General features: G+C 42.0%; 1 protein-coding gene across 1 annotated transcript; it reads left to right on the forward strand.

Annotated features, from left to right (window-relative positions):
* The first annotated feature begins 38,420 nt into the window (after positions 1-38,420).
* On the forward strand, positions 38,421-115,919 carry TRMT9B (tRNA methyltransferase 9B (putative)). The gene is made up of 4 exons (XM_089669290.1): positions 38,421-38,897; positions 86,407-86,561; positions 106,335-106,508; positions 113,133-115,919. The coding sequence occupies exons 2-4, from the start codon at positions 86,408-86,410 to the stop codon at positions 114,155-114,157; spliced, it is 1,353 nt and encodes a 450-aa protein (XP_089525416.1). The 5' UTR covers positions 38,421-38,897; position 86,407; the 3' UTR covers positions 114,158-115,919.
* The last annotated feature ends 28,260 nt before the right edge of the window (positions 115,920-144,179 follow it).

Here is a 144,179-nt window from a genome sequence, read left to right on the forward strand (position 1 = left end):
CTCCTTCAGAAAATCTGTGGCTTGTAGAAATTCTGAGCGACCACTCACCTAGGTTTTCATAGCCAAGCAGCAGAGAGGATCTTCTGCTTGGTCTTTCCTTAAGTATTTCTTGGGGTGACTAGGAACACCCTTATTCCTCTACTGGGTCAAGATACAATGTAGCTTTGGGATACCAGCAGTGGTGACCTCCAAAGACTTTGGCCCCTGTTGCCCCTCTGGCTTTGTAGTTGACTCCTTAACACAAAGCTTACTTCCTTTGAAGTATCCACATCATAGGGTCTTCTTGACAGAGCATATGTGTCCCTAGTCCCAACTCTAGGGGAACATTTCAAACAGAAACGGAAACCAAACAGTGCTGCCAACCAATTATATCCTGTGGCGTCCACTTTGATTGTTGTAAGAACATATCTGAGGTGATTATTACCTTCATTAACTTCAAATTCTTCACTGTACAAGTATTCTTTCAGCTTGTCCCACACAGCCTTCTTCAAAGCCAAAAACTCCAACTTGTGGGTAGAATAGTTTCTCTCACATAGGGTAAGGTTTCAGCTTACATAAGCTACAGGTCTCAGATGTCCATTAGGTTCTTGATACAACACACCACCCAATCATGGCAAGGTCAACATTGGCTAGAACTGGTGCATTGGTCAAACTCCATTTCAACTCAAGAAAGGTCTGTTCACATTCTCCCTTTTATGGACTCTATAGACTCTCAGGGAAAAGTTTATACTATGTATTAGTTTCAACCACAGATTCACTTTAATATGCTTTATTTGCATATTTTGGTGATTGTTTCAATTCACATAGCATTTACAGGAAGCTTGTACTGAGGAACTACAGAGACTGGTTCCTCTTAGGAGGGGAGCAGCTTCCCATGTCCCTAGGCACTAAGGTCTCATGCATAATGGCTGTTTACCCCTGTTTGCCATAGAGTTTTACAGGCTTCCACCAGTGAGACTGGATGGTGTACTTGTCCCTTCTGCCTGCACCAAAAAGCTGGGATCCTATGCACCAGAGCTAAACGCAGATGTCAAAGATGATACAGGTAAAAACCCCAGAGGGAAGTGCCTCATATATATCTATGCACAGCAGACCCCCCCAAGCCTGCTGATTGAAGAACACATGATATCTCCAACTTACCCTGTTGGTGCAAGTTCACCACAACTTGCCAGCACTCAACTAAGCTGGGCTAAACTCAGTACAAGATCACAAAACACAAAAAGGAAATATGGAAAATATTACATCCCTTTAGGAATAAAAACTAACTGTTATAATCCCCCCTACCCTTGGTAAAGTTACCAAAATACAATATTTTTGCTCTAGTGGTTCTTTAAAGTCAATTACTTTTCTAAAGCTGCAAACTTTCTTACGTTTTTACATGTAATCATCTAACTTGGTTGATGACTAAACACGGAGTCTGTACAAAAGTGTGGTCTTTATAACATTGTGGTTCCACCTGGTGTTACCTCAATAGAATATTACAGCATTGTCATTAACATGTGCTTGGACTGCATGATCACTAGATGCAGCCTTGCATTTCACTTGGCATCAAACACTTGGCCATATTTCCCCACTTCCTAACAAAGCATTGATTTGTTACATTATTTTGCAATTAAGAAGAGCATTTCCATTCAGATTTCTTAAACTAGTTCTCATTCAGCAAAAAATGAAGCAGGTTCTATGTGTGGGTGTCAGCAGAATCCGCTACTGGGTGTTTAGCAGCCAAAAGGATAATCAGACTTGCAGTAGTAAACAGAGGGTGAATTTAATTCAATGTGTTCTCTGTACTTTTAGAATGTTTTCAACCACAATCAAAAGGTATTGATCTATGCATTTCCTGTACATTACAGTAATAAAATTAAAACTATGTACCAGGGGTGGACTGACAACTCATGGGGCCCCCAGGCAATAGGGGATCATGGGGCCCCTGTGTCCTTGCCCACACTCAAAAAAAGCCCATAAAAAAGGTATCAGGGGCATTTCATGGGGCCCCCTACTGACCCCGGGCCCTCGGGCAGTGCCGAGTGCTCGAATGGTCAGTCCGCGTTTGCTATGTACTAATCACAAGTCTTTCAATTTTAAGACTGAATTAAAAAAATATAATGTCAAAAAAGACAGTCCTAACAGAACCTGAACTCATCTAGTGTAAAAACACATATATATTGCAGTTTCATAATGGGCTTAAAGGAGAAGTAGTACCAAAGGCTGAGCCAGCTGCTCCTGCCCCCTCCACAGCCTACCACTCCAGTGAGCGCTGAAGGGGCACAGCAGAGAGCCGGAGAGTGACAGTCACTAGCTCTCTGTTCACTAAATACAGAGAACCGAGTAATCGGCAGTCTTTGATTGCTCAGTTCTCGATTTTAGGGCTCATGTACACTGCAGCTGATAAACTCACGTTCAGGAGCTTTTCTGCGTTTTTTTAGCAGCCCCTAAACTCTCCCTAACGTTTTCCTATGTGTCCATGTATACATTGTCGTTTACAGGCAGTTGAGTTTACAGTCTTTTTTTGAACACACCAAACTTATGTTCAGGAGTAGATTTTATCAGCGTTTCAAATGCCAAACGCTTGTAAACACGGCTAACCGTGTTTATAAGCGTTTGCGTTTAGAAGAGTTTTTTAACTGTTCCATATCCAGATGCTGTCCAGAGCCTTTTTTTATCATCAGAAATGCATGCAAAGTGTTTTCCATGTATTCAAATGGACCCGGTACACCAGCTCAGTCAGTTCCAGGTTTTGCATGAAGGAAAAAATGGTAGAACGTGCTGCATTATGCTCATGATGGGATCCAGTGAATATAACCAGAAAAGGCAGACCATCTCAATGCATACTGCTCTCTCTGCTTCTGCTCTCTCTATTTCTCACAAAATGTCTGAAATAGTTAATTTTTTTATATTTTTCAGTGCATTCTGGGCATTTTGGAAGGTCTCCTGAGGTTATATTAAAAAAACTCATCTAAACACAAACGCTCATAAACGAGGTATGCAAACGTGGTAAACAGACGTTTTTTTAACCTACGTTTTCCAGCAGTCAGTTTCCATCGTTCAGAAAAGTTTTCCAAATGTCCCGTGTACATGAACCCTTGGAAGTGGCAGGGTCCGATGCTGCGTCCACCTTGGTAAGTGTGTTAATTTTTTTAATATCCCACACTTCTTTTTTAATTAATAAGACAGAGGAACCTGAAAACTGAAACTAACAGAGAACTACTGTAACCCATATCAACCAATCTGACTTAATTTTACCAAAGTTGGAACACCGAGAGGCAAATTCTGATTTGCCACAAAATTACATCAGCTCCATTCCCTGCAGCATTCTTCTGTGAGTCCAGGGCTTGTCCCCAAATTCACTCAGGAAATATTTAAAAGATGTTCAACAGGATACTTCTTGCATTCCACAGTCACGTGTCACACTCAATCCATTTACAATAGGATGAATGTGCACAAGACAAATGCTACTGCTGGCAAACAGCCATTTAAACTCACGTGTAGACTGTCAGTGAAGATTTGTGAATTAAAAAATACATCTGTAATTGCTGCAATACACAGGTGGTAAAATACATGGGCAATGGTTGCAATACATGAGTAATTGCTGACACACACAGGTTAAAATGCACAAGTGGTTGATGGAAAAACTGCAATAAAATACACCAATAATTGCTGCAATAAATAAGCAGTAAAATACATGGGAATTACATGGGTGATACAATATTCAGATCATTGATGTACATAGGAGATCCAATACACATTAAATTTATGCAATGCAAAGTTGATCACTTAAATCAGGGGTCCTCAAACTTTTTAAACAGGGGGCCAGTTCACTGTCCCTCAGACCAATGGAGGGCTGGACTATATTTAAAAAAAAATAAAATTGTTATTAGTAAAATACCAATATATATATATATATATACAGTGGGGATCGAAAGTTTGGGCACCCCAGCTAAAAATTTGTATTAATGTGCATAAAGAAGCCAAGGAAAGAAGTAAAAATCTCCAAAAGGCATCAAATTACAGATTAGACATTCTTATAATATGTCAACAAAAGTTAGATTTTATTTCCATCATTTACACTTTCAAAATAACAGAAAACAAACAAATGGGTCTGCAAAAGTTTGGGCCCCCTGCAGAGTTAATATCTTGCACTGCCCCCTTTGGCAAGTATCACAGCTTGTAAACGCTTTTTGTAGCCAGCCAAGAGTCTTTCAATTCTTGTTTGAGGTATCTTTGCCCATTCTTCCTTACAAAAGTCTTCCAGTTCTTTGAGATTTCTGGGCTGTCTGTCACGCACTGCTCTTTTAAGGTCTATCCATAGATTTTCAATTATGTTGAGGTCAGGAGATTGTGAAGGCCATGGCAAAACCTTCAGTTTACGCCTCTTGATGTAATCCCCCGTGGATTTCGAGGTGTGTTTAGGATCATTATCCATTTGTAGAAGCCATCCTCTCTTTAACTTCAGCTTTTTCACAGATGGCATCAAGTTACCATCCAGAATTTGCTGAAATTTTATTGAATCCATTTTTCCTTCTACTCGTGAGATGTTCCCTGTGCCACTGGCTGCAACACAACCCCAAAGCATGATTGATCCAACCCCATGCTTAACAGTTGGACAGAGGTTCTTTTCATTAAATTCTGTGCCCCTTCTTCTCCAAACGTACCTTTGCTCATTCCGGCCAAAAAGTTCAATTTTAACCTCATCGGTCCACAGAACTTGTTTCCAAAATGCATCAGGCTTGTCTATATGTTCATTTGCAAAGTTCAAACGATGATTTTTGTGGTGAGGATGTAGAAGAGGTTTTCTTCTGATGACTCTTCCATGAAGACCATATTTGTACAAGTATCTCTTTATAGTGGAATAGTGTACCACAACTCCAGTGTCTGCCAGATCTTTCTGGAGGGATTGTGCAGTCAAACGTGGGTTTTGAATTGTTTTTCTCACAATCCTGCGAGCTGTTCTGTCTGATATTTTTCTTGGTCTTCCAGATCTTGCTTTAACTTCCACTGTTCCTGATGACTGCCATTTCTTAATTACATTCCGAACGGAGGATATTGACATCTGAAAACGCTTTGCTATCTTCTTATAGCCTTCTCCAGCTTTGTGAGCGTCAACTATTTTCAGTTTCAGTTTTCTAGACAACTGCTTAGAAGAACCCATGGTGCTGATTGTTGGGCAAGGTCAGATGAGTCTGGGCATTTAAAACCTTTGAGATTGACATCACCTGGTCTTCCCAGACGATGATTGAGAACAATCCATGACACTGGCAGGTCTCAGCTTGGCAAAGGGGGCAGTGCATGCTATAAATTCTGCAGGGTGCTCAAACTTTTGCAGACGCCATTTTTTTGTTTTCTGTTATTTTGAAAGTGTAAATGATGGAAATAAAATCAAACTTTTGCTGAAATATTATAATAATGTCTAATCTGTAATTTGATGCCTTGTGGAGATTTTTCCATCTTTTCTTGGCTTCTTTATGCACATTAATACAAATTTTTAGCTGGGGTGCCCATACTTTCGATCCCCACTGTATATATATATATATATATACACAGCTCTACAAAAACAATATACCAGCAATAACTTTGCCCACACAGAGACATACAGACTGCACTGCGCATCAATGCAGTGTGATCAGTGCCCATCAATGCAGCCTCATCCGTGCCCATCAATGCAGTCTGATCAGTGCCCATCAATCCAGCCTCACCAGTGCCCATCAATCCAGCCTCACCAGTGCCCATCAATGCAGCCTCACCAGTGCCCAACAATGCAGCCTCACCAGTGCCCATCAATGCAGCCTCACCAGTGCCAATCAATGCAGCCTCACCAGTGCCCATCAATGCAGCCTCACCAGTGCCCATCAATGCAGCCTCACCAGTGCCCAACAATGCAGCCTCACCAGTGCCCATCAATGCAGCCTCACCAGTGCCCAACAATGCAGCCTCACCAGTGCCCATCAATGCAGCCTGATCAGTGTCCATTAATGCAGCCTCACCAATGCCCATCAATGCAGTATGATCAGTGTCCATCAATGCAGCCTCACCAGTGTCCATCAATGCAGTATGATCAGTGTCCATCAATGCAGCCTCACCAATGCCCATCAATGCAGTCTGATCAGTGTCCATTAATGCAGCCTTACCAATGCCCATCAATGCAGTATGATCAGTGTCCATTAATGCAGCCTCACCAGTGTCCATCAATGCAGTATGATCAGTGTCCATCAATGCAGCCTCACCAATGCCCATCAATGCAGTCTGATCAGTGTCCATTAATGCAGCCTTACCAATGCCCATCAATGCAGTATGATCAGTGTCCATTAATGCAGCCTCACCAGTGTCCATCAATTCAATGCAGTCTGATCAGTGTCCTTCTCCTCGGCTGTCTGTCACTGGCCAGCGCGGGAGAACTGCAGAAAGCCCCTCCAGAGATCGTAGGCTCCACCCCTCTATCATTTACTTGCCGCGCCGGCCGGATCTACATCCCCAGCACACAGTACTATCACTGGAGGTGGAGCAGAGGCGAAGCCGAGGGGCAGGTGAGGGAGCTGAGGGAGGGAGAGGCAGAGCCAGTCAGAGCGGTGCTGGTGGAATGAAAGTATGCAGGGGATGGCGCCGTGAAAGTACGCAGTGGGATGCCAAATATTTCAAAACACCTGGCGGGCCGCATGCCGCCCGCGGGCCATAGTTTGAGGACCCCTGGCTTAAATGATATTCCATGCAATTCACGGGATAAAAAATACGCCGAAAATTGTTGCTGTATGTGTGCTGTAGGAGGAGACAGCAAACTCTGTTGCTCCAGGCTCTCTCCTCCAGCCCACTGTATGAATGGGAGTAGTAATGTTGATGTAACTACAACTGTCAGCCAATAGGTAGGTAGGCTAGAATTAACACTTGGTAGACCTCATAATCTTTTTGATTAACCAAAGTCTCTGGGCTAATTCTGAAGAGTTCCCACCACTGAGGGTAAATGATGTAGTAAATACAGATTTTGTAAGATATAGTAAAGTGACATGCATTTCCTATATATTTTTATAGATATTATCATAGACCCAATTTATTTTACAGGTTCTCCAGCCTTACCTAAGGTTTGTGTGTAGTACATCTGATGATAATGGCACCACTGGCTTTGACCTAGATCAGTGTTGTGTAATTGGGCTTATGGCTATGCCTATAGCTGTAGAAAATATTGAATCTCCAAGGATAGAAATCCTTTTATGCTTTGTAGTTTCAATTCCATTTCTTGGCATCATTTGTAAGTACATTAGTCTTTCATGTTGATTGACAAGGCTTTTTTTCTTAGAGAATAGGTGCAGGTACTCCCCCTTATACCGAGCCACCCCTTGTCTCTGCCCCTTACCTACTTTTGAGCACTGACCCTTGTCTTTGCTCCCTATCCACCTCTTAGTACTGCTCCTTTTAGAGAATACAGAGCCAAGTATTGCTTTGTGATGTTAAGTAATGTGTATGGAATTAGTTAATGATAATAGACCCCCAGCAACAACAGATCCTTTCCAACAACAATAGTCCCTTCCCCCAAAGAACAAAATGCACTCCAGCAACAATAGATCTGCCCTAGCAACAATATAGCCATACTGGCAACAATAAATATCCCAGCAGCCAGCATCAATAGACTCTCCCCCCTCAACATGAGATCCCCCAACAACATAAGAACCATAAAGCAATATATCCCCCTCTCCAACAATAGACCCCCAGCAACACTGCACCCCTCAGCTACAATAGATCCCCAGCAATCATCGTCAGTAGACCCTCTAGCACACCCCAGCCACCTTTCTACATAGATTCTGTGCTGAAGGTGCCGGAACTGTCCCCACCTGCGTTCCTGCTGAAAAAAAAACCCAGGTTGACAATCTATCAAGCTGCACAAATCATTATTCTGCCACTGGCCAGTTCTTATTTTATCTGTCTTCAGTCACATGCATTCTCCGATATTAGTGTAAAACAATAAATATGTATGAGTTGAGAGACTGATATGTAGGATTAGTTAGGCATGTATTGGATTAATAATCGGAACATGATTCATGGCTGCAGTCTATATTATAAATAATGAATACAGATGTAGATGGTAAGAGTCATGTACTTTCAGCTAACTTAGGTTTTATTGAAGCAGCAGAAGAGCATATGACATACTCTCCAGGCAGATAATATTTCTCTGCTAAGGATTCGGCTATGTAATGATTGTAATTTAAAAAAAGATAATAAGGCTTTTTGTTCAGACAAACCATGTTTTTTGGCATTTCCAGGCATTTTTCATAGCATGCCTTTGTTCTTTTGCTAACTTTCAAAATCATTGTAAGCCCACCTCTTACCCATTACCTGATGGCTGAGTGATTAGGCCCTCAGTATAAATAGTCTACACTCACTGGCCACTTTATTAGGCACACCTTGCTAGTACCCAGTTGGGCCCCCTTTTCCCTTCGGAAATGCGTTAAAGCGGAGTTCCACTCACCCTGTCAAAACATAAAAGTCAGCAGCTACAAAAACTGTAGCTGCTGACTTTTAAAAAACAGTCACTTACCTGTCCCTCGGTCCTGTGGTGTGTCCCCCGCAGCCCGTTTCACCGGCTGTCCTGTATTCCAGGAGGCTGGCATCTTCAGTGTGGGCACCCGGCTGTGACAGTTTGCGGCTTCACAGCCGGGTACCCACTGCGCTTCATGAATGGTCCTGTAGTCTTCTGGGACCTGTCACATGTCCGAAAAGACTACAGGGAGGGAGGACATCTTCCGTTTCTGATAGCCTAGGCGTTCGGACCGGAAGTGGGAGTGGGTACCTGTCAAATTCAGGTCCCCGCCCCCCAAAAGGTGCCAGTCCTTAATGGGGAGCAGTCCTTAAAGCGGAACTTCCCCTTTTGGGTGGAGCTCCGCTTTAATTCTTCCTGGCATAGATTCAACAAGATGTTGGAAACATTCCTCAGAGATTTAGGTCCATATTGACATGAGTTACTGTTGCCTTTCCATCATCTCGAACCAGTCTGCCCATTCTCCTCTGACCTCTAACAACAAGGCATTTTCTTCTACACAACTGCTGCTCACTGGATATTTTCTCTTTTTGGGACCATTCTCTGTAAACCCTAGAGAAAGTTGTGCGTGGAAATCCCAGTAGATCAGCAGTTTTTGAAATACTCAGACCAGCCTGCCTGGCACCAACAACCATGCCAAGTTCAAAGTCACTTAAATTCCCTTTCTTCCCCATTCTGATGCTCGGTTTGAACTTCAGCAAGTCGTCTTCACCACGTCTACATGCCTAAATGCATTGAGTTGCTGCCATGTGATTGGCTGATTAGAAATTTGTGTTACAAAGCAATTGAACAGATGTATGTAATAAAGTGGCCGGAGAGTGTATATGTGTCCATGCGGCTGAAAGCATCACTTTAATTTTGACCCAACAAGCAGCTTATTTCCCTACTTTTGCTTCCTTTCTTGATTGCCAGGAGTGAAGCCAGTTATCCAAGTTGAGAACTCTCTACCCATCTTCATGTGACAGAGCTGGGTGCTGAGTGCTCAAGCCCAATCGTTGTCATGTGTTTTTTTTTGGGTCAGTTTTCATTTGATAATAAGTAATTGGGATGATATGTACAGTTATACTAACACGTCAAAGTTGAAAAGTTGGGAGTTACAAAGGTAGTAAAATATTTGTTTTGACCAAAAAAATGGGCCCCTGCAGGTTTAAGTCATAGTATACTAGTATGCACTGCATACTAGTACATTATGACAGACTTGCCTACAAACAGAGCCTTCCAGCACTGCGCTGCCATGGCTCCCTGATGCTTCCATTTTTACCTGGTCTATCTTCAGGGTTCGGAATCTTCGGCCGCTTGAATGGCTGGGCAGCGGTGATGTCAATACTGGGCATGTGCACAAGGGTCGCATCGCTACAGCAAGCAGAGCAGGCTGTAAATGTGGTCTGAGCTGCGCATGTGCAGCTCATATCACATTACCCACTGATAGGCAGGAGATTTATGATAGAAGGTCTCTTCTGTTATACAAGCCCTGTCTGGCAGCTGATTTTATTTCTTCAGTTTATTAACACTTTAAGGTTTGTTTTGACCCTGGTCCTGAAGGGGTTAACCACTTCACACCTGTATATTCCCTATGGACACGAGCAGTCTTTACATTTCTACAAAAATATAAAAAGTGCGGCGCTAATGAATATATGATCTGTAGACCCATATATGTCTCAGATAATCTATAACACAATGTGATAATTAAGCAGAGATAAAAACCGATACATCAGTTAAAATGATAATGTCCAAGCAAATAAACGCAGGATCTTGCATAGAAGTTAGAAAAACCAGGATCAAATGGTAAAATTGCGCACTCACCGGACGCGCTATAAGAAAGCGCATATGTAGTATGACCCCTGGAAATCCCTCATAGAGCGGATGGTTGGCCTCCCCTCTGATGATGTGCTGGAGCACGAAAGGCCTTAGGAGGAGCCAGCAGAGCGTGACATCTTAGCCGCCTGGAGCCACGAGGAGGCCCGGCGGCCATCTTACTTGTGGAGCTAACAATTTTAGGAAATCCTATTACTCATCTTGACCACCGGAGGGAGTTCCTCACTTATTATTTACCCAGTCTAAAGGGGATTTCTGGATCTGGAAGCTGTCCATTACACCAAGATCATCTACTCCTGGATGGCTATCTATCGTCCCCGCTCTATGAGGGATTTCCAGGGGTCATACTACATATGCGCTTTCTTATAGCGCGCCTGGTGAGTGCGTAATTTTACCGTTTGATCCTGGTTTTTCTAACTTCTATGCAAGATCCTGCGTTTATTTGCTTGGACATTATCATTTATCTGATGTATCGGTTTTTATCTCTGCTTAAATATCACATTGTGTTATAGATTATCTGAGACATATATGGGTCTACAGATCATATATTCATTAGCTTCGCACTTTTTATATTTTTGAAGGTTTTGCTGTGATTACCTTGGGTGCATTGGCTGCTGTTGAGAGAGCGCTCACTTTCTTATTTTTTCTTTTTTAGTCTTTACATTTCTGCTACAGGCCTGTTTATTCGGCAATAACTTTGAGAATTATTTCATTTAACCACCTGCGGACCGCCCGCCTGTAATGGACTGCGACCGGATAGCCCTCACAGGCAAAGCCATGTAACCGTACGCTGCTGCCTGCTTCCGGGTTTAGGGCGTGCATGTGCTGGTATCTTCAGTGTAGGCACCCGGGTGCTCACTGCGCATGCGCAAGTATTGCTGCACTTTGTGAATGGTCCCGTAGTCTTCTGGGACCTGTCACGTATCCCAGATGACTATGGGGAGGGAGTGGGGGAGGAGAACTTCCGCTTCCAATTACCTAGGTGATCGCAGCAGAAGAAGGCTTCACCGCGGCCGGCCAGTTCTGGGTGACACGCTGATCACGGGGAAATGCAAGTGCCGGTTCTCGGCTGCACTTTCCTCACGCTGTCAGATCGTGAGGAAAGTACTGCCGAGAACCGGCAGTTGTCAGAGCCGGGATCGGCACCGATCATCAGGGCACTGATGATCAGTGCCCTGATGATCGGTGCCCAGCAGTGACACCCGCAAATTCCGCCCAGCAGTGCGCCCACTAGCTCCGCCCACCCGTGCCCAGCAGTGCCCCCACCTGTGCCCAGCAGTGCACCCACCTGTGCCACTCTGCAGTGCCACCTACCTGTGCCCAGAAGTGCCACCTACATGTGCCCAGCAGTGCCACCCACCTGTGCCCACCCACCTGTGCCCAGCAGTGCCACCCACCTGTGCCCACCAGTGCCACCCACCTGTGCCCACCCACCAGCGCTGCCCACCAGTGCCACCCACCAGTGCAGCCCAGCAGTGCTGCCAGTCAGTGCCACCAGTCAGTGCCCAGGGGTTGTGCCAGTCAGTGCCGCCAGTCAGTGCCCAGCAGTGATGCCAGTCAGTGCCGTCTATCAGTACCCATAATCAGTGTCACCTATCAGTGCTGCATATCAGTGCCGCCTATCCGTGACCCCTAATTAGTGCTGTCTATCAGTGCCGCCTATCCGTGCCACCTCATTAGTACTGCCTATCAGTGCCCTTTAGTGCTGCCTATCAGTGCCGCCTATCAGTGCCCATCAGTGCTGCCACATCAATGCACATCAGTGAAGGAGAAAAAATACCTGTTTGAAAAATTTTATAAAAGAAACAAATAAACTTTTTTTTTTTTTTTAAATTTTTTGCACATTTTTTATTTATAGCGCAAAAAGTAAAGCGCCCAGTGGCAATTAAATACCACCAAAAGAAAGCTCTATTTGTGAGAAAAAAATTATCAAAATTTCATATGGGTACAATGTTGCATGACCGCGCAATTGTCAATCAAAGTGCGGCAGCGCTGAAAGCTGAAAATTGGCCTGGTAAGGAAGGGGGTATAAGTGCCTGGTAGGCAAGTGGTTAATTTCAAGTACCCGTTCCCCAAAGTTGCCAATCCTTAATAGGGAGCAGGGTGGCCAATCGTTACAGTGGAACTTCCCCTTTTGGGTGGAGCTCTGCTTTAAGGTTGCTGCCCTTGCAAAAAATGTTACAGGATTATCAGTGATCTGAGTGCAAGGTATGACAAAGATGCAGTCTGCATTATCTGTATTTAAAGAGGAGACAGAAAACACATGTGCTCACTTTCTCATTTAGAGTTTAATGTGACAAACAAAAATGCATCACATTATACAGATAATCATTTTCTGTGCAGTTGGCAGCTCAGGCCACATAGAAAAGCCCAACAATGTATGTTAGAGATTACCTTTACTAACAAATAGGATACTAAACAGAGAAAATGAATGTCAAAACAACACAAAACGTAACAAAGATAGCATAAACCAAGTGTGACTAATCTGTATTTAAAGAGAAGACAAAAAAACATGCTCACTTGCTCATTCCAAGTTTAATGTGAGCTTGTTGGTATTAGTCTCCTGAAGTCGCACCACAAATTACTAGAGCTCCCTCTAGCTGCAGCCTAGTAATAGCATTACTGGGAGGTTTATTCACATACTTTCTACATACTCTTTAAATACAGATACTGCAGGCTGCATCTTTGTCACACCTTATACTCAGATCACTGATAATCCTGTAACACCATGGTACAGTGTGGTACGCTAGCAAATAAAGGGGCCCTTAAAGTTCTACTTCCTTAAAATAACAAAGTTTAAAGAAAAATAAAATAGGGATGTCATTGTTTCTCTTCTTGTGCATTGTTCGGAATATGAACTTGTACCTGGTCTCTGAGGAGAAGTAAGCCAGAAAATCATTCATTTCTGGTGTTACATTAGATTTCCTTGAAACTTCTATTTCCTCTGCTATTTGTACGAGGAGAGCTAACAGATTGTCCAGACATGTGTATTGCCAGCAGGAGGTAGGTAAGAGGCTTTGTGCAGGGACGGGTAAGGAAAGAGTAGCAGTTTGGCCACCTGAGACACAGTTATTATAGTCTGCAAACAACAGGATGTCTCTGTACAAGGAAGGGCTTTAAGAACATTGGACCAAAGAGGCTTTTAAACTTACTGATCTGTCAATAATGACTGATGAGATGAAATGACTGATAGTGTTTAATAATACACAGCTTCAACCTACTTAAACAGCAACCCACTCATGTCAGAATTCAGCAGAATGAATCAGCAGAATATTTATACAATCTAATAGGCAATAAGAGAAAAATTTAAATATGACACACTCCGAGGAATTTTTGGTTGTATGCCTGAAAAATTGCAATATATACTATAATGTATGATGTGGACGTTTTGTAGTCCTGCAAGCTGAAAGTGTATCCGAAGCCAGTTAGAGCAGTAAAACTCCTGTTGGTTTTTTTCAGTAAAATATCTATTCTTCTGGTTCCCCCATTATCTACCTAAAATATATCAAAATTTTGGATAGAGGAAGGAATGGTTAAATCCCTGTCAGGTTTTTTTTTTTCATTTTGTTGTCTTTGACCTATTGGGAGAAATACCTTCACTTCCTGTTGCATAGAAAAAAGGAAAGTGAGAGGAAATCTCTGCAAGGGAAGGAAAATTCCCTCTTAGACAGATGTTACAGGAAGAAATGCCCCACTGGAACATTTAAGCTTCTTGTCCCAATGAGTCCAATGGATTTACATTAGTTTCAGTCATAGTGAGAATAGTCACTAGGAAAAATAGTGAGTGTGAAGCTCCCTAATGGGGACACATGTTGGGACGGTGCAGCATGGTTTGGCGCACAGTAAGCACAGAGTCTTTATTTGCAAAAATTATGTACTGTAAACATAATTGCACAGTACAACCAGACAGCATCTGCCATGAGGAGCAGAATGCGACCTGGCCAGTCCAACCCAAAGGTGAAGCTTCCTGAGAAGGTAGATGTAGTCCCAGCTCTTTTCCTACTCCTCCGTAACCTTTCCTTATCACTAGCACTGACCCTGCCAGACAGGGAACCTGTCCCTATTCTAGCCGCTCACATAAAGTGCTGCAGAAACCTGGGGTCAGAGCCCTAAACAGACTCTGCTTGACCCAAGATGGCTGCCCGGGTCACATGGGACCAGAGTATCCAACTGGATCGCTGTACTGTGTGACCCTGTTTCCCTCCACTTCCTCTTTTTTTATGGTTGAACTGGATGGACTTTTGTCTTTTTTCAGCCAGACTAACTATGTAACTCTGCCCTCTAAAAGCTGATCATTTTAATCATCCCTGCCAATGGCAGTTGGATGGTCTCATCCATGTAAGCTAATCCATTCTGCAGGAGAGTTTGAGCTTCTTAAAAACAGCAGCATTGTTGGCTGAATTGCCAGTGGAAAACAGAACAGCCATTACATTTAAGAATTTGTAAGCTACAATATAACAAATGTTTAGGGCTTAATACTGCTGTAAGTCTTCCCTGGAATAAGCAGTGGGTGATGTGTTAGGCCTCATTCACACGGGCATAGAGGCACATACAGTGTGAATGAGGCTTTGGTTATGTGCGTGAAGCTGCCTAGAGCTGCGTGCAGGAAGCCTTTATTAATGAATGGACACACAGTGGCTGCTGACAAGTTGAATATGGCAAGTGAGAATCCAAAGCAAACGTAATTATTCAAACATAAGCTTCAATAACACTTAATATATGAATACTTGCAGTTGGTTATAGAATATGTCTTTTGCATTCTAGAAAAATTAGAGCTACCTTTATGTTCATATTTCTGTTTGTTAGCATATTGCTTATAAATTTATAAGCCAGCTATTAGAGACTCATTTTTGTTTAAATTAAATCTTAAAACTGAGAGTAATTCAGTTCTACGATATACTAAAATATGTCTGATATCTTCCTTAGCTTTCCCAGAATACCAGATAGATTAGAAGCTTTCAGTATCTATTTGTCAAAGTTTGACAATTAAACAATTAACAATTCCAGATCTAAGCATGAAGATAACAATCAATTGAACCAGGCAACATCAGAATTCCCCTGGCACAACAAATGACCAAGACTCTCAATACAAAATGTCTATCTCCTGAACAGTGAGGAAGGGCAAAATCTTCTGAAAATAAAAGTCTATAGCATAGCTAGTCTAGTTAAATTCACACCCAACTGGATATTAGGGATATCCAGATATTCCAACTACCAAACTGAAGCAGCTGCAGCCAAATCCTGGAACCTGGTAGCCATTATACATAGCAAGCTGTCCAACCTGCTCTGCAGCCTCTACAACCATATAATAATTACATTTGTGAAACATGAAAAAGATGAAAACTACTGCCATGTATCTTCAGATATCTCCCCATTCAAAATAACTCACACAAAATAGAATTGCGATCTTCACAACTTGTATATCAGATCTGTTCCATACTTATTGTATAAGCTGAAAACTTTCCACGAACTAGCATGGTACTACACAATCCCATTCCACCACTTCTTGCACTTTCAAGTAATTAATAAATACTGAAAATCCCAAACAAATGACATACAAGATACTCTGAAGCCAAACTTCTTGGATAACCTCATAACAACTAATACGTTCTCTATATCAACACTATAACCACTTCTGAACAAACTCTATACTAAACTGTAGAAATGTTCCCATGTTCAAAACTGGAACATAGACTTCCCGACACCTGATTTTATAGATAAACTAACAGCTTCAATAGACTTGGACTACATTGCCAAGGAACTATGATGGAAAACTCAAATACAAAATTCTCCACGGGGCATGCATACTGTTCACAGCAAGGACATCATGTAACCTCTTTAGTGGAACCCCTTTGCTATGCTGCAATATTCAAACATCCAAGACCATCCTTAACTCTCCTTGCCTCCCTTAGTCCTGCTTAAATATTTTTAAATTTTGTACTCAGATGCTATGATATGTTTGATATGCGTTCTCTAGAACAGTGTCCAGTGATCCTTTTCTCTGCTTTTTTGGATATAAAGATGCTTCCTTGAGCTGCACTGCCGGAGTACCAGTGAATGGGATAGTGGCAACATACAGTGCCTTTAAAAAGTATTCATACCCCTTGAAATGTTCCAAATTTTTCATGTTAAAACCAAAAACATAAATGTATTTTATTGGGATTTTATGTGACAAACCAGCACAAAGTGACATATAATTTGTGAAGTGGAAAGAAAATGATAAATGGTTTTCAAAATGTTTTACAAATAAATACCTGAAAAGTGTGGCGTGCATTTGTATTCAGCCCCCCGGAGTCAATACTTTGTAGAACCACCTCTCACTGCAATTACAGCTGCAAGTCTTTTTGGGGACGTCTCTACCAGCTTTGCACATCTAGGGAGTGAAATTTTTGCCCATTCTTCTTTCAAAACTGCTCAAGCTCTGTCAGATTGGATGGAGAGTGTCTGTGAGCAGCAATTTTCAAGTCTTGCCACAGATTCTAAATTGGATTTAGGTCTGGACTTTGACTGGGCCATTCTAACACATGAATATGCTTTGATCTAAACCATTCCATTGTAGCTCTGGCTGTATGTTTAGGGTCGTTGTCCTGCTGGAAGGTGAACCTCCGCCCCAGTCTCAAGTCTTTTGCAGACTCTAACAGGTTTTCTTCTAAGATTGCCCTCTATTTGGCTCCATCCATCTTCCCATTAACTCTGACCAGCTTTCCTGTCCCTGCTGAAGAAAAGTATCAGCACAACATAATGCTACCACCACCATGTTTCACAGTGGGGATGGTGTGTTCAGTGTGATGTGCAGTGTTAGTTTTCCGCCACACATAGCGTTTTACTCTTAGGCCAAAAAGTTTTGGTCTCATCTGACCAGAGCACCTTTTTCCACATGTTTGCTGTGTCCCCCACATGGCTTCTCTTGCCACTCTTCCATAAAGGCCAGATTTGTAGAGTGCACAACTAATATTTGTCCTGTGGACAGATTTTCCTACTTGCGCTGTGGATTTCTGCAGCTCTTCCAGAGTTACCATGGGCCTCTTGGCTGCTTCTCTGATTAACTACTTGCCTCCTGGGCACTTTCACCTCCCTCCTGCCCAGGCCAATTTTCAGCTTCCAGTGCTGTCGCACTTTGAATGACAATTGTGCGGTAATGCAACCCTGTACCCATATGAAATATTTATAATTTTCACACAAATAGAGCTTTCTTTTGGTGGTATTTAGTCACCACTGGATGTTTTATTTTTTGCACTATAAATGAAAAAAGTGAAAATTAAAAAAAAAAAAGAAAAAAAAAAGGTTTTCTTTGTTTCTATTATAACATTTTGCACAGGTAATTTTTCTCCTTCACTGATGTGCGCTGATGAGGCTGCACTGATAGTTGGCACTGATAGGCAGCACTGATGAGGCGGCACTGATGGGCATTGAAGAAGAGCCACTTATGATGCTACACTGAAATGCTGCACTGATGGGTACAAATAGGCGGCAATGATAGGCACTGATGGGCAGCACTGCTGGGGAGTAATGGGCGGTACTGACTGGCAGCACTGACTGATGGCACTGATAGACACAGATTGGCAGCACTGCTGTGCATTGCTTGGCAGCACTGATGAACACTAATAGGAAGCAATGATGGGCACTGATAGGCAAAAATGATGGGCACTTTTAGGGCTGCACTGATAATCAGTGCCCTGATTATCAGTGTAGATGTCTGCTTTGACAGTTGCCGATAACCGGCAAGTGTTTTTACATAATGGTCAGCTGTGATTGGACACAGCTGATCACGTGGCAAAAGGACGCTGCGATTGGCCTTTTACCATGTCATGTGATCAGCTGTGTCCAAAGGACACGGCGGTTATAGACAGCGGATGGTGAGTGCTGCTGGTGGCACGCAGGAGGTGCTTCAGGGAGGACATCATATGATGCCCTCCCAAAACTGGACTACCGAGCTGTAGCTGTCATAGTGGTTAATAAAGTGGTTAATGGTGTCCTTGCCCGGCCTGTCAGTTTAGGTGGACAGCCATGTCTTGGTAAGTTTTCATTTGTTCCATACTCTTTCCATTTTTGGATGAGGGATTGAACAGTGCTCCGTGAGATGTTCAAAGCTTGGGATATTTTTTTATAACCTATCTCTGCTTTAAAGTTATCCACAAATTTATCCCTGACCTATCTGGTGTGTTCCTTGGCCTTCATGATGTTGTTTGTTCATTAATGTGCTCTAACAAACCTCTGAGGGTTTCACAGAACAGCTGTATTTATACTGAGATTAAACTACACATAGGTGGACTCTATTTACTAATTGGGTGACTTCTGAAGGCAATTGTTTCCACTAGATTTTAGTTAGGGGATTTAGAGTAAAGGGGGCTGAATACAAAAACACGCTACACATTTCAGATATTTATTTGTAAAAAATTTTGAAAACCATTTATCATTTTGCTTCCACTTCACAAATATGTGCCACTTTGTGTTGGTCTATCACATAAAATCCCAATAAAATATATTTACGCATTTTGGTTGTAACATGACAAAATGTGGAAAATTTCAGTGGGTATGAATACTTTTTAAAGGCACTGTATCAGGCCTGCTGGATGCAAGGAAATGTATAGTTAGATAACTGATAAGAGAATGTGCACCCACCATTTCAGATTTTAAAAAATACCTGAGGCAACTAAAAATTTAGATGGCAAAATGCAAAAAAAAAATATAAAGACAAACACCTGCAACTCAAAAATTGTACTATAAACGTACACAAAAGGGAGATTCCAGAGCACAGTACATTAATACAATAAACAAAAAATAGTTTTTAACCAGTAATCTACAGAAAAACAACATTTATGTAAGCATTACAGTGACAAGAGAGTACATAAACGACAAGACGTATGTTACATGCATTGTGGGGGCATGCTTTGCAGTAGGTTGTATTGCATAAAACTGCAGTGTTATGGTGTCAACAGAGCACATGGAAAACATTTTTTGTGTGTTCTTGCATTGAACCTAATCAGTGCAGATCAAAGCCGCTCAATGCACCTGGTGTAAACAAGCCCTTAGGTGTAAAAGTATAGAATTTACAGATAAAATGATTTGTTATAACTTGGGTCTTTTCAGTTATTTGTAGTATATGTCATTAACAATATTCAATCCTGAAATGTTGATTAAATGTCGAATTAGATAATGAATTGAGCTACTATTCTTTTATTATACTGTGCTTATCTTTAACTGGATCACCTAACCAGGGACATGACTCCGATGCTGCTATGTGTTTTGATGAAACATCTGAATATTAAAATGATCCTAATACTTTTTTGTTATTTAGTATGTAATTAACCACTTGCCCTCCAGAGGATTTACCCCCCTTCCTGACCAGGCCATTTTTTCCAATACGTGTTGTGTTATTTTAACTGAAAATTGCGTGGTCATGCAACACTGCAACCAAACGAAATTTATGTCCCTTTTTCCCCACATGTAGAGCTTTCTTTCAGTGGTATTTGATTGGCTGTGCGTTTTTTATTTTTTGCGCTATAAACAAAAAAATGCCAAAAAGTTTGAAAAAAACAAACTATATTTTTGACTTTTTGCTATTAAACATATCCAGTAAAAAAAATTTAAAAATCTAATTTCGTCATAAATGTAGGCCAAATTGTATTCTGCTACTTCTCTTTGCTAAAAAAAATCCCAATATGAGTAAATTAATTGGTTTACATGAAAGTTATAGCGTTTACAAATGGCGGTATATACACTGGAATTTTTTTTTTGTTAAACTAGTAATGGCGGTGATAAGTGACTTATAGCAGGACTACTGCGGGCATTCTGACACTGCGGGGAACTGATCTGGTGTCACGGATATCCCCAGTGACACCAATACAATGATCAGTACTAATAAAAAGCACAGACACTACTAATGGCACTGGGCAGGAAGGGGTTAACATGTGGGCCAATCAAAGGTTTAACTGTGTGCTGCGTGCTGTTTTACTATGTGTGCTGTGTGTGTTTCACTGTACGCACACTTTGTATGGCTCTGCTATGCAGAGCCATACAAAGCAGTGTGCAGGCGCTGACAGGGGAGACATCTGTATAGTTTATACACAGGTCTTTCCCCTGTCGGTAATACTCGGAGATCACCGGGTACCGGTCGGGAATCACCGGCCGGGACCAGGTGATTGACAGTGAAGGTCGCGAATGGCCTGGAACTGCAAAATAATGTATATGTAGAAATACTGCTACAGAGCAGCGCGGAAGCGGTTAAAGGAGTTTTACCTGTAACCAAGTAAAAGAAAGAAAAGGTTTCTAAAAATATATATTTCACTTGTATGAAAAACATTTTTTAAATAAAAACATTTTAATTAAATGTACTCTACTCCGCCATGTTAAGCATTTAGTATCCCATTTATCCAATATAACCCTCTGTTGAAATCCAGGCAATTCAAAATGAACTAAGAAGAATACTATGCAGAGGTGATATCCAGTGAAAACCCCATGTTAAGAGCAGGGGCAGACTGACAACTCATGGGGCCCCTGCGCAATAGGAGATCATGGGGCCCCTGTGTCCTTGCCCAAACTCAAAAAAGCCTATGAAAAAGGTACCAGGGGCATCTCATGGGGCCCCTACTGACCCCGGGCCCTCGGGCAGTGCCCAAGTTTCCAAATGGTCAGTCTGCCCCTGGTCAAGAGATATCAGCAGATATATGTACAGTGTATACAATCATGACTTGTCCTACCCCTTCACACTTTTAAACTTTCTTGTTTGTCAGTGAGACTACCCATTACATTAAAGGGCCAACAGACAGGAACAAGTGGGCTGCATCAAGTTTTTACAGAAAATATCAAGATTTGCATATAACTTGAGCTGGCTTAATCTGTTGATTGCCTAATTGGCTTGACATCGGTACCCTTTGCATTGTGAATTTTTTTTTCATTGTATACTGATTTGTCCAAGTTACTTTAATGTTATAATGGATAAATGTGTTGCCAAATACTGAACATGGCTTCCATTTTTACCCAGGTTATTTATAGATTCAAGGAGTCTTTCCACATTTCTTCCTATTGTTAACATCCTCTGTGCTGGCCATTTCCGTACGCTGCACAGACCACATTAACAGTTTCGTCGAAGAGTTTCTATAATGAGCACAATACTCATACAGTGTTCTGAATTTCAGATAGTTACAATTTCTTAAGTCAAAAGTACGTTAGCTTTGGTTCTTCATTAGTATTCTATACATCGGCATTTCATAAGTAAGAGCAAAATAAGATTTAACATTTATAAAGAGTTTATTACGATGAAAATATTACGACTCCTAACTCCTTCTTTTACTGCACACACATTTTGGCAGGTGACACCTATGTGACACCTGGTAATGCAGCCAAACAATTTACCTAATGAGCTCTATCATCACTGTTATACTGAAATTCCACTAGACCCACAAATGTAACACAAGAGTGGTGGATTCATTAAATATCTCTCTAGCTATCAGATTCAGAGGGGAAAAACAAAAACATATACGGTGACACATGCCTGGGAAGATAATAATTAATAGAGGTAAGGTTGTAGCTATACAACAAAAAAGTACATTGGATAATTAGGCTGGGTTCACACAAGAGCAGACAGCTTCCAGAGTGCTTCACCTGTTTGGCAACTGTCCGATCCCGACTGCGCTAGGGGGCAGTAGTGTAGCATGCTATCCAGTGCATCACACAGCTCCCTTTTTTCCAAATAAACTTTATTTGAAGTGTACAAAACTTACACATCATTCATGGCGCTGTACAGCAGCGCGATGCACTGCACTGCTGTACAGTGCCATGTGATTCTATACAGTGCCTGGCAATAAAATGCAGCATGTCTGCATATTTATCACAGTACACTGCAGCACAGTTTGAATGGGACACACAGGAAACAATTGTTTTCTGTGTGTGCTTGTGGTGACAGGCGTTTTGCAATGCAGTAATCACCTTGTGACGGACCGCCTGGCACCCCGCCTGGGTGTTCCATCAGAGAACTGCTTCCTTGCCACTAGGACACAGGACCAAGAAATTACAACTGGGCATTACACCCAAGAACTAGACAACACTAGCTTAGGTACAACTGGAACTGACATTATTGAAATTTCACACAGAATTTATACCACACAGATAAGAACTTGATCACTTGATCCTAAACAATGCAACCTTTAAACAGTAGTATCATCTAATACATCCAATGAATAGCCAACAGCTGATCTAATTAACTGTAAGCTAATCAATAGCCAGGCACGTGGACCAGCCAGGAGCCCACCCCAGACAACCCAGCGACAAGCCCACAACCCTGCATACACAAAGTACATTACAAATGTTGTCTTTCAGGTGTTTGCCTTTCACTTGTATAATCTGTCCACTAGAAAAGTAAGATAAGAAGAAGTGGAATTAATTTATCTCTATAGATTTCTTGAAGGAGCTTGTTGATAAATATTTATGTCCCAAGTTTAGGAGCTTCTCCAACCCAGTCTGCAGGAGGGCCCCATATTTTCTCTGACCATTAACCTGTATAAGATTAATATTACACCTGTCCATCCACTCCAAAAGGGAAGCTTTAATAAGTCTTTATTCAGAGAATCAGCTCTCAGCGTTCATCACATTATTATCCATCATCACAGACTGATCCACTCTCTCCATGCGATCAGATTCTGAACGGAGTTCTCTTCCATGCTCTGACTGGGAGAAGCAGACAAAATCCCTGGTCTCCTCTACTGGCCATAATCAGTGGGTAGAAGGCTAGCCCCTAGTCCCCTCCAAAAGCCCTTGTCCCGGTTGGGTCTGTCACACACCTGTCACCGCACATGTGTGAATTAGCCCTTAAACAAAATGGACTGGCCACACACAGGTTTATCTGTTAGCTAGTACCAAGATAATTCGATAACACTGTATAGTGAGCAGTCAAGCCAATGGAAGCAAAGAGGAGTCAGATGTTAATGTGAAAATGTCTGGAAGCTAAGAATTTTGTCTTATAGCATGGTGCACAGAAAGGTGGATTACTAAAGGCAAATAGACTGCACTTTGCAAGTGCAGTTGCACTAATTTTCCCTGAAGCTTTGTAAATTAGGGTACAACTTCACTTTGTAAAGAATACCCAATCAAGTGCAGTTACATAATTAATCAGGGTAAAAAAGAGGCACAAGTCTAGTTCAACCAATAGAGGAAAACAAAAAAACGGTTAGAAAACAAAATTGTAGCTTGTTCCTGAGGAACTGGCCAAAATACTGTGCATGGGTGGCCCTGTTGGCCACCTCCTGCCCAGCATCCTTTGATTGAAAGATCAAAGGAGTACAATGAAAAAGTCATTCATTAACGCTGTTTAGCCTAGATGGGAAATCTGTTAGAATAAATTTGTTTAGCTTGCAGATTGAATGAAAATAATCTATGTGTGTAGACCTAGCTTAACTCCAGTTTAAGAACAAATGAATTGCCAGTTTAAAAAGTAGGTCTTCCTGCAATATTAACATTAACCCTGCTTTATCCCCTACAGGCTTACCACGCTTTGATCCAGCACTGGTCCAAATCTGGGTTGAATGAATGGGCGAGCCTAGACAGTCTAGGGCCTGTCCCCAGGGGGTACATCATCAGGCCACCCTGGGCTCACAGGAAAATGCTGCCAAGACTGGCACTACATCATTAGATAGCTCAGGAAACAGAAAACATTTTTTGAAGCTGGTGCAAGCAATGGTATCCTACGTAAGTTTTCTTTGAGATTAATACCCACTTGTAAAATGGGCTTTGTGGCTGGCTAATTTTGGTGCCCAAGCACAAGGCCCTACCCCCATTCCAGCCCTGCTAGAACACAATCCCATCTGCTGAGGCTGACCCTTCCACCTTCTTGTGCCCTGCTTCTTGCCATAGGCCTCCTCACGACATTTCCAGCCATAGACCTTTATATCCCAAAGGAGGAATGTCCACACAAACATTGGCTTCACTGCACTTTACTGGTGTTGTTCGGGAATGCCAAGAAAGTCACATCACTTCGACATACATTTCACAATCACTTGACACACACAGTCAATCACATAAAATGGACGGTTCGCAGTAGTCACAAACAAAAGCATGTGCAGCACCTCAAAGCCATCTTCCTACAGTTTCTCCTCTACTCTGGGTCATAACTACTCTACTCTCTGTAGATACCTCCTGGAGGTGTTCACCTCTCTCTTGAACCCTCCATGGAAGCAGCTTCGTACAGGTATCTTCAGCCTAGCCTACAAAGCCTTTTGCAATCTGCCACAGCCCCCATCTCCAGAAGGGACAGAATGACTACTGCCAATTCCTCCTACACACAGGCCAACTTCACCAGACCTCCTGTCCTGTCCAGAGATTAAATGTGCTGGTTACATCCTCACAGGTGTGGGAAGTTTATCTCCCATGCACCAAATGCTTCCAGGATCCCTTCATACCTGGCTTATATATGGATACTGACTCCCCTGTGGGAGGGGTCTAACACCTAGTGTCACTACCGGCTGTACCAGACATTATGCTGATACAGGGCAACCTAGTGGCAAAGTGGCCTACTGAACCTACCTACACTATTAACAAAATAAGAGCTTTAGGACTAGTTCACACACTTTGTGTGTGTTGGGAATGTGTGCAGAATTGCATGCTTTGCCGATAAAGAAATGAGCTGCCCGTTAGCAGATGCATGGCCCTGCCATTCATTTTAAATTTTCAGCACCATGCCGTTCTGTGCTGTGCGATTTAGCAAAAGGGTCAGGGACTTCTTCTGCATGTTTTTTCGTGTTTAGAACAGTCTATTAAATTTAATGGACTGCCCTACACAAAATGCGCAAGAATGCTCACTCGCTTCCTAGCATACACAAAGGGGTTGATTTACTAAAGGCAAATATACTGTGCACTTTGGAAAGTGCAGTTGGACTCTACAAGTGCAGTTTCCTCAGCACTTAGTAAATCAGGTAAAGCTCCATTTTGTAAAAGAATACCCAATCACGTGTAAGGAAAATAAAAAAAACCTGAAATTTTGCTTGCTTATGATTGGATGATGGAAATCAGCAGAGCTTCTGCTCATATACTAAGCTCTGGAGCAACTGCACTTTGCAAAGTGCACAGTCTATTTGCCTTTAGTAAATCAGCCCCAAAGCGTGAACCTACACTTGGTGTATGTCAACACTTGTGGCGTGACATAAAAACAAGTAAGTGTTTAGAGATGGGAGTTGGACAGTAGTGGGGTGCTTTTTTACCTTAAAGCGGAGTTCCACTCACCCTGTCAAAAAATAAAAGTCAGCATCTACAAAAATTGTAGCTGCTGACTTTTAAAAAAACAGCCACTTACCTGTCCCTCGGTCCCACGGTGTGTCCCCCGCAGCCCGTTTCACCAGCCGTCCTGTATTCCAGGAGGCCGGCATCTTCAGTGTGGGCACCCGGCTGTGACTGCTTGCGGCTTCACAACCGGGTACCCACTGCACATGCACGAGTAGCGCTGCGCTTCATGAATGGTCCTGTAGTCTTCTGGGACCTGTCACGTGTCCCAAAAGACTACAGGGAGGGAAGGAGGGAGGGAGGACACCTTCCACTTCTGATCGCCTAGGCCAGGGGCTCTCCAGCTGTTGCGGGACTACAAGTTCCATCATGCCTCTGCAAGTCATAGCTGTAACTGTCAATTTTGCAATGTCTCATGGGAAATGTAGTTCCACAAGCGCTAGAGAGCCGCAGGTTACCTGTCAAATGTGGGTACCCGCTCCCCCCCCCAAAGGTGCCAATCCTTAATGGGGAGCGGGGGAGCAGTCCTTAAAGTGGAACTTCCCCTTTTGGGTGGAGTTCCGCTTTAATATAGAGAATGTGTTAAGGCAGTGGTTCTTAACCTTTTTGGAGGTACTGACCCCACCAGTTTCATATGCGCATTCACCGAACCCTTCTTAATTGGAAAAATAAAATATGATTTTTAAAATTCAAAACATAGGTATATATTTATACATAGGTGCACAAAATGAACAAAACCATTAAGAACAAAGAACAAAACCATTAAAACATGATTTTCACACAAAAACAAAATAATGAATATTTACCGCAAATCAGTGTGACTTCTGCTGTTGTCTTTCAGAGGCCAGTTCAGAAATGCGCGGCATTACCTTGGCAAGTGCCACTCTCATGTCATTTTCGCAACAAAGTCTGTTCCTTTTCTTCGTCTTTATGTCCAGCATCCTCGAAAAGGATTGCTCGCAAAGATATGTTGTAACAAACGGTATGAAAATTCATCCCCCATAGTAATTCATCCCCCATATAGTAATTCATCCCCCATAGTAATTCATCCCCCATATAGTAATTCATCCCCCATATAGTAATTCATCCCCCCATATAGTAATTCATCCCCCCATATAGTAATTCATCCCCCCTATAGTAATTCCTTCCCCATATAGTAATTCATCCCCCATATAGTAATTCATCCCCCATATAGTAATTCATCCCCCATAGTAATACATCCCCCATATAGTAATTCATCCCCCATATAGTAATACATCCCCCATATAGTAATTCATCCCCCATATAGTAATTCATCCCCCATATAATAATTCATCCCCCATATAGTAATTCATCCCCCATAGTAATACATCCCCCATATAGTAATACATCCCCCATATAGTAATTCATCCCCCATATAGTAATTCATCCCCCCTATAGTAATTCATTCCCCATATTAATTCATCCCCCATATTAAGTCCCCAAGTCCCCCCTGTGTCAATTCACTTACCTTTGCTCCGCGCGTTCCTCTCGCTGTATTCCCGCGCCGTTCCGGTCTTCAGGGCGGACTGTGAGAGGAGCCTAGCTCCTCTCACGTTCATCACGCTGCCCCGCCTACACACATCCTGACAGCCAATCACTGGCTATCAGGATGTGAGTGGCAGCGAGACTGGCCAATCATTGCATTTGAGTCCCTGCCGCCCGAGAGGAGGGAGGGGAGCGGGCGCCCGGCACACAAGAGCCGCGGCTTGCCGACCACTGGGCGTGACCACCTGCAGCCAATGATGGACAAGCGGGGCATGTCATCACAAATCATATGAGTCGGGTGTGGGTCACCTCCGCCGAACCCCCGAGACTGACTCACCGAACCCCTGGGGTTCGATCGAACCCAGGTTAAGAACCACTGTGTTAAGGTAAAAAATGTTTTTTTATATTTCAGTACGTCTTAACTCTAAGCTAATAAACTGTAAAGCTTTTTGAAGCGTCGCCAATGAACAATTTGGGGTATCATAGTTTGCCTTGACATCTTTTGTATCTATGTACATGTCTTGTTTTATTGTGTATTATTGTATTTTTTTACAGAAAATTTGATTTGATAAACAGTTGCCTAATATTGTGTAATAAAAAAAATTGTAACTACTATCTTTTAAATCTGTTTTCAGAAAATATAGAATATTTGGGGGTTTTAAAAAGTGCCATGTGTGCTCTCTGGCAGCAAAAAGGTTAGTGACCTGGCAGGTATTCAGATAAAGCAAAAAGAACAAAACAGGTGCACTGTTTAATGAATCTACCATTCACACCTATAATTCTCACATACCAAAGGATTATATTACACCATGACAATGACACAACCCTCTAAGGTGAGCGGGGATTACTGAATGAACAGCAGTTATGTCATCATTAAATTATTTTGTATGTACACAGTATACTCATATATTCATTTCCATTGTGTTCATGCCACATTTAAATAAATGATGATATAAGTACACCTCTCAAAAACAGTCTGCTACCCCAACCTCAAGTAGGCAAACACAGGGCTGGACCGAGGCCAAAGAGACAACCGCCTTGGCCCCGCAGCCTCCCCTCCTTGGCCCCGCAGCCACCCCGCCTTGGCCCCGCAGCCACCCCGCCTTGGCCCCGCAGCCACCCCGCCTTGGCCCCGCAGCCTCCCCGCCTTGGTATTGCCCTGCCAACTCCTGCACAGTGCAGAACTGAACTGTCAAACTGATAGCCCAATCCTGCAGTGTACTCAGTGAGATTGTGATTCTCCTTGTACAACCAGTGAAACTCCCCTCCTAACCAGCCCCTGACACCTCTCTGAAAAGCAGTGTGGTGGATCTCTTTTCAGAGAAGTGTAACAAGCCTATTTTAACATTAAAAATGCAGACCCAATGTACCACAGACATATGCAGTGCAAGGTTGTTGCAAGGAGGCTCTGTTTACTTGAATGGGTTGTGTAAAGCATCATGGCTGCAGCATGTGTACCTCCCTGAGCAACTGCATATCTTGTTTAGGTGGGTGGTCAGGGGTGGTAAAACCATGGCTTTTATAGCCCCCAGACCACCCCTGTAAATGAGCCCTTAGAGCTCATGTACACTTCAGGTGATAAACTCACGTTTAGGAGCTGTTCAGCGTTTTTTTTCAGCAGCCCCTGAACCCACCCTAATGTTTTCCTAGGTGTCCATGTACACATCTTCGTTTACAGTCGTTTACAGGCAGTTGAGTTTACAGTCATTTTTTTGAATGCAGAAAACTTGCGTTCAGCAGATTTTATCAGCGTTTGAAATGTAAAACGCTTGTAAACACGTGTAAATGCGGCTAAATGCAGCTAACCGCGTTTATAGGCATTTGCATTTGAACATTTTTTTTAACTCTTCCATTTCCAGATGCTGTCCAGAGCCTTTTTTCATTATGAAAAATGCATGCAAAGTGTTTTCCCGGTAATCAAATGGACCTGGTACACCATACTTTGAGGTTTTGCATGAAAGGAAATATGTTAGACACTGCTGCAATAATTTCTGCACATAAATGAGCTGGAACACATCCAAACACCACAAAAACAAAACAAAAAAAAGAGCTAATCTCAACAAATACTGTTTTTTGTGCTTTCTGCTCTCTCTATTTCTCTCAAAATGTCTGAAATAGTAAATTTTTTTTTACAGTTTTTCAGTGCATTCTGGGAAGGTCTCCTGAGGTTATCTATTAAAAAATGCTTCTAAACACAAACGTTTATAAACGCGTTATGCAAACATGGCTAAACAGATGTTTTTTAACCTACGTTTTCCAGCAGTCAGTTTCCATCGTTCAGAAGTGTCCCGTGTACATGGGCCTTAGTGTGACGCTCTGTATCAGGGGCTCTCTGTGCTGCTGATAAACTGCTGTCACAGTTTAATCTCTCTGATGAGTATAATCTGCAGGACTGAGCTGTCATTATGACAGCTCAGTTCCTGATCTGTATCCATTCAGGAATACAGTCAGGTCCATAAATATTGGGACATCGACACAATTCTAACATTTTTGGCTCTATACACCACCACAATGGATTTGAAATGAAATGAACAAGATGTGCTTTAACTGGAGACTGTCAGCTTTAATTTGAGGGTATTTCCATCCAAATCAGGTGAACGGTGTAGGAATTACAACAGTTTGCATATGTGCCTCCCACTTGTTAAGGGACCAAAAGTAATAGGACAATTGGCTTCTCAGCTGTTCCATTGCCAGGTGTGTGTTATTTCCTCATTATCCCAATTACAATGAGCAGATAAAAGGTCCAGAGTTCATTTCAAGTGTGCTATTTGCATTTGGAATCTGTTGCTGTCAACTCTCAAGATGAGATCCAAAAAGCTGTCACTATCAGTGAAGCAAGCCATCATTAGGCTGAAAAAACAAAACAAACCCATCAGAGAGATAGCAAAAACATTAGGCGTGGCCAAAACAACTGTTTGGAACATTCTTAAAAAGAAGGAACGCACCGCTGAGCTCAGCAACACCAAAAGACCTGGATGACCACGGAAAACAACTGTGGTGGATGACCGAAGAATTCTTTCCCTAGTGAAGAAAACACCCTTCACAACAGTTGGCCAGATCAAGAACACTCTCCAGGAGGTAGGTGTATGTGTGTCAAAGTCAACAATCAAGAGAAGACTTCACCAGAGTGAATACAGAGGGTTCACCACAAGATGTAAACCATTAGTGAGCCTCAAAAACAGGAAGGCCAGATTAGAGTTTGCCAAACGACATCTAAAAAAGCCTTCACAGTTCTGGAGCAACATCCTATGGACAGATGAGACCAAGATCAACTTATACCAGAGTGATGGGAAGAGAAGAGTATGGAGAAGGAAAGGAACTGCTCATGATCCTAAGCATACCACCTCATCAGTGAAGCATGGTGGTGGTAGTGTCATGGCGTGGGCATGTATGGCTGCCAATGGAACTGGTTCTCTTGTTTTTATTGATGATGTGACTGCTGACAAAAGCAGCAGGATGAATTCTGAAGTGTTTCGGGAATATTATCTGCTCATATTCAGCCAAATGCTTCAGAACTCATTGGACGCCGCTTCACAGTGCAGATGGACAATGACCCAAAGCAGACTGCAAAAGCAACCAAAGAGTTTTTTAAGGGAAAGAAGTGGAATGTTATGCAATGGCCAAGTCAATCACCTGACCTGAATCCGATTGAGCATGCATTTCACTTGCTGAAGACAAAACTGAAAGGAAAATGCCCCACGAACAAGCAGGAACTGCAGACAGTTGCAGTAGAGGCCTGGCAGAGCATCACCAGGGATGAAACCCAGCGTCTGGTGATGTCTATGCGTTCCAGACTTCAGGCTGTAATTGACTGCAAAGGATTTGCAACCAAGTATTAAAAAGTGAAAGTTTGATTTATGATTATTATTCTGTCCCATTACTTTTGGTCCCTTAACAAGTGGGAGGCACATATGCAAACTGTTGTAATTCCTACACCGTTCACCTGATTTGGATTTAAATACCCTCAAAATAAAGCTGACAGTCTGCAGTTAAAGCACATCTTGTTTGTTTCATTTCAAATCCATTGTGGTGGTATATAGAGCCAAAAAATGTTAGCATTGTGTTGATGTCCCAATATTTATGGACTTGACTGTAGAAACTACTATTGTTACTATTATTATTATGTATCAACTATTAAAGAAGAAAAAAAATCCAAACATTTTTTAAATAACTTTTTAGCGGACTGTTCACACCAGAACACGGTGCAGGAAACCACGTTCTGTGTGCATTTCCTGCACCATGTTTAAAATACATTCCATTTGCGAACTGCAGTGGGTGTCAATAATAAGTTAATGACACTCCAAATGGAGGTCACAAGCACAGTGTGATCCGGTTGCAGTGCATTTCCAAAAGTAGTACATGCACTACTTGTGATGTGGTGCAATTTCAGACCGTTCAAAATGAATAGGCTGCAATCACAGTGCACAGAACTGCATGTGAGTCGCACAGGAACGCTGTGCAGTTCCTGTGTGACTCACATGCAGTTCCTAGTGTGAACTGGCCCTTAGTGAACCCTTATTATATACTGTATATAGCATTGTTTGCTGATTTTTTTGGTTTGTATGTAAACGTTTTAAATTTGTGTTCATTCTTGTTTGTAGCTCCAAATAAAAAATGCTCTGTATCAAAAACCTGATTCTAGTGCCTTTATAAAAAAGGGACAAATCGCATAATAAAATCTGTAGTTAACCCTAATTAGTTTTTATCCTGGGTTGTCCCCAATTCGCATATATGTCCATCAAATGCAGCCTTGTCCTTCTGTGATCTGCTGCAGAGGTGCTACAGCTCACTTCCCACACTGCCATCTTCCTCTTTGACATCATCGGGAGCTGGCTGCCTCTTTGCGGCTCAAGGAGATGGCCCCTGATGGCTGCGGTGGGAATGGTGACCGGGAGGTGGAGCAGACTTAAAAAAAAAAGTTCACTGCAAAAAAGAAATTTTTTGGGACGTTTTTGATTGTGGGAGTGCAGTGATAACTAGTGCAGACTCATAAAGTAGAGTAGGGCTATCCACGTATAATTAGGGTCCATTTATAATAAAATTCACTGTGCAGATGTATGAGCATTCATAGAAAAGTCACTACTAAAACCCTTGCTGATGTTTTTAGTATGTGAGAAATGTTTAGAGCCTGGTGCATGGCTAGGGACAGAGCAATTTACGACAGACTATCAGGGGTTAAAATTTCGAGTCAAGACCTACTAGCCGGTCGCAAAACTTACTCTCCACCAGTTGCCCCACCCAACCTTGCCTAGGTCCGCCCCCAACACCACCCCCAGCCCACCCCCAACCTTGCCCCCTTAAAGCTTATGAAATTACATTTTTCTTCAGAATAAAGAGTCCAAAATATAAAACTGTATACAGTAATGTATATCCCAGCTCCCCTGTACTCCATTATAGTGATGACATGTATACAGTAATGTATATCCCAGCTCCCCTGTACTCCATTATAGTGATATGACGTGTATACAGTAATGTATATCCCAGCTCCCCTGTACTCCATTATAGTGATATGACGTGTACACAGTAATGTATATCCCAGCTCCCCTGTACTCCATTATAGTGATATGACATGTATACAGTAATGTATATCCCAGCTCCCCTGTACTCCATTATAGTGATATGACATGTATACAGTAATGTATATCCCAGCTCCCCTGTACTCCATTATAGTGATATGACATGTATACAGTATGTATATCCCAGCTCCCCTGTACTCCATTATAGTGATATGACATGTATACAGTAATGTATATCCCAGCTCCCCTGTACTCCATTATAGTGATGACATGTATACAGTAATGTATATCCCAGCTCCCCTGTACTCCATTATAGTGATATGATATGTTGTATACAGTATGTATATCCCAGCTCCCCTGTACTCCATTATAGTGATATGACATGTATACAGTATGTATATCCCCCCTCCCCTGTACTCCATTATAGTGATGACATGTATACAGTAATGTATATCCCAGCTCCCCTGTACTCCATTATAGTGATATGACGTGTACACAGTAATGTATATCCCCCCTCCCCTGTACTCCATTATAGTGATATAACATGTACACAGTATGTATATCCCAGCTCCCCTGTACTCCATTATAGTGATATGACATGTACACAGTATGTATATCCCAGCTCCCCTGTACTCCATTATAGTGATATGACGTGTACACAGTAATGTATATCCCAGCTCCCCTGTACTCCATTATAGTGATATGACGTGTACACAGTAATGTATATCCCAGCTCCCCTGTACTCCATTATAGTGATATGACGTGTACACAGTAATGTATATCCCAGCTCCCCTGTACTCCATTATAGTGATATGACGTGTACACAGTAATGTATATCCCAGCTCCCCTGTACTCCATTATAGTGATGACATGTATACAGTAATGTATATCCCAGCTCCCCTGTACTCCATTATAGTGATATGACATGTATACAGTATGTATATCCCAGGTCCCCTGTACTCCATTATGGTGATATGACGTGTATACAGTATGTATATCCCAGCTCCCCTGTACTCCATTATGGTGATATGACGTGTACACAGTAATGTACAGTATACCCCAGCTCCCCTGTACTCCATTATAGTGATATGACGTGTACACAGTAATGTATATCCCAGCTCCCCTGTACTCCATTATAGTGATATGATATGTTGTATACAGTACTTACTCCTAGTCCCTCTGAGTCCTGCGCGGAGGTGGAGAGGGTGTCTCCTCTCAGCGGAGGAGAGCGGACCTCTCCTGCACCTGTCCCCTCAGCGGTGGTGATGCAGAAGCCAGAAACCGGAAGTTGTAAACCGGAACTCGGCTTCACAATGAGACTTGGAGCGCAGGTGCAGTCACTCCACTCTTCATCTATGCTCGCCGCTCACCACAGAGGAATTTCTCCTCGCATTTGGCGAGCGGGAGAGCAGCTTTTTCAAGCCCTGGACTAGAGCAATTTACGACACTGTGCTGCAGTGCTTTCTGTGCTCCCAGTGGACTTCAGCTAAATGGATTAATACTCTCTCACCTCCATCCACTAGGGGGACCTGACAAGCAGAAGGAGTTCCATAGACTTGATGGCTGGCAGTATTGCATCATGGGAAATGGAGTTTGGAAAAAACTTTGCTATGGCAGTCTACGGACCATTGGACTACAATTCCCAACGTGAGCCGGGTATAAGGAGAGAGAGAGAGAGAGAGAGCTTCTCCTGTCAGTACATCAACCTGCCACAAGCCTGTGACTGTGTACTGAGGATCAGAGTAGCTCCAGGCAGATCCAGAAGGGAGCTGACATCTGAACAGTGAGACCCCTGCTACTGCATCACTGGGACTGGAAAGAGGACTCTGCTTTCATTAACCTGTCCTACTATAATGTACCTGGTGATGGAGGCCAATGGAGAGAGGGCTTCCCTTGCGGCTAAGTTCCGGACTCCCCTGAGAGTGGGACAGCGGGAGTCAGGCCCAAAGTTGCACAGGTCGCCTGTAGGAGTGCTGGTTGGTGGTCCACTCAGAAGCACAGCTGGTGCACGGGGATAGATCTGCAGACAGGAGGCACCTGTGTGTGGTATGCAAGCCCTTCCGGGATTTAGAAGTTTACTGGGTAGTCGGTTCAAGCCAAGGTCAGGTACCAGGTGGGAATCAGAGCAGACGTAGTCAGATGGGATAGCCGAGGTCATACACCGAGGAGCGAGAGAGAGAGAGTATCTGTAAGCCAAGCCGAGGTCAGATCAGAGGTAAAGCAAAGTAGACAGGTCCAGGAGCAGGCCGAGTCATTAACAGGTAATCACAGGTCACAATCACAGGAAACAGGAACAGGGCACGGGGAACTAGAGATCATCCAGCGACTTGAGGAAGTGATGAGCCTCCTTATAAAGGCCATCTGGCACCAAACTGGGGCTAATGTGTACTCCTGCACAGGGGCAGACTGACCATTTGGAAACTCGGGTCAGTAGGGGGCCCCATGAGATGCCCCTGGTACCATTTTCATAGGCTTTTTTTAGTTTGGGCAAGGACACAGGGGCCCCATGATCCCCTATTGCCCAGGGGCCCCATGAGTTGTCAGTCCGCCCCTGCTCCTGCTGCCATGCAGAGTACTGGCAGAAATGCCAGATCTTCCAGAACTTCTGCCGTGGACAGGACCCTGACACCTACTAGCAGAAACTGAGCACATAAGGACTCGCCATCTAAATAGCAGCATTATTTACTGCATGCAGATTTTACTGGGACTATACTTGAGTGTACCAGATTGGGCACCAACGCTAGCCGGCTGAAGAACTAGGACTAAAGCCTGCTCACTCAGCTACTGCACAAGAACTTTGCCTATTGTCCATAGTAAGAGGTACCTCTTTAGGGAGTCTTACATTTCAGCACTACCATTTACATAGAGTGTACTCTAAAGTGGATACAGACGTCTCTTTACAGAGGGGCATTATCGCAGTACTGATTATTGCTGTTCCTGTTTTCTCATGCCATTACTTATTGCTGATTTGGTGGATTACCAGTTTACTCTGATTTAGCTGCATAGGACTACATTCTACACTGCCATAGCCTAGTGAACATATTATCCAGGGAACTGTGATTGACCTTTACCTAGTCATTTATGAACATCCTGCTATTTACCGCAACCCCATACTATATATTAAGTTCATTTATTACTAACCAGTCTGATGTTTGCTTTTTGATACTGAACCTAAGTTGTGTGCAGGGTATCTATATCTGTGCTCCCAGTAGCAGTATCCATCTACTTAAAGTGGAAGTTCCGCTTATTTGCCTCCCCCCCCCCTCCTCTGCCATATTTGGCACCTTTTGAAGGGGAGCGGGGAGCGGATACCTGCTGTTAACAGGTCCCCACTCCCACTTCCAGCTCAGTTCACCACAGCAGAGTGAGCCGGAAGTTTGGCCCCCTCCTCCTTCCCACAGTGTCCTGGGAACTTTCACAGGTCTCAGAAGACTGTCGGACTAATTAGGAGGCACAGCATGGCTTGCACATGCGCAGTGGGCACCCGGCTGTTTAGCCGTAAGCTGTCACAGCCTGATGCCCACCGTTGAGATGTCGGCACCGTGGAAAAGGCGAGAAGGCACGGTGCGGGTGAGCACATCACTGGACCCTGGTACAGGTAATTGTGTGTTTATTAAAAGTCAGCAGGTACAGTTTTTGTAGCTGCTGACTTTTAATAAACACAAAAATAGCTGAAACTCCACTTGTTCAACCAGATGTGTGAGTAGGGCTGAGGTTGTTCTCAGAGTTGAAGCGGAACAGAGCACCCAATCTACCAAGCGGCTCCTGTGGGGGTAGCACTACATGTTATTTTCTGATAGAACAGACCTTCACTCTAGGTGATTCACTAGGTATCAGTGCACTCTTCCCCTTCTTCACTATCAAAGATGATGGAAAAAATGTTTGGTAAGTGGAAGTTACATAGTTAGTCTGGCTGAAAAAAAGACAAAAGTCCATCCAGTTCAACCATTAAAAAAAAAAGTTATAATCCTATACCCACAATTGATCCAAAGGAAGGCAAAAAAACCCAGCAAAGCATGATCCAATTTGCTCCTGCAGGGGAAAAATTCCTTCCTGATCCCCCGAGAGGTAATCAGATATTCCCTGGATCAACTTTACCTATATAGGAAGAAAATCCTAAATCTAACTATTCTTACAGCGGTAGTAAAGCGTGACCTTTTTCTTTCAAAAAAACAAACAAACCTGCAAGACAAGCACACATCGTCCTAGTATGCATCACATTAGCAATTATGTGAAACTTATCTTAAAACGAAACCTTCCAGTGGTGCGCTGCCACCGACGACAAGGATTCCATCTTCACTCGGTCCTTCTTTTGGGTTGAATGGCCAACTTGAATAGCCGAGCCACGATGGCATCACTCCCACGCATGCGCGCAGGAGTCACGTTTTATGGCACACAGCTCTGATGGAAGGGTGCTCCTTTACAAGTAAATGTCTCCTAAATGATGCACGTATAGGAGGTATCTACAGTTGAGCCTTATTATAGACTTTCCTGTAGGTACAAGTGAAAAAACCGAGTTGACTACCACTTTAAACATGTTCACTATCCCTCCTCCTACCTATCCTGCCTAACCTGTATAAAAAAGGATCTGAGTACTTACTTATTTTTAATCTGCTCCAGGCCCGTCACTGTCCTACTGTTATCCTGCAGCTTCGCCTCCCCTGTATCTGTGAGAAGCTGCTGCAGGGGAGAGGAGAGAGCGCCCATAACAGCTGGGCCATGGAAGCCTATGAGTGACATCATGGCTCACAGAATTCCCAACTTTTGTTGGTGCTCCCTCCTCTCCCCTGCAGCAGCTGCTCAATAAAACAGGGGAGCAGGAGCAGTAGAATCACAGCAGAGTGACCGGATTAAAACAGATAAAAATAGGTAAGTACATACATCTTTTTTATACAGATTAGGCAGGAGAGGTAGGAGGAGGGGGAGTGAACATTTTTAAGAATAGTTAATCCTAAACCCGGGATATACATTTTTTTTTATAAACTGGTGAGCTGAATGGAAAATAAAAGTGAATTCCCAACTGTTGTTGGTGCTCCCTCCTCTCCCCTGCAGCAGCTGCTCAATAAAACAGGGGAATCGGAGCAGTGGAATCACAGGAGAGTGACAGGACTGAAACAGATTAAAAATAGGTAAGTACATACATCTTTTTTATACAGCTTAGGCAGGAGAGGTAGGAGGAGGGGGAGTGAACATTTTTAAGAATAGTTAGACCTAAACTTGGTATATACATTTTTTTTTTATAAGCTGGTGAGCTGAATGGAAAATAAAAGTGAATGGATTCCCCCATCCACACAAGTGAGGTGGATTGAAGACTCCTCCCTGCTGCGATATTGTCAGAACACACTGATCAGTGGCTACAGCCGCTGATCAAGTTTCCCATCATGGAGGTTTGAAAGAAAATCGAATGATCAGATTCTGTCAAACAGGCAGGGCTGCACATCCATCAAAATTCGGCTGGTTCAGCGTGGACTTTCGATCCATCTGTACCCATGGTTAGGGCAGGCTCACACCAGATGCAGTCCGGTGCCTATTTAATCTGCATCAAAAACACATACACAGTGTCTTCCATGTATTCCAATGGCCCTAGTTCACACCAGTGCAGTGCATTGTCCCAGTGCTGTTAATAAAAGTAGAATAAGCTGCATTTCCATTGTATGGAGCGCAGCGATACGCCCTGGAATACACATTGTCCTGAACTGAGATGACGAAAACATGCACCCGGACGCATCAGAAACGCGCATACAGAAATGCATCCGGAACGCAGAAATTGTGGTGTGAATCGGTCCTTCGACAGACTTTTTTTTTTTTTTCATTTTTATGGTGGGGGAGGGGAGGAGTACAATGACACCTTGTACATCCACAGAGTGCAGGTCTAAATGTCAGAATATAACATTTCCCACAAAGCAGAGACATTGGGAAGGATGTATTGGGTGGCTGTCCATCCATCTGCAGAAGGAATATTATTCTAAATGGACATGTACAGTCATAGAGTACACCTGGATGACCCCCTCCCCCCGATGCTGCTCCCCCACACCGGCCGATGTGTATTGGAATGGACCTGTCACGTCCTGTCACCTTGCAGAGCTGATCACACAGGCAGGAAAAGAGAAGCGAGGTCACATGAGCAGCCCTCCCCTCCCCCTCCTCCCCGATCGGCTGTGTGATGAATCCGGGACTGGAGGAGACACATCTGGACCGAACCTCGTCCATCCTTCACCGGCCACAGCCTGACCTTCACCCGCTCTCCCCGGCCTCATCTATGGAGGGGGCACCTACCGAGCCGTGCCGGGGGCACCATGCTGCCCACTGACCGGCCAATCCATCCGCCGCAGGTAAGTCACAGCCGGCTCCTCCTGGTCTGGATGGAGGGACGAGTGCACACACCGGTCCCAGGATCACACAGCTCCGGACCACACACCGCACATCACCGGTAACTTTTAATTGATTTCCCGGAGTTGATCAGCTGTGCAGGACATGGCAGTCCTCTGTGCCGGAGATGGGGATCGATGACATAGAGATCACAGAGCACCGATCACATAGAGATCACAGAGCACCGATCACATAGAGATCACAGAGCACCGATCACATAGAGATCACAGAGCACCGATCACATAGAGATCACAGAATAGAGCACCGATCACATAGAGATCACAGAATAGAGCACCGATCACATAGTGATCACAGAATAGAGCACCGATCACATAGAGATCACAGAATAGAGCACCGATCACATAGTGATCACAGAATAGAGCACCGATCACATAGAGATCACAGAGCACCAATCACATAGAGATCAGAGAAGAGAACACCAATCACATAGAGATCACAGAATAGAGCACTGATTACATAGAGATCACAGAATACAGCATCAATCACATAGAGATCACAGAGCACCAATCACATAGAGATCACAGAGCACTGATCACATAGAGATCACAGAATAGAGCACTGATTACATAGAGATCAGAGAATACAGCGTCAATCACATAGAGATCACAGAGCACCGATCACATAGAGATCAGAGAAGAGAACACCAATCACATAGAGATCACAGAATAGAGCACTGATTACATAGAGATCACAGAATACAGCATCAATCACATAGAGATCACAGAGCACCAATCACATAGAGATCACAGAGCACTGATCACATAGAGATCACAGAATAGAGCACTGATTACATAGAGATCAGAGAATACAGCGTCAATCACATAGAGATCACAGAGCACCGATCACAGAGATCACAGAGCACCGATCTTGTAGAGGTCACAGAATAGAGCACCGATCACGTAGAGGTCACAGAGCACTGATCAAAGAATAGAGCACTGATCACATAGAGATCACAGAATAGAGCACTTATCACATAGAGGTCAGATAATAGAGCACTTATCACATAGATATCACAGAGCACTGATCACATAGAAATCATAGAATAGAGCACTGATCGCATAGTCATCACAGAATAGAGCACCAATCACATAGAGATCACAGAGCACTGATCAGATAGAGGTCACAGAATAGAGCACTGATCACATAGAGATCACAGAATAGAGCACTGATCACATAGAGATCACAGAATAGAGCAATGATCACATAGAGATCACAGAGCACTGATTACTAAGAGATCACAGAGCACTGATCACATAGAGATCACAGAGCACTGATCACATAGAGATCACAGAGCACTGATCACATAGAGATCACAGAGCACTGATCACATAGAGATCACAGAGCACTGATCACATAGAGATCACAGAGCACTGATCACATAGAGATGACAGAGCACTGATCACATAGAGATCACAGAGCAATGACCACATAGAGATTATAGAATAGAGCACAGATCACATAGAGATCACAGAGCACTGATCACATAGAGATCATAGAGCTCCAATCACATAGAGATCACAGAGCACCGATCACATAGAGATCACAGAGCACCGATTACATAGAGATCACAGAGCACCGATCACATAGAGATCACAGAGCACCGACCACATAGAGATCACAGAGCACCGACCACATAGCGATCACAGAGCACCGACCACATAGAGATCACAGAGCACCGATCACATAGAGATCACAGAGCGCCGATCACATAGAGATCACAGAGCACCGATCACATAGAGATCACAGAGCACCGATCACATAGAGATCACAGAGCACCGATCACATAGAGATCACAGAGCACCGATCACATAGAGATCACAGAGCACCGATCACATAGAGATCACAGAGCACCGATCACATAGAGATCACAGAGCACCGATCACATAGCGATCACAGAGCACCGATCACATAGAGATTACAGAGCACCGACCACATAGAGATCACAGAGCACCGATCACATAGAGATCACAGAGCACCGATCACATAGAGATCACAGAGCACCGATCACATAGAGATCACAGAGCACCGATCACATAGAGATCACAGAGCACCGATCACATAGAGATCACAGCGCACTGATCACATAGAGATCATAGAGCACCGATCACATAGAGATCACATAGAGATCACAGAGCAGTGATCACATAAAGCAGAGCTGTGCTGAGCTCTAGTCCTGGGAGAGCAGCATGGAACTCTGGGATTATCCATCTGATGACAGCTGACATACATGTCCATCCTATGAGATCCCCAGTATGAATTTGCCATTTGTGTCATTGGAATGTGAGATTGTTTGGATGTGTGTCCCGGGGAGTTCATTGGGATATGAAATGGAACAGGTTCGCTGTAATGGGAAGATCGTGGTCGGTGTCATTTATCTGCCTAGCCATATCCTAAAGAGCAACATTTATAATTCCAGTTAATGAATTTATGTTCTATATGTTATCAGAATTATTGGTCCCCTCGGGGCCGTCATGTGTCACCCCCTTCATTACCCGGCCATTTATCAGTGTTCATTACTGTGATACCTGGACTGAATTACTCAGTCATGCAACACATTCTCATAGAGAACTGCTGAGCCTCTGTCCTGGGGGAGCAGCATGGAACTCTGGGTATTTCAGATGACAGCTGACATCCTTCCCCATTCAGTGACATTCCCGGTATACATTTCCCATATACTGAAGGTGTCAGAGGAATGTGCACGTTTTTGGATCTGTGCCCTGGGATGCGTCCACTGAAATGTGAAATGGAACATGTCCACTCTAATAGGAAGATTATGGTGGGAAAGTGTCATTTATGTGCCTAGCCATATCCTAAAGGGCAATGTTTTGAGTCCCAGTTAAAGTGTTACTAAACCCACAACAGTAAAATCAGTCTGTATATGCAGTAAAGCATGCTTGCTATACTCACTGTGGAACCTAAGGGGTTAATCCTCAGAATTGTGTAAAAAGGATGTTTGATCCTGGCTTCTCTGAGCCTCCCCTTCTTTTACTGTCTTCAATCTATCTGCTGATAGAACAGAGCCTTGGGGCAAGCTGCACATGCTCACTTTGGTGTGTATTGCCAGAGTGTTTTTTTTTCTTGGGTAAGTGCATGTGATCAGTACAGAGCCAATCAGCACTCTCCAGACAGAGGGTCAGGGGTCCTGCAGCCTCACAGGACAGTCAGGGGAGAATGAAAACTCTTCCTACAAGCTTTAATCAGTGCTGTGGTAGACACTGATAGAAGTCACAAGACTGCTCTAACTGCTGATGAGAAAAGGTATTTAGCAGTTTTTATTTACTAAAATAATTGCATTTCCATGTTGTGTGCACTGTGGGAGACCAGATATAGTGACTGCAGGGTCCGGGGTTTAGTAACACTTTAATGAATACAGTGGGGCAAAAAAGTATTTAGTCAGCCACCAATTGTGCAAGTTCTCCCACTTAAAAAGATGAGAGAGGCCTGTAATTGGCATCATAGGTAGACCTCAACTATGAGAGACAAAATGAGAAAAAAATCCAGACAATCACATTGGCTGATTTGGAAAGAATTTATTTGCAAATTATGGTGGAAAATAAGTATTTGGTCACCTACAAACAAGCAAGATTTCTGGCTCTCACAGACCTGTACCTTCTTCTTTAAGAGGCTCCTCTGTCCTGCACTCATTACCTGTATCAATGGCACCTGTTTGAACTTGTTATCAGTATAAAAGACACCTGTCCACAACCTCAAACAGTCACACTCCAAACTCCACTATGGTGAAGACCAAAGAGCTGTCGAAGGACACTAGAAACAAAATTGTAGACCTGCACCAGGCTGGGAAGACTGAATCTGCAATAGGCAAGCAGCTTGGTGTGAACAAATCAACTGTGAGAGCAATAATTAGAAAATGGAAGACATACAAGACCACTGATAATCTCCCTCGTTCTGGGGCTCCACGCAAGATCTTACCCCGTGGTGTCAAAATGATCACAAGAACAGTGAGCAAAAATCCCAGGACCACACGGGGGGACCTAGTGAGTGACCTGCAGAGAGCTGGGACCAATGTAACAAAGGCTACCATCAGTAACACACTACGCCGCCAGGGACTCAGATCCTGCAGTGCCAGACGTGTCCCCCTGCTTAAGCCAGTACATGTCCGGGCCCGTCTGAAGTTTGCTAGAGAGCATTTGGATGATCCAGAAGAGGATTGGGAGAATGTCATATGGTCAGATGAAACCAAAATAGAACTGTTTGGTAGAAACACATCTCGTCGTGTTTGGAGGAGAGAGAATGCTGAGTTGCATCCAAAGAACATCATGCCTACTGTGAAGCATGGGGGTGGCAACATCATGCTTTGGGGCTGTTTCTCTGCAAGGGGACCAGGACGACTGATCCATGTACAGGACAGAATGAATGGGGCCATGTATCATGAGATTTTGAGTGCAAACCTCCTTTCATCAGCAAGGGCATTGAAGATGAAACGTGGCCTGGTCTTCCAACATGACAATGATTCCAAACATACCGCCCAGGCAACGAAGGAGTGGCTTCGTAAGAAGCATTTCAAGGTCCTGGAGTCGCCTAGCCCAGTGGACGGCAAGCTGCGGCTCGCGAGCCACATGCGGCTCTTTACAAACTTAAATGCGGCTCTTCTGTGTGCCGGGCGCCCGCTCCCCTCCCTCCTCTCGGGCGGCCGCCCCAAAAGTCAGGACTCTGCAGCTGTCAGGATGTAGACGGGGCAGCCAGGATGTAGGCGGGGCAGCGTGACGAACTCCTCTCCTCTCACAGTCCGCCCTGAAGACCAGAACGGCGCGGGAACACGGTGAGAAGAACGCGCGGAGCAAAGGTAAGTGAATTGACACAGGGGGGACTTGGGGACTTAATATGGGGGATGAATTAATATGGGGAATGAATTACTATAGGGGGGATGAATTGCTATGGGGAATGAATTACTATATGGGGGATGAATTACTATATGGGGAATGAATTACTATATGGGGAATGAATTACTATATGGGGGATGAATTACTATATGGGGGATGAATTACTATATGGGGGATGAATTACTATGGGGGATGAATTACTATATGGGGGATGAATTACTCTATGGGGGATGAATTACTATGGGGGATGAATTACTATATGGGAGATGAATTACTATGGGGGATGAATTACTATGTGGGGGATGAATTACTATATGGGGGATGAATTACTATATGGGGGATGAATTACTATGGGGGATGAATTACTATATGGGGGATGAATTACTATGGGGGATGAATTACTATATGGGGGATGAATTACTCTATGGGGGATGAATTACTCTATGGGGGATGAATTACTATGGGGGATGAATTACTATATGGGAGATGAATTACTATATGGGGGATGAATTACTATGGGGGATGAATTACTATGGGGGATGAATTACTATGGGGGATGAATTACTATATGGGGGATGAATTACTATGGGGGATGAATTACTATATGGGGGATGAATTACTATGGGGGATGAATTACTATATGGGGGATGAATTACTATATGGGGAATGAATTACTATGGGGGATGAATTACTATATGGGGGATGAATTACTATATGGGGGATGAATTCCTATGTGGGGGATGAATTACTATATGGGGGATGAATTACTATATGGGGGATGAATTACTATGGGGGATGAATTACTATATGGGGGATGAATTACTATGTGGGGGATGAATTACTATATGGGGGATGAATTACTCTATGGGGGATGAATTACTCTATGGGGGATGAATTACTCTATGGGGGATGAATTACTATATGGGGGATGAATTACTATGGGGGATGAATTACTATGGGGGATGAATTACTATATGGGGAATGAATTACTATGGGGGATGAATTACTATATGGGGGATGAATTACTATGTGGGGGATGAATTACTATGTGGGGGATGAATTACTATATGGGGGATGAATTACTATATGGGGGATGAATTACTATGGGGGATGAATTGCTATATGGGGGATGAATTACTATATGGGGGATGAATTACTATGGGGGATGAATTACTATGGGGGATGAATTACTATATGGGGGATGAATTACTATGGGGGATGAATTACTATGGGAGATGAATTACTATATGGGGGATGAATTACTATATGGGGGATGAATTACTATGGGGGATGAATTACTATGGGGGATGAATTACTATATGGGGGATGAATTACTATGTGGGGGATGAATTACTATATGGGGGATGAATTACTATGGGGGGATGAATTACTATATGGGGGATGAATTACTATATGGGGGATGAATTACTATGGGGGATGAATTACTATATGGGGGATGAATTACTATATGGGGGATGAATTACTATGGGGGATGAATTACTATATGGGGGATGTATTTTCAGTTTTAAAAATGGTGCTCTCAAAATAAATTTTAATCGTGGTTTTGGCGAGATTTGGCTCAGTTGAAAAAAAAGGTTGCCCACCACTGGCCTAGACAGTCTCCAGATCTCAACCCCATAGAAAACCTTTGGAGGGAGTTGAAAGTCCGTGTTGCCCAGCAACAGCCCCAAAACATCAATGCTGTAGAGGAGATCTGCATGGAGGAATGGGCCAACATACCAGCAACAGTGTGAGCCAACCTTGTGAAGACTTACAGGAAATGTTTGACCTCTGTCATTGCCAACAAAGGATATATAACAAAGTATTGAGATGAACTTTTCATATTGACCAAATACTTATTTTCCACCATAATTTGCAAATACATTCTTTCCAAATCAGCCAATGTGATTGTCTGGATTTTTTTTTCTCATTTTGTCTCTCATAGTTGAGGTCTACCTATGATGCCAATTACAGGCCTCTCTCATCTTTTTAAGTGGGAGAACTTGCACAATTGGTGGCTGACTAAATACTTTTTTGCCCCACTGTATATGTTATCAGAATTGTTGACCATCTCAGTACCGACATGTTTCACCCCCTTCGTCACCCGGCCATTGAGCAGTTTTCTGCACTGAGATACTTTTTATTCAGTCATACAACACTGTACTTTAATGGATTTGATATGCTTTTTTGAGACACATGGATCATGTGTCATACATGCCTGGACAGACGTTTTCTTTTTCAAGCAGCGATTAGTGTCACTTTAAATGTACAGGTCATGTGGTCATATTAGGCCAATGATGTCACAAGCATCTCCACCCCTTTGTTACATGCAGCTGCAGGGAATCTCCTGCCCACAGCTCATATGGCCAGCAGGGATGGGACCATGTCACAGCTTCCTGCAAGTTTGGGGAAACTGGCTTCAGACCAAGTTCAGATCCAAACCCCGCTTGTCTGGTCCCAGTAATATATACTTTCCTTTAGGCTTCATTCACACCTATGCAGTTTGTCTATTGTGCAGCGCTTTTTGCAGTTCGTTTTGTGTTTTTCTACACGCGTTTTTGATGCGTCTTCGATGTGTTTTTACCACATTTTGCGTTTTGTTCATCTCTTTTTTTTGTTAAAGTACAATTTTTTTTGTCGCTGGGCAGAATAAAAATACAAAACAAGGCAAAAACACAGCACTGCTCCGTGAGGACGTCTGGTGACGAAACGCATAGGGCGGGGCTTTTGGAGGTGACGTCACGACGTTCAGTGAACTGTCGGCGTCTGTGGATGCCGAAGGTGGCTGAGTTGATTTTTGCTGTGAATGCTGTTTATGCCGGTGTCGGCTCAGGCACCAGTTATTGTGAGTGTGATATGATGTTTTATAAATAAATTCCTTTTTTTACATTTCTACACTATGAGTTTTCTCCTCTCTTGCTTTCTGAGCCTATTCCGGGTTTGAGAAGATGTATATGCCATTTTGAATGATCCCATGTACGCTGGTATTCATCTGCAGATCATTGCTCCCAGAGCGGAAGTGTTTGTGCTGGTTTATAATCTGACCAGCATTTTGCTCTGGTGAGTTTATTCAATCTATTCGGATTTGGATTTGAGCATGGTGTTTTGGGTTTTCACATGAAGATTGAATAATTGAAGATAAGAAGCATGTTTTATATTGGTGTTGGACATTTTTCACTATATTTGATACCAAGGATAATATCTGAGATTTATATATTATTTAAAATAAGTATATATTTCTTTAATGATGGTTTATATATCCTTTTTTTGATAATTGATTAATAAGCGCAACCTTTTTTTGATTAATTTAAAAACACAGCAAAAACACACTACCATGCATTTCAGCAGCTTCTCCATTGAACTTTATTGTAGCAAAAACGCTGTTTTTTGCTTTTAAAAAAGTCACTGACCCTTTCCAAAAATGCAGCAGCTCAAAAAGGAATAGATGTGAACATGTTCCATTGGAAACCATGTTAAATGGATTGTAGTGTGTTTCTGCAAAAAGCACTTAAAAATGCATTGGTGTGAACAGAGCCTTATTTCCTACTGTTCCAACCAGCACCGGGAGGCTAAGCAGGGGCGTATTTACCACAAGGCAAACAAGGCATTTGCCTAGGATGGCATCTTTCAGGGGGGCAGCAGCATTTTTCAGGGGGGCAGCGGCATTTTTCAGGGGTCCCCGAAAGAAGGGATAGAAGAAGGGACACACGCAGCATGGGGACCAAGTAGGATCTGAGAAGGGCTGCTTCATGGTGTATGCAGAGCCCGACTCTTGTTCCCAGGGATGTCTGGAGCTGTGAAGGTGAGTGTCTTCTTTCCCGCAGGGGTTGGGGGGGGTGCCAGTGTATGGGGGGAGGTAGTAGTAAAAGCTCTCGGGAGTGTGTGTGGGGGGGGGGGGGCTGGGGTGTTTGTCAAAGTAAGGCTCTCTTCGTGGGGGTGTTCTTCACTGTCAGGGTCTCTCCGTGGTGGGGGGGAGCCAATTTTTGTGTTGCCTAGGGCAGTACGGAACCTAAATACACCACTGAGGCTAAGGAAATACTAGGTACTTCTGAGGAGGGTTGGCAGGGCTCTGGCAGCATTGTCTGAAACTGAAGAGAAGCTCATCACGTTTTAGCCCTGGGTCACACCAGCGTGATTTGTCATGCGACAGTTCAAAGTCGCTTAACAAGTCACACCTCATTTGCGGCACTGGAACGTTCAAATTGGCGCGACTCAAGTTGCGGCAGCTTTGAAAAATGTTTCTGCACTATTTCTGTGCGGCTTCATTGCGACCTGCATTGACATCTGTTATGAAGTTGATGTTCAGTGTAGTGCGACTTCAAAGCCACACTGGTGTGAACCAGGCAGGGCTTATATAAGCTGGAGGTGAATTACTGGGGTGGAAATCAGAATGGAGCTGAGCTTCGAAGTCTGGAGCTGATCTTCTTGTCTTCTCAGTGCTGATCCACATGACTGTCATATATTTCAATTACATACATGTACATACAATGTAACACTCTGGAATAGAATAACAAATGTCTGGATAGTGGAATGCAGTGTTTTCTTCATCGGATCTTTTTTCACCATAGTGCATGTGTTGTAATTTACCTTCATGTCCATATGTCACAATACATTTAAACTATTAAACCCTTTTTGGGTTTAATATGTTTTTTTTTCACTTGCTGCCTGGGGAAATTTTTTAAAAATTTTAATTTTTTTTTAAAATTTCACACAATCAGCATTTTTTTTCTAGTAAATTATTTAGAACCCCCAGACATATATTTTTTCATAGGTGACAGATTATCAGTGTACAGTTGATTGTAAAAGATGGCCCTAGAATTACTGCTCTCACTCTGGCGTTAGAGGTGATACCTCATATGTGGGGTGCAATTGCTGTTTAAATAATGCTCGTGTTTGCATTTACGGGTGCTTTAAAACATTTTTTAAACTACTGTTATTTCTTTTCTTAAAATGTATAGTTAAAAAAAAATGTTTTACTTGCTTTCACAAGGGGGCTAACAAGCCCCTATGTGATAGCTTTGGGTAGGTGACAGGTCCTCTTTGGTGGCATCTGGGGGTCTATTGTCCCCCAGATGCCACCATCAATGTGTCCCCTGCCCTCCAAGGCAGCCAAAGAAACACAGATTGTCTGATTTACCTGTTTCTCTGGCTGTAACAACCAGGGAATGACAGCTCTGTAACCTGAAGTGACAAAATCATTGTTGCTTCCGGCTTCGTTAGTCACAGAGGAGATGGGGGAATGGATGGTCTTCCATCTCCTCTGTATGAAGCTACTCTTATACCAAAGGCCCAGGCTCCTTGGAGAAATGGGAGAGCCTGACAACCACAGGCAGCGGTGAGAGAGGGTGGTGGCTCTTGTTGGAGTGGCCTGTTGTTGAACCATAACAAGCAGTGCCAGATCTCATATGATGAAGGTGCAAGATTAGTGACGCCATCGGTGGCTGGCACAGAACTAGGAAGAAGAAGGTGTCTGCCAATTATGTCATCTTCTGGAAACGGTGCCACAGGATACCAGTGGAGAAAAAATGGCTCATTAGCTTGAGGCCATGCAGGCGGAAGCAAGCAGTTCTCCTTAAATGTGTTTGTTTTAGTGGTGCACCGAAATGAAAATTCTGGTGTCGAAACCGAAAATTCAAGATGCACTTGGCTGAAAACTGAAACAGACGGTTTTTAAATTTAAAAAAAAAAATTTATAATAATAATTGGCAATTTTGCACTGAAGTGACCAGGGGACATTTTTGCATTGAAGTCAATGTAGACAGGATTGTGAATGAATGTCTATGGGACGCGATTTTGCATTGAAGTGACTAGGGGGCGTTTTTGCATTGAAGTCAATGGGGACTCAACTTTGCATGAAAGTCTATGAGACGTGATTTTGCATTGAAGTCGCTAGGGGACGGGATTGTGTATGAAAGTCTATGAGGTGCAATTTTGCATTGACGTGACTAGAGAGCGTTTTTGCATTGAAGTCAATGAGTACGTGACTTTGCATGTATCCTCACCATGTCTAAATTGTCCCTAGTATGTGTATGAATGTGAGTTAGGGACCTTAGATTGTACACCCCTTGAGGGTTAGGGACCAATGTGAATGTACAATATATATATGTAAAGCGCTGCATAAATTGATATATATAAGTACCTGAAATAAAATAAAAATAAAATAAATTATCAGTACCCCTTTTTTCTATTGGCATTTTGCCAGTAACACTATTTTTGGCTTGATTGTACCCAAGTTGTTTGATCAATCAATTTGGGTTTAAAGGCTGCCCATACATGGTTTGAATCTGCTGAACCGGCCATGATTTGCGCTGTCTATGGCCAGTATGGCCTGTTTTAGTTACAAATGGGGGGTTTGTCTAGCTTTAAGTACTACCTGTGAACATTTTGGAGGTTGATTTGGAGAGTACACTGCTGTACAATGCAACAAATACGGTATATGGCATCTATAAAAATGAATAGGTCCATTAAAAGCAGTATTAATATTCAATCTGGAGCTGCTCATATGGCATATGATACTGAGCCCAGGGTGTCATGGACACAACCTGGCCTGTGACTGGACAGTGAAAAGAGAAGCAGCACAGTGATGAGTTCATCCTCTAGTCTCTCTGCTTTGTCCTCCTACCAGTATGCTCCTTGTCAGCACCTGAGATGATTGGCTCCTTGTTCTGCTTTTCCTTCTCAAAACTCTGAGCTCTGCTGTACAGTGAGTGCCCTGCTTGCCTTCAGAAAAGTACATTTATTGATGTATAATTAATACAGAATCACATTAATTTGTATCTTTTATATCTGCCTAGAATTTAGCTTTAATAGCACATTCAATACCCGCACAATATGTATTCCATACTAGCACTATATATTTTTTTGGAAGTAAAGCTTGTCAAAACATCAGATCATATCTGCAGCTATACACTTTAGATTTAGTCTTCCTAAGCCTCTATGTATGGGTTAATGGTATGTACTATGAAATCCACAACTAAGAAGACACCCCCCCCCCCCCTTTTGTGAGGACAAACAAGGATTACAGATTTATGCTGCCAGCCTCTAGCAATTTATCTTTCATGTTCGTCTCCTATAAATATATTATACTTTATCTGCTTCCTGCATGCCACAGAAATATATTAAAGGCCTGGGAAATGCCTCTGAATGACACACAGGTTTTGTTTGGTCTTTCGCGTTTGAGCAATCCATTTAGTATTGAGCAATTTATTGTTTAAAGGTAAGCAGGGTGTTTGACAAGATAAAAACTAGTGCAAACAAAAGCCTCTAGATGAAAAAGCCGGGCACACCATAGAAGATGACATGCGGAAAGTCATGGCAGGAGGATGGTGTACACTATGTCACCTTATAACCTTCCCAGTGATAGAACTGCTGGTGTCTCATTGCTAGTAATTAAAACTCACCCTGGAAGACTAATTGTGCCCTGTATTGTGAGACATACTCTTGATGCTATTATTCAACCAGCTGATTCCATTTGCACTTTGTCTTTTTCCATGGAAAATGTCTTATCATTATATGGAAACTTTAGGCGAGCTGATTGATACTTGCCGGTCCTGTATAGTAAAGTCCCATAATTGGCTCCTCCGCTGAACCTCCAGAGATTTGGTCTACTTACTTAAAATAACCTAAGACGGCGATATGCGGAGACTAGGAGAATCAATTTGAAACAGCAGCTCATTTGTAGGGAAACAATTTGTATATAACAAGGGGATTAAATTAAACCTCAAGGAGGTCCGGTCAGTATAATTTTCTTACAGTAGAGGTCCGAATCTCATGCATATAATATAACTCAGATCCCGGTACAGCGGATATAAAAAGTTTACACACCCCTGTTAAATTGTCAGGTTTCTGTGATGTAAAAGAATGAGACAGATAAATCATTTCAGAACTTTTTCCACCTTTAATGTAACATATAAACTGTACAACTCAGTTGAACAACAAACTGAAATCTTTTAGGTGGAAAGGAAGTAAAAATAAAAAACTAAAATAATATGGTTGCATAAGTGTGCACACCCTCAAAGCTCCACCCAAAAGGGGAAGTTCCGCTTTAAGCCTTTGTTCCCCGCTCTCCATTAAGGATTGGCACCTTTGGGGAGCGGGTACCCGAATGTGACAGGTACACACTCCCACCTCCGCTGCGATCACCTAGGCGATTGGAAGCAGAAGATGTCCTCCCTCCCTGTAGTCTTCTGGGACACGTGACAGGTCCCAGAAGACTACAGGGCCATTCACAAAGCACAGAGCTTCTTGCACATGCGCAGTGGGCATCCAGCTGTGAAGCTGCAAGCTGTCACAGCCACGGGTGCCCACAATGAAGATACCGGCGCCAGGGAGAGAAGACAGCCGGTGAAACCAGTGGTGAGGACACCGCTGGACCGAGGGACAAGTAAGTGTCTGTATTTTAAAAGCCAGCAGCTACAGTTTTTGTAGCTACTGACTTTTATTTTTTTTTTTCCAGGTGGAACTCCGCTTTAAACTAATGCTTTTAGTTTTTGATTTTATTACAGCACTTGACTTGGTAATATTTGCCCACTCTTCCTTGTTAAAACACTCCAAATCTGTCAGATTGCGAGGGCATCTCCTGTGCACAGCCCTCTTCAGATCACCCCACAGATTTTTTGATCGGATTCAGGTCTGGGCTGTGGCTGGGTCATTCAAAACTTTAATCTTCTGGCAAAGCCATTCCTTTGTTGATTTGGATGTATGCTTTGGGTTGTTTTCATGCTGAAAGATGACGTTCTTCTTCAGGATCCTCTTTCTAGCAGAAGCCTGAAGGTTTTGTGCCAATATTGACTGGTATATGTAACTGTTCATAATTCCCTCTACCTTGGCTAAGGCCCCAGTTCCAGCTGAAGAGAAACAGCCCCAAAGTATGATGCTGCCACCACCATGTTTCACGGTGGGTGTGGTATTCTTTTGGTGATGTGCAGTGTTGTTTTTGCGCCAAACATATCTTTTGGAATTATGGCCAAAAAGTTCAACCCTGGTTTCATCAGACCATAACACATTTTCCCACATGCTTTTGGGAGACTTCAGATTTGTTTTGCAAAACTTAGCTGGGTTTGGATGTTTTTCTTCATAAGAAAAGGCTTCTGTCTTGCCACTCTACCCCATAGCCCAGACATATGAAGAATATGGGAGATTGTTGTCACATGTACCACACAGCCAATACTTGCCAGATATTCCTGCTTCTACTTTAATGTTGCTGTAGGCCTCTTGGCAGCCTCCCAGACCAGTTTTCTGCTCGTCTTTTCATCTATTTTGGAGGGATGTCCAGTTCTTGGTAATGTCACTGTTGCACCGTAATTCACTGTGTTCCATGGTATACCTAATGCCTTGGAAATTCTTTTGTACCCTTCTCCTGACTGATACCGTTTAACAATGAGATCCCACTGATGCTTTGGAGGTTCTATTTGGACCATGGCTTTTGCTGTAGGATGCAACTAAAAAATGCCAGGAAAGACCTACTAGAACAGCTGAACTTTATTTAGGGTTAAACAAAGGCACTTTAAATGATGGCAGGTGTGTACTGACTCCTATTTAGCATGATTTTGAATGTGATTGCTTAATTCTGAACACAGCTACATTCCCAGTTATAAGAGGTTGCACACTTATGCAACCACATTATTTTAGTTTTTTATGTTTACTCCCCCTCCCCCTTAAAAGATTTCTGTTTGTTTTTCAATTGAGTTGTACAGTTTATAAGTCACATTAATGATGGAAAATGTTCTGAAATTATTTATCTTTGTCTCATTTGTTCACGTCACAAAAACCAGGCATTTTAAGAGGGGTGTGTAGACTTTTTATATACACTGTATATACAGTTTGTAGTCACTTTTCATTAATATTTATTGTCAGTTTTTATTCTTCCCCCTTACATAAGCTACGGCTAAGTGCCAGATCCCTGCTAGCATGCTGTAGAGTTGATCTCTGTGGGGAAGCAGTGATCTCTTCAGGAAGAATGGAGCGTGGGCTTTGCTGATTGCAGAGCTATAGTGCTGACACAATAGGGAGGGTGTCAGACCTTTTGTCAGGACCAGGATCTGAACCCACGACCTACATAGAGCAGTAGTTCTTCTTGTTGAGCCATATGAGATGCTGCGCAGCATCCTGTCTGATCCTTTGGATAATATGCTCCATTAAGGGGCAAAAAAACAGGAAACTCCACTGCTTGCCCACAGGGCTAAATTTATAAAAGAACCACCTGCCTGGCACCCAGAACTGCATGTCCCGGGCATTGGGTGATAGAAATAGCGCATCCCTGTAACGGACACCGGCTTGTTCACCTGCTGGTGAGGCGATCCTGAGGACCACACCTTGGCACTAGCATGAATCTCTACCATCAGGAGCTCTGTTGTTAGGACCAGGATCTGAACCCACAACCTACATAGAGTAGAAGCTCTTCTTGTTGAGCCATATGGGATGTTGGACAGCATCCTGCCTGATCCCTTGGACAATCCTGCTTTGTACCTTGTTTCTGCTGAACCTCAAACTCCTTGCTTCTTCCATGAGGTTCCTATTTAAGCCATGCCTTTGCATTTCTTGTTTTCCACTGTTTATCATGCTCTTCTCCAGCCAACATATTGCTGTTTTTTTTCTGCTGCTGTCCGTATTGTCACTACAATTTGTTACGAACCTCTGGCTTGCTCCTCAACTATGCTTCCTTTTGATCACAACCTACAACCTTGTTACTGACTTTTGGCTTGTTACTGACTTTGCTTCTGCTTGATCCCTATCTGCTACTGGACCTTGGCTTGCTCACCTTCTGGTGAGGTGATCCTGAGGGCCACAACCTGGCACTAGCACGCATCACCACCATCAGGAGCTCTGGTAAAAACTGGTTAGTGCTTAGACCCCATGCCTTGGTTGAGCCTGCGTCGTCTGCCAGGGTGACCTGCTTGTGTACTCATTAAGGCATTCAGTGGAAACCACTCTACTTCTATAGCTACTGGTCTCTGAGCCTGGCCCCTGAATGCGTCCCTTTTGCAGAGAGACCACTGCTTGCACACAGAGAGAAAGAGTGCTTCTCTACAGCATATAATCAAGAGACAGACTTTTTTATTCTGTAACTGCCTTGGAAAGAAAATATAGTGTAATCTTGAAAACCTTTTGATTTGATGCATTTAGCTCATTAAAATGAATAGTCATTATTACTATTCTATCTATCTATCTATCTATCTATCTATCTATCTATCTATCTATCTATCATACAGTATATTATACAGTGGTTTTTTTCCTGGTCTATACTGTAACAGCGTATACCCAGAGATGGACGCGGTTCAACCATTTTGGCTTCAACCTCCATCTTGGCAAAGGGATTAACCATCCTGACAAATATATTTCTCCCTCATTCTTTCCCCCTCCCTCCTTAGAGAGGCCCAGCGACATTTGGCCAGTATGTGTGTGAGTTGGGAATGTCACAGGAGGGTCATAGGAGCTATAAAGCCCCCCAAGGGAGCCGGGCCACGCTGTCCAAAGAACCTGCAAAGTGTAACACCTCGTAAGAGATAAGGCAAGCTTTCCCAGGAGTTGAAAGAGATTCCAACCAATAAACCTAACTCAGCGTAGGTGACAGAATCAGATAAACACTTTTCAAAATCTATTTCTCCCCTCTGTCTCATATCTTGGAATATGAGAGACTTACATAAAAACCAGACCCATCGTCAGATTGGCCACAAGAAGGCAAACAGTTTGATAGGTCACTCGCATTGTCTCGAATACATAGGAAAACAGAAAAGTAGATCTCGTGAACCGTACAGTGTATAATTTCATAATTCATATCTAATCAATCCTCAGACGGGTCTGCATAATAATCTACCCGCGGGTGGAATGTCACTTGTGCAGCTGGAAAGTTATGGGCCAAAATATGAGTTATGGGAGATTTTGGCTCTAGTTGAGGTATCCACCCATACCTCCATGCCCTAAGTGGGGTATTGGTCCTTGACTTCAGAGACATTCCACCTGCTGGTAGATTATTATGCAGACACGTCTGAGGATTGATTAGATATGAATTATGAAATTATACACTGTACGGTTCACGAGATCTACTTTTCTGTTTTCCTATGTATCCGAGACAATGCGAGTATATTAACAAGCTGGTAATTGGTTGCTAGGACCAACCTAGCAACCAATCACCTCCCACTCTCCGTCCTGAGCTGTACTGCCTTCTGCTCTCCACTGTGCACTGAGGATGACAGCAGCAGCGGAGGAGGCTCAGAGGTCACTGCTGTGGGAGAAACGGGGGGCAGAAGACACTGCTGGGGGGGCTGATGTGCAGAAGACACTGCTATTGGCAGGGCCACCCCAATAGCAGTGTCCTCTACCGCCCTTCACATCACCCCCCCACCACAGTAGTGTTCTCTGCCCCTTCTTTCCTCCATAGCAGTGACCTCAAGTCCCCCCTTCCCCCCACCAGCAGTGTCCACTACCCCCCCCTTCCCTCCCTCCCATGGACAAGTATTTTAACCATTAGCCGCCCGGCCAATGGCCGTTTGGCGGCTTCAGAAGTGTCTCTCCGTTCCGGGTACACGCCATTTGGCGTGCTCCTGCACATGCGCCGTTTGCGCTAGTGCAGAGCGGCGCAGCAGTGCGATCTGTCATCGGCCGTGCACCTCGGACACGGCCGATGACAGATCCGAGTACCGGCTCCCGTTGCTGGTACCATGTGACCTGCTGTGACCAATCACAGCAGGTCACATGACAGTTGCATACAATGGATGGCTTCATTCATGATGCCATCCATTGTATACTAGTGCCTAGCTGTGAATGGTCACAGCTAATCACATGCACATGTCATGTGATTAGCTGTGACCAAATCACAGCTAAGCACAAAAAAAAAAAAAAAAAAAAAAGCTGACTGAATCGATTTCATTCAGGTAAATGCTTGCTTATAGCAAAGTAATTCTTTGCTATAAGCAAATTGTGTAAAAAAAAAAAAAAAAAATACTGATAACTTCCCCAAAGTAGTACAATGTTACTATGGTAACATTGTACTATTTTGGTCATAGTAAAATATGAAAAAAAATCTTAATAAAAATAAATAAAAAATAAAAAATGAAATATAATAAAAAAATAAAAAAATATTAAAAAAAAAAATATATATTTTTTTTTCATACTGTCACCAGTCAGTGTCCCTGTTCACCGCCATGCCAGTATATGATGACGCTGTACTGCACTGGTGACAGTATGTTTAAAAAAAAATAGTGAAAATAATTTTTTTCATTTTTTCATTTTCCGAAAAATTATGATAAAAAAATACAACTTCAAAAAACTCGCCATGCCTCTTATGAAGTACATCGGACTGTCTACTCTGCAAAAAGGGGTCATTTGGGGATATCTGTACTATTCTGACATTCTTGGACCTCAAGAAATTAGATTGGCCGTCAGTACTTCAGGATTGATCAATTTTCAGATCTATACCATAGTTTGTGAACTCTATAACTTTCCTAAAAACTAAAAAATACATCCTAATTTGGGTTATTTTCACCAAAGACATGTAGCAGAATACATCTCGGCCTAAATTTATGAAGAACAATTATTTATTTGTAAACTTTTATAACAGAAACAAAGAAAAATGTGTTTTTTTTTCAAAACTTTTGGTCTTTTTTGTTAATTTAGCAAAAAATAAAAACCCCAGTGGTGATTAAATACCACCAAAAGAAAGCTCTAGTTGTGTGAAGAAAATGATAAAATTTTAGTTTGGGTACAGTGTTGTATGACCGCGCAATTGTCATTCAAAGTGTGAGAGCGCTGAAACCTGGAAAATGGCCCGGGCAGGAAGGTGTAAAATTGCACGGTATTGAAACGGTTAAAGATCAGAATTCCCAGCAACTGGCTGGGGATTGGGATTTTTCTGCTCCTCCCCCCCGGTGCCCTAAGGCAGCTGCCTAAGCAGCCGTATGCTGGTGCCCTGCATACGGGTACTTATGAAGCTACCTTTGGACACCAGGGTAGGGGGAAAAATTCCAATGCCCAGTCACTTGCTGGGAATTCAGATTCTTAAAATACCTGCCTATGTACCCAACAATCCCCTTTTTTGTCCTCCTGGAGCAGCTGAAAGCTAGCATCTCCTCCTCGCCTTCCCACCAGTGTACAGCTGCTGTAGGAGGAAAATCCAGGGGGATTGGTTCTAGTAAATGCCTCCCCCTCTACCCCTCCAATCCTTGTTCCTCTTTTTTTTTGCTGCCTGGCCCCTCCCTTAAGTGCTCCCCTTTTAACAGGGCTCCTAAAAAAAATGGTGAAAAATAATAAAAAAGTCAAATAAAAACTGCTGACACCATCCACTACACTACTGACACCAACCTCTGCCCTACTGACACTGTCCACTGTCCTACTGACTGACACCGTCCACTGCTTTACTGACACCGCCCACTGCCCTGCTGACTGACACCATCTACTACCCTACTGACTGACACTATCCATTTTTAAGATAGGCTAAGTTTGTATTTTAACAATGACATTTGTGTTATTATATTTTTCTAAATTTTCACTACTATTTAGTTAGGCCTTGATAGTTAATTTATTTGTTTTTTTAAATGGCTCTGATCCCCGGTGATCTTTGATCTCTTTCATGTTTCGGTAGATTTCCACCTCTCAAAGGTTGCCTACCCCTGAGGTAGAACATGTAATATGTTCCAAAGGTGAACCTGTCCTTTAATCTACTGTCAATATGTTCTGCTCTCAACTTCAGTTATAATTTTCTCCTCTGATAAACTGTTATGCTAGTTACAAGCAATACGTTTTTTTTTTTTCCGTTCAACCTAGTGGGCTGAACGGAAAAAGACTGAGAGGTTTCTGTACTAACTAAGCGATGTTAGTGTGGCGATCTCCCCCTGCTTTGCTACTGTGTTCTGAAAGGGGGACTGCCTCCCCCCCAGAACACAGCCATTGGCCGCCAGTGCTTATCAGAAACTAGTTTCTCACAGAAGCCAGACAGACTGCCATACACACTGGCTGAATGTCGGCCAGTTTCCATTGAACTGGCTGATATTCGACTCGTGTACCAGCCTTTAGACTGCTTTTGCCATTGAATGATTTAAAGCCTATAATTGTTTTAATGTGTGAAATGAATCCACCGCTTTCTATTGTTTTGGGTGTTATGATAAAGATTTGTATTGAATTTCACACCTTTATAGAAAAGTATGAATGATGACACAGTTTCTAGTTATTTGGAGATTTCCATTACAAAAGGCTAATATCTTATCTTTTTTTTAAATAACATGCATGGTATACTTACTTACCTGCTGCATGCAATGGTTTTGCACGGAGCAGCCTTGTTCCTCCTCCGGTGCTCCTTGCTCCCCCCCCCTCCTGCCGAGTGCCCACACTTGCTATTGGGGCAGTCGTGCAGACTTGATCCTGAGCTGGGCTCTCTGTGTCTATAGACACACACAGTGTGGCTCAGGCCCACTCCCTGCTCTCTCCTCACAGGCTGTGATTGACTGCAGTGGAGCCAGTGACTTCCGCTGCTGCAACCATGTCCAGGGAGGAGAGAGAGCCACTGTTCTTGTGCATAGCGCTGGATCGAGATCAGGCTCAGGTAACTATGGGGGGAGAGGAGAGGAGGAGGAAGAGATACTTTCAATTTTGAGTGAAAGTCTTCTTTAATGTGGTGGGTAGGATGCTAGAAAATGCATTACATATAATTGTATTTCCCAAATCATCTTCCAGGACAGCCCATGAGATATAGGCACCTCCTCCAACAGGAACTGGAAACGCATCACCAAATACAATTTGCAAAGTTTTTTTGTGTTTCCTCTGGACAGAGGAGGTGCGTCACTTGGAACCTGGGTGAGGGAGGCCTCTGTTTCTCTGGCTATCCTTTTCTTCGACCCTCTACTTTACCTACCTTGCTCCACTGGGAGCAGCTAGTAGGATTTACTGCAAGACTGCCCTCCAGGACCACTTCTTAGTATTGGAAAGAGGTAGCTTGGTTCCCTTTCTCCTTATGTGCCTGGGGAAGGCCATGTCTGGAAGGGACACACAACATTGACAGTGACCAGCATGCATTCCCAGTCTGGATTTCTGGGTGCGTGCACTGTCTGCACTATAGGACACTCTGGCGGGGATGCACATGGTAGCTGCATTGGTTTGTGACCTGACTGTGTTCCTAGTCCTCCCTTTGATAAAGTGTTGTGACACGAAACGCGTTAGTGAGTTGATCACCAGTCACCTACCACATGGCCCTATGTATGCCGAGGCAGCCATATTGGACGTTTTGCATGTAAGTGTATGTTTTTATATATCTTTTTCTGCTAATACTTCATTTTTTTGAATAAAATACTATACTATTGGAGCAATTTTTCTTTTGGGCTCATTATTGGCACTTTTGAGCCCCCTTCCCCTAAGGTGCTCCGTCATCCCGGATTCATGCCTGCTTGTGGGATCCCTCTGGTGACCAAGACTGATATTGCTGGATACTGCTATACCTAGTTTGCCTGATGTGGTGATATTGGAGAGTGGTAACCTGTCCTGGATAGATGACACCTGGTGGTTAATTCCTGCCTGTTGACTTCATCCTTACACAGAGTTTCCAAATCCTGAGCACCGTGGAGTAGGTCTTATTTACTCCAACACACAATTACTTGTGCTATCTGGTTAGTGCAATGTACATTCATTTCCTATAAGCCACGAAAGTCACTATCTTCATGCCGTATTCATCACCATTGTCACGCTGCACCTATAGGTTTTTTCCTAAGGACTTATTCTCCTGATGCTAGAATTTTACAACAATAATTGATGTGACCCTCCTTAGCGCCGCATCATATGTTTGTACAACAACTGTGTTCCTGTTTGACCAGATGATGCAGGGGCATTAACCTGGGTGGGGTGAAGTCCTTTCCAGACACCAGAGGCTTTGCTTCCAAGCCTCATTTTTGGTGCAGGGGAGGGGGAAGGTGCCTCAATGACGGTTCCTTGCAGCAGAGTCTGTCAGGACGGTAAAGGTGGAGGAGCTAATACTGCATTTTGTGTTATTCAATGCAGATTACAGCTTAGGTGGATTCATGCGCCCTTGGCACAAGTAGGGTACAGGTAAGTTGGAGTATGCTGTACCTACCTGTACCTACTTTTTCACCTAGCCTTTAATCTGCCATCTGGGGCCCCTAGGTGTTGGGCTTAATGTGACAGGGCACTCTTGGGCGCTCTCTATTTACTACAATGAGGCGGGGGATGTACAGTGGCTAAGTGGTTATCAGTTCTTCCTGGTAGCACTAAGGTCGTTGGTTCGGATCCCACCCTTGGCACTACCTGAGGGGAGAGGATGATGAGCCCCAACCCGCCCACCCGGCTTCCCACCCTGGCACGGGCAGCGCCCATCCTGAATGGTTCGGCTTGCACACACGCCGCCACCCCCATTGCCTGCAGGGGCCGCGGCCTTCCCGTCCCCGCACAGCGGGAGTTGGCCTCCTCTTCACACTCATTGGGTCTTGGTAGATATGGGACCCCTGCCCAACGTGACCAGCGCCAGGATCACCTACTCCTGTGCTTTGGCTGTAGGGGTCCTCAGAAGGTAGATCTTGTGGGTGATTTACTGACCCCACTACTACTTTTCAGCTGGATTCTTCTAGTAGATCCAGCAAAAGGACATTTTTCCTCTACTCTAAGGGGAGAGGACGATGATTCTTTCTTTGAGTATAGTTGCAGATTCCCTGGCAGTAAGGGAGCACAGTAAATTAAATCTTCAAGGGTTATTGTCTCTAGAAGATGTGGATGTCCTTTTAGGGCTATCTAGAAGGCTTGACATTCAGGGGAAAGTGTCTGTGCTTTTGCATGCTAGTTATACTAGTTACTAGTCTATGATTGCATACCAGGGTGGATAAAAATCAATGATTTTTTTTTATTTAAATCGGATTTTGTTTTATTTAAATCAGATTTTTTTAAATTTAAATCGGATTCTTTTGAATAAAATGCTTTTTGAGGAAAATATATTACCATCCAAAGGTTATTCCATCATGAAATAAAGATTAGTTTTTTAATTATGTAGAATAAGGCTGTATATGTTTAATTTTTTTGGTAAATAAATTCCATTAATCCATTCACAATGTCATGCTCTTCCAGAGGTTTTTGTAAGATTATTGGGCAGTTTCTCTGCCTACAAGATATTATCACAGATGCTTGGTTTACTTTTGCAGTTCTCAAAACTGAATTGGACTCAGCGGAGATCACATGCCTCTTCTTCACAGCAAAAATGTTATAACATGAACAGAGTTAAGAAAAAGACCTTAATCCTAACTTCTACAAACCTATGAATACAGAATCAACCCCTTCAGTGCTAAGTTTCAAGAAGTTCAGTGAATAGAATAGAAACAATATTTTTCTGATTGTTTGGAGTGGAATAGATCTGCACAAGAAGAAAGTGAAACTAAGTGTGAGGAGGAAGGGGCTGACAGTCTAAGTTTCTTAAAATATATAGATTTTGTTTAGCCGAATTAGTTAACAAACATGGATGTTTGTTTAAGCAAATAACATATGCTGTAATGTTATTGTTTCAGTTGAATAAATCTATTTAAATTGTTATTATTAAGGTAATGATTATTTTTCTCCTTCCTAAGTACAACAGAAAAGTTGTCCAGATATGAATGATTAACCTATTAAACTGGGGATAAAAAAACTAATATGAAAAGTTATTATTCTAAAAATCTTCATCTACTTGCATATTAAAGTAATACCAGCAAGAATTAGTCTTTATGTAGAAAACTATGATTTAAATCAAGCCTTACTGACTAGTGATTTAAATTGTGATTTAAATCGTGATTTAAATCAGTTTGATTTAAATCAAATCCACCCTGTTGCATACTAGCATGTATTAGAGATTAAGAGAAGGAGGGAAAGAAAAGTTTTTCCAATCCACTCCAGACTCACAGATCACATTAATTAGCCTCAATGGTTTTTATTATTTTTTACCTGGGTGTGACTGCCTCACAGGTGATTGGCTTTCTTTCCTACATGCGGTACAATCTGCAGTCTGTTAACAAATCTCATATGGCAGAAATGTAATCTCCACCTGTCTCCCAGAGCTTTCTATTCCCACTAATGCAGAACTTGAGAGGATGAATGGAAAACTTCACAGCTCCTGATGGGGGACTTGTTACCTGGTATACTATGTCCTTCACGTACTTGGAATTTCATGTGGGGCTTATCACGTTCTATCACGTTCTCTGTGATATAATTTTGTCTTGGGGTACATTTCCAGCCTTAGCACAAGTCTGTCTTTTGGGCATAAGGTTTTATGCTGTACTTTGTATCTTGGGCCTGATGTGTAGTAACCATTGTGTGCTGCTGGTTTTGCATGTGGAGTCGCATTATGTTTGCATGGATGGGACTCTTATGCTTAGGCTCTGGCCAGGACCTTCCTTAAGTTGTTCAGGTCCAGGGTTTATTTATACATCCAGCTGCTGGCCCCCGACCTGCCTGCCTGCACAGTCTCACCCCGGTACGGGCTGTGCCCACCCTAAGCGGTTCGGTTCCTTTAATTTTTTTGAGCAGTGGTTGTTCCGATATTACATAGGTTTAATACATTCATGTAATGTTTCGTACTGAATGTCAACACTTGTTTTTGGTCTGGTGTTGTAGCCAGTTACACTTTAAGCCCTTGTAAGGACATGTGTTTGTACTGATGTTCATCCCATACCACAGTGTTAACCTTCTGTCATGACAGTCTGTCTATATGTTGGGATAGTCTTGCTTTTTGCAGAAGGTTTAGTCATTTAAATAATGTCTTGTACAGCTTGGTAACATTTGTTTGGCAGCCAATTAGTGTGTTTGGTATTAGGACCTACAAGGCATGTGCTCTTTTGGTGTTTTCCATCCAAGACCACAGTTTTAGACCTCTACATGACTTGCTTGTAGTGTATATGTCATCTATTTGGAACATATAGAGAATGTCCTGGGATTGCTCTGCTGCCCTTATGTAATGGTGTAACCACTAACACTACATCGTTTTACATGTGCTTTGCTTATGAGTACTAGTGGTCTCTATCTTGTACCACAGTGGTTCCCTCTTCATAGCTTCCTTTGCAAATGGGTAGAAATGTGCTTTCTCCAATATTTTATGGAATGTCTTGTCTTTGCATTGCTTCACTTAGTGTGGAGTATGGCAGCAAGTTTACATTTACAACCCATTTTGCATGTCATGCACTGTACTTATGCATTTTGGGTGGGTCTATCCTGTACCCCAGTGTTATACCTCTTCCATGGCTTCATGTGTGGATGGTATGATAGCTTATATTTCTGCATTTATGTAGTGTCTGTCCTTGTGCTACAACAAATGTTTGGCACAGGGGAATAACCGTATTTGACACATGTCACAGGTTGTCTAGTTATATGGAAACCCTTGTGCATGCCTTGGATATGTTGCAATACTGTTTTTTTGTGTCAATACATTTTTTTTGTCTTGAGTTCAGTTCACACTGCCACAACTTGGGATCCAACTTGTGAGACCTCCCAAGTCACATCCAATGTGAAATCCCATGTTAGTCAGTGACAGCTGTCTGAATTAGCACTACTGAAGTCACTCCGACTTTAGAAAAGGTTCCTGTACTTCTTCAAGGCGACTTCTATCCCACTTGTGCCCATAGACTTTGATGGAAGTTGCCTCCAAGTTGGATTCTCATCTATATTGATGTGATTTTGGTCCTACATTACAGGAAGATTACCCAGGGAAGGTCACTGGGCATGAAAGTTGCCAGGAAGTCGCCGGGCAAAGTTGTGCAAGTTCCAGGTTACAGTAGCATGAACCAAGCCCAACTGCTTGTTGATTATGTTTCTACTCTTTGTTTATGGTTGTCAGTTACCTTGATGACGTTATACACCACTATACTGTCCGCACAGAAAAAGGATGCATTTGGAGGCTTGTTCTAGTGAATTTTTGACATCCCCTAATTTTCCTGAGATACTGTAGTTATGTTAGCATTTTAAGCCAATACCCTACTGTTTAGTCTTTTCAAGTGGCAGTAGCTACACAGTAGCTTGGGATATCAGCGTTGTCTCCATATAACAAATTTGTTGCGTTTAGCTTGTTTTTCTTACACAGTAGAGAGTAACAAGTGTCTCTGAATGATAATGTATGTATCAAGGCACTGGATATTGTCACATTCATATATACGGATGCAGCTGCTGGAAAGTCACTGGACGTATGCTTTTGTAGCAGATGCAGTGTGATGGGATGGGTGAACCTCTCTGCAGTGTGATGGGATGGGTAAACCTCTCTGCAGTGTGATGGGATGGGTGAACCTCTCTGCAGTGTGATGGGATGGGTGAACCTCTCTGCAGTGTGTCATGGGATGGTGAAATGCTCTGCAGTGTGTCATGGGATGGGTGAATCTCTCTGCAGTGTAATGGGATGGGTGAACCTCTCTGCAGTGTCATGGGATGGGTGAACCTCTCTGCAGTATCATGGGATGGGTGAACCTCTCTGCAATGTGATAGGATGGGTGAACCTCTCTGCAGTGTCATGGGATGGGTGAACCTCTCTGCAGTGTCATGGGATGGGTGAAATGCTCTGCAGTGTGTCATGGGATGGGTGAATCTCTCTGCAGTGTGTCATGGGATGGGTGAATCTCTCTGCAGTGTAATGGGATGGGTGAACCTCTCTGCAGTGTCATGGGATGGGTTGAATTCTCTGCAGTGTGTCATGGGATGGGTGAAATGCTCTGCAGTGTGTCATGGGATGGGTGAACCTCTCTGCAGTGTCATGGGATGGGTGAACCTCTCTGCAGTGTCATGGATGGGTTGAATTATCTGCAGTGTGTCATGGGATGGGTGAAATGCTCTGTAGTGCCATGGGATGGGTGAACCTCTGCAGTGTGTCATGGGATGGATGAATCTCTCTGCAGTGTGTCATGGGATGGGTGAATCTCTCTGCAGTGTAATGGGATGGGTGAACCTCTCTGCAGTGTCATGGGATGGGTGAAATGCTCTGCAGTGTGTCATGGGATGGGTGAATCTCTCTGCAGTGTAATGGGATGGGTGAATCTCTCTGCACTGTAATGGGATGGGTGAACCTCTCTGCAGTGTCATGGATGGGTTGAATTCTCTGCAGTGTGTCATGGGATGGGTGAAATGCTCTGTAGTGCCATGGGATGGGTGGACCAACACACACACACACAAACACACACTTTAAAAAGTACAATAGTTTCCATCACACAGCCAGATACTGCCCTATAGGGGAGGCAGAGAGCACAGCACTTGGAAAGACACCCCTCGCTCCTTTGTTTTCACTATGTGAGTGTATTCATTGTCTACCAGCTGCATGGGCCCCCTTGGTGCAGAGGCGGGGTCACCATTGCAACCCCTGTAGCTACCACTGTTGATAAATGGGGACACAGGTTATACACTGTACAGGCAGGTGCTACTAGCAGCTCCCCTGTTCAATTTGTTTCTACTGGGGAAAAATGGCTTCTTGTTCTCTTCCCCCCTATCTTATCAATCATTGCAGGAGAGGAGAGCCTCACTTCTTGCAGTTCATGTCAGTAACTTGTGTGCAGGCAGGCTTCTTCCTCCATTGAATCTCGTCTGGTTTAACAGGGACCAGACAAAATTGGATCCATTTATGGGCAGACTGGTTGTACCGAAGATGATCCATCGGTTGACTTCAGCACAACTAACTTGTCAGATGTTTTTGCATGCTATTACTGCCGGCACCTATAGACTCCAGTAGAAATCATTGTGTTTTGCCAGCAGAGAAGGCTTCCCACCAGCAGAACACAAGAGCGCTGCGGGAGGGATTCCCCCATCAACACAGTCAACCCCTGGGTGCAGGAAAGAAAATCACATCATCTATGGCTTGCTTAAGGAAAAGTGCAGCAACAAAGATCAATGTTCACAAGGTTAAAACAATCAATAGGGAGACCATCAGTGAAGCCCAGGAAACATGATTTGCATTGTTTATACTGCGGTGTGATTCTGATACAGTGCTGTTTGTTTTGTTATTATATTAAAAAATTCTTTGTGGAAGATAGAAGGATAAGTAAGCATCCAATGTGGAAAGAGCAAGAAAGTATGTTGTTCTTAAAGCAATACTAAAGGCTTATGTTTTTTTTTTCTAAAAATAACAAATATGTCTACACTTACCTGCTATGTATAGTGATTTTTCACAGAGCAGTCCAGATCCTCCCCTTCTCGGGTCCCCCGCAGGTTCTCCTGGCTCTTCTCACCTGTCGGGTGCCCCCATAGCAAGCAGCTTGCTATTGGGGCACCCGCTGCTCCGTGTGTCCATTCACACACGGAGATGCAGCTTGGGGCATCCCCCACTCTTCTCATTGGATTACTGGCTGTGATTGACATTAGCGGGAGCCAATGACTCCCACTGCTGTCTCAGCCAAGGAGGAGAGGGAGTCCCAGGATAGCCAAGACTCCAGTGCACATCGCTGGATCGAGAGGGGGCTTAGGTGACTATTGGGGGGGGGGGGGGGCTGCTGCACAGAGAAGTTTTTGTAAAGGCTCAAGGTTTTTACCTTCATGCATTCTATGCATGAAGGTAAAAAACCTTGAACCTTTACAACTACTTTAATGCAAAGAACTACCCATTGTCCCTACAAAGATGTGCATTAGAGGGATGTGAGAGAAGGGTGGATCAGGCTTTGCTTCTCTCATGTCTATTTCTGGCAGGCTTCAGCAGGCAACATGCTAGCTTAGTGATTAGCACTCTTGTCTTACACTGGGTTCATTTCACACATGTCTGCATGGAGTTTTGATGTTCTACCCGTGCTTTAGAAATTTCATTGGTGTATTTTAGTTTCCCTCTACAATTACCAGCCATCCAATTATAGTGTTTTAACCATTACAGTACCAGATTTTAAACATGTACACTGTTTCCTAGGGCTACTGGATTTTACCATTGAAACGAAGGGTGAAGAAAGCCTGCAATTGCAATCTTTCCCTCCTCCTTTGTTGCTGATTTTTTTTTTTTCTTATTAAACCTTTTTTTGTGAAAATCCTGTAACGGGCATACTTTTTTTTTCTCTTTGGAAATTTTATAGGATGCTTAATTCTAGAAACACAGGTAAGTTCATCTGTTTTTGACTAATTTGGTACCAGTATTCTGTTTTAGGAATTTTAGATTGTAAGCTCTGGTGGGGACAGGGACTGAATGGCTCTATGTTTGACCAAAGTTTCCATTTAGGATGGACAAATTCAGGTGCATTACACTTACTGCATTGGCAGATTATCATTTGAAATGTTTTGCCGTCTTTTTAGTTTCTCTTCCCTCTGAGATTCCTTGCCTAGTTTTGGTCAAAACCTATAGACATGTGATGACCAGACTTTTAGGTCATATCAGGCAATGGACACATGTTTGGAATATGATCGCGTGTTCACCGTTCAGTTCACCTGGATGACTTCTTCAGTTGGAAGGTTACTCATAGATAAGTTGATCGTCTTCAGTCTGAAGAAACCATGGAGCTTGGTCAATGACCATCCTATGTCTGTGACTACTTTCAGTGTGTGACTCAGATGTTCTTTAGTATCCAGTTCCTTTAACTTTTTGACAGATCACAACCTTTTACACCAATATGTGTGTATTTTAAACAAAAACCTTGATTCCTGTGATGATGCAGTGAATTATTCTACTTGTATAATTCCTTTGGAGAAGTAACATGGGAACAAGGTCAACCGAGTCATGTCATGTCACTTCACAGCTGTCAGTTGTGCAGTCCCTGGAGAATATATGCATTTATCTTGCAAATACAGGAAAGTGTACAGGAAAAAAAGAAATCAATATTTTGCTGTTTGTGGAGGATTTGGAGTGCTTTGCTTGCCACAGCTATTTGATCTTGCAGGACACGGCTGTTCAAGTGGAAGTCCATCTGTCTGATAAAGCTGTTACACAATTTTCTGTCAGGTCCTTCCTTGCTATAACATTTTTCAGAATGATAGCCCATTTCTTATATTAGAGCTATAAGGCTTGTAAAGCAAAAAAAACAGAAATAGGTTGGAAGGAGCATGTGTATATAGTTAAACAAATTAGTATTTATAGATGCTTCCAAGTATAGAGGCATAGGGAAAGGTGAATCATTTTTCTTTCAGCAATAATAAATAAATGTAATAGTTTATGCTGTATTTTCACCTGGATTTTATTTGGGACCCCATGTGTTATTGCAGATCTGAACTCAAATATAGAGATTTACTATCCTATAGGGAACATCTAAAAATGTTCCTTGTGCCTACGCGGTGCTCGGAAAGATTTACTATTTGTCTTCAATTCCTGCTAAAAAATTGCAGTGCTGTTCCTGAAACATGACTGTTAGGTGTAAATCTGGAGCGTGAGATCATTTGAGGCCCTGCTGCCTTTGGCTGCTAGTATTATGAGATTTGGAGTGTGATTTGCTGATGTTATTACTGGGCCACAAAAGCTGGCAATACACAGATCGAATTTTGGCCGATTCATGCTAAACCTGCGGTAATTCACTCCATAGGTGGCCCTGTGGGCAACATCTGCACTGACAGAAGTCAGTTTTTCAATTGGCTTGTTGAAGGAGCTGGGTGGAAAGGTGTCAGTTAGACAGCAGCTGTGTCCAATCAGATGCAGGCTTAGTTTAGGTACTCTGACAATCAGCGCCACTGTCAGGAATGAGTAAGGAGTGATCTGTTAGATTGCTTTTTTCCATCTCGCAAACTTAATAACAGAAATCTAAATGTGTATGGGCAGTTTAACTGTTCTTGCTGTAGGCGAAGCAATAGTTGGGGACCTGCAGTGCAGGTACTTGCAGGCATCTGCTCCACTCTGTACATTCCCCCCGTCTTCTGTTGATTCTTGATAACTTGCCTACCAGATTACCAGTTATCAGAGGGCAGCTCTGATAAGAAGAAGCAAAGCCCTGTGTCTGCCAACATGGCCGCCTCCACACAGATCCATTGTGGAACAAGACATGGTAAGTCAATAATTGGGAAAAAAAAACAACTACAGGAATCCCACAGGCGATACAGGTGACTACTCCTTTACCTTCTCCTTGCCTTTTGTTTTGGTCCAGCATTCACAGGTCAGGTCCTCAATAATATGGTAGGCAGATGGTTAGATTTTTATGCAGTCTTTCTCAACCTTTTTACCATTAAGAAACCATTGAAATAATTTTCTGGAACCCCCACTAAGATTAGTCATATGGTGGTCATTGGGAAAATGCCCCTACATTGGTGGTGGTCAGTGAGAAAAATGATCCTGTTACACTGGTGGCCAGAATGCCACCTTTACTAATGTTTATTGATCATTAGCCCACCAGTAATCAGATTATCAGTTGCCAGTGGGCAGCTTTAACATGAGGAAGCAAAGCCCTGCTCCTACTAACATGGCTGCCTCCACAAAGATTAACTGTGGAACAAGACATGGTAAGTCAGTAATTGGGAAAATCAACTGCAGGAATCCCACAGGCCATACTAGTGACTAGTACTTTATCTTCTCCTTGTCTTTTTTAGGTCCAGTGTTCACAGTGCAGGTCTTCATTAACATAGTAGGCAGATTAGATTTTTCTGCAGTCTTTCTCAACCTTTTTACCATTAAGAAACTCTTATTGAGAAAATGCCCCTTAAATTTGTGGTGGTCAGTGGGAAGAATGATCCCCTTACAGTGGTGGCCAGAGTGCCACCCTTACAGTCATTCCTCTGGCTCTGCCAAGTGGTGTTGGACCCATAACTATGCAGACACCATCACATAGGAGGCCAATCAGCCACAGCTCAAGGAACACATGGCCACCTCTGGAGGAACCCTAGGGTTCCACGGATCCCTGGTTGAGAATGGCTGCTCTGGTGCCTTGAATGTGACTCCCAAAAGGGACAGAATTTGTTCCATTTTGATGATGAACATAGAAAAAAGGAAATATAATAGTCTTACTATTGATCATGTTGCAGATGATTTAGAATCTTTCTTTATTAATATTGAAACCACTAACACCTACATTATTAGTGCTAGGTGTCTGTGACAAGACAGCATGATCTGTGCCAAGTATGCCAGCAGTAATAACCAGTAATATATTCATCACAGCAGGTTCTATTTCCATTCTTGGCTCCTCCGTCACAGATTCGGAGGTGCGTGGAAATAATACATTTTGTTTTTTGATTTTTTTTTTTTAAATAGCTGTGATCTCAAAGGTTGTCAAGGTAGCACAGGAGGGTCATTTCTCAGTCAGCTGAACTCATTAAATAGGACATTTTGAGTTTAGGAACTGCTTGTGTACATGAAGCCTTAGGGCTCATGTACACTGCAGCTGCTAAACTCAAATTTAGGAGCAGTTGTATGTTTTTTTCAGCAGCCCCTGAACTCTTCTTTATGTTTTCCTGTGTCCTTGTACACATAGTTGTTTGCAGTAGTTTACAGGCAGTTTAAGTCACAGGCATTTTTTTGAAAGCACAAAAATTGTGTTCAGGAGTAGAGTTTACTGGCGTTTCAAATGCTTGTAACCACATGTAAATGCTTGTAAACGTGTTTGTGCATGTTTGCGTTTAGACACGTTTTTGGGTTGGTCCATATCCAGATGCTGTCCAGTGACTTTTTTTTCTTCATCAAAAATGCCTGCACAGCATTTTCCATGTATTCAAATGGACCTAGTATAACAGCGCAGTCAGTTCCAGGTTTTGCGTGCAGGAAAAAATGGTAGAACGTGCTGCATTATTTCTGCACAGAACTGTACTGGAACACATCAAAACACAGCAAAAAAAGCACAAGGAGTGTTGTGTGCACTCCAGAATGCATCCGGAGGCATTACAGGCATTACAGCACTATGTAGTTCCTCCCACAGTGCCAAGCATGTTTCACAAGCCACTTTTACTACAGATGCAACACCCATCAGAAAGTAGTGCTCTCTCTGCTTCTGCTCTCTCTATTTCTCACAAAATAATTAATTATTTACTAATTCAGTGCATTCTGGGCATTTGGGAGGGGCTCCTGAGGTTATCTTTTAAAAACGCTTCTAAACACAAACACGCATAAACGCAGCTAAACATGCATAAACGCAGTAGGTAAACGCGACTAAACTGACGTTTTTAACCTACGTTTTCTAGCAGTCAGTTTCCAGCGGTCAGAAAAGTTTTTGAAACGCCCTGTGTACATGAGCCCTTATGGTTGCATGATTTAAAAAGGTTTACATGTGGCCAAGGAATGACACCTTTTGTCTAATGGTTTTGCTGTAAAGTGTTATGTGAAGGATCAGTTAGATGTATACTTTATAACTAAAAAATTTTGCGCTCCCAATCTCTAACAAACTTCTAAATTAATGACTTCAAATTATATATCCATGAAAAACAAAAAATATACCATAAATAAATAAATGAATATCAAGTTAAATGTGATGTGAATCAAATAAAAATCAAATAAAAAAACAGTCCCATTAATCAAATAATAGTCCAAAAAAAGGGATTTGTGATGACGTGATCCAAACACACCAATTGTGACTTTTCGTGAAATCTTAAATCATTAAAGATGTGTGCTCACCTCCTTACAAGCCTAACAGATAGGCTTAATACACTTTTTGTTCACATACATGGAACCTGCTAGAATTTGCTGCAGCATGGAATGGATGTTGGATACCTCCTATGTACTCCACAATGCTTCTCTCCTTATACACTCTTTATCCCTGCAGGGATCTCTCCCTCCTTCAGCTGCTCAGGATCCCCTGCTCACTCCTCTTAGATGTTCCTCAGTGTCATGAAGCAAAAAAGAAATGTGGACATATGCTTTATCCTTATAAGACTTGCCTTTATTTAAATGCTCAATATACAGTCAGGTCCATAAATATTGGGACATCGACACAATTCTAACATTTTTGGCTCTATACACCACCACAATGGATTTGAAATGAAACGAACAAGATGTACTTTAACTGCAGACTGTCAGCTTTTATTTGAGGGTATTTACATCCAAATCAGGTGAACGGTGTAGGAATTACAACAGTTTGCATATGTGCCTCCCACTTGTTAAGGGACCAAAAGTAATGGGACAATTGGCTTCTCAGCTGTTCCATGGCCAGGTGTGTGTTATTCCCTCATTTTCCCAATTACAATGAGCAGATAAAAGGTCCAGAGTTAATTTCAAGTGTGCTATTTGCATTTGGAATCTGTTGCTGTCAACTCTCAAGATGAGATCCAAAGAGCTGTCACTATCAGTGAAGCAAGCCATCATTAGGCTGAAAAAAAACAAAAAAAAACCCATCAGAGAGATAACAAAAACAATAGGCGTGGCCAAAACAACTGTTTGGAACATTCTTAAAAAGAAGGAACGCACCGGTGAGCTCAGCAACACCAAAAGACCCGGAAGACCACGGAAAACAACTGTGGTGGATGACCGAATAATTCTTTCCCTAGTGAAGAAAACACCCTTCACAACAGTTGGCCAGATCAAGAACACTCTTCAGGAGGTAGGTGTATGTGTGTCAAAGTCAACAATCAAGAGAAGACTTCACCAGACTGAATACAGAGGGTTCACCACAAGATGTAAACCATTGGTGAGCCTCAAGAACAGGAAGGCCAGATCAGAGTTTGCCAAACGACATCTAAAAAAGCCTTCACAGTTCTGGAACAAGATCCTATGGACAGATGAGACCAAGATCAACTTGTACCAGAGTGATGGGAAGAGAAGAGTATGGAGAAGGAAAGGAACTGCTCATGATCCTAAGGATACCACCTCATCAGTGAAGCATGGTGGTGGTAGTGTCATGGTACGGGCATGTATGGCTGCCAATGGAACTGGTTCTCTTGTATTTATTGATGATGTGACTGCTGACAAAAGCAGCAGGATGAATTCTGAAGTGTTTGGGGCAATATTATCTGCTCATATTCAGCCAAATGCTTCAGAACTCATTGGACGCCACTTCACAGTGCAGATGGACAATGACCCAAAGTATACTGCAAAAGAAACCAAAGAGTTTTTTAAGGGAAAGAAGTGGAATGTTATGCAATGGCCAAGTCAATCACCTGACCTGAATCCGATTGAGCATGCATTTCACTTGCTGAAGACAAAACTGAAGGGAAAATGCCCCAAGAACAGGCAGGAACTGAAGACAGTTGCAGTAGAGGCCTGGCAGAGCATCTCCAGGGATGAAACCCAGCGTCTGGTGATGTCTATGCGTTCCAGACTTTAGGCTGTAATTGACTGCAAAGGATTTGCAACCAAGTATTAAACATTTTTTAATACTTTTTTTTTTTTTTTATTTGATTTTTATTTGAGTCTCATCACAGTTAACTTGATATTCATTTATTTATGTATGGTATATTGTTTGTTTTTCATGGATATATAAGTCATATTAAGTCATTAATTTATAAGTTTGTTAGAGATTGGGAGCGCAACATTTTTTAGTTATATGGTCTTTTTTACACAGTTTGAGTATGTGATAAATGTTAGCGATCCAGAGGAATATTTTAGTGGTTCGCAAGTTACGCACACATATTTTTTTTTTAGATGTATACTTGTTTGTTTTTCTCTGTGCAGTTCTGTAACAGAAGTAGATCCGGTGCCACAATCCTTGCTATAGCAATCTTAACTTTGGACAGAAATCCAAATCCTTTGACAGGTGAAACAGCTGTCATATACAGTATGTATTTGGCCAGTGTATTTAGCTGTTAACCTGGAGTTGAGCTTTAAAGCCTAACTTCGGGAAAAGGAAAAATGCTCCTTTGAAGTATGGCTGCCCCCACGCTGCAAATGTTAAATGCTTGCTTATGTCTAGGAGACCAGGAGCAGCAGCTTTACTGACCAGATCCTCTGCTTTCCTGGCAGCTGGCAATCTCCTCTACTCCCCTGTGCTCTGGCAGTGGACTGTCCCTCTGCTTGGGCAGTAGACTGTCCCTCTGTGTCCTTACATCCAGTGCAGGGCTGTGGGTTCTGCATTGGACTTGATGAAGTTAGAGGAACTTCCAGAGCATAGGGAATATGCATCCCCCCAGTCCTAAACAAGCATTTAATGCATTGCAGTGTGAGAGCATGGGAGTGTGCCCTGCACGCAGGACATCTCTCCTATCGAGGTACACGCTCACTAATTCCCCAGACCAGGCGGGGCTGTGTTCATGTGAACTCAACATTAAGGTGGCACCCTGCATTAGAAGTGAGCTGTACAGCTGGTGCCACTGTACTGTACCTTGAGGCCCCATAAAGTGAACACTCTGTCCCTGATACTGCACACTTTGCTCTTTGGAATTTAGCATTTAGAAGGAGACACAGTTGAACTTTCCAAAAGTCCAGCGCAATCTTCCTGTGTTCACGTCTTACTCCATCAACTCTTCCTGTACCTGCGGCTTGATCCCTGAGGTCTCCGCTATGTGGGTTCAGTTGCTGGGGCACCAACTGCTAGGGAGGAAAACAGCAAACTGGTCCTCTTGCTATACAGAGAACCTGTTACCCCTGCCGGTACTGTCCTGCTGCCAAGTCATTCCATTGTGTTTGTTGCCCCCCTTTTCACCTCCTTGTGTGTGTAACAGGCCCTATTCTTTTGAGTACAACATGTACCATTGTGCACCCCTTTGTAGTAACTTCATACCAGGCATAAAACGGTTCATAGCAACTTTACTGAAGTCTTGCAGTGTACAGACCATACTGCACATACTGTCTCACAGTAATGCAGGCCGCCCATGTCAGACCTTTCAGGAAAGCAGAGTCCATCCAGCACAAGTTCATTTCTGTTAGAATCCTTTCCAGGGGAATCCCAAAAGGTACCCCCCTCCAGTAGGGAGGCCATGCGCTCCAGCAGAACTACATGATGCAACAGTCCTTCGCCTCTGTATTCCCATGTGGAAGAGAGCTAGGCCCTGAGCCCTCCCGCTGTGTTTATGGGCCCACAGCAAAGGGCAGGGCCATGAACACCCGGGAAAAGGAGAGAACCATGCTAACCCTTGCCTAGCTCAGGGCAGCCTGTAACTCACTACATGCATAAACAACGGCCCCCCCCCATGTGAATGAGTATGCGATACATGGTACCACTACCCATTCACAAAAAAAAACTGTAGTGTGAAAAAAGACAGGAGACAGTCTTTGACAAGTCCTTTATTAAATGAAGAAAAATAAAAGAATGTCCCTCGAAGTAGATCCAATGTCAATCACGATGCCCACCGCCACCTGAAAAAAGGAAAAAAGGGCTCCACTCTCGATGCTGGCTCCCGCCATCTGACTGCTCCTCTGGTTTGATAGTTCTTAAATATGTAAGGGGCAGGGCCACCCAGTGACATTACACGTGTGACTCTGCCCCTTGTGACATCATCAACCAGGGCATGCTGGGTCAATGATGTCATACGGGGGTGGGGTCATATACGTGATGTCACCAGGTGGCCCCACTAAAGGGGACTTCCAGATTCCGATAAGCCCCCCCGCTCGCAGACCTCCACAACCACCAGCCATGGTTGTGGGGAAGAGGCCCTTGTCCTTAACAAAGAACCCCTCCCATGTTGAGGGCATGTGGCCTGGTATGGTTCAGGAGAGGGGGGGGGGCGCTTGCTCGTCCTCCTCCTTTCTTGGCCTGCTGGGCTACATGCTCGGATAAGGGTCTGGTGTGGATTTGGGGGGGACCCCATGCTATTTTTAAACAAAGTTTGGCTTGGGAGTTCCCCTCAAAATCCATACCAGACCTGAAGGGACCCCGCGGCGTTTTTTAATTGCCTGCAATTCTTTTTTTTACATTCAGCTGTCAGTGGGGAACCCCGCTGACAGCTGAAACATTGACGCATGGTTTTCACTACTAAAATACCGCATGACTTGATAAAATAACTCATGTGGTATTTTAGTAGTGTTTTTTAGTGAATTCAAACTTTTTTAAAAAAAAATGCTGTGCTGTATCCTACCGCTTAGTGGATTGTGCCCATTGTGTCTTGTTGGTTCTTTAGCCAGATAAAGCATGATGGTTCTAAGAGCACATACATTATTTACCTTTAATTGTAATTTTTTTCTTTTTAGGCAGACTGTGACATGAATCTTAAAGGTTTTCAATAGAGTACATTAACCTTAGTGTCATGCCGAATAAGAAAAAAAATCTTGAACAGAGTTAGTATGTCAAAAGATAAATCACACTCTGTTTATTCTGTGCTCTAATTGTACGTCCTCTTATTCTTGTCCTATAAAGCTCACTCTGAAGGCTAAAGCCTCTTTATAAAGGATGAGTATTCCTGAGCGTACCTTGCTTAGAACTCTTCTGGGGGAGTTTCATTCAAATAGAACAAGTTTATTGATTTTATGTTACTGGAATAAAAAAATGTTCGCCATAGAGTACACTGCAAATTTTACCTTTGTAGACCTATGCGCTATTCTTTTTTTCAAATCATTAAAAAAAAATATGTGATGCTAGCTAAACTCTTTATAAGTAATCTGCCACTTAGGCCCATTCATGCAAAAGTGGCAGGTTCTCTTGTTAGGGAATCTTCCCTACCTATTGCTCCTACTCATTGATGCTACCCCCCAGGACTCCCTAGGACAAAACAGACATTAATAGATAGAATGGTTGGCATTGATGGTGAGCCTGCTTAATGCTGCTCTGTTACACCCAATGTCTCATAGTTTTCTGCTAAAAACAGTTTCCTTCAAACCTGTATTTCATGCAGTGCCTTATGCCTCTAATTCATGCAGTTCCCCATGCCTCTTAAAACATGACTATTCTGCATGTAAAAAGGTCTCTTATGCTTTGCAACTACATTTAGTACCGGATTTCTTTCTACACAGTGCTTTGAAGTGACACTAAAGCTTTTTTTTTTTTTTTCTTCAATGACAAACATGTCTAGCTCTGTGCAGTGATTTTGCACAGAGCAGCCTCGAACCTCTCTTTTTCAGGTCTCCGCAGGTGCTTCTGGCTCCGCCGCCTCAAGCATTGTCCGCAGGGAAAGCCGCTCGCTCTGGGGGCACCGTTGCAGGCTCATAAGACACATAGAGCCATGGCTCCGCCCCGCCCCCTGCTCTTTAACTGGCTGTGATTGACAGCAGCGGGAGCCAATGGGCTCTCACTTCTGGCTCAGCTATTGAGGAGGAAGAGTCCGCAGACAGCAGAGGCTGTCGAGAATGTCGCTGGATCGGAGAGAGGATTGGGGGGGCTGAGTTGGGGGTCCTGAACACAGAAGGTTGTTTTACCTTCATGCATAGAATACATGAAGATAAAAAAAACCTTGAGCTTTTACAACCACTTTAAGCTAAGTATACACTGAGAGTTTTCTTTTTCGTTAAACCAGCAAGTTGAACGAAAAAAAAACCCTCACAGATCTCTCTCCCACTGTGCTTTAGTATTCTGACAGAGGGGACTCAACTCGCCAGAATACACAGATCAGCCCTGCAGCAATTGGCTGCAGTGGCTGATTGAATGCTGGCTCTCTAGCAGGACTGTTCAACAGAAGTTGATCGTTAGACCAGCTTCTGTTGAACGGAGAGGGAAACACACACATCAAAATTCTTCCAGTTCCTAGTTATCCTGGCCTGTGCCTAGTTACCTGGATATGTATATACCCTGCTTGATGTTTCTTTGCTACACACAGTCCTTCACTCCTCCCTTTTGCATGCAGTGCCTCATGCTTCTTTTCTACATGTAATGCCTCATAACTCAATTGCATACAGTGTCTTTTGCCAATCTGTTATGATGGTCATAGATGAAGTATTTTCTTGCCTGCAACCATGGGATGCAGGAAATAAAACTACTCAATTCCCTCATCAACACAATCAGTGTTGATGGGGGAATCCCTCCCATGGAGCTATTGTGTTCTCCCGGTGGGGGGGGAGCGGAGAACCATCTCTGCTGGCATTGCTGGCATCTCTGCTGGTAATTATTGCTAACGGCTATAGCTAGCATGCTTTAAATCATGCTGGTTGCTGGCTGGATCGACTTTGGTACAATCTGCTTGCCCATACATGGATCGAATCTCAGCCAGCCCCTGCTGAACCAGCTGAGATTCGATCCACCTATGGCCATCTTTAAACTTCCTACTGCTGTTTTTCCCTTAATAAATGACCATTCTGATATTGTCTTGCCCCTTAAAGCGGCTCTTCGCCAGCCAACCCCCCCCCCTTTTTTTTTCTACTTCTGCTTACCAGGTGGTCTGCTGTGCACATTTCAGATAATTACCCACCCAGAGGAATCAGCATTGTCCCACTGAGATCCTCATGTCTTCTGCCTCAGCTCGGTCCTGCGCCACCATGTTGCTTGTGATGTCATTGAGAGGTCCACTTGCTCTTCTGGGTTCAGTCGGCGCACCTACTGATGATGCGCAGAGCTAGGTACACCCCTGCCTCCTCTCTGAATGCCTCTTGAGATATGTGATGTCCATATCCCAGGAGGCACAGTGAGCACTGTACACGTCATTCGCCTAGTCGAATGATGTGCAAGATGTGCGAGGTTTACAAACAAAAAAGAAAAAAGGGTGAAGATGCACATTAAGATGCTCTCTTGAATCCGTATCTACTTTTCTACTTTTGTGCTTATAGTTCCTCTTCAACAATCTTATAAACTATGGATCACTTAATTGGGTTACCCCCAGAGGTGCTTACTCTCTAATAAACAGAAGCAAGACTCTATGGGGTTTATTTTCTAAAGCTGATAAGTGCAAAATCAGGCTCACGTCTGAATAGAAACCAGTAAGCTTCCAGGTTTTATTGCCAAAGCTTAATTGAACAAGCGGAGGTTAAAAGCTAATTGGTTTCTATGCAGAAGTGAGCCTGATTTTGCACTCTCCAGCTTTAGTAAATAAACCCCTATGTGTACAATATATCACCATGCACTTTTCTAACTCTTTTGTGTGTATGAATACCTAATATGTGTAGTGTAGTAGCCATTTATATACTGTAGGTACAGAACATGTATCCAATCTTTTATGTGGATATTTTATGCACTTTTTTTGTTAGTTTTTTTAAAAATACTTTTTGCTATTTAATTTACATTTTATTTTTTTCTGAACCTTAGTATTATCAAAAGGGGGCTTACATGGTGAGCCTTATTTTAATTTAAAGGTCTGGACTCATCATGCCTCTTTTACAGCCAGCCAATGCTGATTGTAGACACAAAGTCCTGGACTGCAGTCATTCTGGCATTTTTATGAGCTTAACTCTCATTTTTCTTGTGAAACATTTGCTCCCTTTTCCCCTGGAGTTTGATGCTTTTACTTGTGTGCTTCCACGGACCATTGGTGCTCCTTTCTATTACTGCTTTGTTAGCTTTTTACTAAACAAGAGATAACCAGAAAGGCAAAATGTGAATCTTGTTTGAAAACATTTATAACAATACCTATATGTATAGCTAGTGTACCAGTACTAATGCAGGACTGCAAAATATTTATTGGTTAAAAGGCAGCCCCAGGCTGAGTTACTTTTTTATTCATGCAGTTCTCCTTAAAAATGTATAATAATCACTTGGTTTGCTAGCCTGTAGGATCTTAGGTCTGGATTCTGTCATTTTTCCAGGAGAGAACGTGTGAGCATAGCCTTCTAAAAGGCGTTACAATGCTCTATATTTAGAATGAATGGAAAGAAATAATCTCTTTATTTATGTCAGTGGTGCATTAAAATGAGTCAGAATTATTAAACAAAAAAATGTCAGAAAGGACAAGTGCACATAATCTTGAGGCAGAAAGAGAGAGCAGAAATTATATATCCTGAGAGGATGGATAAAAATGAAACCTGACCTATTTTTGAAGGAGTGAGAAGAAGATAGGAGAAGGATGAATTTTACCTAAGCTGTGTCTGGAGGAGAAGCAAGAAAGATATGTGATTAGGATGAATAACACCTAACCCATATCTGGAGGAGAAGAGAGGAAATGTGATGAGGACAAATGACTCCTGATTCATATCTGGAGGAGAAGAGAGAAGGAGATGTGATGAGGAAAAATGACTCCTGACCGTTATCTGGAGAAGAAGAGAGAGGGGAATGTGAGGAGGACAAATGACTCCTGATCTACATCTGGAGGAGAAGAGAGAGGGAGATGTGAGGAGGACAATTAACACCTGACCATATCTGATGGAGAAGAGAGAAGATGTGATGCGGACAATTGACACCTGACCATATCTTGAGAAGAGAGGAGCTATGATGAGGAGAATTGACACATGACCATATCTGGAGGAGAGGAGAGAGGGAGATGTGATGAGGACAACTGACATATGACCATACCTTTAGGAGAGAGAGAAGAAGATGTGAGGAGGACAACTAGCACATGGCCATATGTGAAGGAGAAGAGAGAATGAGATGTGATGAGTACAAATGACACCTGACAATATCTGGGGGAGAAGAGAGAAGGGATGTGAAGAGGATGAGTAACACCCAACCCATGTCTGGAGGAGAAGTGAGAAGGAGATGTGAGCAAGACTAGTGACATCTTACCCATATTTCAGAAAGGAGTGAGGAGGACAAGTGACACCTTATCCATAAACAGAGGAGCTGTGAGGAGGACAAGTGACAACTGGCCCATTTCTGCAGTAGCAGTCAGGAGATGTGAGGAGGGTGAGTAACCCATATATGAAGGGGAAATTACCAATATTGATTCTATTGTGTGAATGAAGTCTACAATCAGTGTTCATGTTGCTTTAGGCAAGGACTCCACTCGCAAGAGAAATTGTGGAGAGAAGTGGATAAATTGGTAGGGACTAAAGCAAATTGTGTGACAAAGGCATGATAAAGCTGAAGATAACATAAAATGTACCAGTTAGGGAGAGAATATTTAGATCGTGGCACTCTGAAAGAAGGAAGTTTATTATCAATAAACAAATGTCCCAAAACCTTAAGGTTTGGTTCACACTGCTGCGACTTGGGACCTAACTTGTGAGACGCCAAGTTGCATGACATATGAAATCCTGTGTTAGTCAATGAAAGCTGTTTTAATTAGCACTTCTGAAACCGCTCTGACTTTAGAAAAGGTTCCTGTACTACTTCAAGGTGACATCTATCTGACTTGTGCCCATAGACTTTAAGTCATCTCCAAGTCGAATCTTCACTCCTCCACTCCTCCTACCACTCCATCCCCCACAGCCACTTCCTCCTAGATTGTAAGCTCGAAAGAGCAGGGCCCTTGAACCCCTCATGTATTGTTTTGTTACTGTATTGTTTCATGTACTGTCCCCCACTATAATGTACAGCGCTGAGCAAACCTTTTGGCGCTATATAAATACTGTATAATAATAATAATCTTCATCTATATTGATGATGTGATTTCGATCCGACACACCTTTTTTTTTTCCAATTGGAAAAGATCAACCAGGGCATGCTGGCTCTGTGATGTCTCAAGGTTACCCTGTGATGTCATCAGTTGGCCCCAACTCTTAGCTATTTAAGAACTGTTAGATGGCGGAGGTCTGTGATGGCAGGAGCCAGCATTGGGAGTGGAACTCTTGTTTTATTTTCTGTTGGAAAATAAACATGGGGGGACAGTTTTTTTTTAAATGAAGGATTTAATTTGTTTTATTCACTTTTTACACTTTTTTGGTGAATGAATAGGGGTACTTTGTATGGGGAGGGCTGAGATGTATGAGCCCCCATGTTAAAGGGGGGTTCCAGATTCTGATAAGTCACCCCCCCGCAGACCCCCACAACCAGTGTTGTGGGGAAGAGGCCCTTGTCTCCATCAATATGGGGATAAGGTGCTTTGGGGGGGCCCTTCTACCCTTAATTACCCCCCATGTTGAGAGCACGTGGCCTGGTCCATTTCAGGAGGGGCGCTAGCTCGTCCCCCTTCCTAACCTGCTGGGCTGCATGCTCAGATAAGGATCTGGTATTGATTTGGAGGGAGGACCTCAAGCCTTTTTTTTAATTTTGGCGTGGTATTCCCCTTAAAAGTCATACCAGACTGGATGGGGACCCCAATGCAGTTTTTTTATGTTTTATTTTAATTGTCGACATTCTTTTATTTACATTCAGATGTCATCAGAAAACCCACTGACAGCTGATGAGTCATAGGTTGTTAAGGACGCGGTGGCCTGCTTCCTGAGCCCGCTCCTTAGCAACCAGCTGTTCTTTACACAGAATTCGGATTGGTTGATCAATGTTTGACTGATTTGCATTGCATTTGTTCAGAAAATTAGGAGTTTGTTGTAATTCAATAAATGAAACAAAATCGAACAAAAAAAATTTATATTTTCCAATTAGTCAAAAAAAAATAGCAAAGTCACAAGGCAAAGTTGTGTATCATCAAGTCATACTCAAGTCGCCAGCTAATCAACAGAAAGTCAGTTGGCAAAGTCACACCATACGTAATGCAACTTTCAGGTCGCAGTAGTGTGAAACGAGCCTAACTCCCTTTGACACCCAAATGGCTGACTCCTGTAACTGAAACAGATGAGGAAGATTTGGATTATTCCCCAGAGGTACATATGGCGATCACTAACCTGAAACATCTGTAGGAAGTACACCACCCATATTCCAAGCTTTAATAGTTGCTCTCATGGTACAAATGAGGGAGTATGGGTTCCAAAAGCCTTTATAAACATTTTTTTTAATTTGAGGCATAACTGCACCTTGTTTTGTCTTGTTTTTTAATAAATAAAGGAAGCATAGTCAAAATATAGTGTAGAAACAAGGAACTGCCGCACATCAGAGAGATCACCGTCATCTGCGTTTATTGTAAAAAGACATCCATAGACATTAGGGTTGATTTACTAAAACTGGAGAGTGCAAAATCTGGTGCAACTGTGCATGGTAGCCAATCAGCTTCTAAATTCAGCTTGTTCAATTAAGCTTTGACAGAAAATAACACTCCAGTATTAGTAAATCAACAACTCCAATTTTAGTAAATCAACCCCATTGTGTTAACTGGGTTAGAACCTAACTCCATTGACTCCCAAGCCCTCTGTTCTTCCCATTTTTATCAAATAATATAGATACCTTTTTTCAAGCAATCTGCTGGCTGGTTAGGTGACGTTCCAAGGGGTATCTACAAAAAAAACAAAAACAAAACAGAAGCAGGGCTTTATAGCTGAGCAGACAGTATTTAAAGTCATATAAAGTCATGGTTAAACTATAGAGAAGACACAATATACTCCGAAAATAAGACACTGTCTTATATTTTTTTTGGCTCAAAAAAACACACTAGGTTTTATTTTCGGGGTAGGTCTTATTTTATAAATGTCCAGGTGTGGACAGGGGGTGCAGAGGTGAGCAGCAGGCAGTTGTGGATGAGGGTTACTATGGAGAGAGCCGGTTGATGACAGTTGTGAGCTGCAGTAAGGTGTTGCAGGGGTGACTTGACAGGTGAGTTTCAGACAGGGTGCAGATATGAGCCACAGACAGGGTGAAGGGGTGAGTTGCAGATGGGGAATGCAGAGGTGAGCTGTGGCCAGGGGGTGCAGTGCTGAGCTGTGACTGGGGGTGCAAAGGTGGATTGCAACTCAGCTCACCTTTGCACCCCCCCAGCCGCAGCTCACCTATGCACCCTGTCTGCAACTCACCTGACTCAATTTACCTCTGCAACACCTGAGTGCAGCTCACCTTTGCACATCCCCCCCCCTCCACTTCCCTCATATGGTTAGCTAGCTTTGCAAAACACAGCTGTCAGCAGCTGGCCCCTCTCTATAGTAACTCCCGTTTCGGGTCCTATCTTCTCACACAGTGCACCAAGCGCACTTACCGCTTCGCCTCTTCCCCACTGGTCGGTGATCACCCCCGGGGCATCGGCTTCCATGCATTAGGCTGCAGGGGGAGATTTCCCACCCCTAAACACACTGCATACTGCACCCGCAGATATCTGTTCCTTCCCTGTCCCACAGTGAGCACAGAGGTAGGGAGGTTCTGTGAGAGCGGATGGTGCTGTCACTTCAGCCTCGCTTCTGTGTTTATAAGAGACATAGATATGGGTGTGTGCAAAGCTGGTGGCGGAATGGCATTCCACCATGTTCCAGCTGAAAAAAAGCCCTGATCACAACTAGGTCTTATTTTCGGGGTAGGTCTTATTTTAGGGGAAACAGGGTAATTATTATTATTGTACAGGATTTATATGGCGCCAACAGTTTGCATAGTGCTTTACAATATAAGGGAGACAGTACAATTACAATACATTTCAGTACAGAAGGAATATGAGGGCCCTGCTTGTGGAGCTTACAATCTAAAGGAAGGGGGAGGTGATACAAAAGGTGAGAGCTGCGGGGGATTATCTGGTGGAGGTAATTTAAGTTCTTAGGTGGAGGTGGGGTAGGCTTCCCTGAATAAATGAGTTTTCAAAGATCGCCTAAAGGCAGACAGGGTGGGGGCTGACCGGACATACTGTGGTATTGAGTTCCAGAGAATGGGAGAGGCTCTGGAGAAGTCCTGGAGGCGAGCGTGGGAGAAGGTGATGAGGGAGCTAGAGAGGAAGATATCTTGGGAGGAGCAGAGCGGGTGATTTGGGTGATATCTGCGTATGAGGTCAGTGATGTAGCTAGGGGCAGTGTTGTGGATGGCTTTGTAAGCTGTGGTTAGTATTTTGAATTTTATACGTTGGGTTAGTGGAAGCCAGTGAAGTGATTGGCAGAGAGGGGCAGCAGTTGCTGATCGGTTGGTAAGGTGTACGAGTCTAGCAGCAGCATTCATAATAGACTGAAGGGGGGATAGCCTGTGTAACGGTAGACCAGTGAGGAGGGAGTTGCAGTAATCAAGGCGGGATATAACCAAGGCATGGATAAGTTGTTTTATGGTGTCATTGGTCAGGAAGGGGCGGATTTTGGAAATGTTCCGGAGGTTGAGACGGCAGGATTTAGCCAGTGATTGGATGTGGGGCCCAGTATGGCCAGTAGACCCCAGTGCTGCTGTTTTTTTATGCACAGAGGGTTAGTCCATGGCATTGAGGACTTATTATTGGTATTGGAGAAGTGTATATGCAAGCAAAGAATTTATGTTTATATTGGGCAGAGTTAATATTGGGGTTTGCAGTAACAAAATGGGTTAGTTTTGGGGTTAGAGAAAGGGTTGGTCTGGTTAGAGAAAGGACATTACATGCCAAGCTCTGCCTAAAAAAGCATCAACCCCAGGCTCCCAAAATGCATATTGGGGTTTGCAGTAACAGAATGGGTTAGATTTGGGGTTAGAGAAAGGGTTGGTCTGGTAAGAGAAAGGGCATTGCAGACCAATCTCTGCTTAAAAAAACATCAACCCCAGGCTCCCAAAATGCATTCTTTGCTACCTTAGGGGCTAGTTGCCAGACTGGAGCACTGTCAGGTTGGTGGTGGCATTGGGAGTGTATAATTGGCCTTACCAAACACCAACTTTCAGAAAGTCAACACTTGTTTAGGATTTGCAGGACGCTTAAGTTGCAGATTGTCAGGTGGGAGAAGCCTGCTATACACTTCACTGTTGTTTAATTCCTTTTTGCTCAGTACAGGGTTGATTAAAATCTCTGTACTATTTAATAAGCTTTAAATGAATAAGTATCCTAACCTGGAGAAGGAGAAAGCAGAACAGTTGTAGTGTGTGGGGGTTTATGGAAGAGCCCCACAGCAATGTCACAGACAGGATTATTGTTAATTATTAAAATCCAACTCCTTTATCAGTATCTGATTTTTCTTTTCTGCTTCCAGTGTTGGTGTCTGTGAAAACAAATGTCTGAACATTGTGCCAAACAAGTCAATGTAATTAATATTACTTTTTTTTCTGTGTAATGAAAGGGATTATTTTGGTTGGTTTAGACAGGCGTGCTTTAGATGAGATGCGTTTATCTATGATGTTGCTGTTCTAGTTTCTTTTTAATGGATACATACACTAAGTAGTGTTTGGCTGTTCTCTTTCAGCATGGACTATGAAGCTGCCCAGCTGGAAAATCAACATGTGCACAGCGTCTATGAGAGCACAGCTCCGTACTTCAATGAAGTGCAAAGTAAGGCTTGGCCGAAGGTTCGACAGTTTCTGCTGGATCAAAAGCCAGGCAGTCTCATTGTGGATATAGGTAAGGCTCACACTGCGATATTGATACAGCAGATTCAAGTTTTAAAATATAAGGAAGCTGTTTATCTTGCCAAAGGATTTGTATTTTTGTTCATGGGGTCCTGAGATTTATACAGCTCTGCCACACAAGAATGCAGCGTTGTCTGGGCAGGGTAAGAGAACTGATTTTTCTATGCTACAGTTAAAGTGACTCTAAACTCTGTTTTCTTTTTTAATTTTGTTAATCTTTTTAAGTATGTATTCTTAGCACAAAGTACTTTCTATTGCTCCTAGTCTTCTCCAAACCTCCAAATTCCTTTCTTTAGCTTTTGTGATCTGACGTCTTATTAGAGAGTGGCTACATTCATTCTCCATGGTCCCACCGTGTATGGAATGTGATTTGTAGTGTGTCACTACTAGAGCACACTGCACAGTTAGGCCCCATGTACACGGGACACTTCTGAACAATGGAAACTGCTGGAAAATGTAGGTTAAAAAACGTCAGTTTAGCCGCGTTTGCATAACGCGTTTATGTGCATTTTCGGTTTGAAGCATTTTTTAAAGATAAGCACAGGAGAACCTCCCAAATGCCCAGAATGCACTGAAAAGTGGTAAATTATTAACTATTTCAGACTGTTTCAGAGAAATACAGAGAGTAGAAGCAGAGAGAGCAGTATGTGTTGAGATTAGCTTAGGTGTGAGTTGCTCATTAAAATTTCTTTTGTTTCCAAGGGTGAGAAAGGTATCTGGAGGAGTGAGTCATTAAGGTCACCTGGCAGGGGGTCTCTATGAGGAATTTGAGGTGTGAATGGTCATGAACATATCTTTTGTTTCCAAGGGTGGGAGAAGAGTGTGTATTGGTCATTACAATGTGAGACAAACTTGGTAGGAACATCCTGTGTTCAGTGTTTTGTCCATCTGAGTACCTTGAAAATGCTTTGCATGCATTTTTAATGATGAAAAAAGGCTCTGGACAGCATCAGGAACTGGAAGAGTTAAAAAAAATTTTCAAACGCTTATAAATGCGATTTGCAGCGTTTAGCCGCGTTTGAAACGCTGATAAAATCTACTGCTGAACGCAAGTTTTCTGCGTTCAAAAAAACGAGTGTAAACTCAACTGCCTGTAAACGGCTGTAATCGATGATGTTTACATGGACACAGGAAAACATTAGGGAGAGTTCAGGGGCTGCTGAAAAAAATGCTGAACAGCTCCTAAACACGAGTTTATCAGCTGCAGTGTACATGAGCCCTTAGAAAACAAAAAAAAATAGAGGTATAGGAGCTCAGAGAAGATGTTGGTGATAGAAAAACACAGTAAGAATGTGGAAGTGTATGGATTATTTTTGGAAAATAAGGATATCATTTAGTGCCACTTTAGGTAACATTTTGGGCTTGTTCTCCGCAGTGGTCCATGGGGGATCGCTTTTTAGAGGGCTGTTGACAGGCAGTGGTGAAGTTAGATTTTGCTTTCTCATTGTCAATTTTAACCATAAAAAGGCTAACCCACCATACTGAAGCTGTGTGCATTGCTGAAAGGTGCTTGCGGCATGGTCCCATTAACTTTAATGGGTAGTGACCACTGAACAGGGGGTTTCATTTTTGCCATGGCAAATCTACAGCCCTGAGTGTCTTGTTTAGGGGAGTGGTAAAACTGCGTCTCCTCTGCCTGCTTTTACTGCACCCTGGCCACGTGTCTGAATGAGGACCTTACAGGTCCTGTCCTTCCTTCATCATGTGACTGGATGGTGGAAGTAGAAGTAGTAGACTGATAAGCTCATCTCTTTGTCACTCTGCTCTTTCCTTCTGTCAGCATGCGTCTTGTTAATACATGAGGACTGCTGCACAACTCATTGTTTCCTTGTGCTGCTTCTCCCTCTCCCAGGAGTTCTGTTGTACAGTGGAATGTAATAGGCTGATACCAGGTCAAACTGGAGCAGTTTAGTATCAGCAGCAGTGTGGTTTGGGCTGCAGTAATATGGGGCAGGGGGTGGTGTGATGCACATTGTACACAGCTCCCTTTCTTATGGGAACTTGAAGTGTACAAAGTGACACTTCATTCATGTCACCACACAGCAGCATGGTGCCATCCAGTGAGGTGTGATATTAAGCAGCATGTCTGCATATTAATACACCTCACTGGACAGTGCCTCTGGGTTACGTTGTAGTGACAACAAGACACATAGAAAACAATTGCATCCTAGGGATGACTGGCATTCTTCCAGTGTGGAACAATGCCAATCATTGCTCTAGTGTGACAATCCTAAAAGCAAACGCCAGACAAATTTGTGTTATATATTACTAAACAAATCATCTTTTCATTTTGGAACTGCAATACTTAAAGTGTTACTAAACCCACATCAGTAAAATCAGTCTGTATATGCAGTAAAGCATGCTTGTTATACTCACTGTGGAACCTAAGGGGTTGATCCTCCACATTGTGTAAAAATGCTGTTTGATCCTGACTTCTCTGTTCCTCCCCTTCTTCCAGTGTTCCCCTCTTATCTCCTGATAAGACATATGTGTGGAGTCACTCTGCACATGCTCAGTTTGGTGTGTATTGATAGAGAGGTTTTTCTTTTTCTTGGGAGAGTACATGTGATCAGCACAGGGCCAATCAACACTTTCCAGACAGAGGTCAGGGGCACTGCATTCTCCTACAGCAAAATGAAAACTCCTTTTACAAGCTTTAACATGGGCTCTGCTGGACACTGATAGAAGTCACAAGACTGGTCTAACTGCTGATGATAAAAAGGTTTTTAGCGGTTTATATTTACTAAAATAATTGCACTTCCATGTTCTGTGTATTGTGGGAGACCAGATATAGTGAATGCAGGGTCCTGGGTGTAGTAACACTTTAATTATGCATCACAGCTGGGCTCCTGGCCTCATGACTTTGTTCCAGTTTCTTTTTGGGAAAGAAGGCATGGATCTTACTGTGGGTGCGATAAGAACATCTGACCTAAATGTTCACATAACTTACCAGCTGGTGTTCTGAGGACACAGGATCACTGGCAAACAGGGGCATAGGACAAGGGATCTCAGGAACTTGGCTCAGGACTGGAAGTGCAGCAATAGCAGACATGACATCTAAGCCCATTATTGCCCCTCCCAATATAATGGAGAAAGTGAAACGGAGGTGCAATAACAAGAAGGTCGCACAGAGCAGAGCTGCTGATGACCAGTGCAGTGATGCTTTCCCATGCATTCCCTACATTTCGTTATGGTATCATTAAAGTGTTACTAAACCCAGGACCCTGCATTCACTATATCTGATCTCCCACAGTACACAGAACATGGAATGGAAATTATTTTAGTAAATATAAACTGCTAAATACCTTTTCTCATCAGCAGTTAGAGCAGTCTTGTGACTTCAGCAGAGCACTGGTCAAAGCTTGTAGGAGGAGTTTTCTCTAGGAGGATGGAAATCCCCTGACCTCTGTCTGGACAGTGCTGATTGACCCTGTGCTGATCACATGCACTCTCCCAAGCAAAAAAACCCCTCCAGCAATACACACTAAACTGAGCATGTGCAGAAGGGCACGGTTCAGTCTGTCTTATCAGCCTGGGCATTTGAACAAGAGGAGGGACAGAGAAGAAAAGATCAAATGGCCTTTTTACACAATGCAGAGGATTAACCTCTTAGGTTCCACATTGAGTATAACAAGCATGCTGTACTGCATATACAGACTGATTTTACTGTTGTGGGTTTAGTAACACTTTAACTGTGATGTCACATGACAAAGTTGTTGCAATCTCTTTTTTCCAGGTGTGCTTTGATTTATTGTTAACAAAGGGTAGTAAGAAGGGGTACAGAAAGTGGAAGGGTGTAATGCAGGCCATACATTGGTTGAATTCCAAACAAATTTTCTTTAGAAAATCTGGAAATTTTGTGTGTTTTGTAACCCGATGATGCCACTGTTGATTTCGAAATTCGACCAACCAAGCCTTCAATTTCACCTCATGTTGCTACAGAAAAGAATTTTCATGACAAGGAATTTTCTTTTTTTTCCAGGTCACAGCTCATGCTCATTTCTTTTTCAATTATATTTCTCGCACGATTCTCCCATCATTGATTAGAAATTTGTTTGTTTTTCCAACATGCCCGATCCCTCAGATTCACTGGTCACACGAAAATCAGTCGTTTCTGTGGCCCACTCATGGTGTGAAATTCGAATGAAAATTCTTAGAAAAGATTTCGACCCATGTATGGCCGGCTTAAGTCCAGAGTTTGGAAGTAAAAATATATATATAAAAAAAAACTTCAGGTCTCCCACAGTAACTCATAGACACAAACCCAAACACCAGTAATGTAAAGAAATATCTTTATTCCCATGACAAAACCCTACCCCACAGTTAAAAACAATAAAAATTAAATTAACCACATCACTAGGAACTGATGAGTAGAACTGCAAACTCTGCAATAATCAAAGACTATCAATAAACACTGTGTTTCAGTTGAAATACTGTAATCCATAGGCATAAACATGATCGTCCTTACTGGAATTTTTGCCTCTCAGTGAATGGACAGGCCGGACATGGCGTTGGATGGGGTGAAGTATAACCAACTGGCTCTGGCTATATGGCTTTAACTTGGTGTTGAATACTTTCCTGTTACAAGTCTGATAAATAACAACGCGTGTATACCTGGATATCTCCTAGATATATGACCTGCATATTATTTCATTATTGAGTTAGCAGGGCACCACCAATACTGCTGTAACAAGCTGACTGTTTCCTATTATCATACAGCTTCAATCACACAGTTCTAACCCTCTGGGGAGGTCCATTATGTATTCACAGCATATGGAGCGATACCTCAGTGTGATGTCTCCTATTGAATGCCCTATTTAGAGTGTGCTTTTATGAGCACATTTTTCAGCAATTCCTGCACATGTTTATGTGCAAGTGGTTTATCCATCTTGGATCTGTTCTATAAGATCTAAAGGCCAAGTGTACCATTTGTAGGAACCTATTTAAATGATAAACTCCCATGGCTTTAAGTAGCATCTCTATGCTGATGACACATAAATCTATCTTTCTACTCCTCACCTCACCCCTTCAGTCTCCTCTCACATTACTAACCTACTAAGTGACATATTGGCATGGATGTCACTCCACTTCCTCAAACTCAATCTTTCCAAAACTGAGCTCCTAGTATTCCCTCCAGCCCGTACCCCCTCCCCTGACTTCTCCATCAAGATCAATAACACAACCATCAGTCCCTCCCCTCATGCCAGGGTACTAGGTGTAGTCCTAGACTCCCATCTGTCTTTTCAGCCCCAAATCCAATCACTGTAAAAAATCTTGTAGACTTCACCTCCGTAACATCTCCAAGATACGACCGTTCTTAACCTCGTAAACTACTAAGCAACTTATTCCCTCCCTGGTTATCTCTCGCCTTGTCTGTTGTAACTCCCTCCTCAATGGCCTACTTCATCGCAGGCTATTCCTTCAGTCCATCATGAATGCTGCTGCCAGACTCATCCACCTTACTAACAGTTCCATATCTGCCATCCCTCTCTGCCAATCCCTCAACTGGCTTCCCATTGCCCAGAGCATTAAAATTTAAATAATTAACAATAACATATAAAACCATTTATAACTCTGCCCCCAATTACATCACCAATCTTGTCTCCAAATATCACCCAAACTGTCCTCTCCACTCCTTTCATGACCTCCTGCTCTCTAGCTCCCTTACCTCCTCCTCCTATGCTCATCTCCAGGACTTCTCCAGAGCCTCCCCCATCCTCTGGAACTCTCTACCCCAATTTATCAGACTATCGCCTACTCTGCCCACTTTTAGGCGATCTCTGAAAAGCTATCTCTTCAGGGAAGCCTATCCTGCCCTCAGTTAATAACGGAATCTTCTATTCCTCCTAACAGTCCATCCCCCACAGTTATTACCTTGTGTTCCACCAGCCCCTCTGTCTAAGATTGTAAGCTCCAAGGAGCAGGGCCCTCCTAACCCTCTTGTATTGAACTGTATTGTTGCTGTATTGTCTCCCAGTATATTGTAAAGCGCTGAGCAAACTGTTGGTGCTATATAAATCCTGTATAATAATAATAATAAATGATCATCTGTTTGATTCATTGTTGATGTCTAGCTTATTTCCACCCCAGGACTTCATCACATGCAATATTTAGTGATGCTCTGTACTCAGCATTTTTTAGGCCATTGGTTCCTTTGAGGTTGTCCTCAGATTAACATTTAAACAGGATCAATATATTGTCTTATTGTAATCCTATATTAGTATTTCTTAGCATTCTACTTGGAGACGAACGTATGGGTAGTCCAATTTTTTTATTTTTTGTGCTCATTGTAACTTGATATAATGAGTATGTTGATGGATTACAGCAATGTGATTAATTGGTTGATTTGTTTGGTAGTTTTCTTTTAATTATAATTTTTTTTTTGTTTTTTTGCTGAGTTTGCAGTTCTGCTCATCAGTTCCTCCCATGGTCTGTGGTACTATCATTTTAATTGTTTGTAATTGTGGGTTTGGTTTTGGGGTACAGTCATGGGGATAAAGATATATTTTGTAGATTTTTTGGTTTTGTGTTTATGAAATACTGTGGTAAACCTGAAGCACTTTCTATATATTGTTACTTCCATTACTGTACTGGAATCACAGTGGTATCCTTTTCTTTTTTCTTGTTTTTGTTTGGGGGGATTTTACAGGGGACTTTTTTTTTTTTGTGGTTGGGACTGATTTCCTCTGTGGAGATGTTTGTCTCCCATAATCCAAAGTTTGCACAGGGGCCCCTAACGCATTACAGCTACACCTGAAAAAGGTACAACAAAATTCCTTTATACTCCTAAGAGATGGTGCCTTAAGAACAACACATATAACACTTCACAATTTAAATAGATACATAAAATAAATATTAACATACTAAAACAACAAATTTACCAGTCTCCGTATAACATATTCGCATACAAGCTATTAAAGGATAAGTTCATGTTACATGTTACACCCATACTCAGGGTGTAACACGCAACATGTTACAAATGGACTGCCCCCCCCCCCCAATTCCCCATTGTGACAGGTAGCGTGGGATCTTCTCCTCCCGCTAGCTGTCACAATTTAAAAAATATGGAGCCACGCATGGCCGCGTCACTCATTCACAGTGTTCTGTGAATGAGAAAACTACAAGTCCCAGCAGACTTTGTGGTTGTTTGCTTGCAGTACTTAAAAAACTACCACAGTGCTCTGAGCGCCGTGGTAATTCATTGAGTCTTCCTGTCAGTAAGTATCAGCTTCCCTATTAGAGGTGCGAAGAAGTAGACACACTGACAGGTCTGCAGGAGACCTGCATGGCATCAGCGACCTGCTGATGGCTGGTGCAATGCTTTGCAGGCTGACAAAAAAATAATAATAATAATGCAAATTTTTGAAAATAAATTGCATTTATTATATTTGGAAGGTGAACTTATCCTTTAACTCTCTATTTCCAACCTTAGCTATAGCAAATCCCAAATCTCCTGCAAATGAAGGGGAAAACAACTCAAGTTTTACTATTATTCAATAGATTTATAGCCATTGGTATAAAGCTAAACCTAAATCTAATTGTTTCTATTTTAATATTTTTATACTGCTTTCTTGAAGGCATGGAATCCATGAAAATGGTTCTACACAGGCAACGGATGTTGGAAATATCATCCAATGAAGGCAGCTGACAGACAATAATTTTTTGTGTGAAATTTCCAAAGAACTCTTTTGTCTTCTGCCGAACAACCAGCATGCAAAGCCTACAAATCTCTAATTCCTGCTTTGTTTCTGTGCCCCTACTTCCCATTAGAGTGACTATGTTCGTTCTCCATGGTTCCACTGTTTATAGTAATGTATCCACCCATCTCTTTCTCTAAGGACTTTAGACTATGGGATTTGTCGTGTGCATAAGACAGTACACATGACTGCAACTAATGTGCACTGCTTGTTCGAACAAATCGAAGTGGGGGGAAAAGGTAAGGTTCGGGAGGCAGAAAAACAATTTTATGTAAAATAGATTACAAGGCCATTAAACTCTGGATGTTTATGGATTATTTTTGGAGAATAAGGATCATTTAGTGTCACTTTAATAAAACCAACTATGGTAGTTTCTTCTGCAAATTTGATAATAGCATTTGTCGAATGATTTGTGGTACAGTCATTGGTGTTAAAGGCATAAGATAGTGGACTCAATACACAACCCTATGGAGAGCCAGTATCAAGCATAAGGGTAGAGGGGGAATGAGGGCCCACTGCTTGGAAATCTTAATCCAAGCAGACATGGACAAGAGCAGATACAAGAGGGGTACAGGGTGATGCAGAGATGTGAACATTGGTGAAAGAGGTGTATGGGGGAAGTGCAAAGGTGAGCATTGTTGAAAGAGGGGTACAGAGGATGGTGCAAAGGTGAGCTTTGGTGAAAGATAGGTGCAGAGGTGTGCAACCATTTGCTCCTGCTACTGTCAATCACAGCCAGTGAGGAGGGAGCAGGGGGGCTAGGCTGAGCCAAGCTCTGTGTGTCAATGGACACACAAAGCTGGACTCAGGAGCGAGGAGCGAGCATGTACGAGTGCCCCCATAGCCAGCGGCAGCCTACAGGGGGGTGGAGCCAGAAGCGTTGGCAGGGGGACCTTGGAAGCGGAGTATCAGTGCAAAGCCAGTACACAGAGCAGGTAAGTATAACATGTTTGTTATTTTAACAACAAAAACATACCATTTAGTATCACTGTAAATGTTTTGTTTATTTACTACTAATCTTTTTTTTTTTTAGAAATTAGTGCACAGTTATATATGAAATATATTTTATTTATTTTCATCCATAGCAGTCATGTGCTTTGTGTATATATTTATTTCTGTACTCTGTTGCACCACCTCAGTTTGTACACTGTGCTTCTACACTGCCTCATTCTTTTGTATGCAAGTCATCTCAGACTTTCTTTAACCATTTAAAGCGTGCCCAATGGTCAGTACAATACAAACCTCCCCCTCTTTTTCTCTTTTTTATAATCTTGAACACAGGCCCATAAACATTCAGAAAACCCCCTTGTTCTAAAGGGAATTCATGCTGGAAAAAGGTGTAAATATCTATGACCTGACTTTCCCAAATGTGAAAAAGGCACAGCTCCTTATGCTGACCTAACATCTGAACATGATCCAGTATAGATTTCCCCTGGTTGAACACCTCACAAATTGATCAAATTTAGGCAATGCCGTCTTTAAAGAGTAACTTCACTTTTCTTGAGGAAAAAACAATCCCTTCTGGGTGATCCGTGTACTTTGCAGGGAGTTTAACAAACTTTGCTGCAAATTCTGACCTTGTTCTGCTCTGAAGAAATAGCTCTTTTACAATGCATTATGCAGATGTAATCTGAATGGAAGGATCTGGTTCATTATAATTACCTGGTGCACTCTGTGTTCTACTGAGAAAAGCTGCAGTGTCTGCATCCCTTGGAAAGGTAGTTTTTAACCGTTTGCCTGCCGCCCTAAAGCAGAAATACAACTACAGGGTGGCAGAGCTGCACAAAATCATGTGTGTGTGTATGTATATATATATATATATATATATATATATATATATGCGTGCATGCGTGTGCCGCTCTACCCGCGCCGCCATTAGGATGTCAACCACCGGGTCCCGGCCAGCAATCATCGGGGAAAGCTGACAAGGGAGAGTCTTGTGTGTAAACAACACAGGTCTCTCTCCTGTCAGCATAGACATGCTGCTTTATATTTCTCTGCATACAGAGCAGCATGTCTCCCTAGTAAAAGACACACAGCACACAAGTAACCCTTTGCTCTCCCCAGATGTTAGCCCCTTTCTGCCCAGTGCTATTAGTACAGTGTCAGTGTTTATTAGCACTGATCACTGTATTAGTGTCACTGAGGATGTCAGTAGCAGTTAGTCAGTTCCTACCCAGTGTCAGAATGCCTGCCACAGTTCTGTAGTCCTTCTATAATTCATTGATTACTAATAAATAAAAATTTCAGTATACCGTATATACCGCCATTTGTAGACTCTATAACTTTCACGTAAACCAATTAATTTACAAGTATTGGTATTTTTTTAGCAGACATTTAGCAGAATACATTTTGGCCTGCATTTATGTTGAAATTTGCTTTTTTACATTTTTTTCTATTGGATATGTTTTATAGCAAAAAGTAAAAAATATTGTTTTTTTTTTTTTCAAAATTGTTGGCCTTGTTTAGTTTATAGTGCAAAAAATAAAAAACACAGAGGTGATCAAATACCACAGAAAGAAAGCTCTATTTGTGGGAAAAAAATGTCATAAATGTAATTTATGTACAGTGTCTCATGACCGTGCAATTCTCAGTTAAAGTAACGCAGCGCCATATGGCTTGGTTAGGAAGGGAGGTAAATCCTCTGGAGGGCAAGTAACATTATATTACAATATGGCTTGTACCACAAATGTATATGTGCTGTATTATTTTTTTTTTTAGCTTCTTTATTTTTTCTATGAAAGTATTACCCTTTAAATTTGTCTGATTAAAATCCCCAGCATTAATTAAAACTCAGTCAGGATAATCCTATTGTTGTTTGTTTATGGTGTTGCATAAGCGGTCAACAGCTGCGCCAATTTTTGCGTTTGGTGTGTAGTTATAGCTGAAGCAATTACTACTGTCAACCCTCATAGCATATAAAATGGTCTACACTATAATGGTCTACCGATAGAAATTCAAGATCAGCAAAACTATTTTTTTTATTTTACTGTCCTACACCAGTTGTTTAATATACAAATACAAAGACCCCCCCCCCCCACAACCACTCTTACCAGAGTCTTTGTTTCTATCCTGTGATTGATGATGACATTTCTGGTAATGTAACTTCCTATTGCCGGTTGCCTTTTCCCCACATTGTATCAACTTTTTTTTACTCCACAGTAAACTTGCACTATAGTACTGTTGAAGGTTCTCATGTTCCCCAGAGCCAGAAAAAGTCAAGAAGTATGCCAGGCTGACACGCATTCAACTGCTGGGATATGTGGACAACAGTTCAACAACAGAAGAAAAAACACTTTTTTTTTTTTTTACAAATTTCTTTTTATTGAAAGTTTTTAAAGTGCATGTGCAAAGCATAGTCAAACAAACCAGACCAGTAGAAAAAAATTGTCACCTTGTCACCTATATAAAGAGCAAAGGGTCTGGAGGAGAAAAGCATCCAATTTCAATGGAACATATACATTACAAAGCACAACTGTAAGAACATATAGTGCAAAAGGGTTAATCAGAGACAGTATAGGCAGAGTTAATCCAACCACCCCAAACTTTATCAAACTTGGGAGGTACACCTCTATTAGAGTATGTGACTTTGTAAAAGAGAAGATCTCTATTCACCAAGGCCTTCCAAGTTGCGAGAGTAGGCATCAAGGCCTTCTTACAGGCCATAATAAGGAGTTTCCTAGCATAGTAGAGCAACAGCATAAGCAAAGTACAAATGATTATAACAGATGCCATAGTGTCTAACAAATTTAACAGACATATCCTGATGGTGAGAGGAAAAGAAACCGTAGCACTTAAGTTGTATACAAGCAAGTACATCTAACCAATACTGTTGAGCTGGCAGTCCCAGAAAATGTGAATGAGATTAGCAGTGGCATGATAACAGCACCAACAGGAGGAAGATTGATGACTTTAAATTCCGTGGTCAGATAGACTTTGTACAGAAATGTATAATGGATCATTGGTCTCTAGCTGATACTAATCCCATAAAGGGGGCTTCCCAAAGTTTATCCCAATCATCAGCATATAATTGAGGGACACGAGCCACCCATGCTGCTCAGTGCTGCCCATACCTGCAGTTGTCTACCCATTTCCAGGAATAAATGTTTATACATAGTAGACATGGCTTAGTAAGGTCATCATTCCTCAACATTTTTTCATGGCTGGTTGGCTGATAGGAGACCAAAATTTCACCTGAACTGCAGATAACAAAAGAAGTGAGAGTTAGGCAGCTGGTATAAGGATTTCAACTCATCAAAAAACATAAATGCACCATTGCGCACAACATCTTGCAGCTTCTTAATACCAAACCTGGTCCATAAGATGGATAATTAAAAAAATGGGGCAAGCTAGGGTTCTTCTTCAGTGGAGAGTGTGGAGAAAATGAGTGGGAGACATCCATTTCCATCCCATGAACTACTCTTTAAGCTCAAATAACAGATGTCATGGAGCAGGTTTGAGTGTGTGGAGACTTCAGGCTCCTCTATATCAGATGGATCAGGGCCTCATAGGAACCAATAACCGCCGCGCCAAACTTACCCAGAGGTTTGGCGCCCCCTCCTTCCCTGCAGTCTTTGGGGACCTGTGAAGTGTACGTGTGACTGTGGCCCATTCACAAAACACAGCGTGCTTTGCTCATTCACAATTGGAAACCAGCTGTGAAGCTGCAAGCCTTCACTGCCTGTTTCCCTTAGTCAAGATGGCGGCGCCAGCACTCTATAGCTGATTGAAGAATCGGTTTGGGTGAGGTCACTGCTGGATGCCTGAACAGGTAAGTGCCCTAATATTAAAAGTCAGCAGCTGCAGTATTTGTAGCTGCTGACTATTCAATAATTGTTTTTTGGGGGGGGGAGGGGCAAACTCCTCTTCAAAATGATGTTAACTAATTCCTCTCTAGGGCAATTTTTATAAAATCTGCATTTTTGGCTACACAAATAGATAAAACCTCCAGAATGTTACATATTTTCTGAAAGAGGCCGTGTAGAATAAAAAGACGGTAGCTGCAATTTTGTTTTGTGTTGCGTAATATTTGCACAACTGTTTATCAAATCTATGTTTTCATGAGAAAAATACACTAAAATTCGTTTTATTGCACTCAAGCACAATTTAATTCCATTTTTGCTGTAAACAATAAAAGATAAGGTAGTGTAAGAGCTGCTTGCTCTGGGGGTGCTAGGCAAGAGGGAGGTGCCTGGAGCGCCAGTGGGGAACCCGAGAAGAGGAGGATTAGAGCTGCTCTGTGCAAAACCATTGCACAGCGCAGGTAAGAATACCGTGTTTGTTATAAAAAAAATCAAAACAAGCCTTTAATATCACTTTAAGAATAGATACTTGAGTTTTTTTTTCTTTTTAAACCAGTGTTTGGTGTCACTTTAAACTACAGTTCTGCAGACTTCCACCCCTAGTTCTGATATGGATGACTGGTCCCACAGAGCCACTGCTCTTCTCTGGTTGTGTTGTCTCCGTTCTTCTCAGCCCTCTCAGCCACTCCTAGTTCTGTGTTGTATATGATGTTGAGGGCTCGCTCATATTCAGGAGCTAGGAAAAAAAGAAGAGTGCCACTTGCCACGGGACTGAGGAATAAGGTCATTTTCTCTATTACATCCCCCAGCCTAAACAAGCATTAGATCCAGAATATATGGGGGGGGGGGCAGCCACAAATATTTTTTTAAAGGTTTACTGGAGTTCAGCACCACAAGCCGTCTGCTTGCCCCCTGCCTGACTCTAACCTACCTCAATGACGTAGGCAGAACATAAAATGTTGGTAGAACATGTTTCAATACATAATATGCATTCTTGGTAAAGTTTTTCCATTCCCTAAAACTAAATGGACATGATTTGCACAGTGACATGGAAAATGAAGATCTCATAAAGCAAATACTGTTAATGAGTGTGCTGATTTTTATAGCCTTGCATACTTAACACTTCAATATATCAGCCTGTGTTCATAGCACTTCTCTATTAAAAGCCTTCCCTGTATTAATTGTCTCCCACAGCCCTGCAGAGACTTGCTAGATCTTGGACTATTAATGGCTTTTGCTTTCTTCACACATTTGCTTTTGTTTCCAATTAACGTGACTTGGGTTAAAATGTTTAAACATCTATTTTCAGTTTCAGGATTTTATTGGCCATTGATGTTCATTTGTGATTTATCGGTGCTAGTACCGAGGAGTGGATAGGGTATGTATAGGGACCTTTGATGAAGAGATTACCAGTGTTTTCTTTCTTTGCATATATTGCATTTTGCTCAAGTGATCCTCATGCATAATGAACAAGCGTCATGTAGAATTATTCTAAAGAATCTTATTGCTGCCGTTTATGTCACTTATATGATACAATGCTGTATCCCTTTCTGCATCTTCCTCTTCTCTGCCAGTGATTGTGTTACAAAGTATTATTCTCTAAAGCAAGGCTAACAGAATGTGAGCCCAATAACTGGCAGGCTGTCTTTGCTACGTTGCAGAGCTACAGATGCCTGTGCCCCCCCATGCATATTGTGCTTTTATACACCGGCCACCATGTCACCCTGTGCCTTTTAGAGCCCATTCACACGACTGCACTATGTCAATGGGGTTGTCATTGGTAGCCCATGTGACATGTGCTTGTGCACTGCAGTGTCATTATATTATTATACAGGATTTATATAGCACCAACAGTTTGCGCAGCTCTGTACAAAATGAAGGTAAACATTACAGTTACAATACAATTTGGTACAAGAGAAAACAGAGGGCCCTGCTCGTTAGAGCTTACAATCTAAGAGGAAGGATTGAGTCATACAAAAGGTAATAGCTTTGTGGGCAGCACAGTGGCTAAATGGTTAGCACTTCTAACACTTCCACCTGGCAGTACTAGGGTTGTTGGTTCGAATCCCAACCATGGCACTGCGTGCCTGGAGTTTGCATGTTCTCCCCGTGCCTGCGCAGGTTTCCTCCAGGTACTCCAGTTTCCCCCCACACTCCAAAGACATGTTGGTAGGTTAATTGGCTCCTGTCTAAATTGGCCCTAGTATGTGTATGTATTCTTCCCAAACAACTCAATTTTGGTTTCATCTGTCCACATTATATTTTGCCAGTAGTGCTGTGGAACATCCAGGTGCTCTTTTGCAAACTTCAAACGTGCTGCAATATTCTTTTTGGACAGCAATGGCTTCCTCAGTGGTGTCCTCCCATGTACGCCATTCTTGTTTAATGTGTTCCTTATTGTAGATGTGTCAACAAAAATGTTAGCATGTGCCGGAGATTTCTGTAGCTCTTTAGCTGACACTCTGGGATTCTTCTTTACCTCATGCAGCATTCTGCGCTGTGCTCTTGCAGTCATTTTTGAAGGACGTCCACGCCTAGGGAGAGTAGCAATAGTGCTAAACTTTCTCCATTTGTAGACAGTCTGTCTTACCGTGGACACATGAACATCAAGGCTTTTGGAGATACTTTTGTAACCCTTTCCAGCTTCATGCAAATCAACAATTCTTGATCGTAGGTCTTCTGAGAGCTCTTTTCTGCGAGGCATGGTTCACATCAGACAGTGCTTCTTGAAACCAGTAAACCCAAAACAGGTGTGTGTTTTTTAAGGGTAGGACAGCTGTCAGCAACACATCCAATATCATCACACTGATTGGAGTCAAGGTTGGCTCACTCCTGGCTCCAATTAGCTCTGGGAGAAGTCATTAAGCTAGGGCCTCACATACTTTTTCCTCCCTGCACTGTGAATGTTTACATGTTATGTGCAATTAAACCATGGCAACATCTAATGTTTGTGTAGTTTTATGTTCAGCAGACTGTGTTCTATTGTTGTGACTTAGATGACGTTCAGAGCACATTTTATGCCCAATTCATGCAAAACTCCACGTAATCCCAAGGGGTTCACATACTTTTTCTTGCAACTGTAGCTGATTAGAGTGGGACACTTTGAGCCTAGAATATTGCACCGTTTCACAATATTCTAATTTTCTGAGATTGTGGATTTTGGGTTTTCATGAGCTGTAAGCCATAATCATCACAATGATGACAAATCACGGCTTGAACTATCTTGCTTTGCATGTAATGAGTCTATCTCATATAATAGTTTCACCTTTTAAGTTGCATTACTGAAATAAATGAACTTTTGCATGATATTCTAATTTTTCGAGTTTCACCTGTATATTATAGTTGGTTAATTCCAGCTCCTTAGCATTGTCTAATAGGCTCCTATATCCAGCTATCTTGGAGTTTCACATCTTCATATGATTGATGTACAGCCTGCTGCATATGTTTCCATCTCATATATATTTCCCCACTGTGGTGGTGTACACCAATGTGCCTCTGCTATTGACGCAAAAGACCTGTGAGTCGTTGCTCTTATAGCATAGCATCACTTGTGGCTTGCCATGATGTCTCTTTTTTAATATTTTTTTTTGTTTTAAGGTTGTCTTGTGTATTGCCCTTTATTGAGGTGATTGCTACTTGCAGTCTTGACTCAATTGTCTTCTACGTGCAACTTTGCCAATAAAGCTTTGATGACTATTTGAGTATCGCATTTGTCCTTCATGTCACCACTTTTCTTTGTGAATCTCTTTTCACGGGTTTTTTTTGCTGAAGATGGAAACCCTGTCAGCGATGACAGCATGCCACTGGAGGGCTTTGTTTTAAGGTAAGTCTCAATATGTGTTAATATGCAATGCATACTAGCACATTTTGACATTAACTTGTAGGGGAAAGGTTTTTCTTTTTCCACACTTTACTACTGCTTTAAGGACCGGTTCACACTATAGAAACGCAGTTATATGCGTTCCTTTTGCGTTTCCACATGTACATTTTTTACTTGTTCCGGTTCATTTTGAATGCATTTTTCCGGTTAATTTTTTTCCCCCATCTCCTTTTCTGCAATTTAATTGGGACGTGTGCATTCCACTGCATTTTTGGTGCGTTCTAGTGCATTATGGTGTGTTTTTGATGCGTTTTACTGCTTTCCAGTAGAGTTCTGTGCAGGAAAAATGCAGCATGTTCTACTTTTTTTTCTGCAACTGCAACACACTGGAACTGCAAGCACTGATGTGAACTATGACATTGACAACCATATAACCTACTTTCTTTACATTCTCTTACTACTGTGTTTTTGTGTTCTTATGATCCACTACTATTGCTTAATATAAATGTGAGGCACCCTGGGAGTGGTAGGAGTTATACTGTTGTGTACTTACAGGTATTGTTTTCCAGTGTTTCATTTCCTAAAGACAGCCAAAAATCCTATATTTGAAACTTTTTTTTATTCCATGTTCTGAGAAATGTAAGTATATCAGGGCATGCTGGATACCTGTCTGTGCGTATCCGTGTTGCTGCCACCTTTCCTAGTTGGCAATTGCTGGGACCTCTGTTGCACTGGAAGTAACGCACTGTGCCATCACTTTTAGAGTCAGATGGGGAGTCCATGGCATTTAGAAATGGTTGGGACCTACTGTACAAACAGCTCCCTCTTGAGCAAGGAGTATGATACACCTTAAAATGTTGTGGTTCTGCACCTTATATTCCCGAATCTCCCTCCTTAGAAAGAGATGTGATATGCACCGAAACATTGGGGTTCTGGAGCTTTCATCCTATACTGCCACTGATATCTGTTTTGTATTTATGTATATGTCTGGGCTGATGTTGAATATACATATATTTTTTGTATTAGTACATATGCATTTAAAGGATAAGTTCACCTTTTGTAACTTGTTACATGTTATACCCATGTTCAAGGTGTAACATGTAACATGTTTCGAATAGACTGGCCTCCGCACCCCCAATCCTTGTTGTGACAGTTAGTGGAGGATTTTCTCCCTCCTGCTAGCTGTCACAATTTTAAAAAAAGTGGCCATTTGAGGCCCGCTCAGCTGTGTATTCTGTGAATGAGGACACTACAAGTTCCAACAGCCTTAGCGGCTGTCAGCTTGTAGTTCTCAATGAATTACCACAGCACTGTGGAGCGCCGTGGTAGTTCATTGAGTCTTCCTGTCAGTAAGCATCTGCTTGCCCATACAAGGTACACACAGATACACTGAACAGGTCTGCAGGAGACCTGCATGGCACCAGTTATCTGCTAATCACTAGTTCAATGCTTTACAGGCTCCCGCAAACAAAAATAGTAAATGCTAATTTTTTTACCTTCAGAAAAATTTGCATTTATTTATTTTTTGGTTAAAACGTGAACTTATCCAGAAAAAAACACATGGTACAAATGTTATAAACTGAGTTGCAGTTCAGTGAGTAAAATAAGTATTTGATCCCCAAGAAAACATGACTTAGTACTTGGTGGAGAAACCCTTGTTGGCAAGCACAGAGGTAAGACGTTTCTTGCAGTTGGTTACAGGGTTGTCACACATCTCAGGAGGGATTTGGTCCACTCTTCTTTACAGATCTTCTCTGAATACTTAAGGCTTCCCGGCTGTTGCTTGGCAACTCGAAGTTTCAGCTCCCTCCATAAATTTTCTATAGGATTTAGGTCTGGAGACTGGGTAGGCCGCTCAATGACGTTAATGTGCTTCTTCTTGGGCCACTCCTTCGTTGCCGTGGTGGTATGTGTTGGGTCATTGTCATGCTGGAAAACCCATCCATGACCCATCTTCAGTGTTCTGGCTGAGGGAAGAAGGTTCTCATCCAAGATTTTATAATGCATGGCCCCATCCATTGGCCCCTCAGTGCAGCAAAGTTGGCCTGTACCTTTAGCAGAGAAATGGCCCCAAAGCATGTTGTTTCCACCTCTTGAATTCCCCTGTCATCCCCTGCTTGACTGTAAGAATGATGTTCTTAGGGTCATAGTCATCATTTTTCTTCCTCCAAACACAGCGAGTCAAGTTAATGCCAAAGAGCTCAATTTTGGTCTCATCTGACCACAGCACTTTCTCCCAATCCTTCCCTGAATCATTTAGATGTTCATTGGCAAACTTCAGATGGGCCTGTACATGTGCCTTCTTAAGGAGGTGGACCTTGTGGACGCTGCAGGATTTCAATCCATGGCAGTGTATTTTGTTACCAATAGTTTGTTTGGTGACTGTGGTCCCAACTGCATCAAGATCATTCACAAGCTCCTCCTGTGAAGTTCTGGGCTGATCCCTCACTTTTCTCATGATCATAATTACCCCATGAGGCAAAATCTTGCATGGCGCTCCAGACTGAGGGCAATTGATGGTTATTTTGTATTTCTTCTATTTGTGAATATTCGCTCCAGCAATTGACAGTTGACAGGACTAATCTGTGAACCACATGAGCACATAAACAGTCTGTGGGAGCCAAAATTATTGTTGATTGGTAGGAGATCAAATACTTATTTTATCACTAATCTGTAAATCAGTTTATAACATTTGTATCATGTGTGTTTTTTTCTGGATTTTTGGTTGCTACTCTGTCTCTATCATTTAAAATGCACCTATGATAAAAGTTATAGACCCTTCATTTCTTTGTAAGTGGGCAAACATACAAAATCTGCAGGGGATCAAATAATTATTTTCGCCAATGTACCCTCAGCTGCATAAGAAACTCAGCTGGAGGAGGAGAAACAGCAGTAGACTGATCTTCCCAGTGAATGGTCATGCTGGGGGGATGGCGGCATGAGTTCTCAGCACAACTAGAAAACTGATCAGGAAAGCAGAGGGATTGACAGGAACACCAGGGATTTCACACAAAGGAAGCAATACAAACAGAACAGAATACTTTTTCATACGAGTACATGGTACAGCAAGCACATATTAGGAATATGAAATATTGGGTTTACAGTACATACTCTTTAGCTCTATTTTTAAAAGAGAATCTTTAGCCAAGCCAAGTTTCTGTTTTAGAAACCTCTGATTGAAGCAGACATGTCCTGACCTACAGGTTACTCACTTTACTCATCATGAATTGAGATAGGATTAACTTCATTGGCAATGACTGCTTCCATTAGAATCTTCTGAGACTGGTCTTTTCTTTGTGACAGAGTCCCTTATTTTCCTGGCAGACAATACACAGGCGTACATTTGGATGTGGAGTTGAAGAAGATTGCTGTATAAATAAATCCATTTGATGCACCAAGTCTGTAAAGTAACAAGAAATTTACAACAATCTGTTTTCCCTTTGCAGGCTGCGGTACAGGCAAGTACCTAAGTGTGAACGCCGAGACGTATAATCTGGGCTGTGATTACTGTGAGCCTCTAGTGGAGATTGGTAGGAATAACAACCTTGAGGTCATGGTGTGTGACAACCTGAATCTGCCTTTTAGAGACCAGTGCTTCGACACTGTCATCTCAATTGGAGGTAAGTCCTGCACAGATTTTAGTAATAGGCTAATGACTTACATTTATTTTATTTTCAAATTGTTCCCTGAAGCACTTGCACAAGGGAATGTATGTAGAAACATAATTAGTGTTCTGAGAAAAAAAAAAGGATAAGGAAAATGTATTATGTCTTCAGATACATACAGTTAGGTTCATATATATTTGGACACAGGCACAATTTTCATACTTTTAGCTTTGTATGCAACCAGAATAAATTAAAACGAAACAATCCAAATGAATTTAAAGTGCAGTTTTAATTCAAGGGTTTGAACATAAATATCAAGTACAAATTTTAGGAACTGCAACCATTTTTATACACAGTTCCTCCATTTTCAGGGGCTCAAATGTAATTGGACAAATGAATATAATCATAAATAAAATGTTCATTTTTAATATTTTGTTGAGGAACTCATCATTCTGGCACAGATTCATCTTAGTTTCATCCCTCCAAAGAATGCATTTCCAGAACTGGTCTTGCTTTTTTAGATGGTTTTTGGCAAAGTCTAATCTGGCTTGTCTATTCTTCAGGCTTATGAATGGTTTGCACCTTGTGGTGAACCCTCAGTATTTGCTCTCGCGAAGTCATCTGATTGTAGACTTTGTAGATGTTGTGATTAGATTTTTCTGTACCATAGAGAGGATCCTGCGATCATCCACCACTGTTGTCTTCCGTGGACGTCTATGTCTTTTTATATTTCTGAGCTCACCAGTGCTTTCTTCTTTCCTCAGACTGTACCAAACTGTGAAGTAGGTTCACAGAAATAGATTCCAAATGCAAATACCACACTTAAAATCAACTCCAGACCTTTTCCCTGCTTAATTGATGAAGAAATAACGAAGCAGTAGCCCACACCTGACCATGAAACAGCTTTTGATTCAATTATACAATTACTTTTTGTCCCGTACAAAAGGGGGGATGGCTAATCTTAAATACTGTAATTCCTAAACCCTTCCTCCAATTTGGATGTACATACCCTCAAATTAATCCTGAGAGTGTGCACTTTTAGCCCATATCCATTATATAACTATAGCTTGAATAAGTTTTGGTAAATACCTGAAAAAAAACTAAAATTGTGTCTGTGTCCAAATATATATGGACCTAACTGTATTTGGGCTGCCCTTTGAATCCAAATTTTTATGAATCCGAGGACACATAATTGCTGTGGGCCAAGTATCTGCACTGGGAGGGTGAGAGTGCCTCTCAGAGCTGCACATGGTCAATGCAACATTGTATGCCCACTATACAGAATTTATACTGTATTTGTTAAACTGATGTGAAAAACTTCACTGATGAATCTGCTCAGAGATTTGGTGGTGGTATTCAGAATTAGAAATAGTTATAGACCTTGGCAATACTAAACCATACCATTCCTGTTATTGAAAACATGGAATTGGTATTGTCTTTTTAAAAATATTTCTGATTGGCCCTTGAGTCAAAAGAAGGCAGCTCTTCTAAAAAGATAAGCTTTGAAGACATAAAGATTAAGATATAGATTTAGACTGTAAAAAAGAGTTTCAAGTAAATTACAGTATGTAAAAAATTGTCCAACACTGGCCAAAATTGTTTTATTAATTTAATATTGTGTTTAAAACATATATTTTATTGCATCTTATATTGAACATATATTGTATTGATATTGTATATCTTATCTTATGAATGCCTGTGCTTTGATTGAGGAGACTCCTCAGACCATGTGGCCACATGGATATTAAATGAGGTAAAATATTCCCAATGTAGACAACTCTAACAGAGACACTAACCCTTCCTCTTGTTCAGATTGTTTGCAGGCATTATTCACACAGGAACCAAGGTGCTAAAAAAGCAAAACCAGCAATTATAGCTGTAAAGCACGCACAGCAGGGAGTTCGTCTAGGTCTTATAATGTACTCCCCAGCTCTTTCCATTAATTTTTTTTGAGTACATCTCCTATACTTAACTAGTTAAAGTTCCATTGGTGATTGATCTCCTTTCTTGGGTATGTCCTTTCTTGTCACATATGCTGCTGACATTGTTCTGTCATCAGTGGGGTAGTTTAGACAAATGTACAGTTAAGGCAGAATTAGACTCAACTAAAGGAATTGCAGGTAGATGTTTATGGCAGAAGAGATTCTGTATATCTCTCCTTCAATAAAAGCTTCTTCCCTGCATGTTATCAAAATTATTGTAAAGGCAGATTTTTTACAACATAACAAACATGTCATACTTACTGTATCTGCTCTGTGCAATGGTTTTGCACAGAGCAGCCCTGATCCTCCTCTTCTCAGTCCCCCCCCCCACTGGTGCTCCTGGCCCCATCCCCTTGGGGTAATGCATAAGCGCTGTCTTTAGCATGAAACGCACTTACCTGCCAGTTCGCCACTTTCCACTGTCTGTATTGGTTTTATCTTGGTTCAATAAAGTGGATTGTTTGGAGTGCAGCCGATCAGACATCTTTTGTTCTCATGGTGCTCCTGGCTCCTCTCTTCTGCCTAGAGCCCCCATAGCAAGCAGCTTGCTATGCAGGCACTCTAGCAGGCTTTTTTATACCCCTCTTTTTGAGATAATACACATGTTGAGTTTTTTTCCTTTGAGGTATATGAAGATTTGGTTTGAAGTATATCACAAAGATGGTTTGAAGATATGAAGAATTAAGAATTTACAGATAAAGATTTTTTATGAAGTAATATTTTTTTGGGACTTTATTTTTGGACTTTGATTTTTTGATGTTTTTGGTTTTTTTTGGTTTTGGACTTTATTTGTATACACTAATATCTATTAGAGGGTAAATCAAGTTTACTGAAAGATTTATTTGGTGATATTTGTACTTCAGGGGAAGGATTGTGAAAGTGACTTGGTGGGGTATTCTACTTTAAAAAGGATAGTGCTATACGTAGAATACTCTAGCAGGCTTGCTCCCGAGCCACTGCTCTTTGTGTCCATTCACACACACAGATGTGACTCAGCCCATCTCTCTCATCATTGGCTCACTGGATGTGATTAACAGTAGTGGGGGTCAATGGCTCACTCTACTGTCTCAGCCAATGAGGAGGGAGAAACCTGGGACAGCTGAGACTCTCATGCATTTTGCTGGATCGTGATGAGGCTCAGTTAAGTATTAGGGGGGCTGGGGGGGGGGCTACTGCAAACTAAAGGTTTTTTACCTTCATGCATAGAATGCATGAAGGTAAAAAATCTTGAGCCTTTACAACCACTTTAATGGTAATTCAAATTGTACACTGATTGCAGCGCACAATCTCATCAGTTGTAAGATGTCAGGTGCTGGAATTAAGTACCTTTTCAAGCAGATGCACTTTCATCCATGGTCATCGAATAAAAAAACAAGAGGACTCCTGATTTCAGAGAAAACCAAGAGGAGATTGCAGCAACAGTGATGAGGGGGAAAGCAGACACATCACTGGAGTAGGACACTTTGGGAAGCAAGTCTGCCATAATGTACAAGTGTGCTGTATATACTTGGCATTATGGAAAGAGCTCTGGGGACCTGCAGTGTCATAGTTCCTCTTTAAGGAGTATTTTTATATGAACTCCGGGGAATTACCAAGATAATGGCGCAGGAAACCGTCAGGAGTGACACACCTTTTTAATTAAGCAAACTGACCCTTTTAAGGTCTATCTGCACCACCTGCACAATTCCAATTTCAGAGTCAAATAGAAACTAGTGCAGGTTTGCCCCTAATTAACAAAGGAAATAAGGCAGTTTTCCACATAGAAGCTGTACGTAGACAAGTCACATTCCCCTCTCTGCCTGTGCGTTGATTACATGACAGGAGCAGAGCCTTCAGGATTAATAACCCTCCTCCTCCCTCCCATTCTGAGCTGAGTGGGGGCAGCAGAGAGATCGGAGTATGCAGCTCCAGCTCTCCTGTTCTCTATACAGACATGGGAAAAAAGAAAACTGATCACCCCTAATTAACAAAGGGGCTTACACACCTTTTGATAATTAGGAGCAGCATCTGCCCCATTTTACATGTTTAGAACAGTGGTGCAAAGATTTTGCTTGGACCACTCTTTTTTTTTTTTTTCTACAATATGTTTTAGAGCAGTAGTAGAGCAGTTTACTGTCCTTCAGAATTTAGGGGGGCTGGAGTATGGCTAGCGGGGGTAGAAAATGTCCTGAGCCAAGCATAAGTGAGAATAAACATGGCCTCAGGGTTGGTGGTCAGTAGTGGCCCATCATTGTTATCAGTGGAAGGAATAATACCCCATCATTGGTATCTTTTGAAGAAATGGTGCTCCATTGTTGGTGTCAATGGGAGGAATATTGCATCATATCATTGAAAGGAATAGTGCCCCAAGGGCCAGATAAAGTCTAGGAAAGGGCTTCAGTTTGGAGACCCCAGTTTTAGGGACATATGGGCAGTGCTTCTCTAGTGGCTAAACTATTATATACAGTACATTTAAAGTTTTATTTTTTGGTACAGTTATTGGCACATATCTGTCGTTATTCCCTACCTATTTGCAACCACTTTAGATATAAATAAAAAATGGTGGGCATGACAGTATTCTACATTCCATTTCTCTCCTAGTCCTTATATCAGTTCTAGTCAGTTCTAAGTTGCTAGTTAGTTCTGCTGTTCCTTATACTACTGACATATTGCAGAAGATCCAAGTATTGTCACTTTTCATGATGTGCATCAAGGTAAGCAATCTGACAGTTTGCTGATTCTTCCGTGGAAAGAAGGCTACTGTCAGTGCTGATGGTTATAAAATGTCATTGAATTGTCCTTTAAATATAGATTGAAGTTTTTATTTTGTATAGTGAAAATGCATAGTATACAGTGACAGCAAATATTTTGTCTCAACTGGGGTAAGATTCGGGCACTCATTGAAGCTGTTTAGATAAGCAGCAAATTTCTTCAACATTACAGAATAATGTTAAATTTGACTAACTAATACTAGCTGAACTCAACACACTAACAAAATGGCCTTTGTTCATATACTGGAATCTTTATGTGATTTATCATTACCTTTAATTTCTACCTTTTTTGTGTCTTTAGATACACCTGTTAAATTGATCAGTCTCATACAGATAATTCCATCAATGTTTACAAATGTTTTAAAAAACCGCATTTCTGAGTTTGGTTTGAAAATCTGTATGTGCGTGGGGGCATCCATGTTTGTTCATTATGCTTCTAGATTGTGCTTTTGTGATCCCTTAATATTACATTTTAGATTGGTTTCTTCAAATGCCGGAATTTTTTTTATGTCTATGTTCTCTATTGTCCCCACTGCCTGTCTCTTTCTGATTTTATTTCCTTCCTTTCCTGCAATCATGCCAGCATCACTGCGCTCCATGTCTCTTTTTTGCATTCTGGTACTAGTGTTGCACAGAGTGGCCATGAACTTTCTCTTCTGGGGTCCACCACTGGCGCTCTAGGCTTCTTCTGTTTTGCATGTGCCAATATAGCAAGCCACTTGCTGTCTGTCAAATCCTGTAGTGAGAGAGTGGGGGCAGGGCCAAGCTGCGCTGTCTGTGTCTATGGACAAAGGGAGCGCGGCTTTGGATTCAACCCGCACGGGTACCCCCATAGGAAGCAGCTTGCTTCCCATGGGAAGGTGCCAGGAGCACCAGTGGGGGACCCAAGAAGAGGAGGTTCAGGGCCACTCTGCAATCCCATTGCACAGAGCAGTTAACTATATACCCGTTTGTTATTTTTTTAAAAAGTCTGTACAATCACTTTAATGCAGGGAGTGCAGTATGATAAAAAATTTTCTGCCTTTAGAACCACTTTAATTTTAAACATATATCAAATTTATATGATCCTTTTGAAAAAAAAAATATTTAGAGATGGTAAGATATTTGTTATCCTTCATCAAACCATATATTTAATTTAAAGTGTTACTAAACCCATGATCCTGCATTCACTATATCTGGTCTGCAACAGTACACTACATGAAAATGCAATTATTGTAGTGAATATAAACTGCTAAATACCTTCTTTCATCAGCAGTATATAGTAGTCTGGTGACTTCTATCAGTGTCCAGCTGAGCACTGGTTAAGGCTTGTAGGAGGAGTTTTCATTTTCCTCTGACTGTCCTATGAGGCTGTGTAACCCCTGACCCTCTGTCTGGACAGCGCTGATTTGCTCTGTGCTGATCACATGCACCCTCCCAAAGAAAATAGAAGAAAACTATATCAATACACACTAAACTGAACACATGCAGAGTGACTCCAAGAGCTCTGTACTATCAACAGATGGATTGGGGACAGTAGAAGCAGGGGAGGATCAGAGAAGACAGGATCAAACAGCCTTTTTTACACAATGCAGAGGATTAACCCCTTAGGTTCCACAGTGAGTACAACAACCATGCTTTACAGACTGATTTTACTGTTGTGGGTTTAGTAACACTTTAATATTTCATGCACAGATTTATCCTTGTTAAAAAATATATCATTTTGATTTGTCACCTTAAAAAACAATAATTGTAATCATTGCAGCTACACTGAGAATTATGGAAATGGTGACAATTGCTAGTCAGTTCTCGGTTCGCAATGTTCTTTTGTTAGGCAATAGAGAAAAAAGATTATATTTTAAAAGCAAAGTGAAGAGCATTTATTAATATGTTGACAGATAATGCTGGGTTCTGTATTTTTGTTCTAGTTATTCATCATTTTTCCACCAAACAAAGAAGAATCCGTGCAATAAAAGAAATGTCCAGAATCCTGCTTCCAGGTGGTCAGATAATGCTATATGTATGGGCCATGGAACAAAAGAGCCGCAGGTTTGAAAAGCAGGACGTGTTTGTGCCATGGAACAAAGCTTTGCTGCCTCGATGCACCTCTGACACCTCTGACACCTCTGACACAAGCCAATGTGAAAGCAGACAGAACTCTGCTTTGAAGCACAACACAGCCTTGAAGTCAATGAGAGAAGATGAGACCATCAATTTACATAATCTGAGACAAACGTTGGAATCTAAACAAGCACACAATTCCGGCAACTGTATAGCAGCTGAATCGTGCTGCATTAAGTTGTCTAATGAAGACACAAGACTCTACAGTGCCATTGGAAGATCAATCCGTTCCTGGTTCTTCTCTCGATCCCTTGATGAGTCCTCTTTAAGGAGGCAGATAGACAAAATGAAATCTCTGAGCCCTGTCAGTGGTTGGGTGAATAGTACTGTATCCGTGCAGCCATCACGACACTGTAGTCTAGACCTTGGACATCAGAGATTAATACTCAAGGAGCACAGCTTTGATGATGATGATGTTTTCATTAAAAACAGTTCACACGAAAAGCAGCAGTGGTTTCTAACTTTAGATTCCTCAAAAACATCAAATGGAAAGCACTGTGAATTGGCTCAGGATGGCACAAAGCAAGCTGATTTTCAGACAGAGTCTAAGCACTGCAGTTGCATTTGTAGCAATGAGAGCGATAAGCGTAACCAAAGCAGAGTATTAAAGAGAACATCTACCACCGAGTCCAGCGATTCTGTCCTGGATGAAACAGTAGCTGCTAGCGATCAGGAGGCTGATACGTCAGACTCCAAGGCATTTTTGAGATATTACCACGTGTTCCGTGAGGGAGAACTACGTAGTCTTTTGGAGAGTGATGTCCCAGAACTGCATATTATCAGTTGCTGCTTTGACCATGGCAACTGGTGTATAATTGCAGAAAAGAAGTAACCTTGTATTGTAGACAGCTAACATTTACCAAGTAATCTTGAAAGGAACCTCTTAGTATAGAAATACGAGATCACTCATTGTTGAATTGCTTTTGGAGATACATGGTCCTGGGATGTCATTTGTATACTTCCTTGTGTGACATGGATTAATTAGCACAATTTTTTGTGTAAAACAATCACCTAAACATGTGTCTTTAGTATTTAACTCCCAATTTAATGCAGCAGAACACTTCTAGATGATCGTGTCTAGGCACCTTTCCTCTTCCAGCATTATGGGAGCCTATCAAGCATTTTGCTTATAGAACCCACTCCTACTTCTGATAACTGATGTGAATAGCAGCAGATGCTCAGCCTATACAGTGAGGAACAGAAGTGTTTGAACACCCTGCGAAGTTCTCCCACTTAGAAATCATGAAGGGGTCTGAAATTCACATTGTAGGTGCATTCCCACTCTGAGAGACAGAATTAAAAAAACAAATTCAGGAAATCACATTGTATGATTTTTAAAGAATTTATTTGTCTTGCACTGCTGAACATAAGTATTTGAACACCTAAGAAACAGCAAGAATTCTGGCTCTCAAAGACCTGTTACTGTGCCTTTAAAAAGTCCACCTCTACTCCACTCATTAATCTAACTTAGTAGCACCTGTCTGAGCTCTTTAAAGACACCTGTCCACCCCACAGTCAGTCAGATGCCAACTACTACCATGGGCAAGACCAAAGAGACACCAGAGACAAAATTGTGGACCTCCACAAGGCTGGAAAGGGCTACGGGGCAACTGCCAAGCAGCTTGGTGAAAATAGATCAACTGTTGGAGCAATTGTTAGAAAATGGAGGAGACTAGAGATGACTGTCAGTCTCCCTCGGACTGGGGCTCCATGCAAGATCTCACCTCGTGGGGTATCACTGATGATAAGAAAGGTGAGGAATCAGCCCAGAACTACAAGGGAGGAGCTGGTCAATGACATGAAGAGAGCTGGGACCACAGTTTCAAAGGTCACTGTCGGTAGAATACTACGCCGTCATGGTTTCAAATCATGCATTGCATGGAAGGTTCCCCTGCTCAAGTCATCACATGTCCAGGCCCGTCTGAAGTTTGTCAATGACCATCTGGATGATCCAGAGGAGGCATGGGAGAAAGTCATGTGGTTAGATGAGACCAAAGTAGAACTTTTTGGTCTAAACTTCACTCGTCGTGTTTGGAGGAAAAAGAAGGATGAGTTGCATCCCAAGAACACCATCCCTTCAGTGAAGCATGGGGGTGGTAACATCATGCTTTGGGGGTGCTTTTCTGCGAAGGGGACAGGGCAACTGCACTGTATTAAGGAGAGGATGAATGGGGCCATTTATTGTGAGATTTTGAGCAACAACCTCCTTCCCTCAGTCAGAGCATTGAAGATGGGTCGTGGCTGGGTCTTCCAAGATGACAACGACCCGAAGCACACAGCCAGGATAAGCAAGGAGTGGCTCTGTAAGAAGCATATGAAGGTTCTGGAGTGGCCTAGCCAGTCTCCAGACCTAAATCCAATAGAACATCTTTGGAGGGAGCTGAAACTCCGTGTTGCTCAGTGACAGCCCTGAAACCTGACAGATCTAGAGGAGATCTGTGTGGAGGAGTGGGCCAAAATCCCTGTTGCAGTGTGTGCAAACCTGGTCAAGAACTACAGGAAATGTTTGACCTCTGTAATTGCAAACAAAGGCTTCTGTACCAAATATTAACACTGATTTTCTCAGCTGTTCAGATAGTTATGTTCAGCAGTTCAAGACAAATAAATTCTTTAAAAATCATACAATGTGATTTCCTGAATTTTTTTTTTTATTCTGTCTCTCAGAGTGGGAATGCACCTACAATGTGAATTTCAGACCCCTCCATGATTTCTAAGTGGAAGAACTTGCAAAATCGCAGGGTGTTCAAATACTTCTGTTCCTCACTGTATAAACTAATGACAGATTAACATTGGCTGCTGCTATTCACATGTAGCTGCACACCATGCGTTTAAGTGCAGACATCAGCCTATCATTAATTTACACATAGAGGCCTAGCAGGCACTGCTATTCGCATGACCTGGTCATTCCAGCTGCAAGAATCTGCCGCTGGAATCCGGAGACTGCACCTAACCGGCTCCGTGAAGGAGACTTTATACTGGTGGCATCTGCAAAGAGCCAAATTTTTTGTACAGAAAGAGCTTCCCATTCATAGCTTGTGCCTCCAAAAAGGTGGCCTACCCCTGGGAAGGAAGCATTTTTCTAATGGCATCTACAGAGGGCCAGATTTTGGAACAGAGAGTTTCTCATTCATAGCTTGTGCCTCCAAAAAGGTGATCTGCATACACCAATGCAGAGTGAATGATAAAGTGGGCAATAGAGAGAGTGCTTACTGTAAGTGCTATTTCATTCACAACTGACATGCCTCACACTGAATGATAACATTGTCTAGACTGGGTTCACTTTCTGGTGTCCCAACACATTATATACATCTGCTTGTTCCAAATCTATGACTAACCATGTAGTAGAAGGAATAAAGATGGTAGCCCTGGATCATGCAGAATGGATAACAAAGTGGGACTGGGCAATAGAGCATCTGCAGAGTGCATACTGTGTTATGTCATTTAAAACTGACCTGCCTAACACTGTTTGAATGATAAGGTTGTCTAGACTGTAGATGATGCAATTTTCTTTCCTGCAATCAAGGGTAAAGGAAAGAAAATTGCTTGATTCCCCAATCAACACAGTCACTGTTGATGGGGGAATCCCTGCCAAGGAGCTATTGTATTCTTCTGACTAGGAAGGGTAGGGGCACGCGGGGCAACCTTTCCTGCAGGGAGAACACCGTTATTATTGCTAGTGGCTATATCCGCTGGCAATAATTGCATGAAAAGTCTGACAGGCTGGTTGTACCCAAATCGTACAACAATTGATTTGTGTAGTCACCTTACTCATAGATGGTTCGAATCTTTGCTGGTCCCTGCTGAACTGGCTGAGATTCAAACTGCCTATGGCCAGCTTATGTCCACTTTCTGGGGTTGCAACACATGACGTACACATGCTTGTTCCAAGTGGATGACTAACCAAGTAGTAGGAAGAATAAAGATGACAGCCCTGGACCATGTTCTGTAAAAACATTAAAAACATGTCAGATGTAGTAGCTTCTATATATCATCTAGACAGGTTCCCTTTAATGTGTTATTAGGTCAGCGGTTTTTGAAAATGTGTAATTGCTGATGTTCACACTAGATAATTGTCTTTTTTTGTATCATAACTTTCTGTCATTCATTCTGATGTCATCTTGCTGACTTTAAACTCATTTGGAGTGTGCACTGGCATACCTTCATTATCTCCTAAACTCTCTGGAGAATCTGCGGTGTATAATAGGGGTCTCCAAACATTCTAAACAAAGGGCCGGTTTATTGTCCCTCAAATTTTATGGGGGCCCAGTGGAAGCAAACAATGCCCTATCTTTAGTATTTGGGGGAGAAATCATGCCCTATCTTTGGTGTCAGTGGGAGGAATTATATCCCATCGTTTGTTGTCAGTGGGAGGAATAGTACCCCATTTGTGGTGTCAGTGGCAGGAATTATGTCACATTGTTGCTGCCAGTGACAGGAATAATGCCTCAAGGGCCAGATAAAGACAAGCAAAGGGTCAAATCCAGGCCCCCTGGAGACCACTGGTGGATACTCTGGTACAGGGTTTTGGGTATGCATGCTCCGTCCAGCTCAAATTTTAAGCTTGTAAGATATAGCTTTCATTCCCTTGAAAGGTGCAGTTAGTGTGGTTAATCTGGACTAAATGTTATAGTTTACCTGAAGGTGAGATCCTATATTGCTGCACAATCATTGAAATATAATATTATTATGGCAGCACAGTGGTTAAATGGTTAGCATTTCTGCCTGGCAGTACTAGGGTTGTCTGTTCGAATCCCAACCACAGCACCACCTGCCTGGAGTTTGCATGTTCTCCCTGTGCCTGCGTGGGTTTCCTTCGGGTATTCCGGTTTCCTCCCATGCTCCAAAGACATGCTGGTAGGTGAATTGGCTCCTGTCTAAATTGTCCCTAGTATGTTTATGTATGAATGTAAGTTAGGGACCTTAGATTGTACACCCCTTGAGGGTTAGGGACTGATGTGAATGTACAAAATATATGTAAAGCACTGCGTAAATTGACAGCGCTATATAAGTACCTGAAATAAATAAATAAATTCTACAGGCATAGTAACATGTGAAGGATGAACTTCAGACCACCAAGCAATGTAAACAATCCTTCTTTGACTTGCAAGTGGTCAGCGTGATGTAGGAACCTCTTTATCACTGTACAGGTTTAAAGCAAACAACAGATTTTAGTTTTTCCCAGAAATAATGTTTTAATAACTACAAACCTGTCTTTTGTTTTAACATAAAATCATAGAAGAGTATTAGTTCTGTATTTTAATTTATTTTGTTTTTTGTATGGTAACATCTCACTATTTTTCTTATTTATTTAATTTGTTATTAGTGCATAAAACAATACTTGAAACTATTTTATACAAATTAGCCATTTGCTCATTTATTGTATATTTTTACTATGCATGTTTCTCTACTGCAAATGTTCATTAAATTATTTTAATATAAAAAAATGAGTATTAAAGCAATATTACATGTGAAAAATATTGTCATTATCATATTCACAATTGTCACTTTATATTAGTTATGGTGGGTTAGTCCAGACTTATAATGTGTTCAACGTACCTACAGTGCATCATTTTGAATACAAGTTGATTTGCTATTATGTATTAGGTATTTCACTTTGCTGAATGTTAAATAATTAAAGTGGATGATGTTTATAACTATCAGCATTGCTTTATTTATTGCATGGAGTGTTAATATAATATTCAGGTAGATAATACATTATTTTCCAAAATAACATTTTTCTGATGACCACCTGTATTGAGAGAAATATGGTTGACCTTTTGAAATTGCTAGCTGCCTGGCAATCTCTAACAGTAATCATTTATAAATCACTGATGGGGACTAAGTTTGCAGCAAGCGATACATTTGAATTTGTTGTGTAGCATAATAAATATTCTATACATGATTGTTTTTATTTAACAGAAGCAGTTTTGTCCAAAGCTGAGCTCCAGCGAAAAATGACAAGAAAAAATTTAAAAATGAAAATGCTTTTTTCTGCAATATTTCCCTTCAAGCCAAAGTTATCCCTTGTACTATTTTCTGCCACTAGATGTGCAGTCTGACATCGAGCATCATTTACCTACTTCCTCTGTCCTAGGCTGTCATGGAACCATCCCAGCCTATAACTGGAGGGAGAGCTCACCACCTCTCTGTCACTGTGCTTTCTCCTCATACCAACATGAAGCTTGTCAGTAAATTGATCCTTGTACTGTCTACTAATACTGCTTCCCTCACATTTAAAAAGTGAATTTAAACAGTACATTTAATGATGTATAAACGATTACAGAGCTTGCTTAATTTGTGTCTAGTATATTTCCCTAAAGTTCAAATTAAATTCTAATATCCACCACCTTAGTAATACAGATAAATACATTCAATGCCCAGTTTGGAAAGAAGCCCTTTGACCTAGCAGTATGTTTGGACAGTTACTCTGAGTATACCTGGTCTTTACTGGAGCCACTGATGGTGTGATTGATGGTTCGTTAGATGATCGGTCAAAAAACAAAGCAGAAGATGAATTGTGGTTGAGATCATAGCCTTCTTGGAAGGAAAACAATTGGTTCGTTAGATGATTGGTCAAAATACAAAGCAGAAGATGAATTGTGGTTGAGATCATAGCCTTCTTGGGAGGAAAACAATTGGTTCATTAGATGATTGGTCAAAATACAAAGTAGAAGATGAATTGTGCTTGAGATCAAGCCAAAGTCAGTTTCAGGATAGTCAGTGAACCAGAGCAGAGTAGTAGTGCAGAGGTAAAGTCAGAAACAAGTTTGTGGTGGACATTTCTCTGACAAGATGAAGTGAGAGACAATGCAATGTCAATGATTATCTTACAAAGATACACTAGTGGTGCTTTAAAATTGGCCGTGCCACCAAGAAGCAAATGCCACAGTCAATGAGATGTGCCACTGAGACGTGTTTGCATACAGGTGCCAACTCTAAGTGAACAGATGAGTTTCTTAAAATGTATAATTTTGGTAATACATTGGTGGCCATTTTAAATTGTATATAAGCATAGGTCAAAAGATTGTTTGTTATGTCTCTGACACAGCTGGTTGGATCCAGTCAAGCTTCTCATCCGTCATGCCCCAACTGACCAAAATACCAACCAAGGACTGATAAGTATACTAATACCATATGGATTGAAGGGACAGTTCTAAGCTTATGCTGGCTGTATGTGCTCTATTGGGGAATTATCCTCTCCTTGCTGATGGTGTCTTTCTTGGCTTTGATGACCATTTTGACAATGTGTAAGGACAGAGATACATGGATGGCTCCTGTTCATTCATGGTCAGCTGTGCGAGGGAGGTTAATAAAGACATGAAGTGATTACTTGACATTATCTTACATATTTTATATAATGCAAGCCTCATTTCCTCTTCTAGACCACATAATCTGATGTTTTCTCTCAAGGAAGTGCAGTTGGTACTCCGAAGGAATTGAATTTCACTGTTGTGGAGTATATGTATGGATCACTAATCTGTCTGCACTAAATCTGTGATCCTGATCAACAAGAGGCCATTGTACATACAATGATCAATCTGGACATGTCTGTTTGAACCTATGTTCAATACATATACATCCATAGACTGCCCTTAAGATATATCCTTTTTCCAGCCTTGTTAGTAAGGAAGAGGTATGAGTGAAATCTTTTTTTATTTATTTTGAATTCATGCGTGGAGTATATTGCGTGGAGTTACGTACTTATATAGTTAGTCTGGCTGAAAAAGACAAAAGTCCATCCAGCTCAACCATTAAAAAAAAAAAAAAAAAAAAAAAGTTATAATCCTATACCCACAGTTGATCTAATGAGTTCTTCCTCTCCTGTTTATATGAAAATAGGACATGACAGGATATTTTTTTAAGATATTGTGATACATTGCTTATCATACACAGACGCACTAGTGGAGCTTTATAATTGACAGCGCCACCAAGAAGCAAATGTCACAGTCAATGAGATGTATCATTGAGACGTGTTGACCTGTGGGCGCCAACTCCAAGTTAACAGATGAGTTTCTTAAAATCTATAAATTTTTGTAATACATGAGGATGGACATTGGCATGAAATACATAGGTGTGTGGTAGAGACGTGGTAAGGTATGGAGGTCATAAACTTGATAGCCTAATCATACAGTACAGGGCACAAAAGGGGTCGATTTACTAAAAGCAAATAGACTGTGTACTTTGTAAGTGCAGTTGCACTCTACAAGGGCATTTGCTCCAGAGCTTATTAAATGAAATGAAGCTTCACTTTGTAAAAAATACCCAATCACATGCAGGGAAAATAAAAAAAAAAACGGCATTTTTGTTTGTATATGATTGGGTGATGGAAGTCAGCACAACGTCCCCTCATTTACTAAGCTCTGGAGCAAATGCCCTTGCAGAGTGCAACTGCATTTACAAAGTGCACAGTCTATTTACCTTTAGTCTATCAACCCCAAAGTATTCATAGACCTTGAGTTATAATTGATTGGACTTTGCCAAAACTTTCAAGGACGCGCCCTCTGGTGCCTCTCTTATAACCCTACCCCACTTGTGCGTCCTAATTTTTTTGCTAGAGTTCCAGGTAATTACCTCTTTTTCCCTTGCGGAGAAATTATTCTTAGGTTAATTAGTTTATTATTTTATTGTTTTATATTCAGATTCTTCAACTTTTTGATCATCTCTTTCACTTCCTCCTAATATCAGAATTAGAAGCAATGCATCCAATTCAGTGCAATCTCTGTAAGCTTTGAGAGCTGTACCTGGACTCCATGCTGTGAGAATGGCCTGCAGTGTTGCTTTGGGCATGGGACCCTGTACACGCACTCACCTTGGCACTTAGTGCAAAACGTTGTAGTCATCCGTGGGGTGCTATACAGGCCCAGGGCCATGGTCCACTGTTATGAAACCCTTACCATGAAGGCCTCTTCGTGGGTACGCCCACTGTGACAGATGAAGCCTGCATGTTACTGTGAAAACAGGAACGTATTCACTTTAAAGTGTAAACTTTTCAAACTTGGTGCTAAAATTTACCCACCTAGAGCTTAGTCCCATGTGGACGACCAGGCGTTTTCACACTTTACCACCACTTGCACCTAGTGCTCTTGTAAGGTACTCAGGTGCTTCCTCTCACCCTTTCGTCACAGAGAGACCCAAGACCATCCTTTAGTCCTAAGGTGGTAGCAATCTTCCACCTCAATGAGGACATAGTTCTGCCATCTTTATGTCCTGCAAGCAACAAAAAATAAATCTCTCATCATTGCCTGAATGTAGTCAGAGCAATTAGAGTACTTCAGAGCAACAGGAAGAAAGATTCCCTATTTGTCCTGTCCTCAGGACCTCTCAAGGGACACCCTGCTTCCAAGTCCACCATCACTTGATGGATAGGAAATCTGATTGCTAGAGCTTACACTCCAAAGGAGAAATCTCCTCCTGTAATTTTATGCACCCAGGTTCCTGGGCTATCAGGCCTCTGTAGCCCAACTCTGTAAGGCTGTCACCTGTTCATACTTTTTCAGAGTTCCAGGTGGATGTGCAATCGGATAAGGCTTTCAGCGGCACTCTGTTGACCCTTGTTGCTGTTGGAGTTTTGGGCACAGTTCTGTTTGCATCTAATTGTTGCCTACCCTTCTCATTCATTGCATGGGGATATCACGGTTTCCATTAATATATTTGCTTGTGTCCTGCACTGCATGATTAAGATAAGAGAAATTTAGACTTAACTGTAAATTCCAAATCTTGGAGTATAGTAAAGGATACAGACCGCCCCACCTCCATTTCTTGTTAACGCCACACTCCTGCTTGCTACAAAACTGAGGTCTCATGGAGTGGGGTAGAGTTATAGGGGATGTGCCCAGGAGGCATGTCCTTAAAAGCTTTTCCAGTGTCCAATCACCTAAAAGTACGAGTCTATAACCCAGGGTCTATGGAGACCTTACCTGTGCCTGTGTCCTGTACTGTAGTCCAAGATAAGGCATTTACAGGTAAGTATAAATTCCTCGTTTTGCCTTCTCGGTATTGAATCAGACAGCACATTTGGAGTTTGCAAGGCATTACTGGTGGTAAAGCATAATAGATTCTTTGTTGTGACATTTATGATATGTTTTGACATACTATTAAAATATATTGCTTCATGTTATGTGTTTTAAATTGTTTTAGCTTTACTGTCTGCTTTGATCTTTACAGAACAATAATGGTCTAAGTATACAGTGGATATAAAAAGTCTACACACCCCTATTTTATGTTTACCCCCCTAAAAGATTTCAGTTTGTTTTTCAATTGAGTTGTACAGTTTATAGGTTACATTAAAGGTGGAAAAAGTTCTGAAATTATTTATCTTTGTCTAATTTTTTTACATCACAGAAACCTGACATTTTAACAGGGGTATATAGACTTTTTATATCCACTGCATTTGAGAACAGCATTAAGAATTTAAGTATTTTTAAGAACAGTGTTACTAAAAATATTCATGATTTGTTTATCAGCATGCTTTCCATTCGTATGCCTGTAGGTTGAGGGAAATGAGTGGTATTTTATGCTAGAATAGATGTATCACTTACACCAGCCAACATCTTTATATTGGTCTTGTTCGTGGTACTATTTCAACTTACAACAGGTATGTTCTCTGTCTGGTCAAGGTAAGTTTGGATTACATTTACAGAAAATTGCTTAATATGTTTTTTAGTTTGCTTTGTACAACAAGTTGACCATATTTTGAAAATGAAATCAGGGGACAACCTATTAACCATGTTACTTATATTGGGGGTGGGGCAGGTATAATAGTGGCATGTGAAGCACACTACACCAAATGTTCGCTGTGGCCAATTGTTCTAACAGTGGAGTGGCTTAGAGTGGCATGGTTTAATAATACCTAAGCCTACTTTAATGTGGGTCAAGAGTGCATAAGATACAGAATGTAGAGGCCAAAAGTAGGTGAAGCATGGAGTGCCTCCCAAGCAAGCATTCCTTTCTCCTCCCAATACAATTCCACCAGGACGAAACCTCCACCAGGACAAAACCACCTCCAGCACAAATTACTGGCATTGCTGTTGAATCCTCACAGTCTACTTTTTGTTCCCTCCCCTCATCTCCAGTGGTAGCACCTTTACAGCTGCCGAAGGCAGCATATACTTGCAAGATGGGGAGGAGTCTGTGGCATCAGATTGAGCATGTCACCTATCTAGCACCCCTTTTCCTCTCCCTGCACAGGCAATCGTCAACACGCTCATGTGACAAACCATGTCTCAGGCTGCATTTGAAGGTATTTGCCAGCAGAAGTCTCTCCAGTCACAATCCAGTTCAAGCTGGTAATGTCTACTGCTACTGATTTACTTGGCCACATGGCACGCCCTCTCCCTCCTTCCCCCACATTAAAACACTGTACACATGGCAGTTGCTCCTCCTTGTTTCCCACCCATCCTCTTGTTCCAGCCCTGTATCCTAGCGTAGTGTTGACCTAGTGGCTTCAGGCCTGTCTCAACAGGTCACCATCACAAACGAGCAAGGTTGCAAATAATCCATATCCTTACCTCCTGCAAATTGACGACACAAGCCAAGAAGGAATGGACCAGGTAAATCATGTGATATCAGCATGTGACATCATTATTAACCTGGACATGGCCAGGAGCAGACACACTCTTCTCCTTCCTCTTCCTGTTTTGGGCCAATCACAGAAATGTTGCTAAAATGGATTAACCTGCAGCTGTCTGGGCAGGGGACGCCATTATTAAAACTGGAAAGAAATCAGGGATTCATTCTTTAACAGAGGACAAATCTAGGACTGTCCCCAGAAATTGGGGATATCTGATCACCCTGTTGTACAATTACTCCTAATTTTTCTATACTGAATTCACATCACTCCTAGTAAATGTTGATATTGATAGTGTTTGCAGTAGGAAGAGGTACAGAGCAATAATAATAACAACTCATTTGAGGAGAATGTGTAGGCTCCCACTAGTGGCAGCATGTGGCTGAACCCTCCTGCTAGTGGTCTACAGTAAAATGAGCCACCCAGGAGCAGGATTGTTTAGCTAGTTTCCAGTCCAGGCACTACAAACAGACTGCCATGTTTGTTACAAGTACATGGATGTGACCTTTTCCACTCCTTTCCTTCTAATCTATATCCATGTTAACCCCTTTTCAGGCCTGGAGCACACAGACAGCATGCAGGACCTTGCATTCTACATGTGGCTAAAGGTTAGGGCTCTGTAGGCCCAACCAAACGAGAAGGATGGCCCCTTTCCTTACCTATCATATGCTTCTAGTCAGATCAGGTTTGAACTTCATATTGAACTCCATCTTTTGTCCGACACTTTATTTCTTATCCAGCACATCACGCTACTCATATTTCTGTAATTTACTTCTTTACTGTGAATATTAGTAAATGGTCCATGGTAATAGAATGAGTACAGGTCCAATTATATGGTAAACAGTAGAATCAAAACTTTCCATAGAAATAGCAAGCAGGCCCAAACAAGGGTGGTTGTCTTACAATGTTCAGAAAAAGTGGCAGGAGCGGGGGGCATTGTGGTACTCACGATTACCATTAAATTTCCTCAGCTTCTTCTTAGTTCCCATTCCAGGGCCACAGCCCTCTGCTCCAGACTAGACCTCTCTCGTAGGGGAGAACCCACACCCAGCCCATCTACATCCTGGGTTCTCTCTTGTTTCAACCTCCCACCTCTAAGTCCCTCCTATACCTAAGAACTTGGGAAAACATTTCTCTTCACCTAATGGATAGATTTAATAGTGGAAGGGAAGTAACACTTTTCTACATGTCAATAAAACAGGTGTGTATAACTTGCGAGCCAAACAAAAAACCTTATGGATCGCTAACATTAACACGTAACTTCAACTGTGCAATTTTACCATAAATCTACAAATGTTGTGCTCCTAATTATCAAAATATCAAGTGTATATTGTGTGACTTCAATTAAAACTAAATGATCAAATTAATGTAAACATATATAAATACATAAAGTGAACGTGATAAAAATCAAAAAAGATGTTAGTCCCATTATTCAAATAATAATCCAATATTGGTGATGAAGTGATCAAAACATATTATAGTGACTTTCCGTGAATCCTTCAATCAATTTAGATGTACTATAAATCAAATGATGCAGCGCTGGACAAGAGGTACTATAGGTAAATGAATATAAACAAGCAGTTCATATGGTGATATCAAGGTGACTTCAGGTGCTCTCATCTATTCCTCTCCTCCAGGTGACTAGATGCTGTGCGATATAGTGCAGAAGAAATGCACACTCACCAGAACGCACTCTCAATCAATGCACTGATGAAGCCATGTGACATATGGCGTAACGCGTAGGGGTGGGGCTACGACGTCACTCGGCACCAGAGAGAGCAGACGGCAAGTACATATGCTGGCGGTTCATACAGGCTTAACACACTCAAAGCGGTTTTTTGTTATATCAAATGTGAGTGCATTGATTGAGAGTGGTGGAATAAAGGAAAGTCTTTTTAAAGGATAAAGCACTATGCCTTCATTTTTTCCTTTGACACTGAGGAACGTTTAAGGAGGAGTGAGCAGGGGATCTTTGAGCAGCTGAAGGAGGGAGAAATCCCTGCAGGGATATCCAATGTTAATTAAAAGGGTAAAGCATTGTGGTGTCCACAAGAAGTACCCAACATCCATCCTATACTGCAACAAATCTAGCAGGTTCCAGGATATGTGAACCAAAAGCGCATTAAGCCTATCCATTAGGCATAGAAGGAGGTGAGCGTACATCTAAATTGATTGAAGGATTCACGGAAAGTCACTATAATATGTTTTGATCACTTCATCACCAATATTGGATTATTATTTGAATAATGGGACTATAATCTTTTTTGATTTTTATCACGTTCACTTTATGTATTTATATATGTTTACATTAATTTGATCATTTAGTTTTAATTGAAGTCACACAATATACACTTTTCTACATGTCGGTGGGGTGCTTTGCCAACACAGGTGTAGTTGAGATTTGTCATAAAGCAGGCCATATTCCTTATAGAGAATTACAATAATTTCACATTACATAATCCTTCATCCTGTGTAATATAAAAAGAGAAAACTCACTTTCTGTTTCCCGTCAGAAACATTTGAGGCTTCTTCCACCCATTCAGCTTTATGCCATCAGGGAGCATTCTCAGCAGAGACACTACACAGATGCTAAAGTGCTGCACAGCTGTGTAATCCATCTGCTGGGGCTGTTTATATACAGGCTGCTGCAGATAGACACGGAGTGATCTTTTACTTTCATGAATAAATAATTACTGCTGTTGGAGCAGCACTGATCGTGTATTCATAAAGGTAAAGGGGCAGTAAGCTTAGAGAGGGGGCAGTAGCTACATGCTGGCTGTACCTCTCCCACATGAACACCCATAAATTGGGCTTCAGAATGGTGTGAGCTAAAGCCTGAAAAAGAGCTGTTGTTTATATGCAATGCAGCCATTGATTGCAGCGAAACCAAGAGCTTTATGCATTTTGTTCCCATGGGGATGAAATGCAAATAAAAAATGTTTGGGAGCATTCTCGATCTGAAAAGATAAGTCTTAGTCTGGAAAGATACATTTTCAGATGTTTTTATTAAAGGTAAAAATGGGAGATTATCCATATTATACGGCTATAGTACAGCAAACGTCTCCTGAACATCTCGGAGCAACACCTGGGTGATATGTGTAATAGTCTGTGTCTGTCGTATTAAGAAAGGATTAGAATCTGAAACAGCTTAGAATGTTCCACTCGTCATCACTAGGGGCTTGACCTATGTACGTGTTGTCACTATTAACTACCTCGTTTTACAGTCTCACATAGTCTTCACTGCATTTCAGAGCACAGCAGAGGGTTTTTATGTGGGAAATGGCTGACACTATGTCAAGAGCTCACAGTGCGTTCATCACTGGATTTTATTGCTGTTAAGTCTTCCCTCAAACAGACATCTTAGCATATTTGTGGACAGACAGATGACAGAAGTGTTTTTTCCAGTCATCGGAGAAACATTCAGGTGGTTATGCATTTGCCCACGCTTGTTTTCCAGCCAAATGTAGGACTGGTCAGAGCATGCCTTCCATTCACAGTCATGGTGACAGACTATTTTTACATGTATGAATACAGCAGTAAGAATGTACGACTAAAGCAGAATGCTTGGACGGTGCATTATTTTATTATTCTGTTACCGTTTCACATTTATTATAAAAATGTATTTGTGTTAGAGATAAGAGGGCAGTCAGATATGAACAGGCATGGTTCATTTATTCACTTACATGGGTCTTGGCCAGTTCACCCATACACACTCAGCTTGGCTTACCATTTAAGTTTATGGATGTAGAGAAAGTGGAAGGAGGCTGCAAAGGCAAGATATTCCTCTCAATCATGAGCACTGAGGTTGTGGTCATTTTCCTGACCCATGAAGATGAGAGCATTGGCCCGTCCATATCTCAAAAGGGGCACATGTTCTGATGACAGCTGTCAAAGGTGGGATTCACATTTTGGATTTGCTTTCACTTTCTATTGTATCTCTGGGATAAGAATTGAGGGTAAATCTTCCCAACAGGCCCAGATAAAACTGACAGCAGTTCTAACCTTTCCAATAAAAGCTTGGTTGCATGACAGCCTTTGTATGCTACTGTTAGTACTGCTTTTTTAATTATGGGCAGAAAAATATTCTAGTTGTGTGTGGGATGTGTGCAGAAGTCCCCCTACCATCTAATGCCTGTATTGTCCAAGTGATATCTAGGAGACCACTTCTAATGACAGCAGAAAATTGGTGGTTTAAAAAAAATTAAAGGGATCACTCCATTTGAACAAAAAAAGGTTGAATTCAGCGTACAGACATTGTGCTTGTTACATTTATTTGACTTGATTCTTTTATTTTCTAAATTTGGACCAGTGTACTTTAAGTCATATGTAGCGGGAGATTTACTAAAACTGGCGCACTCAAAATCTGGTGCATGGTAGCTAATCCGCTTCTAAGTTCAGCTTGTTAACGTAAACTTTGACAATAAAACCTGGAAGCGGATTGTTTTCTATGCAGAGCTACACCAGATTTTGCAGTATAAAACTTTTATAAGTAATCTTGAAGACCACCCTAAAACACTTTAAATATCATAATGAATTCAACTAAGATTATACTTGAACTCAGTTCATATATTCTTTTAAGAAGTTTTAAACCAAATTCTCACTGATCTCTTTAGCTGCATGTACTGTGAAGTAATTCATCCTAGAGATCACAACAGAGACTCCAAAGTTGGGTTTCAGTCAGTTTCCAGCAGCTTACAGCACCCAGTGTTTGTTTACTTTAGAAGGCTTACAGACTTGTAAGTCCCTGCTGTCATAGAAAAAAGGAGGAAAGAGCTGTGATTTCAGTGCCTCTGCTGTGACCTTCTGCATGTTCCACAGTGCCTGCCTACAGAGGTCAGTGATGTCTTGTATTAAAGCTAATTTACTGCTTGTTAAGAATATGTAAATACTGGAATATCCATAGTCTTGGCAAAGGTGCACCTTAAAGCTGAATTTCAGGTGTGGCTTTTTTGCATAGTTACATTTGGTCCAGCTTGGACCAATGTAAGTATGCATATGCCATACCTGTGGGATCCCTGTGGAAGCAGGGAATCACTGTAGTAGTCGTTGCTACTACAGTGATCCTCACTATCTTCTGGGTCCTGTGCTAATCTGCTCTACTGTATGGTGAGCACTGGGGGTTGCTTGCTCAGGATAGGTGCCATTCAGAGAATGCCTTGCTTTTTTCTCACTGAATGTAAGGCGTTCTCTAATTGGACGAGCTGGAGAGGCGGTGTAGTGATGTCATGATTTCCACTTTCTTCAATCAGAGGAAGCTTTGCATTAATTGAGAAAAATGCAAGGTGTTCTGTTAATGGCACCTGTGCTGAGCAAGTGACCCCCTGTGTTTACAATGCAGCAAGGTAACTGCTTGGCACAGGACTTGGAAAATAGCGAGGATCACTGTACTACTGTACTAGGTGACTACTATGGTTTTCTCTGCTTCCACAGGATTCCCACAGGTATGGCATACAGTGAAGGAAATAAGTATTTGATCCCCTGCTGATTTTGAATGTTTGTCCACTCACAAAGAAATGATCAGTCTAAAAATTGAATGGTAGGTGTACTGTAACACTGAGAGATAGAATGGCAACAAAAAATTCAAAAGAAATGCATGTCTAACAAATGATGCACTGATTTGCATGTTCATGAGGGAAATATGTATTTGATCCCCTTCACAAAACATGACTTAGTACTTGGTGGCAAATCCCTTGTTGGCAATCACAGAGGTCAGACGTTTCCTGTAGTTGGCCACCAGGTTTGCACACATCTCAGGAGGGATTTTGGCCCTCTCCACTCTGGTCATTTCTTTGTGAGTGGGCAAACATTCAAAATCAGCAGGTGATCAAATACGTCTTTCACTGTATGCTTACTTACATTAGTCCATGCTGGACCAATGTACCTGTGCAAAAAAAGCCATACCTGAAATTCAGATTTAAGGAAAATTAAGTGGATTTTCTTACTTGAGCACAGCCACAGGGTTTTCAGTGTTCATAGACTGATTTTACTAGCTGCCTAAAGTGCAATGTTTCTGCTGCTTGAGTCCCCAAGACATACAGGAATGTGGTTGGTGATTCAGCTTAGTTGCATTCATCTAAACTGAAATATCATATTTGTGCAGCATGTCCATTTACAGCCAATGGGCAAAATATGTTTTTGTAAAAAAAAAATGCTGATGAATTATAGTCAGGCACAAGAGGATATACCAGATGTTCATTACAAGGACTTCACAATCATGCTATCACAACATGGACTGTTTCCTTCCTTGCTTTGTTTTAGTTTGTTTGGGTGAAGGTAATTCATATACAGCATGCAATCATTAGTTAGATTGTTGTATTATCATAGAACAGAATAACATAACTCTACTTGAGTCTTTGAAGAAAGCAAGCATATACAGTTACATGGAATGTATTGCAGTCATTTCTGGAATTTGGTATTTGGACTGAAATGTCAAACGTTATTAAGTATTTTCCTGGCAAGATAAGCAAAACAAATTATGAAATAAAACATCAAACCACTCATATTTTCTGCTGTCATGTATGAAATACATTTAATGTGAACCTGTCATAGGAGAAATATGTAGGCTGTCTTTGTTGACCTCTTTCATTATATGCTAGTTAATCACTTCCCTCTGGAGGATTTACCCCCCTTCATGACCAGGCCATTTTTTGCGTTACGGCGCTGACAATTTAACTGACAATTGCGCGGTCATGCAATTCTGAACCCAAATGATATGTATGTCCTTTTTTTATCCCACAAATGGAGCTTTCTTTTGGTGATATTTGATCGCCTGTGCATTATTTTTTTTTTGAGCTATAAACAAAAAAACCTGATCATTTTGAAAAAAAAACCCAATATTTTTGACTTTTTCCTATAAAACATATCTGGTAAAAAAACAAAATTCTTCATAAATTTTGCTTTGCTAAAAAAAAAATCCCAAAAGGTGTTAATTGGTTTACATGAAAGTTATAGTGTTTACAAATGGCTGTATATATACTGAGATTTTTTCTTTTTATACTAGTAATGGCGGCAATCGGTGATTTATAGTGGGAGTGCAGGACTGTGGTGGGCATTCTGACACTGGATGGGAACTGACCAACTGCCACTGACATCCCAGTGACATTAATACAGTGATCAGTGCTAATAGAAAGCACTGACACTGTACTAATGACACTGGGCAGGAAGGGGGGAACATCTGTGGCGATCAAAGGATTAAGTGTGCGCTGTGGGCTGTGTGTGTTTTACTTGGGAAATGTTGCTGTGTAATTCTCTGCTGTGCAGAGAAATACACAGCAGCATGTTACTGCTGGCAGGTGAGAGACCTGTGTTGTTTACACACAGGTCTCTCCCCTGTCAGTGTTACTTGGCAATCGCTGGGTGCTGGCGAGGAATCTCTGGCTGGGACCAGGGGATTGACATCTGTAGCCGCCAAAGGCGGAAATGCAAATACTGCTACAGGGTGGCGGAAAAGCAGTTAAACATTTGGATAACAGCAACCCTTTGTAAAGAGTGTTACTTGTGAAAACTGAACTCAGAATATTAGCAAGCTCAGATCCCAGTGTTAACCATTAAAGAAGAGGTATGGGATTATATTAAAACATACATACTCACCTCCATGCTGCAGTATCCCTGGGCTCCACTTGCCCCACACTGGCTTTAAAGCTAGAACTGAGCGATCACATTGCCAGTGTCTACTACAAGCAGAGAGCAGTGATTGACAGTCACCGCTCTCCACTCTGTTCTTCCCATGCTCACTGGAGCACCAGGCTGGAGATGGGGCGGGGATGGCTGTCTCTGGCTCTCAGTAGCACACTGAAAGGTTGAGCCATCTTTCAATCAGGCAGTTGAGTAGTGTTGGAATCCTTCCAGAGCTTGGCTCTGCCCCATCAGCTTATAACGAGCAATAGACCGCTATAAGATGATTCTGGCTTACAGGAGAAGAAATGTAAATGTACTCCTGTGACTCTAAAGAGCTTTGGCCATACTTTTATTTTTAGTCACAATATTGTCCAAGCTTATTACGATAACATCTGATTCAGAAAATACTGAAACTGATTGAAACTACAGTTATACTTCAAAGTGTCTGTATGCCCTAACAATGAACTTCCCTTATTTGCTCCCTTTTGGTCTGTTAAATACAGTATACCACTGAAAGAACTTTGTTATATATACTTAAAAGAGAATTATGGGATTATTTTTTAAAAATTCATACTTACCTAGGTAGTTGCTGCATCTGTGCCAGGCTGGCTCTAAGGTTGAGAACTGAGTGATCAGACACTGCTGATTGCTCAGTTCTTCCCCTCTGCTTGGAGCAGAGAGTGGTGACTGTCAGTCACCATCTCTCTGCTCTGCCCCTCCAGTGCTCACTGGAGCTCTGGGATGTGGAGGAAGTGGAAACAGCTGGCTCAGGCTCTCAGCAGCTTGTTGAGAGGCTGAGCTAGGTGCAGTCCATGCTCCTGGGTGGATCCCTACCATGTAGTTGCGATCCTTCTCCATCCTGGACCGGCTCTGTGATGTCATCTGACAGCAGGCTTTAGCCCGCTTTCAGCTGAAATTGGGTCACAGAAATGCAGAACCAACTGCACTCCTGTGATCCACAGGAGATGTACAGCCAAATGAGCTTTGGCTGTACTTCTCCTTTAAGTGCAAACAATATCTTTTGATCTTGCCAAAGATCCAGTGCTGTCCTGTGCAGTCTGCAATGTTATCTCAGATAGGAAGATCAGCCCTGCCAAGGATACCTATATGAATATGTAAGGAAGATAAACAGATGTGGATGTGTTCTGGAGTCCTAACACTTTCTGTCCTAGGATTGCTCTTCTATAGATACCGTTCAGTGAGTGAGTGTTGTGACCCTAGGACAAGAAGTGTGTTACTGGCAGGATCACCAAAAAAATAAAATCAATGTAGCCACCAAATCTCAGGACTGGTAAGCTGCATTATTTTATATTGCTATTCTTGGCTTTAGACACACTTTAAATCCAACTTGGTTTCAAAAGAGACAAGATTGTAGATCTATAAAACACTGCAGAAATCACTTAAGCTGTTTCAAGAAAATGTATAATGATTTCACATATATTTTCTGTTATATGATCAGGCCTAAAAGTTACATCTTTTTTTACCTTGCTTTCTTTTACTTTATCTGTTGGAAATTGCAATTGTTTAGGAGGCTCATTAGCTCAAGCTGAAATTTACAAAACCGAATGAGTTAAAGGAGTGACCAGGGGCGGACCGACAACTCATGGGGCCCCCGGGCAATAGGGAATCATGGGGCCCCTGTGTCCTCGCCCACACTCAAAAAAGCCTATGAAAAAGCCAATGAAAGGTACAAGGGGCATCTCATGGGGCCCCCTACTGATCCCGGGCTCTCGGGCAGTGCTCGAATGGTCAGTCCACCCCAGGGAGTGACACTTTTCCCTCCATCTTCTTGGCCTGCTCTCTTTGTACTGGACTGTACATAGTTTCAACTTGAAGAAAAAGCCTGAAAGCAAACCGCCTGTGCTGTTCTTTCTTTTTAGATAACCCATATTACTCTATGACATCAGTTTTATGAGTGTATGTGGTAATGTAGAGTTCACATTTCAAACAATATTAACAACCAAATCAATATCGTTTCCCCTTAAATTCATGCTGCCTTTGCCAATTATAGAGCTGCTCTTTGATGCCTTTGCAGAAAGCTGCATAGAAGCAGCAATAGAGATGGAGCGCTAGACATTGCTCTGTACTTGTATGCTTCTGCAGAAACATTATCAGCACAGTTGCACCCAGAGGTAATTATTTTGCTACACTGTATATACTGTATAATACAATCTGTATTGGAAACTTGTTAGTGAATTGCTGCATTTTGAAGAGTTTTTTTGTTTGTGACAGATTCCCTTTATGCTATTGATGGCCTCCATTTACTTTTGTATGCAGCTGCTCCGACTTAGAAAGTATAGGTGCATGGTATCCAATATCTGAATAAGTGAACTCTGATCTCCACCTGTGTCTTATTGGTGAAGATATGAATCATTGAGATGAAATGTATATGATAAAGAGGATCAGGAGACATAAGAAATGAAAGGGAGCTGGTGGAAGCTGGACATTTGAGATGGAAAACTCACTCATCTTGAAGCAGCAGGATGAGAGAAACAATTAAAAGCTCTAATGGCTGAGCAGTTTTCAGTAATCAATACAGGGTGAACAGAATGCCAAAGCAATTCAATGTGTTCACAAGCAAAAATCAATGCTGAAGTGGTATGCATAAGATGTATGTATGTATGTATATATATATATATCACTGTGCAAAGGTTGTGAAGAAGTGCTGCAAATTAAGAATTCTTTCAGAACTAGTGTTGATAGTTTATTTTTATCAGTTAACAAGATGGAAAGTAAATGAACAGAAGAGAAATCCAAATCAAATCAATATTTGGTGTGACCAACCTTTGACTACAAAATAGCATCAATTCTTCTAGATACACTTGCACATAGTTTTTGAAGGAACACAGCAGGTAGGTTGTTCCAAACATCTTGGAGAACTAACCGGAGATCTTCTGTGGCTGTAGGCTGCCTCAAGTCCTTGTTTCATCATTTAATCTCAGACAAACTTGATGATATCAAGATCAGGGCTCTGTGGGGGGGGGGGGGGGGGGGCAAACTATCACTTCCCGGACTCTTCTTATGATTTGATTTAGATTTTTCTTCTGTTCAGTCACTTTGCATTTTGTAAATTAGAAAAAAATAAATAATTAAAATCTATATTTTTGGAAGCATTCTTATTTTCATCACACCTGTCTATAACTTTTGCACAGTGCTGTCTATATAATTGTGCATATAATATAAATACATACATATACAGTGGGGCAAAAAAGTATTTAGTCAGCCACCAATTGTGCAAGTTCTCCCACTTAAAAAGATGAGAGAGGCCTGTAATTGGCATCATAGGTAGACCTCAACTATGAGAGACAAAATGAGAAAAAAAATCCAGACAATCACATTGGCTGATTTTTAAAGAATTTATTTGCAAATTATGGTGGAAAATAAGTATTTGGTCAATATCAAAAGTTCATCTCAATAGTTTGTTATATATCCTTTGTTGGCAATGACAGAGGTCAAACGTTTCCTGGAAGTCTTCACAAGGTTGGCACACACTGTTGCTGGTATGTTGGCCCATTCCTCCATGCAGATCTCCTCTAGAGCAGTGATGTTTTGGGGCTGTCGCTGGGCAACACGGACTTTCAACTCCCTCCAAAGGTTTTCTATGGGGTTGAGATCTGGAGACTGGCTAGGCCACTCCAGGACCTTGAAACGCTTCTTACGAAGCCACTCCTTCATTGCCCGGGCAGTATGTTTGGGATCATTGTCATGTTGGAAGACCCAGCCACGTTTCATCTTCAATGCCCTTGCTGATGAAAGGAGGTTTGCACTCAAAATCTCACGATACATGGCCCCATTCATTCTGTCCTGTACATGGATCAGTTGTCCTGGTCCTTTTGCGGAGAAACAGCCCCAAAGCATGATGTTGCCACCCCCATGCTTCACAGTAGGTATGGTGTTCTTTGGATGAAACTCAGCATTCTCTCTCCTCCAAACACGATGAGTTGTGTTTCTACCAAACCGTTCTATTTTGGTTTCATCTGACCATATGACATTCTCCCAATCCTCTTCTGGATCATCCATGCTCTCTAGCAAACTTCTGACGGGCCCAGACATGTACTGGCTTAAGCAGGGGGACACGTCTGGCAGTGCAGGATCTGAGTCCCTGGTGGCGTAGTGTGTTACTGATGGTAGCCTTTGTTACGTTGGTCCCAGCTCTCTGCAGGTCATTCACTAGGTCCCCCCGTGTGGTCCTGGGATTTTTGCTCACCGTTCTTGTGATCATTTTGACCCCACGGGGTGAGATCTTGCGTGGAGCCCCAGATCGAGGGAGATTATCAGTGGTCTTGTATGTCTTCCATTTTCTAATTATTGCTCCCACAGTTGATTTGTTCACACCAAGCTGTTTGCCTATTGCAGATTCAGTCTTCCCAGCCTGGTGCAGGTCTACAATTTTGTTTCTGGTGTCCTTCGACAGCTCTTTGGTCTTCACCATAGTGGAGTTTGGAGTGTGACTGTTTGAGGTTGTGGACAGGTGTCTTTTATACTGATAACAAGTTCAAACAGGTGCCATTGATACAGGTAATGAGTGCAGGACAGAGGAGCCTCTTAAAGAAGAAGGTACAGGTCTGTGAGAGCCAGAAATCTGCTTGTTTGTAGGTGACCAAAAGATATATAACAAACTATTGAGATGAACTTTTGATATTGACCAAATACTTATTTTCCACCATAATTTGCAAATAAATTCTTTCCAAATCAGCCAATGTGATTGTCTGGATTTCTTTTCTCATTTTGTCTCTCATAGTTGAGGTCTACCTATGATGCCAATTACAGGCCTCTCTCATCTTTTTAAGTGGGAGAACTTGCACAATTGGTGGCTGACTAAATACTTTTTTGCCCCACTGTATATAATGCATATATTCAGAACTTAATTACACTTATTAGGCAGTACGAGAGCAATGGTAATGGTACAAAGTGTTGGGATTCGTAGCTAGATTTCGCTTTACTGAAGCCATACACTCACCAGCCACTTTATTAGGTACACTTGTTCAGTTGTTTGGTAACATAAATTGCTAATCAGCCAATCAAATAGCAGCAATTTTGTGCATTTAGACATCTAGATGTGGAGAAGATGACTTGCTGAAGTTCAAACCGAGCATCAGAATGGGGGAGAAAGGGGATTTAAGTGACTTTGAATGTGGCTGGTCTGAGTATTTCAAAAACTGCTGATATACTGGGATTTTCATGCACAGTCATCTCTAGGGTTTTCAGAAAATGGTCAGAAAAAGAGAAAATATCCAGTGAGCGACCGTTGTATGGACAAAAATGCCTTGTTGATGCAAAAGGCCAGAGGAGAATAGGCAGACTGGTTCGAGATGATAGAAAGGCAACAGTAACTAAAATAACCACTTGTTACAACCAAGGTATGCAGAATACCATTTCTGAATGCACAACATGTCGAAGCTTGATGCAAATGGACTACAGCAGCAGAAGACCACACCGGGTACCACTCCTGTCAGCAAAGAACAGGAAACGGAGGTTACAAATCACACAGACTCAACAAAATTGGACAATAGAAGTGTGGAAAAATGTTGCCTGGTCTGATGAGTCTCGATTTCAGCTGTGACATTCAGATGGTAGGGTCAGAATTTGGTGAAAAAAACCATGAAAGCATGGCTCCATCCAGCCTTGTATCAATGGTTCTGGATGTGCAGCTGACAAATCTGCAGCAACTGCTTGATGCTATCATGCCAATATGGACCAAAATCTCTGAGGAATGTTTCCAACACCTTGTTGAATCCATACCATGAAGAATTAAGGCAGTTCTGAGGCAAAAGGGGTCCAACCTGGTACTAGCAAGGTGTACCTAATAAAGTGGTCCGTGAGTGTAATCTTTATTGTGTTCAAATAAAATATGTTTGAACAAATATGAGTAGGAAATTAAAGCACAGGTGAAAAGATTTTCACCGTAATGGCTTTGCTTCAAAGAAGAACTATGTTAAGTACATGAGACAATTAACTACTAAAAGAGTACAGGCTGTTCAATTAGTAAAGTGGATGTCAGTAATTAAGTTGAAACTGTATTTACTTTAAATGCCTAATCATGCACAAATTAAATAAAACATTTTCTGCTAGTGCATGATTTGGGTAATTTAGGTAAAAGCAGCTTCATCTTAATTTCTATGCTCTCTAACATTCACTTTGGTAAGTGAACAATCCATGTACCTTTTGTAAATTAACTTTGATGGTTACTTGCAAAGTGCCTTTTCCATAAATAAAATAAAATTATAACCAATAATAATACCCAATAAAAAGTAAATATCAAATATTACCAAAGTAATAAAAAATATACATTTTAACTGGTTGCCACAAGTTACTGCCCTTTTAATTATACCAGTGGAACTCTTAATAAATATGTTTGCATTTCTGTCTTAAATAGTTCAAACCCCATTCTAATTTCAGAAAAACTAGCATATTTTTTTTATCAGCAGCTTGGAATGCTTCTGTCAATAAACATGTGAAAAGTGCAACTGTGTTCCTGCTAGACCTGAGGTCTAAATTATAGAAATCTTACTGTATGTTAAACCAGTCCCAGCTGTAGGATCCAAAGTCCCAGTTCCAAAGGATCTTCAAACAGCACACAGCCACAGATCACAGTTGTGAAAAAACACACTAATCCATGGTGCCCTCATTATATCCAATACTCAATTCCTTGATCCTTGATCCCACCATTGCTATCCTGATTAAACACTCCCCACCTGTCCTTTTTTTTGGTAATCTGGATAACACAGTAGGGCTGATGCATTAAAACTGAAGAATGGAAAACAATGAGCTGCTACCCATTCAGGGGCGGACTGACCATTTGGAAACTTGGGCACTGCCTGAGAGATCGGGGTCAGTAGGGGGCCCCATGAGATATCCCTGGTACCTTTTACATAGGCTTTTTTGAGTTTGGGCAAGGACACAGGGGCCCCATGATCCCCTATTGCCCGGGGGGCCCCATGAGTTGTCCGTCCGCCCCTGTGCCCATTGCAACCTATCAGGACTCTTGTTAATTTTTTCCATTCAAAGAAAGGAGGCAATTGATTGCCTGCTTTTGGCAACAGCTAACATTTTGTTACATGTTTTTCTCTAGTCCTTACAAATCAGTCATCATGTACAAGATCCCACTGCTGCTTTTGTCTGCTTCCACCTTTCTCCATCATATAATCCTGTGCTTCTGAGTGTACAGCTTCCAGACTATGCAGATAAAATAGGGCACTCAATTATTTGCAACTCATCAAATCTGAAAACATTAAAGTATATGTAAATACTCATCTTGTAAAACAACCCATTTATTTTAAAATAGAAATGAAACAAAAAACATTTGCACACATATATGTTATAAATACTTATATATATATAATATAAATAATGTTTTCCCTTTTTTACGAGTGATCACATAACCTTTGTCCTCAGCTGCATAGAGAGATAGAGGAGGAGAAACAGCATCACACTGATATTTCCAGTGAATGGTTGTGGGGGAGGCAGGGTGAGCACAGGACTGATAACTGGATTAGGTCCTAGGATAGCTAGAGAACTGACCACATGGTGTAGTCAATTTTAATAGGAAAGCAGAGGGACACCAGGGTATTCACACAAAAGAAGCAATACAGGAAGAGGATACTTTTTCATACAAGTACATGGTTGGGTTTACATATTCTTTAAGCATTTTAGAGTCTCTCTCAATCAAACCTTACTGTGGTTTCAGTTTTTACCCCCTAGAAGGGTATACAGCAGTAGAGATAATAAGAGCACCATGTTTTAAATGTAGCAATGACACCCTAGGGAGTCGCTTGAAATAATTGAGTTCCCCCACCTGCCTTGTGGCTACCTGTCTTGTATCTGGATCTAACAACTCAGCAGATAAACCCTCAAAATAATCAATCTCCAGTCACTAGGGTCTTTTTACTATTTCACGATGCAAATCCCAGAGGAAAGAATTTACTGATTTCTGCTGTTGTGAAAACTTTGTTCATGTACAGGTTAGAGTCTGAGAGCTGACCTACATGGTGATGTGGGAATTCTACTAAACAGGCTGGATTTAACTAATATAAATCTGTATTTCAGCCTAGTGATGGCTGAACATCCCCCTGTTCGTTTCGCAGTCGAACATTCGAACCTACCGAAATTTCTACAGCAAACTTTGAACAGGGATGATTTATTGAGTTACTAAAATACTGCATGAGTTATGTTATTAAGTCATGCAGTAATTTAGTAGTGAAACATTCTTTCAAGTTTCAGCTGTCAGCGGGATTGTGGGGTCCCACCTCCCTTCCATACCAAGCCCTTCGGGTCTGGTATGGGTTTTGACGGGAACACACCACGCCAAAATTTAAAAAAAATGGTGTGGGGGTACAAATTCCATACCAGACCCTTATAAGAGCATGCAGCCCAGCAAGTCAGGAAAGGGGGTGATGAGGGAGTGTTCTCCCCTCTTGAACCATACCAGGCCACATGCCCTCAACATGGGGGGGTGCTTTGGGGCAGGGGGGCTCCCCTGCAAAGCACCATTTCCCCATGTTGATAGGGATAAGGGCCTCTTCCCCACAACCCTGTCTGGTGGTTGTGGGGGTCTGTGGGCAGGGGACTTATCGTACTCTGGAAGCCTCTTTTAACAAAGGTGCCCCCAGATCCCGCCCACCCATGTCAATGAGTATGGGGTACATGGGGTACACATTCACAAAAAACAAAAAGTGTAGTGTAAAAAAAGACAGGAGACAGTCTTTGACAAGTCCTTTACTAAAAACGAAAATAAAAAAATGTCCCCCAAAATAGATCCGAGATCAATCATGATGCCCACCGCCACCGCTGGCCCAAAAAAAGAAATCCACTCAAACCTCAACACTGGCTCCCACCATCTGACAGCTGCACTGCAATGACAGTTCTTAAATAGGGTGACATCACAAGGGGTGGGATCACCTCCGCCCCCTTGTGACATTATCATGCCCTGTGATTGGCCAAAGCATTGCACCTGACGACTGAGATGTCGTTCTGCACACGATCACCAAAATTGGACAATAGTTGAGTGGAAAAACATTTCCTGGTCTGACGAGTCCCGATTTCTCTAGAGATGGTTGTGCATGAAAAGCCTAGTAGATCAGCAATTTTAGAAATACTCAGACCAGCCCATCTGGCACCAACAACCATGCCATGTTCAAAGTCAGTTGAATCCCCTTTCTTTCCCATTCTGATGCTCAGTTTGAACTTCGGCAAGTCATCTTCACCACATCTAGATGCCTAAATGCATTGAGTTGCAGCCATGTGATTGGCTGATTAGCAATTTGTGTTACTAAGCAATTGAACAGGTGTACCTGATAAAGTGGCCGGTGAGTGTACGTATATAGTATGCATGGTAAAATTCTATTTTAACAATACCGAATCCTTTTTAACCTTAATTGTTAACCTCAAAACTAATGGACATATTTCTAGCAGCTGTGTGTTTTAATTTAGACAGGAAGCTTAAAATCCTAAACCACTCTCAGTTTTGTTTTGCTTAGCTGTGTCTCATTAGGGAGATTTCTTTCACTACCTTTATTGTAGACTCTACATGTTATATTCTAAAACGTCATCACTCTATCCAATGCTAAAAAAATGTCTTTAAATTTGCTTTAAAGACCAACTCCGGGAAATTTGAAAATTCTGTGTTGCAGTGGGACTGTGCCCAGTCTCTGGTGCTGATGTAATCAAGACCAATGCAGGTTCCATAGCACTGCACTGGATGTGATGACACTGAGAGACAGTCCATTGTCAGAGCATGAGGAAGCACAGTCTTACAGAGGAATGGTTAAGTAAAAGTGCTTTTACTCTCCCCTAGACCTAAATGAGCAAGTGACCCTTGCAGTACAGGTGCAGCCCCACTGCAAGGGAGAGTTTTCAACTTTCCCAAAGTTGGGCTTTTCTTGTTTACAGCTGTATCTTAATCCTTTCTACATGTTTTATGTGTTGATATATTGTTTCCTCACTACAGTTGCAGATTTATAAGACTAACACTAGGTGGCCCCATAACCCCACATCTATTGTATTTCTGAAAAATATTATGAGAATATTTCATGCTATTTAAAATCCATGTATTTATTCTTATGCTACATGCTGCATAAAAACGTGATTGCATGTAACATAATACATATCTACGCCAGATTGGGCACACAGGCGTTTCCCACAATACTTACGGAAGTATTTGTGATTATTATTATTATAGGTACTTATATAGCACCATCAATTTATGCAGTGCTTTACATATATATTATACATTCACATCAGTCCCTGCCCTCAAGGGGTGTACAATCTAATGTTCCTAACTTACTTTCATACATACATATACTAGGGCCAGTTTAGGCAGGATCCAATAAACCTACCAGCATGTCTTTGGAGTGTGGGAGGAAACCAGAGTACCCGGAGAAAACCCACGCAGGCACAGGGAGAACATGCAAACTCCAAAGCAATGTTTAAAAGAGCAAGAAGTGCATATTCCCCTCATTATACTTGGAGGCAGAATTTACAAGATCTCTGAGCAGCCTTTCCCACTGCAAACTCAGCATGTACTTGGCATTCTGGATACTACCTTTTAATGATTTTCTTCATGTAGCTTAACGGACTGTTCTTTTAAAGTCTTATTCAAGAGTCCTCTCCTACATTACTCTGTTAGTACAGTAACTGCTTAGGGACCACCCATAGTACATTTACTGCCACAGGGCGGCCCCTATGTGCAGGATCACGTATATATACGTGATTAGCACTCCCGCGGTTTTCACGGGCCAGGGGGTGTGCGCGCGAGCCCCTGCCGACCTGCGGGTGCCCCGATTTGATCCCCGAAGGATAAATTATCTGATTTAGACCAGTGATGTCCGGCCCAAGCCAGATGATCGATCCCTGTCCTATCCTGTCCTGTGTTGACAGTTACACAGGTACAGGAAGTGATGAAATCTTCTCTATCTGGGCACATTCCGTTCCAGAGAGAGAAAAATCAACAGAACTGTGAGTAAAAGCACTACACAAATTCAGTTAGAACACTCTAGGACACATTTAACCAATTGATCGCCCCACCCAAGTTAACCCCTTCACTGCCCTGTCACCAGTGTCATTATTTACAGTGTACAGATTTTTTGCTGATTATTATTATTACTACTATACAGGATTTATATAGCGCCAACAGTTTGCTCAGCTCTTTACAATATAAAGGGAGACAATACAGCAACAATACAGTTCAATACAAGAGGGATAGGAGGGCCCTGCTCCTTGGAGCTTACAATCTAGGAGGGAGGGGCTGGTGGTACAAAAGGTAGTAACTGTGGGGGATGGACTGGTAGGAAGAGTAGAAGATTCCATTATTAGCTGAGGGCAGGATAGGCTTTCCTGAAGAGATAGGTTTTCAGAGATCGCCTATAAGTGAGCAGAGTAGGCAATAGTCTGATAAATTGGGGTAGAGAATTTCAGAGGATATGGGAAGCTCTGGAGAAGTCCTGAGACGAGCATGAGAGGAGGAGACAAGGGAGCTAGAGAGTAGGAGGTCGTGCGAGGAGTGGAGAGTACGGTTTGGGTGATATTTGGAGACAAGATTGGTGATGTAATTTGGGGCAGAGTTATACATTGCTTTATATGTTATTGTTAATGTTTCTGAACAGATCACTGTATTAGTGTTGCTGGCGACTTCAGATAGCGTTAGTGCCCCTCTTAGATAGTGTCAGATTGCACA

Source organism: Staurois parvus, unplaced genomic scaffold (genome assembly GCF_062004578.1).
Source record: "Staurois parvus isolate SC_StPar_1 unplaced genomic scaffold, SC_StPar_1.0 ptg000071l, whole genome shotgun sequence".
In the NCBI taxonomy this organism is placed as follows: domain Eukaryota; kingdom Metazoa; phylum Chordata; class Amphibia; order Anura; family Ranidae; genus Staurois; species Staurois parvus.

Coding starts and splice junctions, on each gene's coding strand:
- TRMT9B (XM_089669290.1), top strand. CDS start 86,408: ATGGACTATGAAGCTGCCCAGCTGGAAAATCAACATGTGCACAGCGTC. Junction 86,562..106,334: donor CAGTCTCATTGTGGATATAG/GTAAGGCTCACA, acceptor TTCCCTTTGCAG/GCTGCGGTACAGGCAAGTAC. Junction 106,509..113,132: donor CACTGTCATCTCAATTGGAG/GTAAGTCCTGCA, acceptor TTTTTGTTCTAG/TTATTCATCATTTTTCCACC.